Source organism: Accipiter gentilis, chromosome 29, assembly GCF_929443795.1.
Source record: "Accipiter gentilis chromosome 29, bAccGen1.1, whole genome shotgun sequence".
In the NCBI taxonomy this organism is placed as follows: domain Eukaryota; kingdom Metazoa; phylum Chordata; class Aves; order Accipitriformes; family Accipitridae; genus Astur; species Astur gentilis.
In genome coordinates this window covers 16140643-16253357 of record NC_064908.1, presented here as the reverse complement: position 1 = coordinate 16253357, position 112715 = coordinate 16140643, and the positions used below count along the sequence as shown (strand labels likewise).

At 47.2% G+C, this 112715-nt stretch overlaps 2 protein-coding genes across 12 annotated transcripts; one reads left to right on the top strand and one right to left on the bottom strand.

Annotated features, from left to right (window-relative positions):
- Positions 1 to 3394: 3394 nt before the first annotated feature.
- On the top strand, positions 3395 to 42299 carry SETX (senataxin). Of its 7 annotated transcripts, XR_007509930.1 has the most exons (27): positions 3485 to 3945; positions 4234 to 4425; positions 5265 to 5445; positions 6788 to 6998; positions 7200 to 7309; positions 9942 to 10161; positions 10459 to 10578; positions 11603 to 11774; positions 13274 to 13364; positions 14238 to 18800; positions 19658 to 19757; positions 20857 to 21033; positions 21694 to 21923; positions 22451 to 22618; positions 23175 to 23331; positions 24173 to 24274; positions 24753 to 24868; positions 26170 to 26241; positions 27176 to 27325; positions 27858 to 27965; positions 28858 to 29045; positions 33755 to 33847; positions 34448 to 34612; positions 35086 to 35184; positions 37596 to 37683; positions 38513 to 38606; positions 38720 to 38809. XR_007509930.1 is itself a non-coding variant. In XM_049832118.1 (26 exons), exons 3-26 carry the CDS (start codon positions 5266 to 5268, stop codon positions 39503 to 39505), a joined length of 8466 nt encoding a protein of 2821 aa, XP_049688075.1. In that variant the 5' UTR covers positions 3395 to 3474; positions 4234 to 4425; position 5265; the 3' UTR covers positions 39506 to 42299. The 7 variants fall into 7 exon arrangements, 6 of the variants coding, with proteins under 6 accessions (XP_049688075.1, XP_049688074.1, XP_049688080.1 ...); XM_049832118.1 differs by lacking the exons at positions 3485 to 3945; positions 38513 to 38606 and adding an exon at positions 3395 to 3474 and having other exon boundaries at positions 38720 to 42299; XM_049832117.1 differs by lacking the exon at positions 38513 to 38606 and having other exon boundaries at positions 38720 to 42299.
- Positions 42300 to 43295: 996 nt separating this feature from the next.
- NTNG2 (netrin G2) lies at positions 43296 to 100128 on the bottom strand. Of its 5 annotated transcripts, none has more exons than XR_007509976.1 (15): positions 99795 to 99872; positions 96032 to 97139; positions 75594 to 76237; positions 63662 to 63834; positions 61863 to 61889; positions 59726 to 59893; positions 56962 to 57030; positions 54822 to 54896; positions 53585 to 53659; positions 52264 to 52329; positions 51658 to 51732; positions 49771 to 49938; positions 49181 to 49315; positions 48552 to 48834; positions 43296 to 43386 (listed from the first exon to the last, which is right to left on the bottom strand). XR_007509976.1 is itself a non-coding variant. In XM_049832553.1 (14 exons), exons 2-14 carry the CDS (start codon positions 96242 to 96244, stop codon positions 48611 to 48613), a joined length of 2112 nt encoding a protein of 703 aa, XP_049688510.1. In that variant the 5' UTR covers positions 96245 to 97139; positions 100041 to 100128; the 3' UTR covers positions 44689 to 48610. The 5 variants fall into 5 exon arrangements, 3 of the variants coding, with proteins under 3 accessions (XP_049688510.1, XP_049688509.1, XP_049688511.1); XR_007509977.1 differs by lacking the exon at positions 43296 to 43386 and adding an exon at positions 43454 to 44240; XM_049832553.1 differs by lacking the exons at positions 43296 to 43386; positions 99795 to 99872 and adding an exon at positions 100041 to 100128 and having other exon boundaries at positions 44689 to 48834.
- Between the last annotated feature and the right edge of the window lie 12587 nt (positions 100129 to 112715).

The following is a 112715-nucleotide window of genomic DNA, read 5'->3' as shown; positions in this document are numbered from 1 at the left end:
AAAGCAACAGATTTTTATTTTTGACATATACTTTTATCAGCACTTTTAGAGAAAAGGGATTTTTGTCCATTACTATTCATAAATTGTAATGTCATTTCATTCTAACCAGAATAATGCATTTAAAATGTTTTTGTTAATATTTGGAATACAGAGACAAAATACAGTGTATATATATACATACATATATATTTTTTTTTATTGTGCCAAGGAGACTGTCTACGTTTTAATAAGAAAATTGAGGGATAAGACAGAGGATGTACTCATGTCTTTGTATGATATTTTTAACTATCTGCCTGAAGTGATTATTTGTAAATTGACTGAGTGAATGTAAAAAAAAAAAAAAAAAACAAAACCAAAACATCTTTGTGTGTAAAGTATTTGTATGGCTTGTTTATATTTCCTATATGCTGTATTAGAAAGTAATGCAAGAAGGCTTGGTCTCTGACATACTACTTTTTGATGGTCGTTTTGATAAGTGAGAATTCCCTTCTTTAATAATTGCCATTGAAAATGCAGAACTTTTAATGGCTTGAAATAAAGGCTTTATTGGAGGTTCTTCTGGACTGTGACTTATAGTGAAGGATGTTAAATGATAACTTGCCATATTTAACTGTGTCTGGCTCTAGTCTCTCTGAAGATAGAAAAAAACCCATAATTTTTGTGAGACAGGCAGGACACCCTATGAGATCAGCCACCGGTACAAGGGTAAGTTTTCCAGCCAAGAGATGAAATCAGGTGGGGGGAAGGAAATGAGTACCAGCTCCCTTGCACTTAGGTCTTTGACCTGCTTCTGTTGCCTTATGGGTTTGAAGGTTAAAAGCTGAAGAACTTGAATTTTTGAATCTAAGTGGTTTGTGTTTTTCAAGTTTGTTTTGGTTTTGTTTTTTTTTTTTCCTGGAAGATCCTCTGAATTTTCTGCAGGCTAGAGCACAAATGATTGCATTGCTGTAGAGTTTGTAGAGTAGATATCCCAGAGATAAACTTCTACCTCCATAAAGAGGTTTATTTTATCCTTTGCTTTAAAGGGAAACTCATGGATGAGTGGAATGCACCCCACTCGAAGTACAGAAGCAGTAATATGTTTTATTGCGGTAAAATAATAATTTGACAGAGTTCAATAAATTCGATGGAATTTAACAAAGTTTAACAGTGGTTTACCGAGGTTCAGTAAGTTTGATGGCAAGGTTCACCTTATTAATTACTGCATGGAAGAAACACACAAAGGAAAATTGAGTTAGAATTGAGTTAGGATGATTCACAGAGAGACTGGAGATGCAAAGGGTAAGGAAGACTCTCCTGTTGAGTCACGAGGTTCAGAGTGGAACCCCTTCCTTTCTAAACTCCAGATGGAGCCTAGGTGCAGCTAGGTCCAATCTTAGTCTCAGACTTGGACAGTAGTTTATGTGCAATGGAATTATCTGTACAAAGTTTATAATAATATTGAGTAGCTACATGGATTAGTAATGTTTCATTAGTATTAATTCAGCATTCTATCAGTCATTTACTGAGGATTTGTCATGAAGGCTCTCTCCACCTTGGGCAAGAAAGGATCTTAGTCTCAGGTAAGGAATCTGAAACCATGAGAAGCATCCCTGCTCAAGGGGAGAGTCCCCTGGCGTGCAGTCCAGCTGCAATTCAGGGAGAGCTCACAGTGGGCCCATCCTGATGGTAATATTTACAGAGCGAAGTAGCTGGCTGCTAGTCAGTAGTATAGACAAGATAGATGGCTTCATTTTAGCCCTGGTATCTTGTTCTGTATTTCAGTTATCTTGCATTTTTAGGCTTCCAAAACCGCCTTTTGAAATACTTTTCAGAGGCACCTTCACTTCCTTGTACGTGAGCCAGGAGCTTTCCAGCTTGCAGGTTCACCACAGGGCATGAGCCCTGTTGCTCCTTAGTCAGCCCCAACCGAAGTAAGGCGTCAAGGGTATCTGTCACAGAAACTTCTCAAGGAAGGCTCTTGCTGATACTTGTTAAAAGCAGTTTCTCTGCAAAGTAACATGAGTAAGCCAGGGCAGGAATTTGGAGCCAACACTACACTAGCTGCTTCGGCAAAAACACAGACCTGGCCTCTGCTGCGCAGGCAAAAAGGGAGAGGCTGTGTCCCTCCTCCCCGCAGCCCTGGGAAGGGGGCGAGGAAACAGCTCCCTACCCCCATCTTGTTGGGTGATGTGGTGTTTGTAATCTGCACGTGGGCAAATAATTGTTTGGAGGAAGAGTACCCAATCGTTTCCCATTTGCTGAATAACAGCACTTAGGAGGGCATAAGAACGCAGCTTTTCCCTTTGCCATCATCTTATAAAGGTGCATGGGAGTGCAGGTGGGCGAGTCGGTTGTTTCATGTGGGTGTTTGAATATTACTGAAAACGGAGCAAACTCTGCGCAGAGGTTTAAAAAAAACCCAGGCTTCGTAGAATGATGAGGGAAATAACATTGACAAAGCTTTGTGTATCAGGCTGCATTATAAATAAGAGCATGACAGATCCTTCAAGTCTAAAAAGCACTGCGAGTCCCCTAAAAACTTCGGTGATTCAAGCAGGTATGTCGCTTCAAGCATTTTCCTGGAGCGTTAATGGCCCGAATGGTGTTAAAGAAAAAAATTCTCGGCTGTGTGGCATTATCAAAGACGGAGACAGCTGGGTTACAAGAGTTGTGTTTGCAGCAGAGAAGCACTTCAAAGTTGAGGAGTGTTACGGTGGCAGCAGCAGAAGATCAAACAGGGACTTGCCTTTTTCACACACACCCCCCTCCTGTAAAGTCTAAACCAAGGAGTTGAAGAAAGGCAGATAATCTTGTGTTTGATTCTGCAGAGCTCCCCAGGCTGGGGGACGGCGTCGTCCCTGTGACCGGGAGGGTCGGTACGTGATGAGGCAGGACACGAGGCTCGAGCGAAGTGGAAGCAGCGACGTGCAGGGCCCAGGCCCGAGCAGTCACAAAACCTTCTCCCGCCTGTTTCGGGGTGTGGGCGAAGAGGCGCGGGGGCTGCTGAGCTGTACGTGGGAGAGGTTCCCGTTGCATGAGAGGCTGTGAGGAAGCGTCTCCCTTCAGCCTGCTGGGGAACTCCCCGCGCTCGGTTTGATCGTGGATTTGGGGTGGGATTTTATTATTTTAGTACTTAGGTAATTCTATCCTTGAGGCAGCGCCCTTAGCTACGCTCCTTGGGACTCTGACACGGCTTTACGTTTATGCTACTGCGCAGCTCCCCCCCTCCTCCCTGCGTGCCTCAGTTTCCCCGTCGCACTCGCCCCCTCCTCTCCCCTCGTCGCTGCCCCTTTAAGGCACGGCTCCTCCCCCGAAAGGGGCGGGGCTTAAGCCGCACGAGGAGGACGGCCCCGCCCCCAGGGAGAAGGCTCGGAGCCTCCTTCCGCCGGTGGGCCGGAAGCGGGGAAGGGGGCGGGCGCGCGCGCGCCGCGGCCTGAGGGTGGGCCGGCGGCGTCGCCGGGACGGGAGGCCCGTGGCGGTCAGCGGCGTGAGGTGAGGGACGGGCTGGGCCGGGCCTCGACTCCACTCCACTCCCGTGATGGCGGCGGTTTTTCCTGCCGCCTCCCGCGGAGAAGGCCGACTTACCTCTGGGGTTTCTCCTTTGTCTCGGTCCCGCTCCCTCGTACCGCCTCAGGGGAGGCGCTGCCCCTCGGGGCCGGCCCTGGCTTGGCGGGAAGGGAACGGCGCCTTCCCCGCCCTGGGCGGCCTCCCTGGGTGCTGGGAACGGGCTAGGGCTGCTGGGAAGGCGGCGTTTCGAGCAGCTGCCCCGGGTGTAGCCCGGGGCTCTGGCGGGGAAGGTGCTGGGAAGTGCCCGGGTGTCTCCGGGGCGGGGAGCTGGGGGCGGTCTGCGACCGAGAAGGAGACGCGGCCTTCGCCCTCTCTCGGCTTCGGCGTTTCTGTGAGCAGGTGTCGATACTCATCAGTGGGCAGCCGTTGAAGTCTATCGATAGCCGAGCGTTGCAGGTAAAGGGTTCTGTCCGCGGCTGAGGTTTATGTATCCGCCTAGGTTTGTTTCAACAATTTCCTTGCTTAATGCGCGGAGATAAATTTTTACAGCTTTTGTCGGAAGAGCGGGCGGTAGGTAACTGTGTTGCCCGCCTTTGAATCACAGAAGGGATTCAGTTGCAAATCACAGTTAACATGTCAGTAGACGTGCGTTTAACGTAGAGTATGTTAATCTAAACGCCAAAGCAATTCTTGGTCTATAACGTGTGAATTGAACCGATTTGCGGTATTACTGTTTTGCTCTAGATCTTTGAAATACCATCAAGGCTTGGTTACCAGTGGCTGGATTAACTGAAGATACTGCTTTTGCTGCGCTATACTCGAGGGCATGTATGGCTGAAGGTGTCAGCCCCCTTCCCTTGCTGCAGGGCAGCGCTGTTCTCTTTCCCACCATGTGACCTGGCACACCTGCACAGCAAATAGCTTCCTTTACCAAAGGTAAATACCACAACTGGTTTTTTTTCTTTGTATGTATGTATGAGAAGTGTATGGTTTTGCTTTATCTAGATTTCCATTTTGCACTTCTTGTTATGCTGAATAACAGAAGCAGTTACTGGTTTTCCTCTTATATAATTAGTTCAAGTGTTCATGCTTTTCCAGTATTCTGTTGAGTTTTTCAGACTAGGAGGATCTGAGATGATTGTATTGCTGCTTAGTGAAGAACTTTCATTTTTAGAGAAAACAATCTGGTGAGAATTTTATGATGCTTTCAAAGTATAATAATAATAAGGAAGACAGGAAAGTTCTGTGTAAGTATCCTTTGCTTTTGACAACAGGGAGTTGTTGACCTATATATTTTAGTAGGAGATTAAGAAAAAAGCTAATTAAATTTTGTACTCCTTAGACCTAGATTCCACAGATACCAGTAAAGCAATACAATGAGCTTTAGCATTATAGCTCTGGAAAGCGTGTGTTAAGTGTGGATGAGGGTTGTTTATTGTTTTTTTATGTAAAGTGAATTCTCACATGTTGTTTTGTAGTTTGCAAATGATGTAATTTGAAATGTCTTTTTAGTGCTTTACTTTTAACGTTTGCCATTCAGTAGGCATTTTTCTGTAATGTTCATTTAATGCTTTAATCTGTATTTCTTTGTTTAATTGCATGCACCTATATGATATAAGAACATCCAAGAACACATGCATGTATGCTGATAATGAGTTACATAAATCCTGAAACTCATCACACTTGAAAATTAGGTACTATTGTGGCTGAAAGGAAATATTTTGCCACTTCCAATCTTTGGACTTCTGTTAATTCCTCCTTCTTTCCATCCAAAGAATGAGCACATGTCGATGGTGTACACCTAGTGGTTCTGACACCACTGAGTTCCTGAAGAGCTATGCTTCTAAACGGTTGTCCCCGGAAGATCTTGAAGGATCCAATGATGATCTCTGTTACTGCCTGGAGTGTGTGGTTGAATACCACAAAGCAAGGGAAAAATTGCCAAGGTTGCATAAGGTAATTAAGAGATTTGGCTCCTGCCCATTACTGAGCAGGCGGATTCAGAACTGAAGGTAAACTTCAGAAGAGGCTTCTGTGGTCCAGCCTCAGTGTAGGGGGTGTGGTTTGTGCAGGGGTTGTGTTTTTATTGTTTTTTGGGAATAGGGTATGTTGCTTTTTAACTGTCTGCCTTTTTTATATTGAGTTGCAAAGAGCTTATTGTAGAACTACAAGACTCTCTTGTTTTGCATATATTCAAATTAGTGAGAACTAAAACAGGAGTGGGAAGTTGCTGGCTAGACATTATAGCTTGAACTTCATTTATGCTGTGATGATTTGGTATCTGAAAAAAAGAACACCTGCCAAACAAACTAACAACTGTGTTTCTTTAATGTATTTTCTGCCTTCCTCTGGCTTCTGTTCAGCTTTGTGTTTGTTCCTCTTTTTGTTTGCTTTCATTTCTCATTTGTAGTTTTCTACTATGCTTGAATTTCAAAGATCTGATCTTGCACGCCTGTGAGATTGTGTGATTAAAAGCAATCAAAAAAGTTTAAAAACTATTTTATTATGAGCCTTTTATAATTCTCCCTCATTAGTATTCAATTTTGTATTTGGAAAGCTTATTTTCCCTTATGTGTACGTAAAATGAGTATTTGTAGCTAATTGATCATAATACACATGTCTAAAAGGTTGCTATTTAAATTAGCTCGATTTTTCTGCAGGGCAAGCCCATCTGAGTATAGATTGGAAATAAGTGGGGTGACTGGACTGCTGAAAGTTCCTTTCTGTGTCTGTTAACTGTAGGAAATAATTTTGGTTTCTAATTGAGGTTTGGAGCAGTTAGTTTAGATGAGTAACGTTAAGTGAGCTGAATCCCCTACAAGTATTCAGCAAGTCAGTCTGTTTGCATTATTTACATTCACTCCCTTCCACTAACACATTGTAAAATATGTGAGAAGGCAGGATTTTAAAATTGCTTTTCCCATCTTCCTGAGCATGATGGTTTTCTGTACCATCCACTTCTTTATATTGGCCAGTGGAACAAAGTTTTGTGAGTAACCTTTGGCCTGAAATAATTATTGAAACAGTTTATGAATATTTAACAGAATTACAAAAATGCTTCTGGTTTCAATACTGCTCTTTTAAAAATTACTTTATAATCTTAACTCTGAAGTGAGAGTGTTGTGATTCGCACAATCTGAATTCCATGTCAAAACACCATGCTTGAAAAGAAACTTTTCAAAATGAAATTGTAAGTTTTGAAAGTCTAATCAAGGTTTCTGCATGTGATAATAAATGTACTTAATTGCTTTCTTCACAAATGCACTTTGATTAGTTGTTTTCTCCCCAAACTGAATAGGTCTTGTGGGAGTTGGAAACCTCCCGTCTTGTTGCCCGCATCAAGAAATCCATGAGGGAAGAAGCTGGAGAAGATGATGAGTTGTTTATAGTGGATGAGAATGGAGATACACAGCTGTCTGGTTATGTGGGCCCAGATTTTGAGAATAACCTGCGAGTGCCCCTTCTAGAAATACTGAAATATCCATACCTGCTGCTGCATGAGAAAGTCAGTATGTATCTTATTGTATACAGTTGGAAGGGCATGGTGGTGTTTCTGCTGAAGGAGGTGAAAATAACAAATAGTAGTTAAACTGAAGTATCAGAGTGTGTGTGTGTATATATATTTTATATTTATTTTGACACTAAATAGTTTTTTTTTGTTTTGTGAACATATAAGTTAGTCCTTACTATAACTGTGTTTGTCCTTTTAGGTGAGCTGTGTGTAGAAGTGCTCTGTAGAATGGAACAAGGTCACAGCTCCTTTCAGGTCTTTGAGAAATATCCAGGAATTTATCTCTTTTTGGTACACCCGAATGAAGTGGTACGTTACTTTTCCCGTTCCCCTAAAACTTAGTTTTAAGTAACATCAGAACAGGTTCTTATTTTTAATGACAAGAATATGAAAATAGTAGTATTCAGAATTTTAAGTCTTTTGATTTTCTGTATTTTTCTTTAATGGTATATACATAAATGAGATTCAGTAGGAATATAGTTACTCTTGCTGAAGGAAAGGAGATGACTCTTTTACAAAAAACTTCTAGAATCGCTTTACTGTTTACGTTTAGTCAGCGAACGTTACAGATGTTCAAACTGTAAATTTACTCCCAATGGAATTTTTCTCAAGTGGTCCAGGGTTTGTATTTTAGCGTATGAATCCCCTTCTCCTTCCCTGCTTGTTTGCCATCCCTAGAAGCTTTCACATTTTAGTAATATTCAGAACATTAAAAACTGAAAAAGTGAGAATAGTGTAGCTGCTTGCAAGAAGAGATGCTCAGCAGTGTAATTCCTCTGAAGTGCCCTTTAATTGTCACTGAATTTTGTCATTACAAGGAGGGAGTATTGTGTTTTAATGGATTTATATATTCTCTGGTGGGACAACTTGAAACTCTGCAGTTGTGGGGTTTTTTTTTTGGCCTGTATATAGGGTATTTTAATATTGAACAGTCAGAGATCAAAAGCTCATTTGAAAGTGTAAACGGGAGAGCTCCATTCTTCATGATATTTAGAAGTGTCAAGTGATCTTAGTATCAGTCATGCTAGTGTACATAGGTGTAAAGGGAACTAGGCCTTAAGTGTCATTGTTCCTATGACGATTCATATCAGACATATAACTAATGATTAGAGATTGTTTTAGATGTGATTAATAGAATGCAGATGCTTATAAAACAATATGCATAAGCTGCTTTTTTGTCCCTTGTATAGCCCTCACCATGGCTGGCTTAAAACCCAGTCAAGCTGAATCAACAGAAAAAGGATCATACATCTTAGACCTAAGACATAAGAATAGACAAGAGTAAGTGATTAACTTTAGAGTAAGCAATTTCAGAAGGGTTAGCTATTTTAGACTAGACATAGGCTAAGTATGAATTAATAGAACAATCTGAGTGATTCTGAGAGATTCAAAGGTGATCTTTGATGTGGAAGAAGATAAGTAACTGTGGTGACTGGAGACCTTCTACCTGTGACCATTAACTTCAGAAGAACCGAGATGAGACAATAAGAATCAGTCGAGACAGGAAAACATATTAGACTTTTGAAACCACTGGAGAATAGAAAACTGAGAGTTTGTGGAAAAACACCAAGAACTTATTTTGACAAAACATCAATTGCATAAAGTTATGTAAAATTGTATATATAGAAGGCGTTTTTGAGTTATCCTTCATTCACTGCCGTGGTGGCCCAACTCTGAGTTGTTAATAAAGCAAACCTAGAGAAACCCATGACTGAAAATTTTTCAACAATAGGAGAGACTGCTCTCTCTTTGAATCCAATCTCTTAAAGTAACAAAAGGAGAAATTTTGGAATACTGGAAATGTCTAGGCTGAAAGGGTTGAGAGGCTTTGCAGCTGTGGTTGTTACCAACACTTCTATTTTTTTGCTGGTTAAAATTAGTTGAGAGATTACAAAAAAGACCTGAGGTTCTCAAAGCAGTACAGATAGGTCTGAGTGCTCATTTTTGTACATTGTTTTGAAGGTGATGTGTATTACCCAGCAAGAAGGCTGTTCCCTGAAACTACAGATACACATCCTAGAAGTGAAACTGGTATCAGTAATAGGGAAGAGTACTGAAAAATAGTGATAATACAGAGAACTTGGGAACATACACCCTGCTACAATTGGGAGGGCCTGTTGGAACAGTGAATCCTAGTTTCATGCACCATGTTAATACTGAAGGGAGATCGAGTGATTTCTTTGCATGATCTTAGAAAAGTCCCTGTGTGGTGTGTTTATCTGTAAATTGAATTTGGATGTGTGAGTCTCAAAGGAGTATTGAATTGTAACTCAGGTGGGCTGTTTGTTTGTATCAGGAGAATGTGAGTTCATAACATCATTTCCCACATAATTTGATGCAGCTTTGGAGAGTTAGGTTACATTTGCTGTGGCTGACGGGCAGGTTGTGGCTCTACTGTTTACAAGACAGGCTGGCTTAAACACCAACACAGAGTACAAAATTTCAAGCTGTCCTAAGAAACAGTAAAAGATTTAATAGTATTGTACTTGATACTTGCTCAAACTCTGAAGTTTTCTCAGTAGGTCAGAGAATGATTCCACCAAGGCAAGAAATTACAAGTGTCCTGTGCTGACAGCACAGCTTAACATCTGTTGTTATAGTACACAGTTACCTAATTAGAAAATGTTGGTCAGTAACATTTAAACAATATAAAGCAAGTACAAAACCAAATGCTACCCCTTGTCACACGAATCCCAAGGAGTTTTATTTGTATATATTACCCTGAATTTCAACTTCTTTGTTACCAACATCTTCTTGTGGGTATAGTAAGCCTGTTTCTAAGGTTATTTTGGAAAAAGATTAACTCTTACTTGCAATTATGAGACCTTACTTTAGTAAAAATGTACTTTTGTCCCATTTGTAGTAGCAATGATTCCTAATCTTACAGCATTGTGATTTTATTTGTTCTTTTAATATATAACTTTTCTGTTTCAATCCTTAGATTCGTCGATGGGCTATCCTAACAGCAAGGAATTTAGGGAAGGTTGACAGGGATGATTATTATGACTTACAGGAAGTGCTGACTTGCTTGTTCAAAGTTATTGAGTTGGGTCTTTTTGAGAGTCCAGATATTTACAGCTTTTCAATGATTGAAAAGGGTAAACTCATCCTTCTGCCATCTCATTTATATGATACTGCCAACTACAAGAACTATTGGCTAGGTGAGTATGATCAGAAATGAATTTGTATGTGTAGTCTCTCATCTTGCAAGCACTTCTTTCAATGCAGAGCTCTACTATTTCATAGTTGCCGTTTATTTCGGGGCATGTCAGATGGGAGAATTGAATATTGCCCAAATGCAGTAGTTAGGTAGTGTTTAACTAGTTTCATGTTGCTGCTTATCTCTTTGGTCAAATGTTACACTGGTAATGACATTTGGAAAATGATCCTTGATTTGGTGAAAATCAGAACAAATTTTTGCAAATATATGGACAGGTTGCTCTTTTTCTTTTTTGTAGGGATTTGTATGTTGCTAACAATGTTGGAAGAGCAAGCTATGGACTCCTTGTTACTGGGCCCAGACAAACAAAATGATTTCATGCAGTCCATACTTCACACCATGGAGAGAGAAACAGCTGGTAACTAATTTTGATGCTGAGATTAAGACAGTTCATAGCCTATTTTTCATGTTTATCAAACTTCCTTGTTTAATTGAGTAAATTCTTAGTAGTGTAATGCTGAGGTGATTTTTAACTGAGGCTTATTTCTCTTCTGAAAGTTGGCCAATACTGCACAATATTTGGGCAGTACTGACAATTACTGAAAAATGACATTCAGACAAACTCTTAAGTGGAGAAGGGATGGCAGTGATTTGCGTAAGGCTGGCTTAGAGGTTTTGAGAGGACAAATCTATAATTTCTACCATGTTGTTTTCCTTTAATATACAGGTAATGTATGGGAATGTGCATTTCACTGTGGCATGAAGTTTGAATTCTGAGTCCTAAAATAAACACCTTCTGAATTGCCACAACTTGCTTAAAACGTGACTCTTCTGTCTATCTGTTTAAGGGAACCCCTTTTGCAGCTGGAAATTTAGACTTTAGAGTTTAGACCAGTAGCCCTTGCACCATTCTTGGAGGCCACATGCCACGGCATAGCCCGGGAATGGCACATGAGCTCAAGACCAGGGCTGCCTCTTAAATGACTAGATCTTTATAAGCTTAGTATGTTTATTGAGGATATGATATTATCTTACATGAAGAAGGAAGAATACACTTGAAGGAAAACCAACTGCTTCTAGCTTAAATTTGAAGTACAAATTGTCATAGCCATGTAAGTTGTACCCACTTCTTAGAACATATCTGCAAATATCAGTGTGGAAGAACCAGTTTCATAGAGTTGGGGAATATTAGTAATAGTTGTCCAGGTTCCTGTTGATTTAAGACTGCATAGGGTGCAGTGTCTGTACAGATAAGCGAGCTTGTCTTTTTTTAATCCTTTTTCTGGGTTAAAAAGTATAGTTGCAACTTACTAGAATACGTATCTTTATGTCGGTGTTTAAGAAAAATCGATGAAAACCAACTACTTTCAACTTCAGCTTAGTCTAAGAATGTACAGGACTCTTGCATTTCAACTCTCCCCAATATTACTGTTATGTTTCAGATGATTCTACTGACCCCTTCTGGCCAGCGCTGCATTGTTTCATGGTTATTTTGGATCAGCTCGGATCTAAAGTATGGGGTCAGCTTATTGATCCTGTCCAAGCCTTTCAAACCATTATCAACAGTGTGAGCTACAACAATGAAATAAAAAATATACGCAGTAGCTTTAAGAGGTCAGTTTTATTAAGAGACTAGAACAGTTTTCTGATTTTAATACCAGGTAGCGTGGTAGCTTGGTCTTGGTTTTCTTGTCAGTGCTGCCTTAACTTGTGTTGGGGGGGAAGATGGCAAGGAAAAAACTCAGATGTTGCCAACTTCGAGCAATGAAAAGATGAAGGAGGTCCCCTAAAATGGTGAGGTTCTTCCAAAAAACCACATGCTCACTTCTTTCTGACTATCATGAAGTCTGTTACGCTTTTCAGGATTATTTTTCCTGAATCAGGAAGGCTGCTGTTTAGTGCTCATTTAGTGCTATAACCAACTTGCACTTAAGTTTAATGAAGATTGCCATGTCTGAGACTCTTGGTAAAATTATGGAAATTCCCGAATTGTCAGTGGATGACATAGTTTTAGATTTCATTGTAGTTCCAGATGACAACTGATTTGAGTTTACTTTCAGCTTGGGTTAAGTCTTAAATATTTCTCAAGATTAGATTTACTTAATGGTGCTGTATGTGAGAATTGTGCAACTGTCCTATAATAGCTTGGATAACATAGTGAACTGCTGAAAGGAAATGCTTTAGAACACATAGCAGGCATCAGATACTCTTTTGAAAGGTTTTGTCTTCATATAGTTACATCCTAAGATAAAATGGATTTTTTGAATTGCTTCTGAATGACAACATTGGCAATATTGAACAGAAAGTTAATTAGGTAAAGTATTTATTCAGTGCAGAGGTGGTTGGTTAGTACACTGCTAGGAAGTCTAGAAATAGCTTCTATGGGTACAGAATTTTGTTACGTACACTTGAACTCCATCTTTTGGCATGCTGTCCCTTTTGAGGATTTTTATAAGAATCCATGTCCCAAGACTTCAGGGACACATCCTGTTTTGGAAAACTGAAATTGTGCATGATTTTAAAAAGTTGGTGGAAAGTAGTACCTGGATAACCATACCAGTTGTCTACTGTTTTCCTGTGATATATTTTGAATCAACATTGAGTGGCAATGTCTTAAATGTTCAGTATTTTTATACATGCATAGTCTATAATGTTATAGATGGCTATAGATACGTATATATGGAATGTTATAGATAGCCGAGGAAGGCATATTAAAGGAGATTTTCTTTGATTAAACAAACTCTTTGAATGTTGTGTTCAAATAGTTGCATACGAAGTTTATGAGTATGTAGCCATGATTGAACTGCATTTATGCATAGAAAATTCAAAGAAAATGGAATTCTTCTGGGTGTTTGTTCTAGGTAGTCAAATCCATGGCTTAGCAGAAAGCTCTTTTTCCTGAGGCAGTCGCTTCCCCCACCTCTCATGAGCAGGATAGAACAAGCTCTACAGTTATAAATAGGCTATCTTTTCGTAGGTATGTTTTATCACTGACAAGTTCTAATAGTCACATGGTCAGCATCTGAAAAATGAGATCTGTGTCTTGGCCAGCTGGCTTTCTTACAGTTTAAGTTAGTTGTGTGGAGTCTATAATGATTTGTATTTCTTTTTAGGACAAAATCTGAACTGGAGTCAGACTACGAGGATGACATGGTTACTTGCAGTCAGATTGTGTATAATTATAACACAGAAAAGCCTCAAAAGGTATTAAAAAAAAAAAAATTATTTCCTGTTCTTTGAATTCTGATGACTGAATGACACTGTCAGTTTAAACCATATATAAAATACAGAGGGGAAGATACTATGTTTCCACTAGTAGTGTAAAGAAAAAATATTAAATAATGTATGTCACTATTGTGTGCCTTTAAATAGCAGGCAGTCTGGTCACTTCTTGTTTAGCTGGTGCTTTCAGGTTGTAAGAGGAAAGAAGAATATGTTTGTGAATTAGGCAGAGATGGTATTAAAGCCCAAGAATTCATATCAATATTGAAACAAACATTGGTGCCTCAATGAAGACTCTAAATTAAGTGTTTTTTTTAAAAGTTGCCAATTATGTTCTTGTATTTTACTTTCTGTTTCTCAGTATTCTAAACCAATATATTAAGTATGGAGTAATGAGGTATGCTTTGATATACTTTCAAATGTTAGACTGTGCTCCAAAATGGCACTATTTTTTTCTTGTTATAAAGCAGAGTAAACATTTGTGAAGGTGTTCTTCTCTTGATGTTGGTCCGTTGAATTTATGAAATGTCTTTTAAAGGCTTTAAATGTATATTTGATTATCTGAGGTTAAATTGTGTCAGCATAATATCATCTTTGGAGGGTTTCACAATGATTTTTTTTTAAAGGAAATACTACTTCACACTTATAGGTTACATGTTAGGAAATGAGTTCCTTATATGTGTGTTAGTTTGATCTTTATTTTTTGCATTTTCTTGCAGTTTAGATTTTGACTTATGTTAGGATATGAGATGTTACCATTTGAAAGAAAGTAACCTTTATGGCTAGAAAAAAAACCTGGCAGATTAAACTGTGCAGATGTGAGTAATGAGGATGGTGTGGTGAATTTATTTTCAGGATAATGGATGGAAGACTGCCATTTGTCCAGACTACTGCCCCAACATGTATGAAGATATGCAAACACTGGCTAATTTGCTTCAGTCTGATATTGGCAGAGATATGCGTGTCCATGACAGCACATTTCTGTGGTTCATCCCTTTTGTTCAGTCGCTTATGGATCTCAAGGACTTGGGTGTAGCATATATAGTAGAGGTCATTCACTACCTCTGCTCGGAAATCAAACATATTCTCAATGAAAGAATCCAGCAGTGCGACAAAATCTCTGAATTTTTTCTCCTGATCTTGGTGTCGATTATTGAACTACACAGAAATAAAAAGTGCCTGCATTTGCTGTGGATTAGCTCCCAAGAATGGGTGGAAGCAGTGGTGAGATGTGCTAAGCTTCCAGCTATAGCATTTACACGGTGCACTGAAAAAGCATCTGGACACTATGTGAGAGGTTCATCAGCAGTATCTTTACAAGCTTCTAACATTGCGCAGCACTCCTGTGTGCAGTTGATACGCAGCCTTCTTAGAGAAGGCTATCAAATTGGGCAGCATGCTCTTTGCAAGCAATACCTAGACAAACTCAATCTTCTTCTGCGAGGAAATCTGTCTTTAGGTTGGCAGCTGAACATCCAGGAAACCCAGGAATTACAAATGTGTTTAAAGCAAGTTCTAAGAAGTATGAAGGACAGAGCATTGAATACCTCTGTGCCTGAAGGAAACAATGCAAACTCCACAACTTTGCCTGCCATTTCCATAAAGCAAGAGAAGAGTGCACATGGTGGAGATGACCTTTGTTCACCATTTGCTGTCATATTGAATGAAGGTGGAGGTGAAGATTGTCAAGAGAACCTTCTCCCTAGAAGAAAGAGTGCCTGGGAAGAGGAATGTAGAGATGCATCTAAAAGTTCAAGATCTTGGACATCCACAGAAGGCCTCTTGGTGAATATTAAAAAGGAACATAATGACTTGACAACTCAGGAATATGTTTGCCCACAGAACCCTTTGGCAGAAAAAGTATCTGGGAAAGTTCAGGGAAATAGGAACAATGATCTTGTGGCAGGGAAATGTGATATGGATAATCAGGGCTTTAATCCAGATGCCCAGTACTCAGATTCCAGAAGAGGCGGAGAGTTGGAAAACAAATGTGAAGCAGGACCGGGAACAGTAATGCATCTGGCTGCTCAAACTTGTATTGGTTCTCCAGAACATGTTTACAGCTCAGATGTAAAGGAAAGCAGTATGTCTCCCAGTTCCTCTTCAAAGTTTAAAGTAGATGTGCATAGACTCATGAATTTGAAAAACATGGTACAGAAAACTGAATGGCCCTCAAAAGTATCACAGCTAGTGAAGACACGTGACTTGAGAAAATGCAGTTTAGCAGCAAGTGCTTCGAAAGCAGAGGTAGAGCGACCTAAGTTTTGCACTGGCTCTCTGTGTACAAGCAAAGATTGTCATAAACATTGGGGAGTGAATACTGTGCGTGAAAATGAAATCTCTGTTGGTACTCCATCTTCAAGGAGTTGTGAAAGTACACAGGAGAAAAGTGTCAACAGTGCTTTTCAATCCAGACTGGTTCCAACTAAGCAGGTATCAAAAGAAACACCACTAGATTGCTCTAGCTCCTCTAAAAATGAACCTGGTATGCAGGAAAATGGAGATGACTGTATTTTGCTTTCAGGGATTAGAGACACCTTGCTGAAAAAAGTATCCACTGAAGAAAAATCAGGTTCATTGTTGAAATCTGTGTTCAGGAAGGACGCTGTCATGCAAACTTCAGACCGGGAACAGCCTCATTTAAATAACTTGGTTAAATATGACTCTAAAGATCAAATTTCAAAGACATTTTGTATGGATAAAGCTTCAGCAAATGGTCGTGTTCCATCTAGCTCTGAAAACAAGAGGGATATATCCAACCCTGCTTCTCAGATCAGGCCACTGTCAGTGAAGTGTGAGTCAAGTGACAGGTTGTTTGAATTTTCAGAGTATTTCAAGAGAGAAAACAATTCAATGGGGAAGAAGGAGGAGGATTTTGCAAAGATGGTTTCTGAAGATGATACTTTAACAGACTCCCAGGTTGATAGAGAACTCGGTAAATTATCTTTAGCTGCATATGCCAAAAGTGTCAATTTTCCCTTTGATTCAGGCCAAGCAAGCTCCGTACATCATAATGTTTGTGATATTAAAAGGAAAGTGAAAGGTGCTGTAAGATCTTCCAATGATGGCCAAAGTACCAAGTCTCCCTGTGATGCAGATTGCCTTGACAATCAAGTCATTATAATTTCAGACTCTTCTGATGAAGAAAAAGGTGTGGCTGACAAGGAGGAAACAAAAAAAACAAATGAAAATGTGTGTCCTGAAAAGCAGCCTTCAACTTCCAGTTGCATTTCTGATAGTGATAGCAAAACAGAATCAAAGACTCCAAGCTGTCACTTGTCACTGGAAGACTGTGAGTCTCAGTACTTTGAATTTGAAACAGAATTTGATGTCTTTTCAGTTTGGCAAGATACTCAAGCGTATAGTACGGAAGCAACTCAAGAGTATAAACAAGATCGTGTTTCAGCATTGGTTGATAGTAGTAAGTCAGATGGCTTACTGAATGATCACACAAATGAATGGGGTTACGATCCAGATTATGTAAGCGATGATGCCATGGAAGAAGAAGCAAACTTGATAGAAAAACAGGTAGAAAATATTTCTCACGAGAAAGAAGCTGATAATACAAAAGAAGTAACTAATTCGACATTGCAAGAATCTATTAGTAAGGGAGATGCAAAAGATCAACTGGAGAATTTTGCGGACAAAGGCGCTGTTGCTAAAGACTTCACCCTGGGCTCAAGATTGAATGAACCCAGGCCATCTACATCTAACATCTCATTAGCTTCAAAGTTGGCCCTTAAGAAAAATAGCGTGAGCCCACAGAAGAACATAGCAAAATCTAAGGTAGCAAGAACTATTCAAAGAAGTCCTAAAAAACCTCCTCTTCTTAAAACAGCACAAAATAAAAAAATACTTCAAAATACATCAAAAAATTCTCAACCTGGCAGGTCAATGCCTGCTGTGGTTCCTCCGAGGAAGGTTCGACAGTGTCCTGCACCAGCATCAACTGTAGAAAAACTTGGTCTGAAGAAGGCACCCCGCAAAGCATTTGAATTATCCCAGCGCTCTTTAGAGAGCATAACTCAATTGCGCAGCCATGGTAAAGCTGCAGGGAGGGTTGGAGTTGTACAGAAACAGAAGATTAAACTAATTGCTCCTCAGAGTTTGTCTGTAAAGCATAATAAAAAATTGCTAGCCTGCCAAGACCTTCAGTTTTTTAGGCAGACAAGGCCCCAAAAAAGTGTCAGAGTGAAAAATCCCGCAGGAAGTTCTGAGAGCAGAAACAAAAAAGTTAGCAACGTGGATGCAAGATCTATGAAACAAAAGCCTGAAAGTTTTGAACTGGTATCTGTTGAAAGACTGGTTGAAAACCAAAGAGAGAAAAAAAGGGAGGAGACTCTTTGTCCCTCTCCCAGTGAGATAAAATTTAAAAGCCACCTGTGGGAGGAGGAGGCCACCTGTGTCTCTAAAATGCCTGGTTCTTCAGACTCAAACAGAAAATCAGAGGATAACAGTATGATGGTTCCTCCTGTACCTATGGATTCAAGTCTCTCTTCCACTGCACTTGTTGGAGATGATAAAGATGAACCTTTGGGAAGAGGTTGTATTGTCCAGCCTGAGTGTGAGAAGACAACTTCAAGAGAAAATGGGTGTAAACAAAATGAAAACGGTGAAGATGATGATGGTTTATTTTTAACTCAGTTAGATCCTGTGGATATGGAATTATGTTCTGAGGAGGAAAGTGTTCAAGATACTGCTAGAGGTAGTGAAAAAACAGAGGAAACGGACACTGCTGAAAACCTTCAGGAGAATGAATCCTCGACTGTTGTGAAATGTAAATACAAAGACTGTATGGAAAAAGTGGAAAAACCAGCAGAGTACTGTAGTAAGCATTCAGCCACCAGCTCAGAAGCAGATCACTTGTTTGCTAAACCTTCTCTCCCGCTGCCTTCTAAAACAAGAAAGCCTTCCACTACCAAAACTTTCAGCTCAGCAAGTTCTTCACGGAATGCAGCCTTCAGCAAGGATCTAGAAGATGTTGAAAAGCTACCGCCAGCTTCAAAAAGCAAAGTGAATACAGTGAGACCGGTGGTCAGGCCACCAAATGCAAAGGCTATACCAATAGGAAATCAAACATGCAAGTCTCCAAGTTTCAATAATGTACCTCAGCCCTGTGTTTCTAATAACATTCTCCAGTCACAAAATAGACAAAATGACAATGCTTCAAATATTTCCAGAAGGCCTGCCCGAGAAGCATATTATTCTTCCTTTCTTGGCGCTCAGCAGCGTGATCATAGGATTTTTGTTAATGAAGTCCTACAGTGGACTTACGAAATGTTTGCAAACTCCAGCCAGTTCGGACCTCCAAGTGATCTCCTGCAGTCTGTAGCAGGCTCTGTTCCTGTCCAATTTCAGGGATACAATGACTATTTTAATACGTTTTTCCCCTTGATGATGCTAAATGCCTTTGAAACAGTAAGTAGCTATCTGCCTCTTGGTTTGTTTTCATAAACTCTAGTAAACTTTGCCAAGAGTTTAAAAACTGTTTAATGTTCTCTGTTTACCTTTGCGAAATATTCAGATACAGCTCTGAATAGGGGAATTATTTTTGGGAAATAATCTAGACAGTTATGTTTAAGATTGGGGACTGTCTGTGTTATTCATCTCAGTGAAGCTTTTTTTTCTCTGGGCGGACATCCACAATAGCCTGCAAGAGGAAGAAAGGAGGTGGTTTGTTTTTATAGCATATAAAGCTTAGAACAGAAATCTTTAAGAAACTGAGGTCTTTAAATGACAGTGTCTGTAAAAAGAGGATAAGAATGTAATGTTTTGATTTATATTGAGAACTTATGTGAGAAGGTAGGTTAATGTGAGAAGTGTTTTTTCCAAACAGCTTACCTTTAATAGTTTAATAGTGAGAAAACGCAGTGTTCCTTCAATTAAAGTCTGTATGCTTTCAAGTTCAGTCATTGCATCACTTCTCTCATAGAAATAAGGTAGAAAATGAAATCAATACCAGGATAGTACTGGTATTTTAAGGTGAAAATGCAATTGAGGGAACCCACATTTGTTTTGAAGAGCTTTGTAAGAAAGTACATTAAATGGGGGGTGGGTGAGAAGGAAGTGCTTTCGTTTGGCCTGTGTGTTTATATGTTATGTGTATGTTAAAAAAAGAAATGGGTAAGGCTCTTCGATGTCTTGTACTTGACAGTCTGCTAGCTTTCTCTTATTTCTGCGTAGCATGTTTGCCCTTTGATTCATGATAAGCTATTCTTCTGATACGCTAAATCCTTCAAAGTATTTTTATTTAGCTTTTACTTTCCAACATGTAGCTGGCACAAGAGTGGATAGAAAACCAGAGAGTGCGAGAGAAGAGTTACTACTTCTGCTTACAGAACTTCTGTGCTGACTTGAATACAGCAGATTTTACAGGTAAGAGTTGGGGGTTTTTTTGGGTGGTTTTTTTTTTTTTTTAATAAAACCCTCTTCTAATTTTCAAGTAGACTGCTGTCCTGGTTTTGGCTGGGATAGAGTTAATTTTCTTTCTAGTAGCTAGTATAGTGTTATGTCTTGGATTTAGTATGAGAAGAATGTTGATAACACTGATGTTTTCAGTTGTTGCTAAGTATTGTTTAGACTAAGGCAGGGATTTTTCAGGTTCTCATGCCCAGCCAGCGAGAAGGCTGGAGGGGCACAAGAAGTTGAGAGGGGACACAGCCAGAACTGGCCCAAACTGGCCAATGCGGTATTCCATGCCATGTGACATCATGCCCAGTATATAAACTGGGGGGAATTGGCTGTGGGGAGCGGATTGTTGCTTGGGAACTAACTGGTCAGTGAGTGGTGATGACTTGCATTGTGCATCACTTGTTTTTGTATATTCCAATTATTTTATTATTATTGTTATTATTGCCATTATTATTTTCTCCTTTCTGTCCTATTAAACTGTCTTTATCTAAACCCATGAGTTTTACTTTTTTTTTTCTTCCTGATTCTCTCCCTTTTCCCACTGGTTGGGGGGGAAGTGAGCGAGTGGCTGCGTGGTGCTTAGTTGCTGGCTGGGGTTAAACCACAACAACTGCCTTATAATGAGTTAGCACTTACAGGTTGAATTTTTTTAATTTGCTTTAAATGCAGAAAAGATCTTGGAATTTGCTCTTTTATAGAATGCATCTAACAGAAGTATGTATTTTGCAGGGAATTTGTGCCTTAAGTGTTCAGTACAAAAAGTTATTTGAGTGCTGTTGGAATACTTTCCATCTCATTTGGAATTTTGTTTCAGCTTCTTTTGGTAAATAAAATAGTCCTTGACTTGCTCTATTTTTATACAGTGCTATGTTCAGGCTTAAGAATGCAGGATGGAATTAAAACTCTTCATAGTCTTTTGCTATAGCTTTTAATAGCTTTAAAAGTTAACAGATGCGTATTACTGAAGTTTATGCAATATGTTAATGGTAGTACTTCTATAGACAGAAAGTAATTGTAACCATTTTCCTTTTAATGTTCTAATTTTAAAATGTATTTTGAGTAGCTCAATTTCAAGAAAGTGATTTGGCAAGGCAGCTTCATCCAAAGGAGGATGACTTAATCTTTTTGGTGGTCCGAAAGAAAAAAGACACCTTTAGGGAAGAAAGTGAGATGGAGAACCACATAGTGAATCACGTTGGTCTTGTGACACGATTTTCTCGTGCGTCTGGCTGTTTAACTAGTAAGTAAATGGGGTTGAAATAAAAGTGGGATTCTTCTTGTTACCATAAAATGCTTTTTCATAGCTGGCTGTTGATAGCTGTAATACACCACTTACCCCAGAGGAAATGGGATTGTTTTTCCACTGTAGCATGTCTATTCTGTGCTAGAAATGCCATAAAAAGCCAGGAATTGAAGCTGCAGACCTGCTTTCCATGCATTTTTCTAGGGACTTCCTTCAATACAGATGTTAATGCTTTTTGTAAGAACAGACACTAATGATGAATAAGTACTCTGTATACATCTTTAGGAGTGCATTGCTGTGAGATAAGAAGTGCCATGAACTTCAGTGGTCCCACTGACTAGAATTTTCACTATCTTCTGGAACTGAAGTTGTGAATTACAGGATTACCAAGTATCAGGATTAATGCTGCCTGATTAAAACAGTGATCTGAATTGTTTTACAGAGCATTGGGGTTTGTTTGGGTTTGTTTTTTATGGGGTGGTGGTGGTGTTCGGGTTTTTTGCAAGAATTAGTTGTTGGCTCCCTAATAGAAGGCAGCACCTGGTTCTGGTGAATTCTTTGAGTGACCTGTTGAATATCTTTCAGTTAACAATTTGGATATTCTTTGAATTAACAACTTGTGGTTGTTTTTTTTTTTTTTCCTCCCCCCTGCCCCAGGACAAAAGGAGCAGCATACTGTCTGTCATCTTTCTGTGAAAACTCGAGGCAATTTGTCATTCTTCATAAATAAGCAAGTGAAGTGTGTGGTGGTTGGATCCCTGGTGACCACAGACCGAACATTCAAAGGCCTACTACTATTGAGCAGGAGTCCCCTGGCTAAACCCATCATAAATCCAAGTTACAATGACTTCTGTCCCAGAGATTTGCCCATAACTTCAGAAAGTGCTGTAAGTTCTGCAGCTAGAAATGATAGTTAGGGATGACAAAGTGGGCATTTGGACCTCATGAGTTTTGCAAAACTGGTTTTTGCATGCTGGTTTTTTGAGATGACTAAGTGCAAACAAGTTTTCAAAGGCACTGAGGCACTGTGCTTTTCAGAGTTGGTTGATTGGATGGAGAGGAGTCTGGGTTTGCTCAGGTGTTTCTGCTGTGTTGACATAGGTACTAGTAGTGCAGTTTAAGCAGCTTTCAGGTTTTTTTCCTTACTGGAGAGGTGTCTGTTCAGGAAATAAAGCATAGCATGGGAGAGGTAATGCAAAATAGAGTAGAGTAAATGAAACCTTTGTTACAGCTTTCGAGTCAGGATTGGGTGTGCCTCTAGAGCAAACCTAGAATCCAAAGCTTCCATGCCCTTCAAGTTTTTGAGTCATAGCTGGCGGGGGGGGAAGGGGAACGGACATTCTGAAAATACATAAAATGAACATTGAAGGTTTGATCAACATTAATTATTTTTTTGCCCTGCCTGTTCCTTCAGGCATCAGATATGAAAGAATACAATGAAGATCAAAAGAGAGCCATTGAGACAGCTTATGCCATGGTCAAGCAACATCCAGGGCTTCCCAAGATCTGCCTCATCCACGGTCCACCTGGAACAGGAAAATCAAAAACTATTGTTGGACTTCTGTCTCGTGTTTTGAGAGAAGTAGGTGAATGTAATGCGATTGCCATGTGCTTGGTTTCCCAATGGAAGTCAATGATAGCTTAAACTAAGTGGACGTATAGTATTGGTAATTACTGGGGGTGTAATTCATTAAGCTGACTTAAATCTGTACTGCATAGGGTGTAAAGGTGGAAATAATACCTTTTGGGCATCTGGGAAAACACTGATGTTACAGAACTTAAAGTAAAATCAACAAAACACGCACAATCTGTAGTATAAACACTTATTACATTAAAAAACCCCTTAACATTTTGATGTATTAAAGAATGTTATTTGGCCTGTCCCATTTAATGATTTTCATATTAGCAACCGTTAGATTCATCAAGTACATCATTGTTGAAGGGAACTTATGCAAACAGTATTAATACATTTGACTTGTTGGTTGTTACTCAATGTAAGACATACCTTAAGAGATATTCAAGTGCAATAGTCCCCATACTCTGCATGTTGATTAAGATGAGTGTACAGCCTGGCTTTTAAATCTCAAATGAAAACAATCTAAAGAGCCTGTTTTGGTTTCTTGTTAATTAATCTACAGAACATTAGGAAGGAGAAGACAACTCAAAAAACAAATTCCAAGATCAAGCCAAACCGTTTTCTAGTTTGTGCACCATCAAATGCTGCTGTTGATGAACTCATGAAAAAGATCATCGTTGCATTTAAGGAAAAATGCCAAAACAGACAGGAGCCTTTGGGTATGGTTTATTTTAAAATTCTGTTTATATGTTAAATAGACAAAACCTAAAGGAGAAACTCGAACAGTTGATCACATATAATACTTATATGCTACTCTAAGCAGCTTTTTTCTCTCTCGCAGAACATGACTGGTACATCCTCATAATGTTAATTTTAATGTGCTTTTCTAAAAGGTATATTATGTTTTTTTTTAAAAATAAATTGCACTTCTGTCTTTTTAGAGACATTGGCCCTTCCCTCATAGTGTTAATTTCAGTTCACCAGCTTATAAGTACTTAAAGATTTGAACACAAGACTATTACCTCGATTTTGAATGAAATTGGACTTTGCTGATCTTGCTAAACAGACTCATGAAAATTTTGTCTTGTCAGAGCCTCTCACTTTTTTTTCTCCTCCTAGTTTGTGACTAACACAAAGTAGATGAATTCTGAACAAAACATCTAGTCTGTGGTGGGGAAAAAAAAATCCACATTGTAACCAAATGTCAATTTGGTATTGACTTGCTAACTGCATTACTGGTGGTACTCAGTAATTTTCTAACTTAAGAATTCCGTAAGTTTTAGATAAAGAAGCCTGAGAATAAGGGGTGGTTCTGTTAATTCAAAATAATGTTCTTAACTGTTAGCCGCTCCTAAAACACGGGCAACATCTTTTTTCTTTTTTTTTTTTTTTTTGAGTTTGGAATTACTGAAATTTTTTTGTTGGATAAGTACAAGTAAATTGTTGCAAACCCCTGAAAAGCAGATATCAATGGTGTTTAAATTTTTTCTTTCTCTTGTACCAAAGTGCAGAGATGATTGGAGCAATGTAAAAATATTTTGACTCTGATTTTGTAAACAGGAAACTGTGGTGATATCAAATTAGTGCGACTTGGTGCTGAAAAAGCAATCAACAGTGAAGTCCGGGGATTTAGCCTGGATAAGCAAGTTGAACATAGAATGAGTAAGTAACATGCAAATCAGACTTTTCTTCAGTCTTTAAGAGCTTGATGGTGTTTTACACTTGGGACTATGTGTCCTTTAAGAGGGAAGATCTGGTAAAAGGTTTTTCTGCAACAGTGCTTCATAAAGCATTGTTTTTCTCATTCTTAATGGGAAGGTGTCAGCTTACGTATGGCCTAAAATCTAAGCAAAAGCAAAGAAATAAGCAAGATGACTTCTTGTTTGTTGGGGTTTTTTTGAAGAAATAAATGCATGTTAAAGCCAGCAATGTGGCTATGCAGCATTTGAGAGCTACAGTTAGAAACAAGTCTCATTATCTTTGTCTTACAAGATAAGACCTCAACAGAAAAAGGGAAAATGCAACAAAAAATGTGTTTGTCCAGTTGTTCTTAATAACTTAAGACACATGACTGAGAGCAAGTGTTATTGTAACATCGTTTTTCTATTCCTTCTGTGCATTTTCCTTTGTTTTATTGTAGAACGAAAGCCAGCTGACTGTGACCAGGATATTCAGAAGAAAAAGACAGCTCTGGATCAAAAGTTGGACATGCTGTCTCGTCAGCGTGCCATGTACAGATGTGAGAAGAGGGAGGTGGTAAGATAATAGTATTTTTAATTCTGTTTGTCTTTTTTGTGTTCATAACTGAATCCAAAGAATAAAGAACTCTACCTTTTAATGTCATCTCTATTCCTGGCCTGTATCAGAAATAGTGTGGCCAGCAGGAGCAGGGAAGTGATCGTCCTCCTCTGCTTGGCATTGGTAAGGCCACACCTTGAGTCCTGTGTTCACTTTTGGGCCCCTCACTACAGGAAAGACATCGAGGTGCTGGAGCGTGTCCAGAGAAGGGCAACAAAGCTGGTGAAGGGCCTGGAGCACAAGTCTTACGAGGAGCGGCTGAGGGAACTGGGGTTGTTTAGTCTGGACAAAAGGAGGCTGAGGGGAGACCTTATGGCTCTCTACAGCTACCTGAAAGGAGGTTGTAGTGAAGTGGGTACTGGTCTCTTCTATCAAGTAACTGGTGATAGGACAAGAGGAAGTGGCCTCAATTTGCACCAGGGGAGGTTTAGATTGGATATTAGGAAAAACTTCTTTACTGAAAGGGTTGTCGGGCATTGGAACAGGCTGCCCAGGGAAGTGGTGGTGTCACCATCCCTGGAGGTATTCAAAAAACGTGTAGACAAGGCACTTCAAGACATGGCTTGGTGGGCGTGGTTGACAGTTGGACTTGATGATCTTAAAGGTCTTTTCCAACCTAAATGATTCTATGATTCTGTGTCTGAGCACACCACCTCCTTCAACGAATGGAAACGTTGGTTAGCACCGTGAAAGGGAATGAAGAACTTTACATCAGGGGTTTTTTTTGTTTATTTATACTGGTATTTTCAACTGGTTGATCATGCTGCTTCTTGCTGTAGTGTTCAGTACTCTTCATTTGGTTCTGTCACCAGTTAGTTTTTAGTGTAACCATATTTATAAATCTTAATGATATAATTTGATTGTATACTTCAGAGCTCTGTTTTTGTTTAACTGGAAATAGTAAGATACCTTGTGATCTGAGATTTTGGGATATGTGTTGCACTTAGAAGTTTACCAGTTTTTTGTCTAAAAATTTGGCATTTGTGCTCAAATTACAGCTTTCTGATGGTAAACAGTTTTCCCAGTTGCACAGAAATGGAAGATGTAGTACTGTGTGTTGCAAAGTCTAAATATGGTGATGACTTTCAAAGAAACTCATGAGCTTCTTCAGACACATTTTGTATTAAAAGACAGCCTGAACAAATCTAAATGTTTAGGAAGTGAATTAGGATATGGGAGGAGAAAAGGTATATGGGAAATGTGTGGTGTTAATTATTCCTGATATGTGGTTTCTCTTTATTTTTTTCCACCCCATCTAGAGTCAAATGTTAGATGATGAAATTGGCAGACTTTCAAAGGAGAGACAACAGCTTGCTTCTCAACTAAAGGAGGTAGGTATTTCTCTTAAAGGCAGCTCTTTAATAAACCTCAGCTAATGTATTTATATACTTGGTATCCTTTAATTGTGGTGGAGCTTTGGTTTTGATGTGGCTGGGAATATTTCTAAAGTAGAAGGTAAGTAGATAAAGGTTATAAGCTGAGTAAATTGTGGACAGCCTGGTGTGAAATCCAGGTGTACTCTGGCTGCATATTGGGGAACCCCCCCCCTCAAAACCAACAACTACCCCCCCCCCCCCCCCCCCCAAACAAAAAAACCCAAAACCCCAATGGGTGGAAGTATTCACCCTTAGAGTTAAGGGTGAATTTTAAATGAAATGTGGCATATTTGGCAAAGAAGGTAATAGAAATGTGCTTGTCCCCATGTTCTAGGATGTATCTTCATCACCACTGTCATGCCCCTTAGAGTCCTATGGGTATTTAGGTACTTTTAAATGTTTCTAAGTAAAGCAACAGCTGGAAGAATTTTTTTTATGTGTGGAGATAGATAGATCTGAAAGTGGAAATAGGCACTGATAGCAAAACCAGTAATTAAGGCTGAGTAGCACGAACCGCGAGATGAATGAAGGTTCATCTTTAATGAATATTTGCTAACCCTTAATGGTCATGGAGGCTTGGAGTTACAAATGTGTTGGCAAACTAAACTTTGGTCATGGTTAGTGTGTCTAGATTGCATAGGTGTAGAGATAATGGAATACTTCTTTCCAGTTTGCCATCTCAATGGCATTGATCTATAATTTAAAGTAACACTTCAGTTAAGTCAACTCGTGACTTTTATTTGTAATAATGGAGATAGTTTTGTTGGAGTGATGTATTATGCATGATCTGTTTGGCAGTTAGAATTGTCCAGGCAGTTAGAAATTGCTCTAAGGTTGTTCAAGAAAGCTAAAAGAGAAGAGGAGACATGGTGTCCTGTTGTACTTGAAGGTTCGGAGGCACTCGCAGAAAGTACAGACGGATATCATCTTGGAGTCCGACATAATCTGCTGCACGCTGAGCACAAGCGGAGGAAGTCTGCTGGAATCCGCTTTTTTGCGGCAAGGCCTTGATCCTTTCAGCTGTGTCATTGTGGATGAGGTCAGTAAAGCTATTTAGAACTACAGCATGTTCCACTTCTAAGGTCTGCCTTGTTCTCTGCTTAGGCTACTTGTGATTTTTTGGCTGCTCGTGTAATATATTGTGGGTTGAGTGCCCCATCCCCACCTTTTAACTGGTAACCAGCCTGTCCTGCTATGTAGAGCCATGAGAACTAAAAATAACTTTTCATTGCTGCTTTTTCTGACTTGTTTGGTGCTTTAATGGCAGACAGCTTTTACTTAAAAATCATGGCTAAAGTGTGGCTCTTGCTGTAGAGATTTCCAGATGGTTGGGTTATATTTGTGTCTGTTTGGAGAGCTCTGCATATTTAATAATAAAAGAAAAATCTATTTGGAGTTGTTTATTAGGGAAAAGTCCTTCTTTTTCTCTCTTGTTTTAAATTTTTTTTTTTATTTAGAAGACTTAAAAAGCATTTGAGTTATTCTGTCTCTGTTACAGGAAATTTAACATACTTCCCTCCACTCCTTTGCTTACAACTTCCATTTTTTTGTCCTGTTTGCATATACAAAAGGCAGGGCAGTCCTGTGAAGTTGAAACACTGATTCCACTGATCCACCGCTGTAATAAACTTGTCCTTGTTGGAGATCCCAGACAGCTCCCTCCTACTGTAAAATCAGTAGTAAGTGTTCCAACTGGTTTTTTTTTCATGCTATATAATGGATATAGTATCAGAACAGTATTTATAGGAAATCTATAAAAGGGAAAAAAAAGACACTTCAATGTCAGGTCAGGGTGTCTTTCAGATAATAACTTTTGCCCTGCAAATCTGGGGTCTGTTATGCGCAGACTGTATCAACACTGCCTTCGTATGTGTGCATAAAGCTAACACAGATGTGCGAGTGCAACCTCTATAGACTTTCTTGGTGTAGCTTGGAACTGATTTCATGCACCGTTAAGAATAACTATGACAATACAAACTTCAGTGCAGCTCAGCACTTGGTTTGTTAGATGTTGTCTTGTGGCAGGCTCTGTTACTTCATTATGTGAGCTTCAGTCAGTGTCACGTTCCTTAAGGAATGCGGAATGAAGACTACCTGTTTGTATGGGGACTTCTTCACCCTACAGACGTGTTCTAAGGATGAACATATAGGAGCACTTTCTTGTATCCAGTAGTCAGGAGGACTGTTTTAAATATCTCAAAGAAAGGAGTCAAAACAGACTGGCTTCTCTAGAAGGGTAAATTACCTGGAGGCTGTGTGCTTGTTTAACGAGATCCCACCTGGAAGATCTTGCTTTTCATTACTGTTGATGTTTTTAAAATTTTACTATGTTGTGGAAAGTTGTCTTGCTAAAGACTGCACTGACAAAAATTCAGATACATGCAGGTGATCTTTACTGAAATAATAAGACTAACACAAATAGAAAATTGAAGTGCAAGTAGTTGTCATTTTGTCAGTGATTTAGAAGTTTAGAAGAAAACACCAAGTAGTTTTAAGTCCAAAAAGCAAATTCCTGTCGGTGATTTGGGACCTAATTCCCCAGAAGTCAATCTCATGTTTTCCCACTGGCAGAAAGCTCAGGAATATGGCTACGATCAGTCCTTGATGGCACGTCTGCACAGACACCTGGAGGAGCAAGTGCGGAAGAATGTTTTACGAAGCCTGCCAGTTGTGCAGCTGACTGTGCAGTACAGGATGCACCCTGACATCTGCCTCTTCCCATCCAATTACGTTTATGGCAGGACTCTAAAGACTGACAAGTGAGTAGCTCTCTGTTCTCCTTTCTGAGCAGGAGGTATTTCAAAGAAACCTTTTCATCTCAGGATATTCTTTTGAGTCTAAAAATTATTGAGGATGGGAGCAGGGAGGAGAGGGGGAAAAGTGCTTAATGGGAGAAAAGTTGCATTCTGTCTCTTGTTAGTGCTGCTGTGATAGGTAAGTGTCCTGGGTTTGGCTGGGGTAATTTTTACAAGAAGCTGGGAGGGGGCACATCTGGGACAGCTGATCCAAACTAGCCAAGGGGATGTTTGATACTGTATGGTGTCATGCTCAGTATATAACTGGGGGAGGAGGGGTTGCGGCTTGGGAAGTGGCTGAGCATCAGATTCTGGCTGATGAGCAATTGCATTGTGCATCACTTGTTTTACATATTCTTTTATTAGTATTATTGTTGTTATTGTTTCTTCTTTCCTTGTGTTGTCCTATTAAACTGTCCTTATCTCAACCCGTGAGGTTTTACCTTTTTCTTCTGATTTTCCTTCCCATCCTGCCAGGGCAGGGCAGAGAGTGAGCGAGCGGCTGCATGGTGCTTAGTTGCCAGCTGGGCTTAAACCATGACAGTCGTTTTTGGCACCCAGCATGGGGCACAAAGGGTTGAGGTAGTGACAGATCTGACCAGAGCATGTTAAAACAGATTTGTTATGTGCATTTCTTAGATTAGTTAAATAGTCGCTGGTCACAATGTTGGTTTATTTTTTCATGTGGTGGTGTTACGTAAATTCTTATATGTGCTGTGTATTCCCTGTGGTGATGTGGGAGAGGGATCAGGACTATAATTTTGCTGTACTGCGTAATGTTGACTTATGATTACATCACTAGTTATGAGGTTAAGCTGATATTTTTATGTGGCATTGTTGTCATTCCCATACCGTGGGCGCCCGCTCTTGGAATTTATTGGTAATTGTACAAATCGAGACTCTGATTCCCATCCATAAGCTGATTTGTCGACTGGAAAGCCAAGGGATGATCAGCAAGACTTGCTCACCCTTTAATAGTCCCATATGGCCAGTGTGAAAATCTAGTGGACAATGGAGACTAACAGTAGACTATTGTGGCCTGAATGAAGTCACGCCACCACTGAGTGCTGCTGTACTGGATAAGCTAGAACTTCAATACAAACTGGAGTCAAAGGCAGCCAAGTGGTACACCACAATTGATATCGCTAATGTGTTTTTCTCAATCCCTTTGGCAGCAGACTGCTGGCCACAGTTTGCTTTCACTTGGAGGGGTGTCCAGTACACCTGGAATTGACAGCCCCAGGGGTGGAAGTGCAGCCCTACCATCTGCCGTGGACTGATCAAGACTGCACTGGAACAGGGTGAAGCTCTGGAACACCTGCAGTACACTGACATCGTTGTATGGGGTGACACAGCAGCAGAAGTTTTTGAGAAAGGGAAGAAAATAGTTCAAATCCTTCTGAAGGCTGGTTTTGCCATAAAAAGAAGTAAGGTCAAGGGACCTGCACTGGATATCCAGTTTTTAGGAATAAAATGGCAAGATGGGTGTTGTCAGATCCCAATGGATGTGATCAACAAAATAGCAGCTATGTCTCTGACTAGCAAAAAGGAAATACAAGCTTTCTTAGGTGTTGTGGGCTTTTGGAGAATGCATATTCCAAATGACAGTCTGATTGTAAGCCCTCTCTATCAAGTGACCTGGAAGAAAAACAACTTCAAATGGGGCCCTGAACAACGATTAGCCTTTGAACAAATTAAATGGGAGATTGTTCATGCAGTAGCCTTTGGGCCAGTCCAGACAGGACAAAATGATAAAAATGTGCTCTACACTGCAGCCAGGGAGAATTGCCCCACCTGGAGTCTCTGGTAGAAGGCACCTGGGGAGACCGAAGGCTGACCCCTGGGGTTTTGGAGTTGTGATACAGAGGATCGAAGGTCCATTATACTCCAACTGAAAAAGAGACACTGGCAGCATATGAAGGAGAGTTTGAGCTGCCTCAGAAGTGGTTGATACTGAAGCACAGCTCCTCCTGGCACCCCGACTGCCGGTGCTGGGCTGGATATTCAAAGGGAGGGTCTCCTCTACACGTTGCGCAACGGATGCCACGTGGTGTAAGTGGGTCGCACTGATCACACAATGGGCTTGAATACGAAATCCCAGTCACCCAGGAATTTTGGAATTGATCATGGACTGGCCAGAAGGCAAAGATTTTGGAATATCACCAGAGGAGGAGGTGACATGTGCTGAAGAGGCCCCACTGTATAATAAACTGCCAGAAAATGGGAAGTATGCCCTGTTCATTGATGGGTCTTGTTGCATTGTGGGAAAGCATCGGAAGTGGAAGGCTGCTGTATGGAGTCCTATACGACAAGTCACAGAAACTGCTCAAGAAGAAGGTGAATCGAGCCAGTTTGCAGAGGTGAAGGCTATCCAGCTGGATTTAGACATTGTTGATCAAGAAAAATGGCCAGTGTTCTATCTCTATACTGACTCATGGATGGTGGAAAATGCCCCGTGGGGATGGTTGCAGCAATGGAAGCAGCAACTGGCAGCGCAGAGGCAAACCCATCTGGGCTGCTTTATTGTGGCAAGGTACTGCTGCCCAGCCAGAGAAGCTGGTTGTAAAAGTATGTCACGTAGATGCCCATGTACCTAAGAGGCCATTGAAGAACATCAAAACAACCAGCAGGTGGATCAGGCTGCTAAGATTGAGGTGGCTCAGGTGGATCTGGATTGGCAACATAGGGGTGAATTATTTGTAGCTCAGTGGGCCCAGGACACCTCAGGCCATCAGGGAGGAGATGCAACATATAGATGGGCTCCTAATCGAGGGGTGGACTTGACCATGGATACTATTGCACAGGTTTTCCATGAATGTGAAACATGGGACAGTTGAGCAAGCCAAGCAGTTAAAGCCCCTGTGGTATGGACAGCAATGGCTGAAATATAAATATGGGGAGGCCTGGCAGATTGATTGTATCACGCTCCCACAAACTTGCCAAGGCAAGCACCACGTGCTTACAATGGTGGAATCAACCACCGGCTGGCTGGAAGCATATCCCATGCCACCACACAGAACGCTATCCTGGGCCTTGAAAAACAAGTCTTATGGTGACATGGCACCACAGAAAGCATTGAGTCAGACAACGGGACTTGGTTCCAAAACAACCTCATAGACACCTGGGCCAAAGAGCGTGGCATTGAGTGGGTATATTGCATCCCCTATCATGCATCACCTTCCCAGAAAATCGAAGGACACAATGGACTGCTAAAAACTACACTGAGACCAACAGGGAGTGGGACCTTCAAACATCGAGATACACATTTAGCAAAAGCCACCTGGTTAGTTAACACTAGAGGATCTACCAGTTGAGCTGGCCCTGCCCAATCAAAATGGGCATTCTGTTCCACGTACTGTAGAAGGGGATAAAGTCTCCATGGTGCACATGAAGAATATGTTAGGGAAGACAGTCTGGGTTAGTCCTGCCTCAGGCAAAGGCAAACCCATCTGCAAGATTGCTTTTGCTAAAGGATCTGGGCGTACTTCGTGGGTGATGTGGAAGGATGGGGAAGTTCAGTATGTACCTCAAGGGGACTTGATTTTAGGTGAGAAAAGCCAGTGAATTAAATTGTATGATGTTAATTGCTAAATAACCCTGTTATTGTATGTCATCACTACTACAGTTGCTATATGCCATATCAATGGTATTACAGTAAGAATCACCCAAATCACTGAAGGATGGATTTTTATGAAACTGAGCAAAGTGCAGTGGTGATGGAACTTGGACTGGCTTCAGCACTGGTGCCCAGCAACTTCAGCGTTGACATCTTCAACCGGCAGATCCGGCATGGGCCGTGCCAAATAGACTAGCTGCAGGTTCCAGATGCAGCATGCAATAATCCAACACCACCACACACCATCTCTCCTGCCCTGAAAAGAGCGTTACGACAGATGGAGCCACAAAGTCATAGATTAAATGAACTCAACGGACACGTTAGAGGGATGGCACATAGACGAAGGGAATATCTGTGTGTGTGTGTGTATATCTCAAAGACAGGAAAAGTGGTGGTAGATGATTGGAAAGTCTAGGATCTGGGCATGGCATAGATGGTATAGAATAGGGAGTGGATAATGTCCTGGGTTTGGCTGGGCTAGAGTTAATTTTCACGAGAAGCTGGGAGGGGGCACAGCCAGCACAGCTGACCCAAACTAGCCAAGGGGATATTTGATACTATATGATGTCTTGCTGGGTATGTAACTGGAGGAGCTGGCTGGGGCAAGGAGGGGTTGCGGCTTGGGAAGGGACTGAGCATCAGGTTCCAGGTGGTGAGCAATTGCTTTGTGGATCACTTGCTTTATATATACTTTTATTAGTAGTATTGTTTCTTATTTCCTTGTGTCGTCCTATTAAACTGTCCTTATCTCAATGCACAAAGTTTTACTTCTGATTCTTTTCTCCATCTCACTGGGACGGGGGAAAGAGTGAGCAAGTAGCTGTGTGGTGCTTAGTTGCCAGCTGGGCTTAAACCATGACAGTAAGTTAACTAAATCACTTAAAATTGAGCATACGTACTGCTTAGAGTTCATTTTGAGGCCTCAGTATATGCAGGTAGCAGTGAAAATTAAGGATGCTGGAAAAAAAGCTGAAAGTTGCTTGTATTTGATAACAAATGAAGTATCAATTCTTAGAATTCCTGTATAGTTACCTAGTGATAAAAATGTTACTTACAGAGCAACAGAAGAGAACAGATGTTCTTCAGAGTGGCCATTCCAGCCCTACCTTATCTTTGATGTAGGAGATGGTCGTGAGGAGCGAGAGAATGAGTAAGTCCTGTATTCTGCTCAGCCAAATTTTAGATTTGCTGAGAATTAATTACCTGCAGAAGAGTTGTTTTCTTTGCTATATTGTTCCCAATATGCATTAAGTAGCCGGAACTGCAATTTCAACTTGATTTAATTTTACAAAAAAGCAGTTGTTAAATGCTTTTGGTGTGTTTTAATCCGAAACTGTTTTTTGTCCTGGTTTGAGTGTCTGTTAGATGCCAGTGAATGCCTACAATCCGTGCTACTTGTAGTAACGGTTTCTCCTGATTTTTATCAGTGACTTTGCTTTTACAGCTGCATGCTGAGGTAATGCCAGAAGGTGGCAGGCTCAGTCCTCACCTTTGCCTATTCTATAAGGAAAGCAAAGCTATGTAGTTCTAAGGGAATGTGAAGTGCAGCCTTTCACTGCTAACACTTCTCATTGTTGCTAGCCCCTCATCAGGGCCTGCTTGCAAAGTTATTTGAGCCTTTATGTGAAGGAGGCTGCAAAAGTTCGAGACAGGACTTTGACTTGCGATCCCCTACAAATTGGGCTGAAGCATTGAATGTGAAAGAGCTGTGAAATATATTTCCATATTGTTTCCATTTTGTCTTGTTCAGCTCTTTTAGTAATCCTCAGGAAGTGAAGCTGGTGGTGGAATTAATAAGAACAATTAAAGAAAAAAGGAAGGATCTGGGTCTTCGTCGCATTGGAATAATTACCCCTTACAGCGCACAGAAAAAGAAAATTCAAGAACAACTGGACAGAGTGTTTAGGAATAACAGGTGAAGAAACCATGAGTTTTCAAATGGGACTTGGTTCTTGCATGGTAGTCCTTTGTTTATCCTCTTAAAACAATGGCAAAAACTCAAACTTTTTTCTGTGCTACTAAAATCTGTATTTAGCCATGACTTTAAAGCAGACATGCAAGCCTTTTGCTTAAAACAGGCAGGGCTTCTTTGTACCATTTCTTAGTTATTACTTGTATACGTGCTTTGATTATATTGCTGTTCTGAATAAAGCTGGTTTAAAAGAAAACCTAAAATTATAAGCTGCATGGACCTGAACAGCTTTTCAGTAATGATGCTGGCCCCCAAAAAGTAAATTTAGCTTTAGGTTCATACACTGAAGCAGAAATTTACCCTGGGTTGTTTTGACAGATGATCATTAAGGATAGTGTTTAGGCTATTGGCGTCAGTGTGTTGGTTAAAAATTCAACTAACGTAATTTAATGGCTTACTAATTCTTTCTTCAACAGCCCAGGAGAAGTGGACACAGTGGATGCGTTCCAGGGACGAGAGAAAGACTGCATCATAGTGACATGCGTCCGGGCAAACAGCACTAAAGGGTCAATTGGGTATGTTTCTCTTCAGTGATTTGCAAGTCCCATTTCCGATGACACTCTAGATAGTCGTTAGATTTTTAATATGACTGGTAAGAAAGTTTAGGAATCGCAGAGGTTCTTAAACTTGCTTAGACTTGCTGAGAGAACAAGTCACTACAGCCAGCAAATTAAAAGGTATCTGAATGCATGAATTAATGTTACTGGTTTGAGATCTCTGAACAAAAGGGATGTGGAACTAAGTATTGTGTTCTCTGTTGCATGCTGATGAATTTGCACGGCTGCTTTAGCCTGTCACTGTTTCGGTTTGGCAGGATTGGTCTTGGGAACTTGGCTCTTTGCATTAGTACTGCAGCACTTATTTGTCTTGTAGCTTTTGATATATATATTGTCACTTTCTGAATGCTGCTCTCTTAAAATGAAATCCATTTTCTGTGATTGTCACTATCCTATTAATACAGCATTCGGTCTGTAAAAGTATTGTTAAATAGTTACATATGTTGCTGTGAATGTGATGCCAGTGAGCTAGATCTTTGATTTGTAGATGAATGTGCTTGTCTCTTGAATTAGGAGGAGCTTTGTAGGAAGTCTTGATTCAAGATTGCAGATTTGATAATTTTGTATGGGTTTTTCCTGTCTGAAACAGAAGGAACTAGATACAGGGTGTGCTGTTTACTGCTACAGCATTTGTTGATTTGTTTCTGTAACTTAGGGATCATGTTAGTTTAAAAAATGGTATGCCTTATTATAGTTCATTTTAAGGTAAACTATGTGAAGTCTGTTTGCATAAACAAACAAAAATCTTTGTTTCTGCATACCAGATTTCACTAAGCTACTTATGTTTCTCTGATACTAATTTTCTAATTGCTAGATAAAGGGCTTTCAATTGTGCTGATCCATGGCACTTTGGGAAGAGGAAGAATCCAAATCCTATAATAAACAACAATGATGCTTTTTGGAGACTTCTTAATCTGGTTGATTGAGTTTGGAAACTGAAGGCAGCTAGAACCTGCCAGTCCTTTTGGCTGACACTGGACTTAACCTCTATCTGTTCTTTTGGAAGAAAACTTTCCATCTTACTGTGCTGAAGGTTTATCTGCTAGAACTTTGGCAGTGCAATGCCTTAGAAGCTGTACATACTCAGATGTCTTGGACATCTGAGTTTCAGGGTCAGGTGTCATTGGCAAGGTGTGATGGGAAAGTTTGCATCACCCTTAATTTCCTCAACTACAAGATCATAGGTATTTTGGTCTCCAAGGTTGCTAGTCCAGCATTAAATTTACTCTGAAAGTAACTTGCAAAGGGAGGAGAAAGCTCCAAGAAATGACAATGGATTTTTTTTCCCCTTTCCTGAGAAAATAATATTGTCGTCTTTCAGTTTTAAAAGCTGTTAGGAATATTTAGTAGTCTTTCCAGATCCCTTCCCCCACTTCACCCCTGCCCCCCAAGACCTAGAGAACTATAATATCTGTGCTGCTGGATCCTGCTGGAGAGGCTTCCTGCCTCTCTCTTCCTGCACTGCCCAAATTTTCTGGGGTGGCTCTGGGGCTTTTGCAGTCTTTACTGCAGGGGTTGTGAATTTGCTGAAGAGCAGGTCTCGGTGCCATGACCACAGTATCAAGCACTGATATTGGACCTGCTCAAACTAAGTTGTACAAGGACTTGACTTTGTATTGCAAATTTTGTTAGTATAGAGTAAGTTGTGCATTTTGGGAGCTTTTTCATTAGAGAAGAAGTAGTTGGTATGTTTCACAAACCTTTTTTTGAGTTTTGGTAAATAAGCCCTAACAGAAATCAACCTTTAAGGATACACTAAGCATTTGTTTGTTTAGTTTTCTGTACCTTGGTTTGTGATCCCACAAAAACAGACTTTCTTCTGCAGGAATATACTTTTCGCTCTTGAAGCATGACAAAGCAAAAGTCTTCCTTCATGTGCTTCCAGTGCAGGTCACCTTTAAAATAAAATATTCATGTCCAGTGTTCAGTATTTCAGTAGAAAATTTTCCTATTAATCATGCCAAATATTATTAATCTATTTCAGTTCAAGTCAAAAAGAAGCTTAAAGTCTTGATAGGTGAAGTGAGGTTGATGTCTTCTGTACTTTGAGGAATACTTAAGGAGGTAGTGGTTGGCATTAAGAGGGGATTTGCTCTAAGAAAGGAAACATTAACAGCAAGAGCTAGAAAGAACTGGAATTCCCTGCAAGGAATCAGAGTGGTGAAAGAAAGAAAACACAATTGCAGAGCCCTTCACGTAAGGCAGGGCTGCTGCAGTGGAATCTGGGAATGGGTCATGAACTGCTGCTGCCTTTGTAACTGCTTCTGTTATCTTCATTTCACTGAAATTGAATATTACCTCTTTTTCTCATAACACTTAAACCTCATGGAAGTAGTAGTTCAGGAGCTTAGTTTTGTCTTGTCACCTAGGTTTCTGGCGAGTCTGCAGCGTCTGAACGTTACAATCACCCGAGCCAGATTCAGCCTCTTTATCCTTGGAAGACTGAAAACGCTCATGGTAGGTACAGCGTTAATCAAATGATCTTCTGTGACCCACCCTTTTAGGTCAAGTCAGGGTTGGGAAAGTGAAAACCATCCTCAGACTGCTCTGGTCTATGAAAGGGGCCCCTTTTCTAGTGTATTGTTAAATTAGTACAGCCCAGGCTTCTGAAGGGTTCTCTTTGAAACCTTTGGCTGTAACTGACAGAAAAGCTTTTAAAAAAATCCCCCAAAACTGTTTTTCTTGCTTCCAAGAAGGAAAGTTAGAAATTACTCTTGCCATGTGTTCAGTAACTAAATTGTAACACTGTCCTTTACAATTCAAGGGTGGGAGGTTGTAAAAAATCTTCTCTCTACTGGTAAAGATAGGATAATGGCAGGGCTACATTCCTGCTTGATCCTTACTGTTCCTCCAGCTATTGCAGTTGTCACTGGATTACGTGAGCAAGGAAAAATATTTAAAAAAACCAAACCACCCTAAAACATTTGCCTGATCTTCAGATTATTGGTTTTGATGCTACTTTGTGTAGTCATATGGTTTCTGAGGATACTTTTTGCTTGTACTCTTTGAAACAAGTGTTTCTGAAACAGAACTACATAATTGGGGGACTATAAAGGCCCACTGAATGTGTAGGGAGTGCTCTTGAATAGGGTTAATGTCTTACACTATTTGATTTTTATTCTTTTTCGAAGGGTGGGGGGTGTTAGCTACACCACTAGAGGGCATCAAAGCCATGTTCCTGTTTCACTCTCTGTATGAGAGAACTCTTCTGGCCTTCATAAATATAGAAATTGTCATTTTAAGTAGTAGCTCACTGATGGTTGAAAGTACGTTCCCTGTGTTACAGCAGCCAGAGTGCCTATTGCTGTTTTACAAGTGAAACATAAGATTCTTCCATTCCAGAAGAAACATAACAGTGGTTCCCATGACAGTTGTGTCAGGTACCTTGATTAAAGGGGTTGTGCATCCTCTGACACCTCTGTCCATTTGTGTTGATTTCTTTCTGATAACTGTTTACTTTTTGGGGGGGCTATCTTTTTTTCTTTTTTTAAAGGAAAATAAAGACTGGAATGAGTTGATTCAGGATGCTCAGAAAAGAGGTGCTATTATCAAGACATCAGAAAAAAGCTACAGGAAAGATGCTGTTAAGATTTTGAAGCTCAATGCAACAGTACAGCCCTCAACCAAAGCAGGGACAAAGAAATCTGCTCTGTTGCAGGCTTGCCCTTCCAGTAGCAAGAGGGGGGAGCTTGCAAATCCAAGGGAGGCCCACAGCTCACGGGAACTTGCTGCTGGTGCTGGCCGTGCAGTGCCACAAGGAAGCAGAGGGCCCCAGCAGCCACAGAGGGCTCAGGCTGCAGACTCCAGGAGAGGCAGTGCCTCCGCACCAGTGGAGGCTGCAGCGCTTCCTGCTGATCAAGAGAAACCACGGGACCCAAGGCTGGCAAGTATGGCGAGTAGAACTGAAACAAAAGGGAAGGACCAGGCCTCAAAAGACAGCAGTCGGTCAGCCCAGAGCAATGCAGGATCAACGTCACAGCAAGGCCTCGATGTGTCCTCAGCTGCCAGGGGTCAGATTTTCAGAACAGAAACTCCTAAGAAGCCCCAGCAACCGATGGGGCAATATGACATGCCTTCCACGTCGCCTTACGCAGCTCGGCACGAGAGTGACCAGGGAGCTCCTGTATCGAAAAGCAGTTCAAAAGCCCACAGTGAAGGAGGTCAAAATAATAGCAGTAAGTGGAACAAAGAGTATCAAGTTTTAACGAGGAGAACATCAGAGGAATCACCAGAGAACACGGAATCAAACAGTGCCAAGCGAAGAAAGACCTCTCACTGACTTTAGTATTGGCTCATTACTGAAAATCTATTCCCAGATTTCTGTCTAGTAAGGACTGTGTTTTAAATTATTTAGTACACCTGGAACTCCCTTATATTGATACCACTACTATCAGTAGATCCATCTTTTTCTCATCCTGTCCCTAATTGTGCAGGGGACTTTATACCTGACAGTTGATAGCTTTGAGCTTTTGAAAAAAAAATCTGGGTAGCTGCATTGCTTGGAAGAGCAGGGAATTTTGTCATCTAGGAAGTTAAGTTTGTAAATGTTTGACAATGTATATTTGTACAGTATACAGAATTATTGTAAGATTTAATTTGGCAAATATACAGCTTCTTGTTTCCTTGTGCAAATGCTAATTTCTTAGTGATGTAATTTTTTATGAAGAACCAGAGCAAAGCAAAAAAACCCCTAAACAACAAACAAAAAAACCCAAACCCCAAGAACAGCCAGACTTTTTTTCCTTTACACTAGTAAGTCTAATTTATTTGATAGCAAAGAGTGAATGTTGAAAATGTGGTAGCAGTGATTCTTCCTCATGCTCCACTAGTGCTTCAGGAAAGACTGAAGGCAGATGTACATTGGTTGAATGGAGAGTATTCTACTTATTTTGTGTATTTTATTGCCTGTTTTTATAGGAACAGAAGAGCTTTCGTTTATACAAATGTGCCTTGAGTTTTGCTCTTGCTGCTACTTCATCAGTTGGAATCCTTTTCTTGTTGCAGTGGCAACGCAAGCTGCAGATTAAAGCCTACGAGGTCTGTTTTGCTCCCAGTGAGTCAATGTGACGAATAATCAACAACAGCACTGTGGAATCTTAGTCAAAGGCCTAGTTAATGCTTATGGGTAATGACACTTGAGTTTTTGTATAGAGCTTTTGGAGATGTATAGAGAGAAAAAGGGCAAGCAGTGCATTCTAGGTGTTATTATTACTGGATTCTTTCCACTGTGTTGATGAAGAATATATAACCAATAAAATGGGGTGGGGCGGAAAATTGAACTGCTTTTAAGAACACCTTCCTCTCATCGTAACATTTCACAATAAAAGTGGAATTATTTCTGCTAAGAATGCCTTTGGGTCCCTGTGAAGTATCACTTTTTCTGGAGTACGTGTCTGTCTTGAGGTGAAGAGCAACATTTCATGTGCACAGAGTTTTGCATGGAGATAGTCTAGCATGCTTCTGCCTGAGGATGCAGCACCTTGCTATGTTACACAAGTTGTGGGCCAGGTTGCTATCTCTCTGCATCTGTGTTAAAATACAGCTTGCTATGAGGCAGGCAGTATCCTGCTGTCCCTCGCTAACTAACTTATGCCTAACCAATGTAAGGGCAGTGACTTTCCCTAAGCAAATGAGCTGACAGACTTCTCTGGCCAGAATTTAGCCATAATCATTAGTTACGTTTTCTGTCCCAACACATTCATTGCAATGATTAGTGTCAGCTTTGTCCTTTTAACCCACTGCCAAAGAGGTATGTGAGATCCAGTTTTGTACTGTAAGGCACTCAACAGCAGGTAGTGGTTCAAACTGTAATTGTCAGTAAAACTTAGCATCGTTAATGCATCCAAGCCCAGAACAAACGTGTTTTAGTGGTAACAGCTGCATTGTAGGTGTGCTGGGAGGCTTTTAGTTGCTGTCTGTGACTGTCCAGCTCATTGTGCTGCGTAGTACAGAGCATTTTAAGATAATGGGGAGAATCTCTGAGATGCCTGTGAAGTGAAATCGGCATATGTGCATTGTTTAGCTTTAGTTATTCGTTATGTTGCAATCTTAATTGCTTCAGTGAACCCTGACCACCTCTTGCCAGCGGTGTATGCTCTACTAAAACTGCCGTGACTCTTCCTTGATGTTCCGTACCTTGTGTGAGAAGAAGGAAGGCTGCTTGAATGAATCTGACTGTCACAAATTGGACATTTCGGTCACTCCCACATCACGGAATCCATGCCCTATGTGTTATCTCCTTTTATGTTAATAGGAATATTTAAAAATACTGTCATCTTTCAAACCTCTTGGCTCTTCTTGGCAGGGGTGTGCTGACCTGCCTGCTGTTTCTACTTAGCACATTCAAAAGGCTGCTATTCTGCAAACAGCTGTAGGATCCTATAGCTGTGGAAGCCATTTAGACTGACTTTATGTAAATAAAGTGAAGCTGGCAACAGTGTGAATGAAGAAATGCTTTTCTGGCCATTAAATAAAATTTTGTTAAAAGAATATTTCTCTGAAACTTTTCTTCTAGTTTTCTTTCTCCTTAATCTGCTTTTTGGAACGTGTTCTTCTGAGAGCTATACTTACCACACACTGAAGGAATTTTGTTTTAACATTTCATTTTTGTTGTATTTTGTACACACCACCTAGGTCATGTACTGTCTAATGCCTACATTTTTCCATAAATCATCTTTGAGGCGTGGTCAGTGGCTCAGACTTTTTTGCTTATTTAATACTAGATTTATCTGACTTAAGTTATCAGTCTTTCAGTGGTAGCTTATTGCTCCTGTATCAGTCTGTATCATTAGTGGTATATTCTTTAATAAATAAAGTATTTGGGTTGTTGCACTTAGAACACTTTTCCCTCTTCACATATCACTCAGAGTAGGTTTGTAGTTGTAATTAACTTTTTTTCCCTTCTCTTTTATACCGGTAACATGGAAAACAAGCAAGCTCCAATCCAAAGTACGCTTCTCACCGATTCAAATAAAATCTACATTGGGGAATAAACAGGGTACAACTTTGCTAACTTTTCTGCTGTTTCCATTTTGTGTTATGAAGTACTGAGTAGTGGTGGACAGTCAGTGTTGGTAAGCCAAGTGTAAGCTTGCTTTATTCATTTAATACCATCTCAGAACCAGTGACGGTTAGAGGAGCTTGTTCAGCAATTGTTCCCTTCTGCTAAGTGTTAAGTCGGAAAAAACAGTAAAGAACGTATTCAACACAACTTAACATAAATCAGTTTAATTGGGGTTTGTGCCAAAAAACTTCAGAAGAAGCAGTATTCAGGATTTTATGCAGAGGCTTCCATAATTCTTCCAAGCTTGACAGCTTAATTCTCGGTGCAAAACCTATTCCCTTTGTGGTAATATTAGTCTTTGATACCAGTAAGAAGGGAAAGTCTCTTATAAGTGTTGGACTATGTTTTGTTCCAAGTTTGGGATTTTTTTTAACTGTTTGTACACAAAATAGGCTTTCCAGTGAAGGTGGAGTATAATTCTGGTTATCCCTTTTTCCTTTAAGGTTTACTGTAATTGTTTTCCATGTCATTACTCCAAATGATGGTGTGAGAACAAACCAGAGCCATACGTATAATGGTGATACCCAAACAGGTACTCGTCTAATACGTTTTTCTTGCCTATGTTTCATTGTACGTGCGCTATGCTGTGGAGTGCTGCCTTACTAATGGTGACTTTATCAGTTGTACCTATGGATGTCTGCGGCCCTGCTAGAGAAAAACCAGCCGTTTGCAGGAGCATTAACCCACTCTGGGAAGGCATCTGCTCCTTGGCGTGGTGGTGGGAGTGGATGGGCCTGAGGAATGCTGTGCCATGCTGCTGGGGGTATGTAGTGAAAACATCAGCCTCTCTTCCCAGTCCCTTGTTTATATTCACACTTGAAGAGCTGGTAGTACAGGTGGGGCGATGAGTTTTTACGGAACTGTCTCCTAGATAAGCTGAGTGCCTTAACTAATTGGCAACTGGGTCTAATGGAGGGAGGCACGGGAGCTGGGAGACTGAGTGGTGCAAGGTGTGCATAAAATGGAAGTAGCCCCCACGCCTGCTATACTGATGCTAGGGAAGCACTGAGCAGCGCGTACTTCCAGAGCGAGAAAGAACTTGTAGTGACCAAACGTACTGATTGAGGGTAAACAACGTTCCCAGTCCCAGGTGACATCTGAAAAAAAACGTGGAACCCCAGTAATTTCAGAGGTGACGCTTTTTTTTTTTCTTTTTTTTTTTTTTTTTTTGCAGTTACTGAAACGTGGTGAGATGCTGGGGTTTACTTTTGTGCATAGAAGGGAGAGACTGGAGTAGCTAACCAGTGACTGTAGCAATACCCAAGGATAAGCAGAACCACGGTCCTAAAAATGCAAGACGTTCTCTCTAGTCTGCATGAATAAATGATGGATGAAATGACTGCTGTATTGTAAATGGAATTTATAATGTTAATGATATAATACAGTCTCTTGCCACAACAGGTCCATTCCCAAGTCATATATAAGGTTTCCTTTCTTGTCTTTTTAACGTGTTTGGAAAGGAGCCCAATGCCTTATTCTTTACTGCAAATAAATGTAAGCGAAGCAGCCTTATACATCGAGTATCGCTGACACATGAGACCTTCTAGCCATATGTACCTGTCTGCTAAGGCCTCAACTAATTTGCCACCAAATCCCAGGCAAATAGTGATAGAAATGAAAAGGAAGGTGGTTTGAGTGCACATTACATTTGGTATTGTGAAAACGTAGAAAACCTTGTTTTATAGCCTGACAGGCTACGCTGGGGCAGCCGTCCAATTTTGTCACTGATTTCACTGTTGCATCAAGCGAGAACTCCCTTTGCTACAACGAAATCCCATCAGTTTCCCCTCTCTTTATTTCAATTGCTGAAATAGCATAGAGCGGGGTCAGGATGGAGCTTTTGGAGCGCAGTGTTGTTGCTGGCCAGGAGAGAAGGTAGTTCTTTAGTAAAAATGAGTGGGTTTAGGCTTTCCTCACACGTTTCTTCCTGCAGTGAAACTTCTTATGACGCCTAGAGAATCAAAATGACAGAGGAGCCTTTAGGATGCTCTGAAGCTCTTCTCTGCATCTCAAATCAGTGTGCGATTTTTAGCCGGTTTCCGTGTGATGGTGGTCAAACTCTCCAACTCCCTGCTGGAAGGGCTGAGAAGATGGTGATACAAAGCTCTTCAAAACCCAGCTCTGCTCTTATTTCTGAGCCAGAATGCTCAGCTCCTCCTTTATGCTTTGTTTCATTTACATTTGGGACTTTTCATGAAAGCCAGTTACAGAACAGAATTGGTTGGTGAGACCGTTTTCTTTACTACCACTGAAGTGTTGGTTCTTTCACTACTCCAGCCTCCGTAAGGCTCCTTACAAATCACTCTTGCAGATGAGATGTCTGCTTCCTCATCTTTAAAAAACCAAATAACATACCTGATAAGTGCCAACAGAATTCTCCTCCCCTTCTTCTGTCTCCAGCTCCCAGGGACTGCAGGCGTAACATTTTCTCTGGCAAGGGAGCAAATAAGTATAAAACCAGACTGCTGTTGACTCCTCTGCAGCTGGGGCTGTGGACTCAGCCTGGCTGCAGTGGTCTGCCAGCTTAGGCAGATTTTTGTTGCTCTGGGGCTTTTGGTTATTTAGATTTGTCAGTACTCTAAATGGTTAAAATCAGAGTAGAATTTGAGGTAAATAAGAAAAATCAAAAGTTCTACTTGTACTGTTTGAAGAGGTCACTTTTTTGCAGACAGAAGTGTAATTTAAAAACTTTTTCAAATGAATCGAATGCCGGCGACAGGATACCCATGAAAACCTCTTGAAAGAGCGCAAGTGGCTTTTCTCAGAAAGAGAAGTACCTTTTGGTTAACCTTTCCACAAGTAAAGCATCGAGCTCATTGGACAAATTCTCCCATTTGGAAGCATTAGCTGATGTACAAATATTTCTATTTTAAAGAAGATGAACTTTTGGATCTGCGGGTACTTGCTGTGATGGTTTCTCTCTGTATTATTTCAATAATGCTCTATTCTCTTTGTGTAGAAACCTATGTGCTAACAGACATGTCTGCAGTTAATGGATCTTTAGTGCCAAATCTTTCAGAAGTTTTAAATTATTTTCTTAAATACCAAGTGTAAGTTTTGTGTGAGAGGGGTTTTTTTCTGTCTTGCAGTGGTTTGTGTTATGTGATTGCAGGTTCTCCAGCACCGTTGGACAGGTAAAATGCCATCCTGATCTCCAACACGCAGGGCTAGCTTTGTGTCTGAGCCTGAAGATGAGCCGTACTGCCCTGCCTGCAGGCAGAGCCCCAGGAGGGAAGTCTGCAACTCCCTCTTTTGGCTCTGCTCTTGCTCACAGCCTAAAGGCCGTTTGATTTCTGCAAGATGAAGGATGTCATGTTTGGCCTTTGCAGTTAACTATTTCACAGAGGGCTTTGCTTCTGTACAACTACGAAGAGGCTAAGAATGGTCTATGTAGCGTGGAGGGCTTGTGTTTTGTTCCCCTACGTTTTTTAGGTGTCCTTTGGTGTAGCTGCAGGAGGATTGGCACCACAATTTTCCACTTCTGGTTGAAGTTACAGAACTATTCATTGGGCTTTGGTTAAAGAAGGTCCAGGACCGAACTTTAGTGGTATTCTGGGTTCAGAGGGAGCTGGTACCATCTCTGGAGCTGAGTTAGGAAGCCAGGGATGTTTTAGCTTAAAAACAGACAAACAAAACCCTAAATCCAACAAACCAACACCCAATCAACCAAATCTAAAAAGGTCTAGTGCAATGGTCTACCACCTTCAGCACTCTTCATTCCTGGGCTGTTCTGAGTTTGTTGGGCTCTTCTGAGATTATTTTCTATGGGAATTTGGCGCTGCTGCTTGGCACGTTCCAGCTTGCATCGCAATAGCAGCGTGTGTTTACAGGGAATCTGCTGCTGGGTGCAGAGTTTGCCTGGGATACGGCTTTATGAAGTAGTAAATTTTCTGTTGCTTAATCTAATATTCTAGAGAAAAACACTAGTACAGGGAAAGGAGAATGTTGCTTCACCTTCTAGAAGTGCCATTAGAGATCTTGATCTTGTTACAGTCTTTTCTACGCTATTACTTATAAGAACAGTAACGTATGAGGATTTTAAATCTATTGCAGTTGGAAAGTACAAAGAAAGAGCAAGCATCGATACCAACAGACAGCAACTGGCTGCATTAAAGAAAGGGAGGCAATGCTTGTGCCAGCCCACTCCCTCAAAGATCAAATCTCAGCAGGGTGAGTTTAACCTTCACTTATTTTGTGGTGGATTAACTAAGCCCTATGACCTGCCCCTGTGATGTTAACTGCTGCTCAAAACGCGCACCAGATTTGTGTTGTTCTTTGAAGCGACAATATCCATCCTGCACCTTCGCTGCTGTTTTCTTCTCCTTTTTCAAGGTACAAGCTCACTGTCCCCCTCTCTGTGGGAGTGGCTGCATTTTGGGGGCACAGGCTGCGTATGCTCTATCTGCAGTGTTAGGCTGGAGGACGCAGGCTCTTGCACTTCTGAAATGTGGGCTGCTCTCAGCAGAGGCCCCCCCTGAGCAGGATGGGGTGTAGGGACAGGACCATGGAGACACAGTGCTGAAACAGAACAGACGTTGGTAGAGAAGCTCTTGGGGTAGAACTCTGGCAAGGACACCAGATCTGGAAATGCCAGTGGAGGCTCAAGCCTGGATTGCGTGGGGCTCCTGGGCTGGCTCAGGGAGCTGCGTAGAGCTGGGCTGGTGACCAAGGGCCGCTCACCTTCTCAAGAAAACTAGCCCAGAACTGAATGAGGTGGAGGTGGGGGGTGTCTCCCGTCTTCTAATCCTCCACTCGATCAGCTACTGGCTTGGGAAATCTTTGGACATGACGAAATTAAAGCTCTTGTGTTCATGACATTCCTGTCATTCTCTTGTGTCTGGTTTTGCCTGCCTTCGATTGTGTGCTTGACTGCAAACGCTTCCTCAGATAGGGGCATGCTTATGAGCCTTAAATGAATTGATCTAGTCCCTGTGAGCTCTATACTGAAGTTCCAGGCTGTGGCTGCTGAAAAATACTCAAAATAAACGGCTTTTTTTCTGCAAAGGTGCATCATGGCACCAGCTCCGGGGGGGTGGGGGGGGTGGGGGCTGCAATGGGGCTGGACAGCTGAGGTCCCCCTGGGGCAGCATCCTTGGACTACCCAGCCTTCTGCTGCCGCAGGCTCATTTGGAAATGGCCTTTCCACACGAGAGCAGAGCTTAATATATCACTCAGGCTTTGTTCATTGTCTACAGTTAGTAGTCTAACCTAGGTTCAGCAGAGTAATTAGGAGAAATAATTAACAGCTCTCAGCGATGAGGCAACCTCTCTCTCCCGCCCCTCTCCCTCACCATGTGGTGCAGCTTGGTGGTGACTCAGAAAACACAGGAGGACATTATGAATCAAAAAATAAGTCTTTACCTGTAATTAACTGTGCACACAAAAAGGAAAACGTGGTGATCAAGCAGCCATTAATAGTTGCTTTACTGGAGGAGGATACACCAGAATCAAATGCTCATGGCAAAACGTCCCTTTAAGTTGTGGTTCTTTGATAACATTTAATCCAAACAAAAATAAGTCTCTACCAAAAAAAGTATTTGAACCGTACACTATACGGACATGTGTGGATAAGACACTGCACTCCTCACGTACCATATGCCTAATGGCCTTCGCGTTCTCCGTAAGTGCAAGAAAACAAAACCCAGCAATGAAAATAGAAAAATCAATGCAGCAACTAGAGTTGTAGGCAACAGTATGTGTGTGGCCAGGCCAGGCCGATGGTGGGACGTGGGACTATGCAGCAAGGATGGACCAGAGTCCCCCCTTCCCTCCCTCCCCTTCCCCTGCCTGTTGTGTTATGGGGCTCTGGAGTTGTCATGACAGTCTCTTTCGAAACAGGACACTAAGAAGAGGAAAAAATAAAAAGAACACCCCAGCCTATACCAAAGTAAATAAAGTAATAATAAAAAAAACCTCCCTTGGATCGCGGCACTGTTTCTCCAGGGCCCCGGCGGCCCCGGCCCCAGGTTGCCCTGTGCGGAGCAGGGAAGGAGAGTCGCTGCGTGGAGGGAAGGACGGGCCCCGTGTCCCCGCTGGGCTGCGGGACCACGGCCCCGGCACAGGCTGGTGCAGTCCCCGCGCCGCTGCTCGGCAGCCGGCTCTGCGCTGTGGCCACCCCGCCTGCCGCCGGGATGGATTCGTGGCCTTGAGTCAGCCCCTGGTTTTCTGCGTACCTCTCTGCTTGGAAAGTGGACCGAAAGACGTTGTGCAAGTCCTAGCGTGAAGGAAGGCGGAGGAGACGGTGGGGGAAGCCACCCGTTACCTTAGTCTCCCCGGGTCCCTCGGGTGATGTGCCTGGGCTGGGCTCCCTCCTCAGCGGCTTCAGAGGTCCACCCAGCCGCGCAGCTGGAGGGCAAGCGCCCCGAGGAGGACGGCGCCGAGGCTGCCGTGCACGCTGGCGGCACCGTCGCAGTCCTTTTTGTCGGCTTCGCACCTGGATTGCTGGCACAGGACCCCCTTGAAGCCCACGGGGCAGACGCAGCGCTGGTTCTGGTAGCAGGTGCCGCCGTTCTGGCAGAGCAGGAGCTCGTCGTCGCAGACGTTGGCTACGAGGTGGGGAGGAAGGACGGACGAGGGTGTTAATACGGGGTACGTTACACCCCTTGACTGCAGCAGAAGTGAGAAGCTTTTGGCTTTCTTCGCTAGCTCCTCGGGGTTAAATTCTCCAACCCTCGTAGTCCTAGAGCAGTCCCAAGGGCAGAGGAACATAGTGGGGGCTGCAGACTCCAGGGGCAAAGCTATCAAGTCATTCTGGATTCGGGAGGAATGGCTGGAGTCTGCTCCCCCTACGCCCTGAGCATCACGGGGCACCCCAGCAAGCAGTGCTGAAGATCCCCCTCTTGTGTGGACCCATCTCACGCCTCCCTCTGCCACCCTGGCTCGGGTACTTACGGAAGCAGCCCTGTCTCCAGTAGTAGTTGGGCAGGCAGTCGTCGCACTTGGGCCCCGTGGCTCCCTCTTTGCATTCACAGTAGCCGGTCTCGTTGCAGCGGTCGTGCATGGAGCCGATCTGGTTGCAGTTACATTCTGGCCAAAGACAGGGCTGTTAGTGTCTGTCCTGCCTGGGGGCTTTGTGCCTGCTAATGCCTCCGGGGAGGTGTTGGGGACTTCGGAAAAGCCTGGCTATATGCTACAGGAGGGACCTGAGGGACCGAGGAGCTGGGAGGGCACGGTTGCATGAGAGGCCCCAACACTACAAAGAGCCGTGGATGCAAAAATCACCCCCTCTTTGGAGCTGAGCACCTCCTGGTAAAGCAATGCATCTGAATCAGGTTGGAAAGATATTATTTGGGGTTTGTTTTCAGGGAAGACGTGCCTTGGCAGGCTGCAGAGACCGTAACGGCTGCTGTCCTTGGGGAGCACGCAGGTGGACACACCACCCTCCAGAGCGGGGCTGAACTGAAGCCCACCCCATCGATCGAGGTCCCGCACGAGCCGTCCCACGTCCCGGTGCCGCTGCCCATGGCCATCGGAGCGCTCACCTATGCATACATTCTCGTCATCCAGCTCCGCCGAGCTGTTGCGGTAGAAGCCCAGGCGGCAGTGCTGGCAGTGCTGGCCCCTCGTGTTGTGCTTGCAGCTCACGCAGGTCACGACGTTTAGGAAGTCGATGTAGCTGCAGCGGTTGGAGTGGCCGTAGCACTCGCAGTCTGCGGAGAAGAAGAGAGAGCTGAAGAGAGAGCTGGGCCGGGAGCATCCACCCTCGTGCCGGGCAAAGGCGAGGAGCCACGAGGCTTTGGAGGAGGCTCCTGCTGCAGTGAAATGCAACGGCCGCTGCTGACGCAGGGCTGGGCAGGATGAGTGCGCACGGCGGTGGCCGTTCTTCGCTGCCGCGGGGGGATGGGGCTGGAAGCCATTGCTCAGAGAGAAGAGTGGGGTCAGGGGGGCTCTGTCCCCTTGGGGTGAGACAGGCAGGAGCCGGTCCCCAGCTGTCCCAGGACACGATCTCTTTAAGGAAACGCATAATTATAGGAGCAGGCAGCGGAGAGGAGTCAGGTGTTAATTAAAGAGCTGCCTTGTTAATGAGCAGAACCCAGCTTGGTGCCTGGGTTTGGCTCTGGTGGGGCTGCGGGACCTGCAAGGGATGAGCTGTGCTGGGGCGCAGAGCCCCAGCAAAGGCTCTGATGAAGGCTGCGCTCTGCCTCGCTGCGGCAAGGAGGGCACTGGCCCAGCGTTTGCTGCCTCCAGCGATGGGAAAGCCCTGGACGAGGCCGAAGTGGAGCTGAAGCTGCTGCACGTCCAGCTAAAACCTCGCTGCCTCTGGCTTTTTCCTCTCTGTGTCCCTTCTCAGCGTGCCCCTTGCTGTTCTACCTCCTAAATCAGTGCTGGTTGTGAAGTATAGCGACTCTCAGGTTAAATGCTTAAAATTAGTCTATGCAAGGAAGCGTGGCTTGCGTGGGGTCCTTCAAAAGGTGGTGGACAAGCGTGTGAGGGTTTGAACCAGGGCTGCCTGGCACAGCACTGGGATGCCCACAGAGGCTGCTGCTGGGCTGGGAGATGCCACCACCGCTTGGCCGAGCACTGCCCCTGTCCCCAGGGCTGACCTCTCTCAGCTGTGGGCACGTGTTAGAAAACAACCAGCTGGGTTTAATTTGTGGCCAGAGGAATCTGATTACTTGTGTTCTCGTGTTTGCTTTTTATCACCGTGACGGGATGGTGACTGCCTTGCAATGTTAGATTCAGGATGCTGGATCTTTCTGGAAGTTTAAAAATATAATGTGGGGTGAGAGGAGGTACCCTAGTTGCTTTGTGGCCCAGCTGTCCTGGTCAGGAGGTATTCCAGCCAGCACAGGCAGTGGATAATGTGAGCAGAAACAGCGTCAGCCAGGTCTGAGCTTTCCCAGCCCTCAGAGCGGAGAAGAGAGGCTTGGAGCTGGGATTTTGTTCCAAGCTCTAGCATGAAACATTCAAGGATGGCAGAGAGATGGGAGGGAAGGGTGTGGGTTGGCATGCACATGTGACTGGAGGGCGAGACTTGTCTCAATGAAATGATGACCAGGAAAGATGGAGCTGGGCAGAGGTTTCCCCGTGGTTCACAGCTGCCCGAGGAGGAGCTGAGAGTCTGTTGTAACCTTGACCCTCTGTGAAACAACTTCTGCCTGTTTGACAAAGACCCAAAGAATTTCTGCTCAAATACTTCTGGCTGCTGCAATTCCCAAGCATTGTTTTACCCTAGGGATGCACTCCTACACACAGCTAACCACGACTCGGATAGGCAAACCCTCCTAACCACGACTCGGATAGGCAAACCCTCCTAACCATGACTCGGATAGGCAAACCCTCCCCATCTTCTCCATGTTGGAGGCTGCCGGACCGTATCACCTGGGCAAAGACTAGGAGCCCTGGAGCACCATGCTCCCTCCTCTTACCTTTATATGTTTCAATAGGAGCCACTGGGCCAGAGTCTGGTTTGAGCCGGATGAGTTTTGAGCTCTTTGAGGATGCTTAAGAAAAATCAGAGACATGCTTTTTCTCGCCGCTTAGCACCGCTCCGCGTCCTACCCTGCCGCGAGCAGCTCTGCTACGAGAACAATGCCGAGCCGAGCCAAGAACACTGCTCTGGCAGTGCCCGCATCTATTTCTGCACCAGACAGCTGGTAGCTGCTAAATTTCTCCTCTTCTCCCCTCCTCAAATTTTGATACATGAAAAACTCAATGCACTGCGCTATTGCAACGCACAGAGCCGGGGGCCGAGGCAGAGGAGCTACTCGCCCATCTCCCCGTTACGCACATTTGGTGGCACGACTTGGGTTATTCGGGATAAGGCTCTACAAGTCTGTACGGCTTAAAATAAAAAATAATCTACTGGCCATGGCCTCAGTTTGATGGAGGTCACACCAACTGGCACCCAAAAAGCTACTAGGAGTACAGCTAGGAGGACAAACGCTACGGAGGTGGTATCTAGCAGGGCTTGCTATGGGGTCCAGCAGCGCATGTGCTGCTCCAGCCTGGCTCGTCCGCCCCCCAGCACATACCTGGCTTCTTCCCGTGCCTCTTGCCTGCAGACTGTGCTGTGCGCCCTGCTTTGCTCTTCGGAGCCGCTATGCAAGATGATAAAACATATCTGAGGGCTGTGGTGGGGAAAGGGCTTCCAGGGCCATCCCAGCCCAGTTGGGCTGGGGTAATTCCTCAGGGTAAGGGGCTGTCCCGGCTGGGATGGTGCTTCCCCAAGGCTGTGCTGTCAGCCAGACCGCCGTCCCACACAGAATGACCGGGGCACTGCGGGTAAAGGCTGTCACTTCCAAATCAAGATGATGGGGTTTGGTGCTTGAGGGACTTTGTGCTTTGGTAAGGGGCAAGGCTGAGCAGCGCCGAGATCCTACAGGGTGTTTAGGAACAGGTCCCACCGGTGTTTGTGGCATGCCAGCCCTCGCACAGCGCTGTGGTGCTGGGCGGGCATTGCTGGCTACATCCACCGGTGTTGGTGACATCCCCACAGTGACAACCGTGGCAGGGGGTGGCCGTGCTCTCCACCCCCAGGGCTCAGCCATGGTCAGAGCGGGCCCGCTCCTGCCTCTGACACCATCTGTGAGTCTGCTGTGGTGTTGGGGTCTCCTCAGGTCTCCATGGGTTCCCCTGGTCCCATGGTGGGCTGGCATGGTGTCCAGACCCTCCTCCGCCAACACGGCATCTCCAGCCTCCACGGCCGTGCCAGGCCACCATGGTGCCCAAGCCGTGCTCTGCCACCACGGCCTCCTCCATCTCCTGGCATGATGGCTGAGCAGAGAACATGGTGGCCTGTCCTCATGGCACGCTCTGGGGGGACTGGGGTCTGTTGTCCCCGCCATGAAAGAAGCAGGGCAGCCCACAGCAGCTCAGTGGTCCCCGTCCCCAGGGTGTTCCAAAGCCCCACATCTCTGCACTGGGTGCTGCAGGTGGCCCTGGGGGCCATATCCCTGCGTAGAAGCCCCAACGATTGTGCCTATTCCTCATGAGGAGGGGGCCATGGATGTGAGGAGGCTCCAAGGGGTGTTGGGAGCAGGGTGATCTGCTAACGAGGCTTGGCCCTGTTGGCCCAGCACAGCTGATCAGCCCAATTAGTCTTGACCAATTAATGTTGCCCTGTGGCAAGAAACCCCTTCCCAAAGCCGCTGAGGTGCCCATGGGCTCTCCTGGGGCCCAGGGGTTCCCCTGCAGCCATCCCAGCCCCAAACATGTCTCCAAAAAGTGCTCCATGGGGGTGGGTGAAGCAGAACTGATGGTGGGTCATGCCAAGGACAGATGTGTTGTCCTGGTCTACGGGCACTGGGGGAGAAACCTGTCCTGCCCCATCCTTGGGGACAGGCATGGCCTTACCTCGAATGTTCTCAGGAGGGTCTGGTGGCTTCGCCTTGGGTTCAAGTGCTGCTGTGTTTGGTGGGCGCTGAACAGCTTACAGTGGCATCAGTTAGAGAGAATATCAGATTTAATACAGATTCCCCCTCCTTTTTGCTTAAAAAGGTGGCAAAGGGAGACTGGAAGCTCTAGGCGGGTATCAAGGGTGGGGTGGTGGAGCCGTATCTGGTTGAGGGTATGCTGAACCAGGAATGAGAGACAAAGTCTCCTAGAAATTAGACTCTTTAAAAGTGAAGAGAGACAGAAAAATTACTCCTAAGGGGAGGGTGTGGGAGCTACTGGACGGGTGAGTGTTGGCACGTGGTCATTACACTGCCCAAGCATGGAGAGAAGCTGAATCTGCAGACCACTGTCAAGACTCAGAAGCCCGCCTTGCTCGGCACAGAGTGTCGGCATCACCTGGCATTGACGCCCGTGGTGTCGGACTATCTCTTGTTACTGTGTTGAACACAATTCTGCCTCTCTGTGAAGCCAGAGACAGGCCCAAGAGCACAATTCCAGAAAGCCTCGATTCCAGCACTTTCTGTCCCCCAGTTAAATATTTCCAAACACTGGGTTGTGTCCTGGGGCCAGCTTCAGCAGTCGTTACGTTCTGCACTGGAAGGGATGCTGTTGTCTACGGCTGGAGCGAGCTAGAGGCATCTCAGCTGGGAAACAGGACTTAAGCACTGACGGGCAACTGCCGAAGCGTGTGTGCTGGTGGGAACCCCGAGGAGGAGAAACTTCAGCCTCGGCAGCCAGTGTGAAGCCTCCCAAGGTTCCCACCAGGAGCAGCTCACCCTAGGCAGTCAAGCGGGAGACCTGAAGCAAGGAAATACGAAGCAAGGCATCTATGCTACAAACGACACAGGCCTATCTATTTACAAAGTTATTCTGCTCTACAAACAGACTCCGGTCTCGGGAGATGACAGGATTTCCATGATCCTCTCTGTTCACCCCAGCAGCAAGCTGTGAACAATCTCTTCTACCGCTTACCATCCTCATCTTTCATGTATATGACTAAACCCCGAGGCTCAATCCAGCCTCACCAGATTCCCAGCTGCGTGCAGGGCACAGACAAACCCTGAGCTTTTTCCCAGGCGGGAGGAGGAGAGAGATGCATGGAAAACGGAGATGCAGAACTAGAAACTAAAGCGTTCGCTGAGTTTCGGGAGCCGGTGCTCGCTGGCAGGACCCAGCTCAGCCGCGCGTCTCCTACCTTCTGCTCCTGGGCCAGCCTTGGCCAGGGGAGAGCCCACTTGCAGCGGGGCAGCCGCCGACAAACCGGTGTAGTCTTACGGCCATCAAAAGGGAAAACTGTGTTACTGGGTGTGCTGGTGGAGGGGGGGAGCTGGCAACCAGCAAGGATTTCTGCAGCGCTCTGATGGAGGGCCAAGAGCTTTGGAGGACAAAACGGACCCAACCCTGTGCTGGGCAAGGTTTCCACGCCTGCTCGATGCAAGCGCCGCTGCTGGCGTTGGGCAGCTGGCGTGTCCTCGGGTGCTGGAGGGACTGGGCTGCCTTTGCAATGCAAAGGGTGGGATGGCAGCGGTGTGCTGAGCTGCCCGTTCTCAGCCCAGCTGCACGCGTGGTGTTTCGCTCGTGTGTTTGCATAAGGACCTCGGTGAGTGATCTGCACCCCTCCCTGCTTGGAAATAATGGAACTGAGAACTAGCACAGGTGTCTTAGGATGGAGGCATGAAGTCCTGGTTTCTAATCCGAACTTCTAGGTCCTCCTTCAGGCTCTGCTCATCCCTCAGAAATACCAATTAAAGAATTTGCAAGCCACTGCAGAGAAATTAAACTAGCAAGAAATTCATAGATCACTGGTTTGATTTCCCTCCAAACCCTCACCCGCACTGACTCCATACCCCTCCCTGTCTCCTCAATATTGGTAACAATCTTCAGGTTTGCTAGAAAACAAACCAAGGAATAAAATTTTAAAAGCTATATTATTAATTTCAAGCTCCAGTTGGGTAACATAAGGAGGAGGAGGAAAAAAAAAATCTCTTGATCCTTGCCAAGTTTCAAAGGACAAACCCGAGTAGGAGAGAGATGTGATTTCCCAGCCTCGTCAAGGGGATGATAAACAATGCAGAATAAAAAAGAAAAAAAAAAAAAAAAAAGATTCTTTTTTCTTAATGACAAGCTCTAAGAGAAGGTGATAGACATTGTCCTTTTCAGCCGGAAAGTGGAAACCAATTGGTATTAATATGGTGTTAAAGAGAATATGAAAAAAGCAGTGTGCAAATTGGCAAGGGTTTAATTAGAGTCACAATAAAAAAAAGCCCTGGAGGCATTTTGCGTTTTAGTCATTCACATACACCTCCACTCAATCGCATTTACAGAGTCAGGAAAATTATTAATGCTCATTATCCTGAGAACGTTTCCCTTGTAGCTCTGGGACATTAATGGACAGTTTTACATATCAGGAGGGGGAGAGACACGGTTCACCCCCAGACCCAGTTCATACAAATGGGAAACGCTGGGCAGCTCTTATCTCAGGGGCTTGGATCAGCCCTGATTAAAATTGCTGGTCTTGGTGGATTTCTGGGGAAGTAGAATAAATTGAACCAAGAAGTCATGCTTCATAGCAAAAACCATTGGGTTAAGCGGTGCTGGAGTAGTGGGGAGGGACCCTGAAACGGTCCTTCTCAAAACATAAACACGGGCTCCCTTTCTGCAGGACCTACACAAAGCCAGGCTTTTGGTGCTCTCTTTCTGCTGGAGCTCTTAACCATCAAGCAGGGTGCAGGCTGGTTTTGTTTTTCCCAGAGGTGACCTGGCACTGCTGAAACTGCTACAAACCAGAGGGGGGGAAAATGGAAGCAGAAGAAGCAAAAAAAAAAAAAAAAAGCAAAAAAAAAAAAAAAAAAAACTTTTTTTGCTTATTTTGATCGTGGGAAAAATGTAACAAATGGCAAGGAAGAATTTGACAGGCTTCAAGGAAGGTTTTGAAATAACAGAACTGCAGAAGGCAAATGAGAATAGCACTTAATTCATCCTCCTTAGGGTAACTCTGTGATTTCCCTCCCTTCTCCCCATTTTGGCAGCCTCGACTGCCTTCAGACCACAGACCGTGCCCATAAACTCATTCTTCTCCCCCCTCTCACCGCACGACAGGCGACCGGGCACAAAAGCATCCTACGAACATGACCACAGCTCCACCTTGACCATGGAAAACACCACAAGCAGCCAAAGGAAGCAGATGTCTAGCAGATCCATGTAACCCAGAGACAACCCAAATCTAATCTATTCCTCTAGCCTACGTGCTACGTTGCTTTCTGCCTTGCTGCTACCCACTAGAGTGCGGAGGCATGAAGGAGAAGGGAAAAACATATCAGTTTGGCTTTAAATACCTGTTTCTTTCTGTGTTTCTCTCTCAGGCACAGAGGCAGTGAACTCAGAGGCTGGTCTGATGATGCTTGCTTATGGTGGGAAGCAGAAATTCAGAGGGCAGAAGACAGTGTGTAAATTAGAGGGTGAAAGAGCACAGGGATGGGGCAGGGCTCTTACAGGACTTTTTTTTTTTTTAAATGTCTGTCTTTCTGAGCTGGCTTTAAAGTAACGAGGGATTTATTTAATGCTTCTAAAATTCAGAAGGAGGTAACTGCAGAGTATCTCGCTTTGGGACTCTGACCCAGCTTGGGGTTATTGCGTCTCCTGCAAACGGGCATCTTACCAGGAGCTCCAAGGGTCATCTCTTTAACAAGGAGTTTCCCTCGAGGCCCAGGTAAGTTAGATTCACAGCCCCTTGGGGATGTCATGGTATTTAAAGAAGTGCTTTACATTTTGCAGGACTGGAGTGGGGGGAACGTCTCTGGTCAAAAGCTGTGCCTTGATTCCCTATTTCTGGTCAAAGGCACACAATGGACCTTTGGTATCAAACACGGCATGCTGCCCAGGTAAGAGAGCAGGTCCCTTCTTATTTGGAAGATCCCCTCCAGGGACTGTCTCCATCCCCAGACACACCATTCTAGCGTGGGCAGAAACACGGATGGGGGTCTGCATGGGGGTGATGAGCTCTGAGCTGAGGCCTGACCCCATCAAGCCAGAGATGTGGTGGCTGGACTACAATTTATTATTTTTTTGTCCCTTGCCATCAGTTTTGGTTTGGAGAAGGAATAAACCCCGAGGTGCGTGACATCTCCCAAGTCCTTCAGAGCAGTTTGACAGGAGACACTACCCCCCCACCGCCCCAACCCCACAGAGATGCCGTCCTGCCTGCCCCCGATGTACAACACAAGCGAGGCAGAGCACTGCAAATCACACACAAGCTAGACACTAAACACACCACCTACACGTACACAGCACTTGCAAAAAAAATAGACCTAAAACGTTGCTATGGGTGAGCATGGATAAAAATCAAATGACCCCGAGAGCGTGGTGCGGATGTAGACGTGATCCCCTGTCGCTGCTGGGACCATGGTGATGGTGTGAGCTCCGGGCAGGGGTGCTGGATGAACGTCCTCCTGCACGTGTACAACACGGACCTGGGTGAGGAGCACTTCTTAACAGACAAGAGGCTTGTACTTTTTTGCCCAGGGTCACTCCAACTCCAGGGAAGTTGGAGCTAAACCCTCAGCTTCCTGATTAAGTACTCAAGCAGGGTACTTCCATGAATATATCTATATTTGCATAAACACGCAATCAAGTTTCCTCATCCCTTTGACTGGCTTCTGGCAGCTCCCCCAGACAGACTGTTACTAACATACTGTGGGTGTAAAACGTCCTCCTGGGAAATATCAGGCCCAGAAAGCATTGCAAGGGGAGGAATGCGTGTCTAATTCCCCCATGAGAAGCTTAAAAAAAATGTCCTGCTGTTAAGTTTTATCTGCTCATTTCCAACAGAATAGTGAAAACGTTGTCTCCTTGTTCACGGTGGGAGGGAAGGAGGAACCCCCAGGAAAAAGGACAAAAGTTTTCCTCCACGGGGTGATTTTAGAAATTAGGAAAGGGTGTTTCTGGCACGTGTGTGAGCTCCAGCCCTGCACTCTCCCCCACTGCTTGTACGGCGGCCACCTGGGCAATGTTAGAGTGCGGCTCTGCCCTAGGAAAACTGCCCTTGAAGATGCAGCCAGCCTGCATTACCTCCTTGAGTCTGGCCACAGGGACTCGATGCAGGATCGGAAAAGCCAGCAAGAACAGAGCCAGCTTCTCCTTTGACCCGACAGCCCATCCCTGGCACGACTTAGCAAAGCCTGTGGGCTGTTCCGAGTCTGCTGGCGAGTGGCAGGAGGTGGCCACTCGCGTGCCAAGGCAGCAGCCCTCCACGGGGACGGTTCCCTGTCCGAGCGAGCGGCTGGGGGGGCAGAGAAGCACCCAGCCTTTCCCGTCACAGTCTTGGATCAGCACCCTGCATGTACAGCCAGGGCAACTCTCCTGCCTGCTCTGGTATTGCATGTGGAGGTCAGGGATAGAGCGGGACGGGGTACAATTCCCTTCTTCCAGCGAGGCAAGACTGGGTACGTGGTTTAATTTTATGGTGGGACAGTAAAGCTTTCATTGCTTTCCTGCCCTGCCTTGTGATGGAGCTGTAAGAGAGCATCTCTTGCAGCCCTGCCAGCCCTGTGCAGGACAATGTTGCCAAGTGGCTCTAGGAGGGATGGATTTGAAAACCTCTTCTTTTTTAAAAAAAAAAAATAAATTGAGAGAAAAAAGGGAAAAACATTGTTTCCCCCGCATACAGTCCTGGCTTCACTTCTTGCTGCTCTGATCATAACAGAGTGACAGCAGGGTGAGCTCAACCGGTGAGGGGGGATGTCAACCCATGGCGTGGTTGTCTCGTGGCTTTGACGTGGACCTGTTGTGCCTGGCTCCCTGCTTACAGGGACCATAACGCTTGCTCCTAGCCCGTGTTACGCATGTCAAAGTGCCCTTGGGCTGAATAGAGAGAACAACAAACCAGAACTGCCTGGAAGCTGGGGGACGTGAACCGACTCAGGGTGATTTTTATCCATGTCCTTTTGTCATCCTACAGAGCAGATAACCAGGGCCACCAACGTGGCAGCCCCATGAGTTCCCCACCACTACTGGAGGAGCTGGGATGGGAAGCAGCCAAAAAAGAGGAGCCCGGCAGCAGAGTCCTGGCCCTCTGAGCGAGGCAGGGACCATGGCACCCACCTGGCTGGGTCGTGGTGGCAGGTAGGGGGGTGGTGGTGGTGGTGGTGGTGGTGGTGGTTGAGGTGGTGGTGGTGGTGGTGGTGGGCGTTGTGGTGGTGGTCGTTTTTGCGGTGGTGGTTTTTGCGGTGGTGGTTTTTGCGGTGGTAACCCGCTGCGGTCGCTCGTATGCTAGCAAGCAAAGAGAAGAGGTGGGAGGCACTTACTGGGGGGGGGGGAACAGAGGGTTTCCTTGCCAGCCTGTACATCTGTGAGGCTGCCGCTGCCGGGGCTGAACTGGTGACCGATTTCTCAGCGCGGTTACAACTGGGGCAGCGAGAGGATTAAGCCGACGGCAGCCTGATGACGCTGGACGCAGGGAGCGCGTGTGTGCGTGCAGGGGCCGGAGGCTGCGGCTGTATCAGCTTACGCTGTTGGTGCAGATATTGGCTTAAATGCTTACAGCTCTATCGTAAACTAATTGCCAATTAAGCCGAAAAGGGGAAAGGAAAGCACACCTGGGCAGAGATGGGGTGAAGAGCGGGCGGGAGGTGCGGAGGAGCCCCCAGCCCGCCCTGATGGGAGGTGGGCTTCCACTGCGTGGCATCTACTTGCCAGCTGGCAGAGCCCTGCCTACCCCGGCTCCATAACCAGCATCAGTCCCTTTCGCCACCCCACAGGCGGCGAACTACTTGGCACCGTCAAAACCAACCTCTACCACTTGGCATGTGTTAATTTCCGCCGGCACCCTTCGTTCAGCAGGGCAAATTAATTGATGGCTTAACGTCAGCAAGCCCCCGCGGAGCTGCGCAGGAGCGATCCCGGGTGCGGTGCCCACCCCGCCGCGCTTGTCACAACAGCCCGAACTAAAATAACACTCGGAACACAAATTCCTACTTAACTTCCACCTGCTGCCCTCCTGTCCTTGTTTGTCCCACTGCTTCGTGCAGATTATCATGCTTAATTTCATAATAGCCCTGAGCTAGTTTAAATACTTAATTTAGGTCACTTCTAGTCTCCTATGCAGGCTAAATAATCTCCCCTTAACTGGCCTTGGACACAAATCCCTCCTGTCCACCTCCTGCATATCGCTCCCAGCATCCCCCCAGCTTCTCCCTAGCAGAAAATTTTGATGGAAAACATTTTCCAGTGAAACAAAGGTAGCACTGAGGATGCCAAGCTCTGTTAAGGGGGAAAAAAAGAGTTATCAAAATGGTTTTGACCAGAAAAGCAAAGAATATTTTAGACTGTTAAAGCATTTAATCTTTTTAAATCCTAAATTACTTAAGGGAGACTTTTAATTTTTATTTGAAATTTTTAACCGTTTAAACTTAACGGCTTGAAATCTAAATATGGTTCATTTACCCAGAAAAACCATCCTCCTCTTTTCAATTAGGTGCATTTTTCTTAATTGCATTTGCATTTCTCTGAAACTATTTCTCCTCCAATTCTTTCCACTTGCCTGCAAACCAAAGAATTCATTATTCATTCACCTCTCTGATTTGTTTCTTCTGGAGGGTAATTCTGAGCCATAAAATTCAAACCCAGGCTTCTGCTTACCCAAAACTCAAGGCTCTTTGATATCAAACTACCTCCAGGTTTGTTAAATGAGGAGTCCTATCATACCATCAGTCTTTCAATAGAAATCCCAGCTGAGCTCTACTGTCTTTGCTGCCGGTACTTCATAGACACGTGTTTATATACATACACATGTACATACAGATGTACACACACTCTCTACATGTTTTTTCATCAATAGCCCAAGGTGACCCAGATTGGATGCTATGTCAAATAATTCAAACCCAGCTCCTTCTCAGAGCAGAAGTCTGCAATACTTGGGGCGGGGGGCGGGGAGGTTCACAGCGAGCACTGGTGGTTTTGAAGAGTCTTTTTTTTATTTCCTTTCCAGCTGCCATACTAACGAACCTCACGGGGGGGGAAACCATGCCAGAGGAAGAGGCAAAATGAGGCTACTGAAGTCAAAGGAAGAAAATATAAGACTCTTTGACAGGACAGAAAATGAGGCACAATTAGGGAAGACTTATTGCCTGCAAAATGATAATGGACAGAAAATAACCATATTTTTTTTTTCCTAGTGACATCCACAAGGACCATGCACCGAGGTGTTAAATGCCAGCATTTCATTTATGTTTTTACTTACTGCCAAAGGCTGAGCCTGCAGCTGCACCTGGAAAAAACAAGAAGAAGCCTGGTCACTGGAAGCAGGACGCCATCGGCTCTGATACCAGCAGAAGATCAAACAGATACATGACATGGGATCGAACAGCAATTAATTAGCGGGGGTCTTGCTCATAGGTATATCAGGTTGCTGCAACATCTTAAAAACTGCTTTAGTCAAACCACAGGGGCAACCAGACAGTGCTGTCTGGGGTCTTGGCATCTCCAGCTTTTCACCTGGGGAAGAAAAACCAGCTTGGTCCTTGCTGATGGGTATTTCTCTGAACCGTTTCCTTGACCTACCATTAAAGCCCAGCAAAGGACAAGCACATCTGCTGAGGTTCACTCTGCCAAGTACAAACTGTACGGTCTGAACCAGCTTGTTGCACCTAGGGCAGTTCTCCGTGCCCGAGAAGGGTCGACCACCCTTCCCGCTGCAGCACTCGCTCAACGGGGCTCTGCAAAGCCACCGGCTTCAAACCTGCCGCTCGAAGGCCATCCGAGGACCGGCTGCTGGCTTTTGGCACCCAGGAGAGTAATGGCCACACTCCTCTCTACTGTAACAAGCGGATGAATCATGGAAAGTCTCAGCTTTGCGTGACCGTGCAAAGCTGTCCTACCAAGAGGAGGGGACTTCAGAGAACTGCCTCTGTGGCAGAGGAAGAGGATGTCGATGGGGGAAGGAGGAAGCAACAGAGAGAAAGTCGGGGTCGGAGGGAGGAAGAAGACTGAGTGACAGATGGAAAGAGAGATGAATGGGAGAAGAAAGGGCAGAGGAGAAAGAGAAATAGGAAGAGACACAAGGAACGGAGGGGAGGGATAGAGAGAGAACAGCATGTCTGTGCCTGTCAACACCAGAAACTCTCCCAGGCTCCTTTGAAGCAATGCAGCCGCTTGGTGGGAGCTGACAAGCTCGTTCCCTTTCAAAGAACCTGCTCGTCTACCAGCCCTGGCACACACAAAACATTCCCGTCACGGCCTTCGGAGCCTGAATTTCAGCTTTGATCATCTTAAAACACATAAATCTTTCAAAAAATTTGGGGGGAGGGAGGGAAAAGATTCTCTTTGGTAATGCTCAAAGCTGCTGCTTGAAAGGCTGGAGTGGCTACTGTGGCTCCATGACATTTAAACAAGTCTGTTAATGTGGACTGGACAGAAACCTAAGAGAAACTGGCCCATCTGTGATGTTTCCTGCCCCAATTCCCCTGCTCGAACGGTGGTGGGTATGCATACATCATCTCCTCTGCACACCTTTGCTTCTGTCAGTGCCTTGCTCCAGCAGGCAATTGGACGAGACTGGAGCTGCGCAGAGGGACCGCAGCTCACGGCGCCTGCCTGAAATGCTGACATACCCGGAACGGGATCCAGAAAGCAACCTGCACTCCTGCAGCTGAGCAGTGCCAGTGCTGAGCCCATGGACTACTTGAAAGCCAGTGCTCTACTGTGGCTAAATAATGTCATCTTCAAAGGATAGTAATTTGCATTGCCACAAAGCCATGGACTTACATCTGGGCCCAGGGTCATCCTTCCTATTCTTGACCGTCACTGGGACTCACCACTCATCTACCAGTAGCCAACAAATCACCTCTACATCCACCCAGATCTGTTCTCATTTCTCTGTGTACCAAGACACGGGTAAATACCCGCTTCCCTTTCGAAAGCTGAGCATCCTGCACTGATTCGAGACGGAGAAGGACGAGATGAGGATCCGCTCCCAGCTGTGGGTGTTGTGCAGCCCAAAGTGGGAGCGCGGCCAGGGCTGGCTCGCTGCAGGTTACTTACATGCATTGGGGGACCCGTTGGGGAGAGGCAGGTAGGATCCTGCTCGCCAAGACCTGGAGCGAAAGTTCTTCTTGCACTTGCCGCAGTCCTGCCCCGTGGTGTTGTGCTCGCACTCGCACTGAAGGCTGCCCTCTTTGAAGGTGCACAGGTTAGCGTGGAGGTTGCATTTACACCTGGAAGAAGAAGACCGGAGAAGAGCTGTCAGGTATTACTGCTACTCCTCCTTGCCCCTGGCGTAGTGCCGTCTGTGTGCATGAAAATGCAGAGGTGAAGCTGGGCTGGTTACCCCTTTCCTGTTCCTTCTGCAGGACTTTTTCACTGAACTCAGCTGTTTGCCCTGGGTATCTGGTGCTGGGGTTACGCTGTCCGCTTTTTCGCCCAAGGTGGATCTGCAGTCTCTATTCCAAAATGAGAGATGCTTCACTCCCACCATCTGACTGGTAGCACAGACCATTTAATGGTAAGTCAACATCTCCAGCTGAGGCTCCAGTAAGGAGTCACACACATTTTTTTCAGAAACGTGAATGATTAGCTCAGAGGTAGGCATTTACTTGGAGGCAGAGGACAGTCTCAAGCTTTAGATGGAGAAGCATAGCTAACACTGGTGGGACTTGGCCCCTTGACCCCTGTGCAGCATGCTAAAGTCAAGAGCGTTTTCTCCCGTGGTGTGAAGCTGCACAACACAAACCCTTTTCCCTGCGTGCAGCGCAGCCCCAGCTTGCTGTGACCAAAATAACACAGAGAACAAGTCACCATCAGAATCTGCCTTTTAGTCCCCGCCTCATCAGAGAAGGCAACAACGAAAAACACTATTCAGCAATTTGCAAACATTAACAAACTTTTAATGAGCTGTAGTGCAGTATGCAGGGAATAATTATCTCTGCGCACAATAATTCCTGTTGCTCAGACTCCGGAGGTGACTTGTGCAGAGCACAGAGGCTGAGCCCATAACTCACACGTGGCTCTGGTGACTCCCGGGCCTGAGCTCAGGCCATCAGACAGAGACTTTGGGGACCAAAACCTCTCATTTCATTCCAGTCAGTGGATCCCTTTGTGCAGTAATTTACACTCTCAGAAGCAGAACCATTAGAAAACGGTAATGCTGTGCCTTATGTGAACGGGTAGAGAAGCCTGACGGGGCTGCGCTTCGTTTTCCGGGGCTAATTGCACAAGAGATGCAGAGCTGAGGGGAACGAACCGCTTGCAGAGGAGATAGAGGAAACACGGCCTGCTGCTTCTCGTGCTCTGTCTGCACTGGGATAAACAACCTGGATTAGGCTGGGAGCCGGGAGCCGGGTCCTTCCCAGCTGCTGGTGCTGCACATGGCTGCCAGCTCCTGGTGCTTTTCCCTTGGAGCCCCCAAATATGTTCCCCAGCCGCCTGCCTGACCCGCCGAGGCCGCCTTCGCTGTGCTCCTCCTCATGCGTGCCTGGATAAGCTGACCTCATGCATGATTTTTTTTTTTTTAACTCCCCCTCCCCTCCCTGTCCTTAATTCTAGCAAACACCGCTCAGAGGCTAAGCGTAAGCTGGATGAACAGTCTCTTTCCCCATCTTACAACCCTGCCCTGTCTCTGACCAAGCAGGGGAGGGAGTATTGCAGTCTCTAAAAGGGAGGAAGGAAGAAAATGTGGTCCGTGGAGCAGAGGCAGACGCACTCGGCATGCTCCACTTGAATCTGTGTGTTAGCGAGAGCTGGAGATGCCGCGTCACGGCTGAAAGCACTAACAGCCTCCGAGCATCGGTGCTCTGGGAGCGAGCCGTGAATCCGAGCGCCCGGGGGAAGGAAGCGGCTTTGGCCGGTACCTACACACGAGGGATGCTGTATTTCAGCTGCTCCGTGTCCCCTCTGCCTCTGGTGAGGAAGGATTTTGGCTGAGCCATCCCAGCCCTTTGGCAGAGGCGATGCCCAGCCCCGGGGTGCTGTGGAGCCTGACTCTGAATTATTCAGCGTTCACCCGGCACGGCCTCCTTCTCTCGCTTCAAAATGAGCAGACGGGAGGAAAGCAGGCGAGATAGTGGGTTAAAGCAGGTCAAAGCCTCACCGCTGCCGCTCTGGGCCCAGCCTGAATCAGAGCAACAGCTTCTGGAGCTGCAGCTCTCCTCCCTCCTCCCTCTGGTGGGAGCAAGGGGATGGGAGCCAGCTCCAGGGCACAGCCTTAAAATCCAGCTGAGGGGGGGTGGGGGGGGCGGTTTTAGAGCCCCAGGGGAGGGGGTACAAGAAAGGCAGGGCCTGGCATCGCCCTTGCTTTCTCTGAAGTCTGGGATGATGTGGAGCGTAGCGCTTGGCTCCCGTCCTTGACCCTGCCAGTCTCGCAGTGGGGACGTCAGCCACGGGTGACCACCACCCTGTCCCCCGCGGTGGCCTGGGGCAGCCTCGATCACCCCCCCCGCCCTCCACCTTCAGCACATCCTCGCTCCTGGCATCCCCCACCGAGGCCCAAGAAGCCATTTCAGGCTGCTTCTGCCAGCTCCGGGCTGCTGCCGTGCAGGAGGGTAAAACCCGCTCGCCATTTATTTGGCTCCAGCTCCAAGCAGCGGGACCCAGCCTTCTCGCTACCGGGAAAGGGAGGCACGGATGCGTGCAGGAGGCAATCAGACGTGTCTGCTCGTACGTACACGCCGCTCGCTTGCTGCTGAGGAGGGCTGGGAGCTGAGCACCAGCTCCCGGGACAGCCCCCAGCTGCCTCCTGTCCCTGCAAAAGCACCCGCGCTCCCCTGGCAGGGTGGGTGCTCATGGACATCCCCCAGCCCCTGGATGGAAGGGTGATGGGGCACTGCTCTTCCCAGAGAAGACCCTCACTTCCCAGTCGGTGTAAACAAGGAAAATTAAAGAGAAAGCAGAGGCAGCTGGTCACCCTGCCTGCCTGTGCCCGGGTCACTTAGATTTCTCACCGCTCTGCCCTTCACCACTGTGCAAAAGTTTTGTTATGGAAAGGATCAATTTTACCAGGGAATTGCTTTCTGAATTCGACCTTTGAGGATCATCAATCTAAGCAGAGAACTATAACCCCAGCGAGCTGACCCCGCAACACAGCACTTTTCAGCCCAATCAATCAGGCTGCATTATTTAATAGTGAACAGCCGAGCGCCTTCAGCCGGCCCCGACTGCCAACCCCATTTTGTGCAAAGGTTTCTGCATCTGGGCCTCGCTGCTGCTCGGGCTCAGCGGCTCGGCTTTAACCCCTTCTTCAGGCTTCTCTGCCTCCTTCTCTGGGCCTGCAGCCCAAGGACGTGCAGCCACCGACGCTCTGTGCACGACGTCTTTCCCCAGCCAAGATCCAGCTGGTGGAGACTGGCGTAAATGACATTAACCCAGTCCCCTGAGTGGGGGCTGCTAGTCCTGCTTGCCTCTGCTCATCTTCCTCGGGCGGCCAGCCATCGCAGGAAAGAGAGGATGAAGGGAAAGGTTAGGATCTACTTAGCAATGAGGCTTAAATAAGCAGCAGTGGGGCAGACACCTGCGCTGTGTCCTGCAGAAGGCGGCCATGGCCCTGCTCCAGTCCCGGGGCCGCTCCAGCAAAGCACCGGTTGCAATATGGTCTCTTTGGCTCCGGAGGAGATCTGAAGAGCTGGGAGCATCTCTCCTTTCGAGCTCATGGGTCAAGGCTGGCGGTGACGGTGCCGTTTCTCGGTGAGCGTTCAGAGCCCACGTAGGACGCAGCCGTGGGGGGGCACAACCTGGAGGAGAGCAGCCCCAGTGCACAACCCAGCTGGAGCTACAGCACCCATAGGCACCCTCCATGGCCCGGGGACACCCAAGTCCTGCGCCGGGCTGTTAGTTGGAGCACACGACTGCATTTTGCATTAAACAGAAATTGGCTCACACCGTTCCCGGCAAAAGTGGCTGGAGCAACGCGTGGCCCAAGACGTTACTCTTTGCCTGATGGGGTATTTATGAATTTATTCTAGTGCAGGTCGTTCAGCTGCTGCCTTCCTTCAGAGTGGTGCAGTGTGGTCTGATGCTGCCAATGCCTCCACCAGGGAACATCACGGAGCTTGGAGCGCCAGGGAAAGTTTACAGGAAAGTGTCCTTTTCTTTCTTTTTCTTCTTCTTTTTTTTTTCCCAGCCATAAAGAACAGTTTGCCATCCCTGCATTTCTCCAAGTCAGCATCCTGGAGGTCACAGCAGCGAACGGTTGGAGAGGCGGCCGGTGCCAAACCCGTGTGCGAGGGAAGGAGATGCCCGTGCACAGGCTTAGGAAGGGGGTGAAGGCAGAGGTGAGTGCCGCAAACCTCCAGGAGCCATGCTGGGAGTGGGAAAGCAGCCCCTGCCCCTGAGCTTTCATTAAGAACGGCTTCTGAAATAATTTTTAAAAGTCACCCCAGCCCTTTGCTTTCCTTCCAAGGATTCTTGTGTGTTTTACAACCTCTTTTCTGTCCGTAACCTGGCTTGCAGAGCAGGGAAGTAAGGCAGAGAAAGGCAAGGAGCATCTCTTCCTCCCTCTCCACGGGGCTCAGCCAGCTGTGGGGTGCTGGCACCCCCCACTCAGGCCTGATGCCGTGCCCCCGCTGCTGTGCTGGGTAGGGCTGGAGAAACCCCTTGCTGGTTGGAGACCGAGAGAGCTGCTCCATCCCCGTGCACCTCTCACCCAGCTCCCACCACGGCCCAATCCTGCCTTGCCCTGAGCTCCTTAAAAAAAGCCTGGGCGAGGACACGGGGCACCAAAAGTCCACTACGGTGGCCCACCACCTCCCTTCCAAGTCTCCTTCCAGTCCAGCCTGTGCCCTCCTCTCCACCCCGTGCTCGCCATGAGGATGCTACGGCACGGCCGCGTGGCCCCAGGGATGCGGTGGGAGATCTCGTCCCCTCCCGCTGGCTCCTGCTTTCCCTCACCATCGGCTTGGCAGCGGTACCCTCCCCTGCTCCCTTTCCACTCACCCGAGCTGGCGTTGGGGAGAGGCAGCGCACAGCGGAGAGCTGCTAATGACTGCCATCCAAAGGAAGGCTTATGATAGCTTTCCCCTGAATTGTTTGCTCTCACTGTAATTGATGAGGCTTTAATGAGTCTCATGGGACGATGTGTTTGAAGGGAGCTCTTTCCTCTCCGTCCCTGAGGAAAAGGATGTTTCAACTGATCTCGGCTCTCGGGGAAACATGAATAACTCTTCTCCATCTCTCTATTGTCATCCCCAGCCGTTGCTCGCAGCACGCTCCGGCAGCTGCCTGGCCATGACTTACCCACTTTTTACCTGCTCCTTTGCAACTGTTTTGGCAGCTCAGCAAAAGCAGGGAGCAAATCTTTCGGGCAAAGCATAACGGGTGCTGAGCTTGGATTGTTTCTGGCCCATCTGTGCATGCAGAAGCCGGTAAAAATAGCTTCTGGGCCACAGAAGAAGCACCGTCCCTTTGTAGAGAGCAGTTGTATTAGGATTTGCCTTGCTGGGAGATCACTCTGGCAGAGGTTTGCTATTGCCAGTGACCGGAGCAGGGCTGAAAAGGGCTGGAGAAGGTGACTGCAGCTCATTCATCCCAGGAGCAGTGCTAGGAGCGTAACTGAGCCTGCGGTCCAGGGGCTGATGAGGGAGGAAAAGCCATTTTAACGTCTTGTTTCTTTCCGCTCGAACCAGGGGGAGAGGCTTCTGGATTTCACTGCTTTCTGCAGAGCCAAAAAACTGAAAAAAAACCCCTGGGTTAGGTCAGAGGGACATGTTGTGAGTGGTTTTTTTTCCTTGCGGGTTTTCACTTTTGGCTGTGTGGTAGGGACGGATGAGTCCTCCCGGCGGGGAGGAACCCTCCTCGCTGCCCTTCGAAATGATTTGAGGTTTGGGTTACAAAGAGGAGACAATTTAAAAGATGCCAAAGTGGAGAGCACACTAGCTGGCTGTTCCCATTCGAGAGGCTATTTATTTTAAATAAGTTGACACTCACCAGCTGTCAAGATCCTGCTGACTGGTGGAACATTATTTACATTCAAAGCTGTCTTAAAAAGCAAACACAAAACCAAACCTCCCCGTTAGGGGGTCGGGCAACAGAAGGGAGGAAGGGTGAAGAGGACATCACACAGATACGTGAACATAAATATTTGCAGAGTAATGTGTATAAATGCTCTTGGTCTTTCTCCTGGAATGCAATAATGCCTGCAATTGAGTTCATTGGCCAAATTGAATTTGGGCTCCCGTAGAAGTCTCTTTATATTAAGTGCTTTAACATACATCACCTTCTCAGTCTATCGATGAAATTCTATTATCTGCTCAGGGCCGGACGCAACTCGGCAACAAAATCGGAGGGGAAATAAAAACCTTCGCAAACCAAAGCCAGGAGCAGGTAATAGGACCTTGGGCATCTGTCTCCGGCTATTGACAAAGTGTCACGAGTGTCTGGGGGAAGGAGGAGCTCTCCAGGTTTCTTGCTAACTCCCTCCCTCCCGCTCAGCAAGTTTCTCCTCCATCTTGCTGCAGTGGGAGTAAAACCCTTTAAGAGACTCAAGGAAAGTCAAGCAAACAGTTGCTGCACATTAACTTAATTTAACTATATGACCAAGAGCAAGATTTTGCTTGAACTCAAGCTAATTCCAGCCTGGAGGAATGCCAGGGAAATTCAGCCATCCAGCTCTCGGGGGCTGCCCAGCACGGAGGCGAGGACGGGCCGAGGAATGCGGCGCACCGTTGGCGCAGACTTGGCCGTCCTTGACACGAGGATGCTGTTACCTCCTGGGACCTGAAGTCTGACTGCCAGGAGCTGCGGGGGAAGGAGCGGAGACAGGCACAGGCGGTGCTTGCCCTGGTTTTTGTGGTCTTCCCAAAGGTGCTCAGCGCAGGCGGTGGCTGGCCATGGGCTGCAGGGGCATTGGGCTAGTTCCTGGGGGATGTTTGGGTGAGCCCATGGCTATTTTGGGGGCGATGCTCTGGCACCGGGGCTGGGCAAGCTTGGCTGGGGAAGCCAACGCTCTCACAGATCATCTATCCCAGGTCCCTGCTTGTCCCCCGTCTGCAAAGCAGTGGTGATGCTGCTGGCAGGTCCCATCCTGCTCCTCAGGGAAAGGCACTCAACAGGGGCACCGGTTGTTACACAAAATCTAAGACCCTCAACAAGAGGCTCCACGGACCAAAAATTCTTCTTTCCTCCCTTCTAGACACAGCTTTGTCAGAGAAGTAGGATCGCAAACCTCTACAGCTGGAGCATCGAGCATCACCGCATCTCAAGACTCACCAAGAATGCAGAAAGATTCACTGACAATTCTTGATTTATTGGAGGAAGTACTTTGGGGAATGGCCTTGATCCTCCAGGTCTGGAGTGCCTGAACCTGGCTGTTGGCACCAGGATAACGAGCTGGGCAAATTCGTTCTGCTCTGCTAGCACAAACTCACTGCTCCAAGGCATGTGGAGAGCAAAGCCTTCCGGAGAGCATCTGTGTACGGCACCGAGAGCCGCGCAAGGGGAAGGAAGGGATCAAAGCAAGGGAGCACAGAGGGCCTTTCCCTTCAATTCTTTTGTGTAAGCAGAAGAGAAGCCAAAGAAAGCCTCAGAAAAGCAATTGGTGAGGAGAGGGAAGGAAATGCTGTTACAAAACTGGAAACCTCATCTTCTTGTTGGTGCCTCTTTGGCCTGAGCCAAGCCTGAGATGAGGCACTGTTACATGGAGCTGCTCGGTGGTGAGTAACGCTCCCTCCTCCTGCCTTCCTCCGGGGACTGCTCACCATGGGCACGATGGACAGACAGACAGACGGACAGAGCATGCAGTGGGGCAGGGGAGCACTAAGGAGAGAAATCTTAATAATCAGCCTAGAATTGATTCACTTCTGCTCAATCTGATTTCTCCTAACTGGATCCACATGTCCTGGCCATGGCACATTAACTTCAATTATGGCTTATTAATGTCTCCGTGATGGAGCGTGCCCTGCTGAGCACTGCGGTGACTGACGTTATGAAGGGGAAAAAAATTACTCCAAAGAGACACGGCGAGTAATGGAAAGAGAACCGGCGGCTTTCATCACACCAGCCGTCAGTCCTGGCAGCCAGGGAAAGCTCATTCACCCATTCCCGAGAAGATGACCAAGCTGATTGCTGCACCGAGGAGAAAACTAAGCAGTGAATAGAGATCTGTGGGGAAAAGTCTTTCCGCTTCCCTTCCCCACCCTGCCTGGCACACACACAAGCACAGAGACCAAGGGCTTGCTCGCGTCTATTCCTGTCTTGACTCCTCTGCATCTCCAGTTACTCTGCAGATCAATGGGGACAGGATGGAAGAAGAAAAAAAAAAAAAAAAAAGAAAAGAAAAAGATACCACGATGAAAGAGAGTAAAAATAAACTGTCAGCCATGAACAGAGAAATGGACCTGGCTGAGGTTGCGGGAGGAGGAGATGCAGACGGAGCGGGAAGAGGAGGCCCTGAAGCACCAGCCCATTGCACCAACACCCAGGAAGGGTGCAGAGACCCTCAGGATTCACCAGACCCTCTGGAGATCTTGGCAAACTCTTGAACCGCCCTGGTCCATCTGGTCTGCAGGAGGAAAGAAGGCAGCAAACTCCTTCCCCTTCTCCCCACGTCCTTTGCTCCGTCTCTTTCTGCTTTTCCCAAAAGCTCTAGGAGATCGCGGTGAGGGGTCTTCCTTGGTGGGAAGCAGAGGGGTGAAAGATGGGGGCCCAGAAGCCCATAGACCGAGGGCAGCAGAGAAACCTCTCTGAACCCCCCAGCTAAGACTGTGGCATGAGAAACCACCCAGGCTCGTGGTCTGCTCTGAGGGCAAAGCGTTTTGCTTTTCCCTTGACTGTGAACATCAACTGGAAATGAGCTGCCATGTGTCTCATCGCCCTGCGGGCGCTGCCAGCTGCCTGCCAAAATCCTGGTGCCGTACGGGGCACAGGTGACGATGCCACGCGCTCTGATGGCACGCACTGCTCCTCCAATGCCACACGCCACAGCCGGGCACCGCTCCTCCGACCTCCTGGGGCTGCTCACACCTCTGCCCTCCAGATGGAATTTTTCTGGCTGCTTTTTGCCTTTGAGCCCTCATTTCTTCATAATCATCTTCCCTCTTGTTTCCACGACCCCTGCAGTGGATCCCTAACACCACCCCCCGTTTTATCTAGGCACTTTCCTCCTGTTCCTCAAACATGGTCGTTCCCACATCCTGGAAAACACAGTGTGTGTCCATCCCCAGCCCTGCCCGCCCTGCCTCCTCCCTTCCCCGCGCAGCACTCCTGTCAGGCTCACATCGATTTCTCCTCTCTTCCTCTCAATAACCCACCCCTTGTTGAGCCATACACAAGATTTAATTTGGTTTTAGTCCCTGCACTGTAACTGGCTTTGCTTACAGCTGGAATTAGATTGCTTTCCAGCGAAAAAACCTGCTTGCTGGGACCGGAATAATCACAGGAGCAGAGTTAATTCACATGAAGCTTCTCCACCTGATACATCACTTATCCACAGCTCCTCAGCCGGTCATCCTTCCCTGCCCTATGCCCATCAGAGCTGGAAGAGTCAGTGCAGGACAGGCATCGACTTCTTCCCCACCTGGGATGAGCGTCCCCTCTCCTGGGACTGGCCCAGCAAGGCAGGACAGCCGGGGAGAGCCGGAGCGGTGCAAAGCTGGGTCTTGCTGTGGCTCGGGAGTTGGAGTTTGGGCCAGAAAAAGCAGATTTCAGAGTTTTCTTTGTGCCCAGCCAAGGAAAAGCCCTCTCCTCCCAGAGACCCTGCTGCATTGGAAGAGTCACTGTCAGCTCGCGGCGAGCAAAGCCAAGAGGGAAGCGGAGGCGAGCAGGAGCTGCTCTGCAGCAGCCGTGGGCAGCCGTCCACGCGAGCAGCGCACCAGCTCTGAGGGGGAGGCCACCAAGGAATTAGCCAACAAACCCCAACCCATCTCATTCTGGCCTCAGACAAAAAAACCCACCAGCATCGCAGCTTCCACTGGGCGTTCGCAGCCCAACCGTCCCTCGCCAGCGCTGTCCTCAGGGTGCAGGCGGGTGTGGAATCTCGGATGTCTCATAGAGGTTGTGCCCCCCCTCTCAACATGGTCTTCCTCCCTTGCCCTAGTTGCCTCTTTTCACAATGTTTGTAGAGATTTTATCTCTTGAAACGCTCTCCGCTACTATTAAATTTGGCGAGTGAGTTCAAAATCTGGTGAGGGAATAGGGGTGGGGGGAACGAAGACAGCTCACAGCCAGCAAGGTGCTGGTTTGTGGAGAATCCCACCAGCATAGCCTGAAGTCAAAAGTACTGAAGCAATATATCCTGCCTAAGGCAAGCAGGAAAGGTAAAGGGCTCTGAGGAGGAAGGTGTTCATGGGACACCAAGAGTATTTTAACATGTATCTTACAGCATCAAGTATCCCGAAGCAGCTGTAGGTGCGAGTAACAAGTCCTTGGATATCTGCAGAGTTATCTCCATGCTTGGAAGCCAGAGGTCATTGCACAAGCATTGACATCAAACATTTAATCCTAATTTACCACTTTCTGAGCTGAAAACTCTGCATCCCTGTTAGAGAGTCTAACCAGCCCCCATAAATTGATACACCAGCTCCAACCCTTCCAGCCAGCCACCCTGGTCAGCGTGGGCTTTGGCTGGGAATTGATCCCTGTGGCTTTGCCGCTGCTGTCAGTAACATCAAGCATCCCTGCGGGAAGCTTTGCCGCCCGGGAGGAGCAGGGTCACAGCAGACGGAGCAGGGGGCAGGACTGGCTGTGCTCGGGGTGGAGGGGAAAGCAACACACTGGCCTTTTCTCTCGCTTTTGCCCATTTTCCCTCCCTTCCACCCTCTTCCCTTTGCTATTTTGCCCCACCCTGAGCTGTTCAAGGCCCGTGGATATTTACTACACCTGGCAATACTTCTTATGGGCAGGTGTAAAATATCTCTCTGCACATATTTATACAGAAGCACATTGCTCCGAAGCCTGGGCGCTGGCAGACGTGTGCGGAGGTTCTCTCCTGCACCTCTTCCCGTGTGCCTGAGCTCCCCAGGGCTTCTCGCCGAGCGATCCTGACGGCGGGCACACCGACACGCTGCCGGCCCTGCCAAAACCCACAGCTGCTCGTCCCAGACAGGCGACCGCGCCGTGAGAGACCTAGCCCCTCCGCCTGCTGCTGCCATCACTGCTGCCTCCTGCCTGCCCCCGTGGGAGGAAAGGGCTCTCCCATCCCTCGCGGCAGCTTCCTTCCCCTTGGAGCCCGTTCCAAGGCAGCATCGGTGGCACCTGCAAAACATTTTTGCTTGCAAGTCTCAGAGGCAAAGAGTTTGGAACTGATACAAACGGCTCCTCTGTCGCTGTGGTGATTCTTGTTAGCGCGGGGTGGGTGATGGGGAGATTTTTTCCCCTCTCGTCTGTAAGTCTCGCACAAGCTGAATCCACAAGCTGGATGGGAAATTAGCCATCTCGGCATTTTTCCACCTTACTTTGCTTTTTCGGTTGATGTCATAACGTAACATATGGCATCGTACAAAGAAATGAAAAACAAAACCCAGGAGAAACAAACCCCTTCCTGCCTTCACCTGCCCCAGATCTGTCGGGGGAATATACCCTCAACCCAAACTTTGTCCGCCGGAGCCGGGATTGCTCCAGGGGTGCATGACTGACTTGGGATGACCCATCCTGCTTGTACTGGTGGAAAGCCAGAGTTTAGTGGGGTGAGCCTCATTCCTCACCCTCACCCCGCAGATCCACTAGCGTTGCCCCTGAGATTTTTGGGCAGAGGCTGGCCGTGTTTGCACAGCTGGGGACATCTGCGAGGGAACTCAGACCCCCGCTGCCCATCCAAGCCATGTCCCAGTTCCCCCCCAGGCCAGCTCCAGGAGGACACAGCCTTGGAGGTGCCCCAGCTGTTCCCTGCAAGGACACATCTGTTTTATTACCGATGCTGCCCTACCTCGGGAGAAAGGGAGAAACAGTGATAATCTTATCGGTCGACAGAAACGCTGATGGCTTAGTTTTCTAGCAGTAACCCTCTTCTCATCCCTCCGAGAAGAGATGCCCAAAGAAATACAGCAGCCGTTACCTGCCGGTGACTTCAATGTTGGAGACGGCATAGAAGTACTTGTACAAGTTCTCCCTCTGCACGTAGGTGCCCCCCAGGGCCGGTCTCAGCAGTCTCATCCGCAGGTCGGTCACGGTAAAGAAGTCCTTGAGCCCTTTGGCGCTCTCCAGCCGGGTGTACAAGTTGTCCATGTTCTTGAGGTCAGGGCCAGCAAAGATGGCAAAGCGGTCCCTCACCTCGAACCGGACGGTCTTCTCTTTTTTGGAGCCCGCCCAGCGGGAATACTCCTCTGTGCAGAGGACCCTGTTGGCACTGGTGGTGGAGAGGTCCCGGACCCTCCGTGCTGGCATGCTGAAGGCCTCCATGCAGTCATCTGCGTAATATTGGTACGGGTGCCAAGTCCTCCCGTTGTCCAGCGACTTCTCCAGCATCATGATGGTGGGTCGGCCGTACTCGAAGGTTATCACGATGTCATCTGTCAGCTCGATGCTCTTGTTCCAGGACAGCGTGATGTTGGCCAGCAGCGGCTCCGGGTACCGGCGCCACGTCACGCTCTGCCAGTACGTGGCCAGCCCTTCGTCCTCGCTGTCGAACATGAGTTTCGGCGGGTGGGCCAGGTCCGGGTTGGAGGCATCGCACTCATCGCTGCACAGGTACGGGTTCTCCTGGAACAACAACAACGGTCACGAGAGAAGAAGGCAACGCCTGGGCATCGCATCGGCATCGCGGGCACACTGCCGAGCTTGCACCGTTACCGGGCCCTGGTTTTAGCTGCTTGTGTCAAATGTTAACTGCTGGGCTGAACTGGAGTATGCCGGGGGTCTGGCTCTGGATGATGCTGTTTCTGAGCATGAATTTAGGACAGAAAGAGGTGGCTTTGCCTTTGCTATAAGAACGGCTGAGCTGTTTCCTTTGAAAGGCCCTTTGGGAAAGGGCCTTTCAATTTGGCACGGGGGCAATTTTCATGGAAAGCACTTTCCCTGAGACGACCTCTGAGAAACTTTGCTTAAGCTTGGCTGAGTTACAAGCCTATGGAAAGCTGCGTTCACCCCTGCTCCCTTGCAAGAACCGAATGGCTAAAATCCCAAAGCGCATCCATGCCTCTCATGGCTCCTGATGCTGAACGGGCTGGGGACGCACCGTCCCCCGAGCACCTCTGAGCACGGCTAGAGGAGCAAAACCCAGTTTCCCCAGCTCCGAGCTGGGACAGGACCGGGCAGTAGCAGAGAGAGCCGAGATTTGTGCTCCCGGTGTCTCTGCTGTCCTCGGGACAGCAGCCTGGCCTCGGGGACGTGCAGAGGGGGTACGCTCGGGATGCACCCGCTCAACTTGATGTGATGACGATTGCTGGTCGCTCCTCAGTTCAATCTACCCGAACTAACCAGAGGCTGAGCTGACAAGGGATCGGGAAGGGAACAGGGCAGGCGGCTCCGTGCCCACCCACCAGCGCCCAGAAGGGACCCGGGACTCCCACAGCCTAAACTCCATCCCCAGCCACTTGCTGCTTGTCCAAGCGCCCTTAGCCCATGGCAAGTAGAAGGGAACATCAGTTAACATCTGTCTTTGCAGAAACTGAGTCGAGTAGCTGTGCCTGACAGCCCCGCTGCCTGCGGGGACAGGTACTTCCCAACCAGCGCTGCCTTCCCCCCTTGCAGGCAGGAGGTGCGATGGTCCTCGCCCACCCACAGGGACCACGGTGGGAAGGGTGGCTCATCCCATCCAGGTGACAATGTCTGCTGCTACGTCACTCGTTGCCTGCAGGTCTGGGCAATGGAAGAAAAGGTCCAGCCATCCCATTTTGCCCCCAAGTGACAATGCCCAGCCAAGCTTGCGTGTTTTGCAGGGACATAGGCACACATCCACATGTGCTGAACTGCACTAAGGACATCGTCAAGGTCACACACCAAACGTTGAAGTTTTGGAGGGGGGCATCAGGGTTAGCCGTGCCAATGGGTTTATTGCTCAAGCATACATGTGTGAAAGCCCCTCATTACAAGCTGGGGTCTCTCTTGCCCTACAGCGTCTGCCTCTGGGAGCGTGTGGGTCAAGACCTGCCTTGGAGATGACGTGGGCTGTGTTATAGTGGGGACCGTCTGCAAAAACACTGCAACACACCGCAAATCTTTTTTTTGCAAATGAAGCATCTCTTTCTTTGCTGTCGCTTTACTTCCCTCTCGGACTCAAAACCCAGAGAATCGGGGAGGGAGAGGGATTGGTACAACAGTGGGACCCTCATCAAGGGAGGCAGAGCTACCTGGCAGAGGAAGGAGGTGATAAAGCAGGTGGAGCTGCTCAGAGCTGAAGGCTGGAGGCGAGGAGCCTGCTGGGGTGTGAGGTCTGGTCCTCCTGAGCACGGCGGACTTGCAAGGTAAGACAGAGCCGGGTTTAGTGGTTTGGTTTGTGAACGCTTTGTGCGTGGTTGGGAGCCCGTGGGAAGATGCTGTGTGCAGGGAGCAGCGTGCTCCTGTCCGGCCCTGGGGACCTCCTGCAGCACCGGGGCTGTGCCGGGGTGCAGGATGCTGCTGGTCCCCGGCTCGCAGGGAGCTGGTGCTGGTACCTGGGGCTCAAACAAACGAGGTGCAAGGCTGGGGTCTGCTCAGGCTGGTCGCATCCCAGAGCTGGGAGGGCCCCGCTGCAAGCGTGGGGAAGCGTGCTCCTGTGTCCATGGCACTGGGGACTGATCCTGCACCATGGGCTTGCTTTGACCTGGGAATCTACTGGCATCTAAGTGCCCATGACCTGCTTTTAGGGTGCCCTGTGTATAGCCCGGGCAAAGCAGAGGAGGGCATCTGGCTTGTACGAGTGGGTGCTCTCGGGTGCAAAGTGGGGCTGTAATTTGAACATGGAAACTGCTGTCTAACATGAAATGCTTTGGAAAATCTGGGCTTTGCCACCTCCAGCTGGGCAACCAAAAGTCTTGGGAGCTACTTAGAGCTTCCCCACTCCATGTCTGTAAAATGGGCCTTTGGTGCCTCCTCGCAGCTCAGAGACGCGCTGAATGCAAGCAACTGTTTGCACGAGTGGAGGCCACAGCACTGAGGAGCCTAGAAAAGCTCAGAAGGACATAAATAATTCTGTCTTCTGAGCAGCGTCTGAGTAGCACGCTGTAAATAAGGCAGAAGGCTGCTCCGCCAGCAGCGGGGATAAAACAAAACAGCGAGCGGCTGATCTGTACATGAGCACCGGGCTCCTTTGCAGGGGATGCAGTGGCAGCCTTGGGGAGAAAAGGGGACTCCTGTAAATAAAGCATGTGGTGGTGCGTGTGTGTGTGTGTGTGTGCGCACAAGGCTGCCAGGGAAAGCAGCAGAAGCCAATTGATGTAACAGGGCAAAATTCATACTGTTTTCAACATTGTCTTGCTTTCAGACATGCACCTGCCCAACGGTAAAGCCACGAGTGCCGTGCTGGGATTTGCTCCTCCTGTTCCAGCCTTAACTTGAGCGACGTGTGGCTTTTGCCCTCTCCATGTGTGCTAGGAAAAAGGGCTCCAGCTGGAGTTGCTGAGCTCCGGTGGGGTGCCCATCCCCGGAGCAGGGAGGCTACTAAATGGGTGCTTTGGTTAATGTTTTAAAAGTAAATGGCTGAATAGTTTTTATTAATTTTTACTTGTTTGCAGCTGTGCCAGCTGGGCAAGGGAAATCAGTGGAGTGCTCAGGCTTGCTCAGGGGGTGAGGGCACCTGCCCAGGTGCTCCCCATTCCCCTCCCAAAGAGGGGGAGATGCCCTGAGCAAGGGGAGATGCCAGCTGGGGTGTGGCGGGGCTCTGAGCTGAGCTGGGGGGTCCTTTCCTGCTGTGACATGCTGTTTCAGAGTAGGGATTAAAAAAACCTAAGATATTGACATATTTAATATGCTCTCCTGACTCGTCACGTTCAGAGGAATTGTTTACCTCTGCTAATGAGACACAGCTTCCTGCTGGGGGATGTAGCTGCCTCTTAGCGCAGCTTTACAGCGGTGGCTGATGGAAAAGGAAGAAATATGCCCATCAGCTGAAGTGCTGGGGGCTCGGAGTACGTTTCCTGTGCTGAGGCAACATATTGTGTTGCAGTATGGTCCTACTGCCAATGTGGTCATACAGATGGCTTAATAGGACGATCCTGAAAAGACCATCCCAGAGGTCCATTTCCACCTCTTGTCTGAAGGGGGGTGCAGCAGTGCAGCGTCTCGGTGGGCTCGGGTGGGGAACTGGCTCGAGGCGGCAGCACAAAACTCCTCGATAAACCCTCCTCGCTGCTCAGACCAGCTCTGAGCAGGAGTGTGAGTGTGCGGAGCTGTCCTGGCAAGAGTTCTCTTGCCGTGTGGCTTCCTTTTCTTGTGTGCGGCAGCCATCGGGGCTGCCAAAGCCCTTGAGCTTGTGTAAGATGAATCTCCACTGAGTATCTCCTGCTTGAGCCGTCCCCGGCGTGGCCGCAGTGGCCAGCTTCACCTTCAGGGTTATGGGTGATGCTCCTATCAAGGCTTTCTTTGGAGGCTTTCTTAAGCAGTGGCCAAATTACACAAGGGAAGGACTCTGTGACCAAACCACAGTAAGAAAACATTACCGAGACCAGTAAAGGGTGGCCAGGGTGGGAGGTGGGACAGGTTTCCCACAGCAGTGAGGGAAGCAACTGAGTCTGACAAGCGTAATCCCCCTCCCAGTGTCCTGTCTGGAGGGACAGGGCTAGCCAGACATGTCACTGGCAGGGGATCTGGTGGGTCAAGAGCAGGGAGAAGCAGAGCCAAAACTCTGCCTGTCTCCCATATACTCGTCCCAGAGATCAGGGAATGGAGGTTCACGATCCCTGATGGCTCCTGTACTTCCCAACCTGTAAACACGCTCAGCAGGCAGCAAGCCCAAAGATATCTTTAACCACCCCGATGCTCTGGAGCGGCACACGGCTCGAGAGCTGCCTGGTTGTAACAGGGCAAACGCAAAAATAACCTCTAAGTGACAGTGCTGGAAGGGGGGGGAGAGCCTCAAAAGCCACTGAGTGAGTCACGTTACTACGGCTTCCTCTCATAAAATGAAGTGTTCCTTTTTGGTTTTAGGTTTATTGAATTGTCCTTCCTCCGCGGGATGCTCAGTGCGTTTTCTGCTGGTGGGATGGTTTGAAGTCAGCTGGGAGGGCAGGGGGGAGCGGAAACAGATGGCCATACTTTGGCTGCTCCGTTGGTCCTGGTAAGATCAGTTATAGCACTGTTGAAACAATTCCAGGTATTATTTTTGAATCTGGTTTCCTCTTCCAAGCCGTGTGTCCTCCAAAGAATCTGTCCAAAGTCTCAAGATATTTACGTCTTCAATCTAAAAGTCAGAATGCATTAGCCAGGCAAACTTGGTCTCAGCGAGCTTAAAATAAACCAGTTCACTTTGAGTCTCACGCTATTAAATCAGTCATGAGCATCCTCACGGCAACTAGATGTTGCAGGTTTCCAGCTCTCCAGCATGCTCTTCTGGTTGCTCATTTCTTGAGGGGGCACCAAAGAGCACCGCAACCTTGCTTAGCCCCAGCTCAGCCCACAGGGGCAAATCCCTGGGGGCAAATTGCAAGAGCCTTGCTGAGGACAAGTTGTCCTAACAAATGGCATCATAGCAGGATTGTGCCTCTGTGGGGCAAATCGTAGAGTGGTTTGGGTTGGAAGGGACCTTTAAAAGTCCCCTAGTCCAACCTCACTGCAATGAGCAGGGACATCTTCAACGAGATCAGGTTGCTCAGAGCCCCGTCCAGCCTGAACTTGAGTGTTTCCAGGGATGGGGCATCTACCACCTCTCTGGGCAACCTGTGCCAGTGTTTCACCACCCTCATTGTAAAGAATTTCTTCCTTATATCTAGTCTAAATCTACTCTGCTTTAGTTTAAAACCATTACCCCTTGTCCCATTGCAACAGGACCTACAAAAACGTCTGTCCCCATATTTCTTATAAGCCCCATTTAAGTACTGAAAGGCTGCTATAAGGTCTCCCTGGAGCCTTCTCTTCTCCAGGCTGAACAACCCCAACTCCCTCAGCCTGTTGTCACAGGAGAGGTGTTCCACCCCTCTGACCATCTTCATGGCCCTCCTCTGGACCTGCTCCAACAGGTCCATGTCCTTCTGATGTTGGAGGCCCCAGATCTGGACGCGGTACTGCAGGTGGGCTCTCAGCAGAGTGGGGTTGAGGGGCAGAATCCCCTCCCTCGACCTGCTGGCCACGCGGCTTTGGATGCAGCCCAGGATACGGTTGGCCCTGTGGGCTGTGAGCGCTCATGTCCAGTTTTTCATCCACCAGTACCCCCATGTCCTTCTCCCCAGGACTGCTCTCAATCCCTTCATCCCCCAGCCTCTATTGATACCAGGGGTTGCCCCGACCGAGGTGCAGGACCTTGCACTTGGCTTTGTTGAACCTTACGAGGTTCCCACTGGCCCACTTCTGGAGCTGGAAATGTGTCCCAGCCCAAGTGACTGCAGACCCAGCCCTTGGGTTTTGCCTCCTCTCAGTGCCCGGGGTCGGTGCTGGGCAGAAGTGCTGCAAAAGTGACTTTCTGAAGGTGACAGCGGGGACTTGCTCCTTGAGGAGGATTTCTTAAGAAACAAGATATTGGTCTGACAAGGCATGATGACAGGAATCCAGGATGCCGCAGCAGCGAAGCTGCTCCCCACCTTGCTGAGGAGGGAGGGAATGGGGGAAAACAGCCGCAATAAAAGGCCCCGGTTTTACAAAGCCCAGCTGGTTTCTAGAGCTCTTAATGAGCACACAAAGTTGTTTTGCTTTTTTTTCCTGGCAGATAATGCCATTTTTAAGCCTCATAGCATAAAATTATATATTTTTGTAGGTGAAATTACTTGATTAATCATTAAGCTGTTGAATATTTTAAACAAACTAGACATCTGTTGTGAATGGTGAAAGCTGCACAGAAATAAAACTGCAGCTTTTAGGAGATCTCCTTGCCAAAGGGAAGCTGGAAAGCAATTGCAACCACTAGCTGCACAATGAAGAAAAATAATAAAGATAATAATACTACTACTACTAAAGGGAAAAGAAACCCCAAGATTTGAGCAAGGATAAATAAGTAGATGATGTGAAAGTTTGTGCTCTTATAACCCAGTGTGATTTGTTTAATGGTGTATTGGCCCAGGGAACCTCCCTGGAGTTGCTTTGCTTTCCGGGATCTCTTCTGCTTGATGGAATTGTGTTAAGCCAACGCCTCCGCTAAAACTTAGGTCACCTTGGGACCAACTTGTTTTTAATTACAGTCAGTCTCTTAGAAAGAGTAATGACAAGGTCTCATCAACTTGGACTAGTTTCAGAAATCCAAACTTTGTATTTTTTTGGGGGGTGGGAGGGTGGAAATCTTTGGCATTTTATAGGAAGATTTTTATCAAAAGGGGAAAAAAAGTTAAATGCATTTCTTTGGCACAAAGATCTATGCTGTTGTGTGGGTTTCTCTTGGGTCCTTTCCTCTGTAGTGTGTTTTTTCCCCAAGAACTGGCTCTCAAACCCAACCACAGAGCTCTCAGACCTTGAGTGTTTCCAGGCTCTCCTGCAAGCACTGACGATGGTTGGGACCGGGGGGGGCTGTTTTATCACCCCTTCCATAGCCTAAAGAGCCTGAAGAGCTGGGTCTGGCTCCCTCGACACGAGAAGGAGTTCCTGCAGACTCAGAAATGAGAGATCCGCTTTGTGACCAGGCTCCTCGAGCAGACAGCAGAAGGTCTGGGGTCGGCCGAAGGCTGTCCCTCCTGGCCCTGGCAGGGCTCTCAGCAGGAGCCGGCACCGCCACCGCTGTAGGTGAGGAGGGTTTGCATGGTGCTGCCTCTCTTCTCTGTAGGTTTTCATCCAGTTTTGCTGAGCGGCACGAGTAATTCAGGGGAAAAACCTCCGTGTGCGTAAGCGGCGTTTTGCTGGCCAGCGAGTTGGGTGGTTGCTGCAGCGATTCCAGTGGGGCAGGCGACAGCACAGAAACCTCCCTCCCTCCTCCTCGGGAGTGCTTGTGGCCAAGGAAACCGTGGTCTGAACCTCCACCTCCACCCAAGAGGGGACAATTCCCTCCTTGGCACCCACCCTGTCCAGCCAAGATGCTTAAGGAGCTCTCGGGTGCATCCCAAAACCCTTTCGCTTCTCACGGGGCACCTATGACCCTGCCTTTGATTTTCCACTTAAAGGTCAGCTGACGAGGTTCACCAAGTCCCCACGCTGCCTTGCACAGCAACAAAACCCTTAAGTTGGTATCAAATTTCGTCCAGATCCTGCAAAACAACCGCATTGGCAAAATCCTCGCGTGCACCTGATCCCTCCTGCCCTGCTAAAGTTCCTGCCGTGGACCGGTGCCACCGCGGGTGTCCTGCAGCCTCCCCTTCTCTGAACAACCTGTCCGTCACGGGGAGGACTGATGGCCATGGGAGACGGGGGTCCCTAACCCACGGAGGGGACCGGGGGCCAGCCTGCTCCATCCCTGCCTCTCCTGCAGGTGTTCTGGAACACATTTCCCCCTAAGTTTTATTTTCTCCCCCTCCCTTTCCCTGTCCAGCACCAAGTTGGATCCGTTCGCTCAGTAGGCTGAAGGATAAAGCTGAAACGATCATCTCGGCGCATTTGCTTTCCTGCTTCTTTACGCTCAGCCGACTTCCCCCAATTCACACCAAGACTGAGCCGTGGGGCTTTGCTTCGCCTCCATCCCCTGCTCCGGCTTCCCTGGCTCTGCCTGGGCTTCGCAGGGATCTCAGTCCCCGTCCCCGTCCCGGCCGAGCTGTGGGTTCACTCTGGTCCCTGCCAGCACCGTGACTCAGCACCGGGAAATAACCCGCTGAGTGGGGAAGATGCCACCCCCAACCCAGCCCTAGTGACGACTGCCTTTATCCTCCCTACTGATACCGAGTTAAATCTATTTTCTGCAATACAAATTTTTGACAAGGGCCACACCGAGCAATGTGCGTTTCAGGAAACTTCCTTGGTTTTTCTTCCAATAACCGCTCCAGGATGCGATGCTCTTTCCCGAACAGAATTGCTTTTACCCGGGAGAAAACGCAGGCTCGTCCTAACGTTATTACGGTGTGTTTTCCACTCTTGCTGCTTCTGACCTGAGGGTTCAACTGCTCTATCTGGATTTATGAAAAGACAAGGTGATTTTATGATCAAAAATAACATTTGTGGGTAATTAAATCTCATGCTTCAGGGCATAAACCGTAACCTGCCAGTGGCCAGGATGGGACTCCCAGAGAACTGGAAATATTCTCTGACAATTAATTTTCACTCTATTCATGGGCTGGGAGGGATCAGAGGGGTGAAACAACCGTAATTAATTTACAGCGATTATTTCCAACAGCTGGCAAGTGGCATAACTCACCGGCAGAGACGGCTGGGAGCACGGAGATAATTGAGGAGAAATACGAGGCCCCTCTTGAGCCAAACAGCCCGCACTGGCCCTTCTCCGTGAGCCCGGGTGAAGGTCGGTGCCCTCCTCGCTCAATGCTCCGGGGGATATGGGGGGATACTGGGAGCCATGGGGAGGCCACGCGGAGCTGCCTGGCCGGGGTCCGCTCCTCTTGCGCTAATTACCCCGTCCCCGGGTGCCCAAGTGGGCTTTCCCCACAGCATGGCCGTGACTTGAAGCCGGCAACTGTCTCGGGAACAGCTTTGCCTGCGCCGTTTTGGGATGCCTGTTGGCTTGCAGGGAAGGGTCCTGGATGGGACCAAGCGCTGCAGCATCGGACTGTGTTGATGCTGGGGGTGCTCTCAGTGCAAAATGTGCCTTTTCAAAAGGAAACCTTTATAGCTTTCTTCAAGACGCTCTGTTTTATTCTTTTGGGTTTTTTAAATACCACTTTGGTCAAGCTCTCTATATTTTAGATAATCCAGAAGCTGTCTCCTATGGTAGAAGACAGTTTTCCCAGGGGTTGCCCGCGAGGCTGCTTCCTGAGAACCACTCGGGTGCTCTGGAATGCTCCAGCAAACCCCTCGTCCGCACACCCCGCAGGCATCGCTCTCCTCTTTCTTCATGGTAACCCTCCAAAGAGATGTTTTTAAAGGGCCTGTGTGTGTAGGCAGGTTCTGGCAAGGCATCCGTGGTTCAGTGAGGGGCTTATTTCACAGCTTCACCTCTGCAGGGGAAGGGCAGCTCCGGGTGGGAGGCAGCGGGCTCCGGGGCAGGGAGCCTTGCGGGGATGGGATGGGATGGGATGGGGTGGGATGGGATGGCATGGGATGGGAAGCTCAGGGTGGGCTGGTGGGGTGGTTCGCTCGCTTGTGTGCCCTTCCCTCGCCTCCTCCCTCCCCCCAGCCATCTGCAAGGGGCTTTTATTAGGGCAGAGACAGCAAAGGGAGAGAAAACCATCCTCGCTAACAAGCTGTTTGCTGTTTACGAGCAGGTAAAGGCAGAGCTGGAATGAATTATTAATAGGGTGGAAATGGGGTCCCTCCACAGATCTGCTGCTAATTCTGGCTCAGCCAAATGTCACTCTTTCCGTCTCCCCCCCGGGGCCGTGGTTTGGGGGATTGATTGCTCCTCTGCTTCCTTCCCCTTCCTCCCGGATCGGAGGTTGTCCGAGAGCAAGGTCACCCCTCGGCACGGGCGGTAGGACACGCTTTGCCTGCGTGCGGGATTTGGGAGAGCGTGAGTCAGCAGAAACCGGCACCGCCGGCTTCGCGGCACGGCTCTTAGTGAGCCCACGCCGGGATGCGCTCAGCAAGACATTTTGCTTTGCTTTTTGCCTCTTTCCTTTGGCCTGAAGCAGATACTCATTCACCGAACAGCGTGCCGCTTGTTCAAGGCTCTCGGGCTCCCTTGGGCCCGTCTGTCCGCCGGAGAAGAGATTCAACCCCTACTCACGGCTGCTCTTCCCCTTCCCCCTCCAGCCTGCTTCTGAATTCGAGAAGCATCTCGTTCGTATTTCATCCTAGCTCAGCATTGTGCCCTGCTCTCCACCAGCTATGGGGAAGCATCACTGCCAGACAGGGTCATGTGGTGGCAGTGCAATGTCCTTTCTCCAGGTGGGGAAACTGAGGCAGAGAGGGATTTCAGGAGCAGGTCTGGGCTTCACTGGGAGTGTTGGGGGTTCCACCTTTCCGAAGATCGAGCTCCCCCAGGCACCTGCAGCTGGGCAATGTAGTGGCTCCTTCACCCGGTTTTGATGTGACGGTCAAAGCAAACCGTGAGGGTGAAGGAAATCTCCGCTCTCACCCCACGCTGTCTCTGAAACTCTCCCCATGGTCTGCTTAGTATGTCTGTGAAAAGGGTCTGAACTGCTCTTTGCACCGTAGATGATCCAACCTCTGCAGGATGCTGACATCCAGCATCCTGTCTGCAAAGGGAAGATCCGGAGGGAGATACTGCCCATCACGTACAAGGACTGACCCAAGTTACCTGTCCACCCTCGCAACGCAGCCGGCGCTGCTCGTGCACAGACGCAAATCCCTTCACGCCCACTCTGGCTAAGCCAGAAACGGTCAGAAAAATCTGGTGACACAATGAATTTTAACCTCCAGACTGAAATCAACAGGTGACCTCTCCAAGAAGGGCCCCGAGCATGCCGTTTGCAGGGTGACCTTGGGGCAGCACTTCCATTTCCAAAGCCCTGGGATGGTTGGGCAGCAGCTCGGCATCTGCTGCCCAGCACCTTGTCCCAAAAGACGTGTGCGCAGCCCATCTGTGGGCAACGCAGGGGTTAACACCGCCCGGAAAATTCCACTCCTAAGCAGATAATCTTGTCTGTGCTGGGCACACACACGCATCGCCCGCAGCCCGGCCTCCCATGGAATAATTTTTGAGCAGCTCTTTCTTTGTGAACTGCTAATCCCCCGGTGAGCTGCTCTAACCCCATCCCTCCTGGCGTCCTGGGCTCACCTCCGCACCCACCTCCCCGCCGGGGCTGTACCCCTGCAACCGCTTCTTTTGTAAATTTGTGGATTACAGGGTTACCTAGAGCCGAGATCAGAAGCTGATGAACCAGACACCCCCCAGCCAGCAACCGCGGGCATGCGTTCAAAGACGTGGGCATTTAATCCCATTGACTGCTTTTTAGCTTGTCTCCAAAACTGGACTTTCTGTACCCAAGAGTTGCAAGCTTTGCTCTTCCCAGGGCACTTCCCTGAAGCTTGTCTACAAATTAAGCTGCTTGGATCCTGCCCCATCCCTACTCTGCCAGATTATTAAGCCCTTGCATCTTGCTAGAGAGATGTATCCACGTCCGCAGCCTCACGCAGCCCCTACCAGCAGGAGCCCAACAGCAGCGACCTGTGTGCTGGGCTCCGAATCCATTATTGATTCAGGACGAAGAAAATGCTTAGGAAGTAGGAAAAGTGTCCTGCTCTCTAAAAGCTTGTGCGCGTTGTAAGCTCAATACATGCAGCCTTTGCAGAGAGGCTTGCTACGCTGCTATTAATATTTTATTCTGTAAGAGAGGCCCTGATAGTTTGAATGGGGGAGGGCAGGACGCGGAGGCTGGGGGTGGGAAAGGCGAAGGAGCGGAGGCTCTGCTGTGGTCCCCAACTGGAGGTGCAGATCTCCCCCCAAAGCCTTTGTGGGGAGAACATGGTTGGGTGGTGGATACCCCCGCACCCAGCCCTGCCCTCCGATCAGGGCTCCTGTGTCTGCTGCATCAAGCAGTCTGCTTTTGCTGCTGCATGCAAAGTATTTGCCTGCTTTATGCTCTATTTTAGGGCAACAATTCAGCAGGTGCCTGTTGGTGGCCGGGACCGTGCTGTGGTCAGCCCGAAACGTGCCCTGGCTGTCCCCGAGGGCAGGACTGCGATCCTCTCCTTTTAGAGGGCTCCCCAAAACCCCCTTAATGGCAGCACCGTGGAGCTTGAAGCAGCCGATTCGGCCAGGGGATGGGGCCTTGCAAACCCTTTGGCTGGGAGTAAAAACCAGTTGAGCCTGTGCTAGTTCTCCCTTTGGGATATTCTCCCCAAGAGGGATGCGGAGGTGCCGAGGGCAGGACTGGGACACGGCAGCGGTAGCATCCACGCGGTGCTCAGCGCCGGGGGAGCAGAGTCCCATTGCCCACCCTGGAGGGTGCAGCAAAATGGGTGCTGGTCCTGAGAATGGGTGCTGGTCCTGAGCTACGGGCACGTGGGCGCTGGAGCCGCCCGGCACTGCTCATGGATGTGCGACCCTGCTGCCCGCTCCAGCGCCCATCACCGCACCGCTCTAATCGCACGCTGGTCCTCGCCTTCCCGTGCGGCTTGTGGGAGGTGGATGGGGCTGGAGTTGCTCCGGGGAGGGGAGGCTGCTGCGTTACTGGCTTCTCCACAGATGTGAGCAAGTGGGAGAGGTGGGAGCCAGCTGGGATGAGACCCGACCTGGTGGCTCTGCATCGCTGCGTGCCTGCACCCACAGATCTCCTGGACGAGCAGCCCTGGCCAGTTCCCTCTTGAGACTGGAGCCTGCTCGGGGACGGCTGATCAATGGAGAAACCCCCCCAGAGCCAAAAGCCACGGGTTTCGCTAAGCCTGCCTGCTCGTAGCTCAGGGCAGATGCGCAGAGGCATCGGTGCCAAACGCTGGAGCAAGTGCAGGTTGGGGCAGTGGAGCAGGGCAAGTGGGGGTCAACGCTGCAACGTGCACCTTCTGTGGGTCGCGGTGAGCCTGCTTGAAAGACGGGGGGACTTGTGGGAACCTCGTGGGAAGCGTCTGAGGCTGCGGGGGATGGCACGGCTGCCTGGGGCGAAGGCTGGAAGTCCAAACTGCTGTTTGCCAGTGGGTCTTTAGCCAGGGCTTTGCAGGCATCAGCTTCTCCCCAAAGACATCTCCTGGATGGTTGCGGAGAAGTGGTATGCGGTCCGTGGAGAAAAAAACCCCTTCGGTGTTTTCCAGCACAGGAACCCGCGTACTGTGTTGAACTGCCTCAGTAACACCCGGGACGTATTCAGCACTGCAGGCTGCGTGCCTGGGGAGATGGACACCTTCGAGAGGGTGGCAGAAGCAGCAGCGATGCTCGCACCATCTCAGCGGAGAACTCCCACTAAGCAGGTCAGCAACAGCCCACGTGCATAATAACTCCAGCAAGTCAGAAATTCGGGCTCTGCTAGCCAAGCATTGCCGAGCTGCTGTTGCTCACGCTTGGTGGAGCTCACCATCTAGGTCAGAGGAGGAATTCATTAACCTCAGGACCCCCCGTCCGTCCCTGCATCGCTGTAAGCTCTGTATCCTGCTGAGCCGCTTGTGCCATGGGCAGGGGTTTTGGTGCTGCTCGGGCACGTTTCCACTTTGGTTTCTCCAAAACCATGGCGTGAACCAGGTGCAGAACTTGGATGGTCCCCGTTGAGGACATCAGGACTGCTTGCTCATCGTTGCGCTGACCCGGCACGTAACCGTAGGGGGAGAGATGCCCGTCCAGTGCCGTACGTGATTTTGCAACCCCACTTCTGCAGTTTGCCGCCTGTCGCTGCTGCGGACGACGCAGCTGTTGCTGCATTCAGCGCTGCAGCCGAGCGCTCAGCCCCGCAGCTGCTGCGGGAGCGGAAAGAGAAGCGGTTTGGGTCGTTTTGCAGAGGTGATTGATTTTCAGACGGATCAGTGAACTGGTCCAACCGACTGCAGCTCCGCAGCTTGCAGCGCTGCCGGAGGGGGAACAGCGGGGACGGGGCTGTCACTCGTGTGGGACAAAAGGCAGGGATGTGGGGCTGGGTCAGTCTAAGCCCCGCACCTCAAAATCCTGACAGTAAAAAGGTTGTTTGGGGTCTGAAACTGTAACTGGGCTCAACTAAGGTCAAAACTGGACTTTCACTTAGGGAAGCCAGAGTGTGGTAGGAGAGTGCTCCTTCCCACTCGGGCCGTGGTGTCTGTAGGGAGAATTCCTTTTAAGGTTTAATGGGAGATCATATCTGCTATAGAATACAATATGGATTTAAAAAAAAAAAAATAAATAGGAAGGACTTCCTTGAATCCCTTCAGCTTCAAAAGTTGCTTGTGGAAAACTCATACGTGGAGCTGGTGTATGAGTGAGCGTAAGAGCTGCTTTCCCAGCTCTGGCCACGCTCCCCAGCAAGCCTTCAGAGTCAGTTCTTTCCAGCTTTTCCCATCTGGATGCTGTTCCCTTTGAAGAGCAAAGCTTCTCTTAAAAGCAGTTTATTCTTCCCAGTCTCATTCAAGGTAAACTTTCTGCTCACTCCACCAATTAAATCTACTTGACAGCTTGATTTTTATCGCTGTGTCCTTTCCATTAGCAAGTAGAAATGATCCTTGTTAGGGGAGCAGCATCCCACTTTACAAGAAGATGAATCCCGAACTGGGCATTTAAGGAAATTGCTATGGACTGTGAGGGGAAATCCCGTTTGCTCAGCACTCGCTAATTTAAAGTTGAATTGTATTCTTTCATTTTCTGTAAAACCTCTGCTTTTGTAACACCGAGATCCTGCCACACTCCGGAGTAGCCTCTGTGGCAGGAGAGTAGTGTGTAATTTGCTGAGCAGCTAATAACATGCAATCCAAGGGTCTGGCCCCAAGGGCAAGGAGCCGCTGATCTTGACTTCACATAGCGTTCTCTGCAGCAACCCTGATGCTGAGAAGTGATTAAAGGTGGGAACAAACCCAAAAGGCCCCAGCCCGTTCTCCCACGCTTGAAAGCGATGCTGCGACGGGTGCAAGAGGTGGATTAGGGAAACTTTCATTGGGATGGAAATGGCAGTGGTTGCCTTTTCCAGGCTCTCCTCAAAGGAAAGGGGACTATGTTCCAGGTGTTAATGTACTGGAGGGTTTAAGTGGGAACAGGGGCTGTTAGCACTTTACAGATGTGAAAAGAAAGACGTGGCTTTCCATCCTCACATCCCTGACTGAGATGTCATGGGCAATCTGAGAGCGGAGAGTGGATTATTTGTGCTGCTGAATTTTGGCAAAGGAATTGTCCCCAGTGCCATATAGGTCCCGTAAGGAAGGGCAAAGGGGAGCTCTGGCTCCCACCCCTCTGCTAAGGCCAAGGATGGGTTGCAACCAACAGCGGGTAGTGCTGATTTATTCGAGGAGGAGGGAGAACATCCACTTTTCTTGGAAAGTATTTTCCATTTGACTTGTATATGGGCTCTGCTCAGCCCAAAAGCTGCCCTTGAACCCTGGGGTGGTCGCAGGGCTGAGGACCCCTCGTGCTCTGCCCTCCGATTCTCCTACCTGAAACACGGCGCGGGAGCAGCGCCGGCACCTCCCGTGGGCTGGGGAAGGGCTGTGGGTTTTGTCTCTGCTCGGGGTACCAGAAGGGATGAATCCATCCTTAAACCACCAGATCATGCTGCATCATTAAAAATGCTTTTGGGAGAGCATTTCTGAAGTAACTCTATTTTCCTTCTTACTGCAAAAACTTTTACTTTGGTTTTAATCGTCCCCAAACCCACAATCCTTTGCTTGCATGGGAACAGGGGTATGAAGGTATGGTTGGGTAGAGCTGTATGTGAGATGGGCTAAGAACGTGGGGAAAAGGGTTTCTGTGCCCAGAAGTTTGTCTGCTTTTTCCAATTTTAGCATCCAGTCTAATAAGAGAAATAGTTCTTTAGTACAAGCCTTATAACCACATGTCATTCAGAAAAGTTTAGCTAAGAATTAAACTAAACATCAAATTTGGCTGAATGTGTAATGAATAAATAAAGCCTTTTCCTTTCATGTACCCGTGCCAAAATCAACAAGCTCTATTAGCTGATGAAACAATGCTGACGCCAAATAAAAATACCCCTGACCCATCAATATGGGCTAAGAGCTCGGCCCTGCATCAAAGAGCGTTGTCTGAACGAGAAATATTGTCTCGACACCTCTGGGGGGGGGGGAAAGGGCTCCCTGTGCCGCCGGCCGGGTACGGGGAGCTCTCACCGGGGTGTCAAGGAGCAGCAAGCCATTCCATAATGGCTGGTGGCTCGCAGGCGGTCTCCCACGGACACCTCTCCTTGCTTTTGCTAGAATGATTTGGAAACCCCTGGAGCTGCAAACCGATTTGGAGCAGGGGCTTTGGTGTTTGCTTGCTCCCCCGCCGCCCACCCTGTGTGTAAAATTGCCCACCGCAAAACCTGCATAATTTTATCCTGTGTGCAAAACGCCGACGCTTGAAAGGGAAATTCTCAGAGGTCCCTGCTCGGTATCAAAGAAGTGCTTCAGCATTTCAGAATAACTCAATACCTGGGAGCACCCTGCCAGCTGTGCCATCCTCCTCCTCCTCCTCCTCCTCCTCCTCCTCCTCCCTGGGAGGGTGGGATGGCGAAGTAATGCTGCGTCACCCCTCTGCCCCGCGCAGCCCGTGCAGCTTTGCCGTTCCCCAGTCGTGCCTGTCCTGCGAACCCCGCTTATTTGAAATCTGCATTTAGCTGCTCCGTGCCATGCCCTGGATGTGATCTTTGAAGTCTCACCCTTCCCGCGACATCCTTGGTTAAAAGATCTGTTCCCTATTAGTCTTCAGTCACGCCTGTAGATTCATTCAGGCTTTTATTTACTTATCCATCTGTCTTTCTGCCCCCACCACTCCTCCTGCCCTGCCAGAAGGGAAAGTACAATTCATTTTTCAGGTGACCCTGCCAGGAAGGCATTGACATGAATAGGAGAAGGTTCAGAAACCGTGGAAAAAGCAAAACCCCCAACTGTAATAAGCAGCAAAACGCTTCCTAACCAGAAGGGAGCAGCCAGATGTGACTAGAATTGCTGTAAAACAGAAAAGACAGTCGTCCAAACAATTCCTGCAATCCCCCAGACGCCTCCTTTTGCAGAACTCTCTGCGAGCGCTCCTCAAAGTTGTGACAACCGTAGCGCGCGATCCCGCGGGCTGTGCAATGCCACCCCGGTACCAGTACGGCCCCATAGGGAACACTCGCCGTCTTACAGGGTCCTGACTTTCACCGGGACTCTCCTCCACCGCCTGCCCGCAGCGATGCCCCGCACGGGGACATCCTCCGGCTCCCTCTTGTCTGGCTGCCTTAAGCATGGAGGGATGTTTGTGTGTCTTTAATTTTGATTTCAGTTGTCTGCGCAGCGCAGACGTCCTGCCGGGCTGTGCTTAATTCTGAGTAACTTTAGTTTAACTGCACGGACAGTACCCTGCTGTTTTGAAAGACACCTAAGAAAGCAATATAGTCACTGTAAGAACTTCTCTGCTGGAAAGCCAGGCTCCTACGAGAACCCACCTGTTACATAAAAATAATTAAAACCTGAAGAGAAAGGAGAACAGGACACCAAAAGGCATCCGAGCAGGTTGGCAGGCAAGGAGCTGCACGGGGTTCGTGCGAGCCACTAACCCTTCCCTCTCGCAGCAAGGGCCGGGGCTCGGAGGTTGTAACGATCGGTGGGCAGCGACATTGATTTTTGTCCAGCGCTTCCTTTGCGCAGGGGGAGCAAAACTCCGCTCGCATCCTCTGCGGGCTCCGCTCGCCTCTCTCTGCATGTCAATAGGTGTCAAGTCACCACCCAGGACCGGCAATGGAAAGGCCATTTCTTGCTGATTCCACTTTCTACCGACCATAAGGGGATGCTCAGCAGTAAATGGCCACGTGTCATTCTCTGTGACAGGGGCCGTGAAAATTTACCTTGATGGCCTCCTGGCACACGCCGCTCAGGTCCTTAGGCTGGACTGGAGCCTGGAGCTCTCCCGCAGCCATCTCCTGCTCTGTGCACTACGTGCTGGGTGGGCTCCTCGCTCACCTCAGCAGGGCTGCTCTTCATCTGCTTCATTTTTAAAACCCTCTAATCCTCTGGAGAGGACAGCGCTGGCGTTAAGATGCGGGAGAAAGGGCCATGAATACAGCGGCATTTCATAAACCTATCCCTAAAACCTAAAAAATAACTCGCAATATATTACTCCTGCGCTTAGCTTGATTCTTCATCAGGGAATTGCTGGGGATGCTGCCGTGAGTGCCGGTTTCTGTTTCAGGAGATGAGAGCTGGGCCAGGCACGCACCCCGGGGTGAGGCAGGGACAGGAAGGCAAATCCATGTTTTGCATTTGTGTAACTCCCATTCACGGCTGTACACGGTGTTTGCAAGTGTTACAGCACATGGCAGGCGTACGCTACGAGGAAATACTGCTGCTGCCCAGAATAGAAAGATTTTAGCTCAGTATTGACTGAATCAGGAGATGCAGAGAGCTGATTGCAGTTTGTGTCTTTTGCTTCCTTGGAGGTCAGAGGAGCTGAAGTCTGGAGCATCCTTAGCCAGAAAGGGTTTGCAAATAGCTGCAGTGAACGTAGCCGAAAGCAATCTGGTGTTCACCTTTTAATCCTTCTGCAGCCAGGCAGATAAATGGAAATACAGACTGACCTATCAATAGGTAACTGTTTTATTTGCAACCTTTGACTTGATCTTTCTTTTCAAATGATCTTTTACAAGGAAAAGCTGCTACTTCTCTGGAATTAGTCAAAATGTCTTCCCTGGTACTGATGAGACCCCTTAGGCTAGAGGGAACTGGGTAACTACTGGCAGCGTGTTCTGATGATCATAAATGTTTGGCATCCCTTGGCATCATTGCAGCATTTTTCTCTTGGATTTTCAAGACGTGCCCCGAGCTGGTTGGGCCCAGAGTATTTTCTAGGCATTTGTAATGCACAAATGGCAAACTGTGGCATGGGGTAGACAAGCCTAGATAATGCTGGCAGTAGGAAATGGGACTCCACCGATTTCGAGGGAGAACTCCCCTTCTCATAGGCAATAGAAGAATAACGCACTTGTTTTAGAAGACACTCCTTGTCCAGCGTTCACCCCAGTGGAAACCCTGTGAGCGTGGGCTGGCTTGGTCCCTGTGCCATAAACGCGTGCTTTGTCCGCTCCTGGATGACCTTTGGGAGGGGACATTACAGCCATTGTGTTTTGCTCTTTGCTTTGACCCCTGAACTCTTTTTAACAATGTAAAGCCTTGTGAATTATAAATCAAATGTTCCTGCCGAGCTTTGTGGTGCACGGAATGAAATGCAATGATTAATATTTAAGAGAAAATAAGTTAAAGATTTTAACTACAAGGGCAAGTGTCTGTCCACAGAGCCTTTTCGTGTGGAGGCTAGAAGATAGGCAGAACCCCGTTTTCAGGGACTTCAGTGAAATTTGTGGCTGTCAGAGCACCTGCCTGAGCTGCCAGTGTGCGGGGGGCCACGCTGGCCTCCCCCACCCTGCCCCTCGCTCTTACTCACGCTGAGACGATGTACCCACCTCTGAGAAAACCCCGGTGCCGGCGCAGCCTTTTGGGATGAACACAGCCCACGCGCTTTTTAGCAAGCAGAGGGACCTGCTCAGAGCAGCTCAGGGTGCGTGCTCGCTGGGGCAGAGCTTTTCCAAAACCCAGACCTTACCACCCCAGACCGGGACTTTCTCAGCGCTCCCCTTAGCGTGCCGGCACCGTCCCTGCTCTAGGGCTGACCTCCCGTCAGCGCAGCACCGGGATGGGCAGGACACCTTCTCCCCCTTTTGCAGACCAGGAGACCGAGAGCTCAAGGCAGCAGCAACTGGTGCTACCCTAAACCGAAATATCCTTATAGCGGCATCTCAGTAGGACACTGCCTCTGGTCACCTGCAAGCAGAGTCTGTTATAACACGTCAAAATAAGGAGGGAAACACTTACATGGGTGCAGAACCTCTCCGGCGGATCCCCACAAGTGATTCCTGCTGGATCCACCCGTACCGTCACATAATCCTTCATCCGCATGGCCTTGGGTTGACAAGCATAAAACTCCCATGACGGGCCATCGTCCGTGGTCACCCAGGACTTGCAAATGTCATACTGTCCCATGGCCAAGGGGAGACAGTGCAAGAGCAGAGCAACCAGGTAGAGCATGGCAGCTGCGGCCAAGTGCGGGATCCCTGGGCGAGGGCAGTGCCGAGAGTCCCGAGGAAGGCAGCTACTGGGCTAGGGGTTGCTCTCAGGATCAGCATGGACACTCCTCATCTAAAAAGGATCCAGTCGAAGGAGATCCAGACGATCAGAGGAATGATCCCACTCTGCAGGCTGTATTTGGATGTGGAAAGTTTCTCTCGGCACAGAAGCCAACTTTGCAAATCACTCGATTGGGAAAGTTTTGGCCGGCGTTGCTGATCAGTGGTCAAAAGTCTTCCTTAACCTCATTTTCCCCCCCTTTTGTTGCATGAAAGGGCTTCCAAATCAGCATGAAAATATCTAGAGGTGACTCCAGTCAATCAATAGAAAGATCAAGTTCTGAGTCGCTGATGAAATTTGATAGGAGCAAATTGGAGAGGCCGTGAGATGGTGCTGGATCAGGTTTTCCTCAACCTTCTTGTCTGCCGCAAATGCGTCGCCGTGGAAAGTGCCTTAAACTGTGGTCTGCCTTAAATAATTATTGGGGCTTTTGAACATTAATACATGAAATAAATATAGCATCTGGTCATCAGTACAACGCTGACAAGAGGGACTCTTTGGAGCTAAAATTCCTTTCTCCCAAAGGGTGGTTGCGTCAACGTAAACACGGTGGGTGGCAAGATCCGCAGCGGTCCCAGCAGGATGCTGGGTGGTCAGTGGGTTGACAGGAGCAGCGCTGGTCTTGCTGCTTCTCCCTCTGCTTCTTGCAGTGGTGGTGAGGATTTCTGTCTGACTCTGCCTTTTGGCAACTGAGCATCAAGTTCCCAAAGCCTTCAGCTGCAAGCCATGCTGCTACGTGAGGTCTCCTCTGTCTTTCATGGTCAGGGCAAAGGGAGAGTTCATTAGCAGGCTGCACCTGCAACAAATTGAAAGACAAATTAGCTGGGAGCAAGTTGGGGGGGAGGGCAGTTGGAGTAACAAGACTTGTAAGAACAGGGGTCCCCCAGGAGACACAGCCCTCAGCTGGGCTTCCCAAGCCACAAGGCAGGTTTTTGTAAAAGGGAGATCTACAACTTTAATAAAAGGAAATCCATAGTAAGATGCTTATGGCTTTTCTGCTGTTTGGGAGACGGGAAGGAGCGCTGCCCCATTTGAGGTATCTGGTTTGTAACAGCAGCTGGACAGCAAGAGCTCTAATGGGTCTTCAAATAATATCAAGAAGGAGCTATAGGTCATTAGAAGACAGAATATGCAGACACAGAGCAGGAACTGACAGACAAATTGATAGTCTTAAAAAGATAAGCAAATAAATAAGACAGCTGGAGAGACAGATACGTTGTCCAGCATCCCCACATATGATTTATCTGAACAATAACATTTAATAAAAAACAATTTAAAGTCCTAATAACGTTTAAGGTTCACGTAACACAAAGAGCAATGACCTTCCCAGTATTCATTTCAGGTTAGAGCAACATTTCTGCAATTTTGTTGTCTTTCCAGTAGAGCTATAAAAATCTTAAGTAATTACAAAACAAAATGACAAAGAACTGAAAGAAAAAAAAAAAAAAAAGGTCAAACCCTCTCTCAGCATTAGATCCAAGAGAGAGATCTCATATGAGAAGGTGGGAGGCACATATCCAGAACAGAATTTTAGCTCTGGATATTCCCCTTCTATTTGATTCCCCAACTTTTCTTCCACAGTTTAGGGATGTCTCCTTCAACAGCATGCTTAGTGTTTGCTTTCACATAATGCTCAATTACTAAAGCTCAGAATCTCCAGGTTAACAGAGGCATCGATCCATGTTCAGGGGCTTCACGTCGCTGTGCTACCATCTCCCTTTCCCCCCTTTTTGGTTGAAGGATTGCTGATTGAGATGAATGAGTCCAGAAAAGAGAAGCTCGCTCATGCTTCGTCGCCAGCTCTCAAAGAACAGCCTATTATAGCTGCGTTGGACCTGAATAAACTCCCAAAGAAAGAATAGGCTGGCTGCTATTTTTACATTATGAGTAAATGTAGTAAAAATAATAAACCGGTGTGACACAGTGTTTGTAAGTCCCGCTGACATCAGAGCTGTCTTTTCAGTTATAACAAGTCAGTTCCTAATTATTACATCAAACTGGTCACGGCCAAGTGCCTAATAACAAGCGGAGAGCGTGAGACTCCAGCATTGTGTAGAAAACAAGCAGGGTAGTTTTAATGAGGACTCCAGTGCTGTTAAGTTTATGGATCTATTTTCATAGCCTTAACAATTGTATTTTGCACTTGAATGGCTGTCGGGGAAAAACCCAGGAAGAAAGGATCTATAATATCTATTAGTGTCTTGTTATGCTGGCTAAATGTCATAGATTCCCAGGGAAATAAAAATTTGCTGGAAAACGTATTTACTGCCAGTCAATCAGCCAGGCGGGCAGGTTCCCTGCGAAGTCGGCGGTGCAACACTCAGCCGGCACAGTCCCTTTAGCAGAAATAGTTGCACAGTGTTGCTCTGAAATAAGCCAGCATACCGCAAACGGGGGGAGAGAGACTCTTGGAATTAAAGGTTTTGCCCTGCTTGATTTGCTTTGATTCTTGGAAAATAAATCTTCACCCGATATTATTAAGAAACTGCAGTTCATGGGAACAAATAGAATCAATGCTCTTTGTGTTCTTTGAAGAGTACTCAGCAATCACTGGGGACTGGTAGCCAGAGTATTAAAAACACAGAATTAGATTGTATCTTGACTGAGCCGGTTCCTTTTTTTTTATTATTATTATTGGATTAACACCCTATTGAAATAAAGGGACAACGCTGAGCAACAACTGAGCTGCTCTGCAATTAAGAGCAAAAAGTAAACTCACTGAAGGAGTTTTCAATTTTCTTTCAGAAGCGTTGCCTTCAAAATAAACCCCAACCGCTCTGCCACCCCTCCACTGACCGAGCGCGAGTTTTTTCCCCCCTCTTCTTTTCCAAGCTGACCATCTTTTCCCCTCCACCCTTAAAAAGCAAAGTTCGGAGCCAGCCGCTCTGCCTGCGCTGTGCCAGGAGGCTGCACCCTCCGGAGAACGTTGCAAAGCTCAAAGGAGCAGCGGGCTCCCAACAGAAAAAACCCTGGAAATCTCACTTACATCCATCGCTCTCCCTCTGGCATTTGCGCTTGCAGGCAAACCGATGCCGCTTCCCCCCCCCCCCGGACCGTTTTTCTTTTACATTAAAGGACTTTTAGAGACTGCAAGGGCTCTGTTAAAAGTAGGCAAAGCGGGAGGAGAGCTGTGCCCGAGCATCCCTGCCTTCCCAGCCTTCATCTGCAAACTCCGAAAAGGAGAAAAAAAAAAAAAAAATTAAAAAAAAAAAAAAAAAATCCATCCCATTAGGGGGGAGCCGGTGCTGCTCCCGGGGCGGGGGGGGGACGGGACGGACGGACACCCAGACATCAGGACACCCCGGGGAAACCTCGGAGCAACTTCGGAACGGAGGGAAGACGGTGGTATTTGGGAGATGGGGGTACAAGGCAGCTGCCCCCCCCCCCCTCCCCCAGTTCCCCCCCCCCCCCCCCCCCCCACTGGCCGGTGCTCGGCGCTGCAGGTTCTTACCGGGAGGGAGCTCTGCGGTGCGGGGCTCCCGGTAGAGCGGTAAACTTCGGGGCTGGGGGCAACACCCCCCCCCCCCCCCCCCCCCAAATACCACCACCCTCCCCTTCCTCCCCAAACCCACCCCCAGCCCGGCAGGCAAACCTCCGCGCCGCCGGCCCCCGAAGCGCAGATGGCCGGGGAAGCTTTGTGCAATCCCCGGTTCCCCTCGTAAGTTAATGCCGAGGCTGAAATCCCTTTTGCTCTCACTTTCAATCACAATCGGAGCTTTTATCTCCGTGCCTGATCCCGGCTGCGTAACTTCCTCTGTGCAGCTTTAGCACACACCATCCCACCGGCGAGCAATGTGCTTCTTAAAGGTGCAGGGAGGAAATGCCAAGCGGGAAGGGGGGAGGAAGGGAGGGAGGAGGAAGGGAAGGAGGGAGGAAAAGCACCCGAGGAAGAGGAGGCTACGAGCGGGGAGCCTTCAGCCCCGGTGGTTGCAGCATCCCTCACCGTCCCGGCAGAGCCCGCCGGCTTCGGTTAGATAACGGCAGGCCAGGAGTGCCACTCCTTGGTGGTTTTCTTTTTCTTTTTTTTTTTTCTTTAAGAGCTTATAAAAAAATAATAAAAAAATCATGAGATCATGCTGGCTCAAGGGAGGGGGAATAAAAAAAAAAAAAAAAAAAAGCTCTAGTCACGAGGGTTTCCCCACACGGGTAAGTTCTCGGTGGTGTGCCCTGAATATTTTGGGGAGGCTTCTGCTGGCGAAGATGCTGTAAATGAGGCTGCGTGAGTGTGTTGTGGGGGAAGAGGGGGTGGTTGGAATTAATAGGATAAACAAAGCAGGAACTCGGAGATGGGGAAATCGGATGGCTGGGAAATGCTTTGATAACGGTGGGAATGTGCTTTGGGATTTAAGCAAACCAAGTTTTTCTTTGGTAAGGCAGGGGATTAACACGCAGGGCTGTAAGGTGTGATAACACCTTCCAGCCCAGGGATGCAGGAGCTATAGGTGTTGCTTAGGTCAACTCTCCCGCGTTCGTGCTGCGGGGCAGAGGAGGCTCCAGCTGTGGACAGGGCAGATAAAACTGTGGCAGGTAAAGGTCCAAGTTTTCCCCGCACCAGGCAGATGCTGGAGACAGGATCGTTCCTAAGCAGCGACAAGTTTTTTGACGTGCACGTGGATAAATGACAGTCCCTTTGCGGGGAGGAAAACCAAAGAGTCCCCACTGTCCCCTGTGCACGCGACCACCAAAAACTGACTGTTCCTTCCTAACCAAGAATTCAATAATTTTGAAACCAGAAAGTGCATTGTCCAACTTGCCTGTGGTTTGCAATCTCATCGACTTAGTATTTTGTTATTTGATTTCCTCTGGCCCGTGGCTCTGAGGTCTCCGTGTGGCTTCTCCCATCTAAGAGTCCCTGGAAAACGCACGATCCATCCTGTGACCGGGCGGAGGTGATTTAGAGGTCTTCTGGGAAATGTTTCCCGTATACTGGAGCGTAAGTGAGATTTATGAAATGCCGGCGTGTATCTTGACTGTGGCCTAGCCTAAATGCTACGCTGATGCACAGGGTGGTCTTTACCTGCAAGACGATCTTCGGCTCTGGCTCGGTCCCCACTCCTTTGGTCAGGGCACGGACTGATACTTTCCAGATGGTAATTTTTTCTGTAAACGCTTATTTTAGGGCAGCAGCATTTCTTAAGTGAGAAGCCCTGGCTGAGAATTCAGGGCTGGCTAATATTCCTGGATTTCACTTTGTTCCTTTAGGTCTTCTCTGTAGTAATGACTCCCCTGGAAATTCCCCACATCTCACTTATTACTTCTTTATTAGTTATTATGGTACAGTAACAGGATAAAAAGGAGTTGGTATTTCATTTTCATTCCCTCTAATAGCCACGGCAAGGACCGAGCCGTGTGCTGATTATTGACATCAGAGTTAAGTGATATGCACGCATCATTAGGTTTCAATTGGAAAGAATAACAGCACAGTATGAGTCGTCACACTTCTAAACTACATGGCATTTAAAAAAAACCCAAAGTCGTTTTTCTCAGCCCTGCAAGCTCAAAAGATCAGAAGCCGGCAATACTGCTAGTGTAGACACAGGTAAAAGGCGCTAGCTCCAGGCAAATCACCAGAATTAACTAATCAGTGTAATACCCCGGAGAGGCTGGCAGCAGCTGTGTGGCTCTTCCAAGGTTACGCAGCGATTCCGGAGATCCAGGAACAGGTCCGGAAAATGGGAAAGCGCGCTGCTCCTGCTCCTGGGGTAAACACACAGGTCTGGCTCTGAGGGTCCTTATGCTGGGAGGGAGAGAGATGGTCTGTGGCACTCCTAGACACGGGAGCCCAAAGGAAGCGACTGCAAAGCAGCCGGCAGTGCTGCTGTCACAGGCAGGAAGGAATGGGGAAGAGTTGCAGCGAATATTTAATTTTAGACCATTGGCATTCTTTTACCCAAGCACATTTTGCAAATATTTAATGCCGGGTATCGTTTCCTTCTGGGTGAAATTTCTGCGAGGAGCAAAATGGACGTGTTTTTCCTTGAGGGGACGGCTCTGCCCCCTCCCTCGCGCTGAGCGCTACCTTCTCACGCAAGGAGAGCGGGTTGAAAATCAATGGGTCTGCACTGAGATTTAATTACTACGGCGTAGGCAGGGGTGGAGAATAAGGCCCTTAATATTTAATACAGCCTCTGCTCCCAAAGGGATCCTTGGGGCTCAAGGGCCAAATGTAAACCCATTATAAGCAGGTGTAATTCTATTGACATATGCAGGCTCGCACCTGTTTATACTACGGCTATATTTGGCTTCCTAAATCTAAATGGCAAATGGTGATTTCGACATGCGCGGGAGAAGAGGGAAGTGTTTTCCCGACTTGGGATGATAGAGGATATACTGAAACAACAGAAGGTAAACGTGACACCTCGCGGTCCCCGTCCGAGGTGGCGATGCGCTTGCTAACACTTGAGCTGAGTTGAGTCCATAGAGAGAGACCCAAGATTACTGCCAGAATAATAACCAGGCTTACAAAGGATCTTTCATCTGAGGATACATACTGCTGTATCACCTATAATAGCAATACATTCTTTTTATAGTCCTTATCTAGCAATGTGCGGCCAAGGATGTCAAAGTGCCTACTGCAAGTGAGTAAGCATTTTATTAGGTGGAAACACAAGGCTCGTAATTGTGCTCCGAGTGCGGGAGCAGGCGAGAGACCCCTTCGCAAGGGAGGGTCTCGGGTAATATTTGACAAGCACAGCTCAGCTCGACCCCTTGTTCCAGCGGTGGCTTCCTCCAGCCCGCCGGGACCGCCGGGGAGAAGTTTGCAGAGAAAAGGGGAGAAAATTACTAAAGGTGCTTTTGTTTTAGGGATGATGGAGGGGAAGGCTCCTTGAACCTGGCCCTTATCGGGGAGGGGGGGGGGGGGGGGATTTGTCTCATCTCACCAGCCTTGTACCGTCCTTTTGTTCTTAGCGAGCTAGACGTGAAGAAAGCTTCCAGCTTGATCAGAATGGGAAGGTTTGTGCTTCCCAGTTCCTCGTGCTTGCTGCAAAGACAAAATGACTGAGTTTGAAAAGGAAGAGAGACATAATATTTTGTAGGTAGGAGAAATGCTGGAAAACCCACACAAAGCCTGAGAAACCGAGCAACAGCCAGCTTTGGTACACGCAGTCCAGGAGGGTGGGTGGGGGATATTTCTTTTCTTGCCCTTCATTGCTCCAGCCTCGGGGCCCCACTAGCGGGCACTGCCAGTGCCCTGCTCTTGGGCGCACCCGTACCCCGGGGAGCAGGAGAGGGAAGAGCCGAATGCTTCAGTCCCTGGACTACTCTCTATTTTTCTCCTTTGTGAAAGGAAAGCTACTGGGGAGATGGCAGAGAGCATCTGCTCCGGGAGGGGAGGCTTCCCCCGGCTCCCTGCCTCCCAGCCTCCCGCACAAGACCTCGGATGCATTTTCTGCAGCTCAGAGGGTTTTATGGGGCCCTCGGTGAATTTTGCCCTCCCTGATTAGATAACCAAAGGAGCAGTGACTGTACTCTCTAGAGAGAAGATGCTGTCTCTTTCCTGCCAGAAGGACAGCTGGAGGGAGGGTGGGATTTTCAGCATGCAAGCACTTAGCCAGATCAAGGAAATGGGATGCAAAGCATTTTAGGCTAAGAAAGGTTGTTGTGCAGGGAAACATGAGGCTGCTGTTCTGTGAGGGAGATAACGCTTCTCAAAACGCTCCTGTGTGCCAAACTGCAAGCCTTAACTACGGCAGGTCAGTGCCTCTTTAAGGAAAACAAGCATGACAAGTCAGAAAAAAACCCATCACTGCCTCTGCTGAAAAACTTTGATCATTTAAATATTATTGATGCGCATTAACCCCAGCAGAGATGGGCTGGGTGATGGGAAGCGCTTCACCTTGACACAGGGAAAATATGTTGCTTTCTGTTGCCTTGTCTTTTGCCTTGTCTTTTGTTTCATATATCAAATCAGAGCTTAGCCAAGTGAATCAGCTCAGGAAGCATTTAAGATTTATTTGATTTTGGGGAAGGTAGAGCTTTCCTTATCTTTACTAGCTGTGGGGGAGTACGTATGGATAAAAACAGGAGGAGCGTTTAAAGGAGGGATCTATAATTAACAATCCCTCAGAAGGGGAACTTTCCTTTTAACTTACTGTTAAAATGGAAGTGTTTGAGAGTATACAGTTTTGGCTCTGGGGATCTCCTCCGTATCCTTGACAGAGCCTTGCGAATTCCTCTAATCCCTGCTTGGGAGCGGGGCTGTGCTTCAGAAACGACTCCTGGCCACCCCACGGAGGGCTCACATCAACCCCTGGGTGGGTTCCCGTGGGAAGCCCCAGCGTTGCCCCCCGGCCTCGCTCGGGGTGGGCGGTGATGGGGAGAGGAGCTCCTTTCCCAGCACGGGGCTGTGTTTTCTCCGGCAGCTGGGAGGAGACGCCTTCCACAAACGCTTTTTAACCTGAGGAAGGAACGTGTCACTTCTAATGGAGCTGACAGCAGCAGGGAGGGTTTTTAGGTTAGTGGTTGAAGAACACACTTGTAATGAGTGAAGTAATTGAATAAATGCTGACAATTTGATGTGGAAAATGCATAATCAGCTAGCTGTGGAAGGTTGACTTGTTCTTTTTTCTCTCTTTCCTCAGCACTGGGATAAACACGTTTCTTCTCTTCCAAGCAAGTGATGTGTTCAGCAGCACAAACCCAGCAGACACATGCACATGCTTCCCTCCCAAGCACACACGTGCCGATTGCCAAATAATTGACCCAGTTATGCTAATACGCTATTTGCATCACTGGAACTTAATAAATACATATATAATCAATCTCAACACGTAACTTTTCCTTGAGTCGTGTGCTGGTTGAGTACTCACTTCAGCAGTTTCCCTGGCTGTAGCCCAGACTCCAGTAGCTGTGTCTATACTGGGGAGAAAGGTGGCAGTCCCCGGGTAGGTACAAATGAGGCCCCACCACGTACACTAAGAGCTGATCGTGCAGGAATAACCGGGAGTCTAACTGGCTTTTTCAGATCCCAAACACAGCTAATAAATTGTGGATGTAGACAGTGGAGCTGACATATTCTGGTGCAGTGACTTTCCCTACCCAGCCATCATCTCAGCTTTATGCAGATGGAAACTCAGTGAATTTCTTGTCATCAAGCCCCCAGTTTTAGCCTGACAATGGGAACAGCATCATCTGTGTCATGTATGTTGGAAGCAATGAATAGAGAGCTGAGCTCACTAATCTATTTGCATATTGAAGATATGGAAAAAACCTCTCTTCTTGCTTACTCTCCTGCCTACTCAAATATCTGTGAAACAAGGAGGAGAATATGGGCCCTCTGTGTACTTCAGACCTCAGTGCCCTTGAATAAAGGAGCAATTGCTCAATCCAGCCTTCTGGGATGAGTGCGAGACCGCGAACTAGCTACGGTGACAAAAGCTCTCCATACCTCCGGGCTGGTGGACAAAAGGCAGTTCCTGGATTAAGAACGCTCATCAGGATGGATACTTTGACTTTATGTCATCAGGACACCTTCTCCACTCCGCATCCGAATCAGCACTTGCATATCTAGGGCACGGAGGTTTGACCTGCCAACTGTTAAGTAAATTACGGCATACTCCCCCCAAACTATTAGCATGGATCGGCACACATCCACAGGAGAGACAAGCTAAGGACACGGCGGTTCACAAGAACAATGAGCCGTAGGAGCTTCTCCTTTTGGATGGAGTTGAACGAGTTATTTATTACAGAAAAAGTGAAATAGCAGCACACAGCAGTTCACCTGTATCCTATGGAGGCACTGGGCTATGACTCCATATTCAAGGCTGAGCTGAAGTTTAAGCTTGACTCTCCAGTCAGCAGCTCTGGATTATTGTCTTTTTAACTTGAACAGATAGTTTTCCTCCAGGTTATAGCTGTCTAAAGCAGTAGAAGTGAGATCCAGATCAGGCTTTAAGGGTTGGAATTTACATGCTTTTCCTTGTGCTTCTGGTATTAATTTCATATGCAGTGGAAAAGTAATATCCTGTCTGTCACTAGAGAGGAAGAGATGTGCGTGCGTGTACACGCACAGTCATTGCTAACTGTTGAGCTTTTTCAGTCAAATTTCGTTTTTGTGAAAATTTCTAAATTAAAATGAAAATCGGCTGCAGAAACGATGAATGTGAAATACCAATAAGGCAAAAGCATGAGATGTTTTCTCTTGTTTTCGTAACTCATGGTCTTTGTGTGTAAGAGTGTATTGCATGGCAACTGCATTCACACTTCTCTTTAATAAAAGATCCTAGCAGATGGACCCACTATTAACATGTATCCCCCAGATTTGCATATTTCATATTCATGCCAAGATGGCACTAAGCACACATGGGATGAACAAGGCTGATATAAACACAATTGCACCAGATTAATGCCGTGATCAGAGGGTATTGTCCTAGCATTCCCGTTAGGAATCCAGTTTAATATTAGTTATTAATATTGTTAAACTCCTACTGGAGTCAAATTAAGGTCTTCCAAATACAGTCAGACAGGGCTCTTAGGTACTACAAGTTGATGAATACGTTATGAATTCCTGAGAGAGAGGGCGAAGAAACAGCATTTGCATCTGAGCTGTGAAGAATCCAACGCTGGAAATGTGCAGACCTCGAGGTTTGGTCCAGTGTGCTGTGTAATTAGGACTCACTTGAAATTCAGATCTTATCCAAGATCCGTATCTGAGTTCTCAGAATTCAAGTGCAACCACATCTAGTCAGAAGACAAGCCTATCTGTAACATCTTGTCAGATATTAGGCATTACAAAGTGGTATTCTGGAGCCCAAAATATATTTGATCCCATTGTTCTAGTCCATTAATCAAACACTGCACTGCCCATACTAATAGGATCAAACATTAGGAAATATTTATGAATGAGCATTGTTGTGACTGCAAAAATTAAACACAGCAGGTTTTAAATACACAAGATCTCGAAAAGGAAAACTTGATTATCTCCTGTATATCTGGTGCCAAATTCAGAGTGAATTTTAAGTGAATCTTAGGTAGTCTGTGCTTGAGTAATTTACACCTTCTTCCAGCTCCCTTCAGCGTGTAAATTATACCTGCTTCCACCTATATTGAATCTGACCTATTGCACCAAGGGTACTAATGAAATGATGTAGCACCAGATAATGTAGTTTCAGGGAGGCAGGGGCCCGTGGGCACACAACCTGACGGTACTCGGGGTGTACAGAGCTCAAACCCGTGTATGATATCCCTCTACTAAGTTTTGCATCTGCAGCTCAGTGGAAATAAACTACTCCTCACCCACAGGAGAACTAATGCAGTGGTGTTTCCACTGCTTCTGCCTGCTGGGCGGACTCTGGAGACGTAAAGTCCTTCTTGGATGGTGGGAGTTTTGCTCCTTACTTCAATGGGGACAGGATTTTGCTCGCTAGATCCCAAGGCGAGGCGTGGCATTGGCATAAGGTATACAGTAGCCTCACAAGCCGTGGCTTTGTCAAGAATAAATCATGTCAAACCAATCTAATTTTTCTGCGGGTCTCGGAGAGGGGAGAAGCTGGAGATGTGATACATCTTGACTGCAGTAAGGCTTTTGACACTGTTTCATATGGCGTTCCCAGGAGCAAGGTGGGGGAATATGGTCGAGGAGAAATGCTGTAAGATATCAAACCAGCCGGGGAAGCATACTGAAAAGCTATCGGCTGTTTATTGTCGAAGTGGAAGGATGGCTTGAGTACGGCGCTGCAGGGATCTGTGCAGGGTCTGGTATTACTCAATATTTTCATTAGTGACTTGGGTAATGGAATATGGAGTAGACTTATTGCATCTGCTGACAATACCAAGCTGAGAGGGGCTGCAAGTGCTCTCAGAGAACAGAAGATTCAAAATCTTAACAAACTGAAGGAACAGTCTGGAAAGAATAGATTGATGTTCGAAAAGGACAAGAGCAAAGCAGAATGTATAAGAACTATTGAAATGTGTGTCAGGAAATGGCTGTGTAGGCAGCATTTCTGAGGACAAGGGGTAATACCGTGGGCAAGAAATTAACTCTGAGCCAGCTGTGGTACCCTGCTGTAAGAGAAGCCAAGCTGGCACCGCAGTACGTAAAGAGAGTGCGGTGTGGTGTGGTACGCTGCTCCCATCTGTACTGAGTGTTGGGGAGGAGCAGTTTTGGCCATCAGACTTCCAGAAAAATACAGAAAATGAAAAGAACGGTCCGAGTTCTAGAAAACAAACCTATCAAGAAGGAAAGAACTGTGGTTGATTACTTGAGGCTGATGAAAATACAGTAATAATCTCCCAAAATGTAAAAGATGCTACAAAAGTACTAAACGTTGCCCACATCCACCAGGGTAGGACAGCAGAAGTAGTGGGATTAAGCTGTAGCAAATGCAATTTGGGCTAGACTTCGGGGAAAATGTTCCATCTATAAGAACAGCTGACACCCAGAATAGACTGTCTGGTGAGCTCGTGGAATCTCCTTAAAAACCTCCAGGGACGAACAGGTTAGAGAAACTCCTGTCAAGACCGATTTAGGCAGGGTTGATCCTACCCTGGGGGAAGGAGATGGGCTAGGTGACCTTTCCAGATCCCTTTCCCTCTTATTCCCTGTGGGTCTATGCATATTTTGCGTGGCGGTGATATTGTGAGAGCGGAGAGCTTGATTCCGCATATTGGGTAAACATTTTACATTTAAATTGGGAAGTCTTGTTTACTTGTCAGTCTGTTGTTGTTTCAGTTTAAATCTTACTAATTTAAGTTGAATGCTGAATTATAAATTACAGTGATGGGTGTATGAGGAATATCTGAGGAGACAGATACTGAAAGCTATTAATCTATCGATCACATTGATTGGAGTGTTTAATTTAGAATAGCATATTCCTATTTTTAAATATGTTTTAAAGGACTCTTTTAAAAACAACTTTGTTTTATCGCAGTGCAGGAATTCTCCTTCTCTCCGATAGGTGTGTAACCTTAAGCAAGCACACGGAAAAAACTGATGTTGGCATATACGAAAGACTCAGGATGAAACCTTGCGCTACCACAATAAAAGGAAACCATCAGGTTTCTCAAACAAAGTCAGGCAGCGGTCAGGCTGCCAATTAATGAACACATTACTGTTAAGCGATAGCTTTAAAAAAAGTTCCCGAGTTCTCATAATGCTTCTTGCTCCCTTTTCTTCCAAGCCTTATTCCGACAGCTCATCCCCGCCAGCAGTGGGATACAGTAGCTCAGGGCCTGGCAATGAATAAGGATCCTGTACTGTAAGTGTAAGGGCGGGGGGGGGGGGGCGGGATCTACGACAGCAGAATGTAATTCCACAAATTAATTTGCTCAAGACCCAGGGGTTAGCACTAATTTTGCACTAAGTACCAAGAGAGCTTTAATGACCGCAAATAGCAAACACTTCAATTTTTACTTCGTCCCACTCGGAAGCCAAAACTGCCAGGTTTACAGTGCCCTCTAGTATCGCAGTGGAGCATTAGCTTTCATGTGCCACCTACTGAACTGCCACATCGCAGAAGCATTGCTCGCTCCAGCAATTTTTTCCTTCGGTGCTTTTGCAGCGTGAGAGCAGGAGCCTGGGCTGGCTGGGGCTGCGCTCGGAGCACCGCCTGCGCTGCTGGCAGGCAGGCAAGGCTCCTGCCTTTTATCCTTATGCACCACTGCTTTAGGGTAAAAATGCCCGGGAAGATAAAAATGCATGCTCTGCTTCGAGGGTTGCAGCGGCCAGGCTTCTCGGAAGAACCACGGGCAATAGTTTGTGGCAATTTGGCAAAGCGATAATAATACTTTGCCTTCAAATGGTACTTTGCAGCTGTTGCTGCATAACCACTAACTAGCAAAATGCACGCTGGTGAAGGAGAGGGAAGGACAAAGGAGAAAAACCTGAGTCATATGAAACCCATTAGACGTTACCGGGGACCACATCCGAGCCAGCTGAGGTCACTTAACGCAAGGACTTCTCAGAGCTGTGACCTTCAGCCTTGCATGGATTTCTCCCTGGAGCAGATGCAGGAAAATGCCTTGGTGGAATAGGACGTGGCACCTGCTGTAAGAGCGGGCATATTTATAAAGCACCTCTAAAGCTTTCCAGCTGCTGAAGTAGCCTTTGGAGGCTGCCTGTGTAAGACTGAGCCGATGTTGTGCAGTGTTATTGCTGCTCTGAACGGCGCTGTGGGAAAGGCACCGTTCCCATGGAGTCGTGGAGGCAGAAGGAAGTCTTAAACTCCTGCTTGCCTCCAAAACAGAGCTGTGCTGTACCCGGGAGTTCCTCCCCAGAAAACCCTTTTCACAGGAGTTGGACTTATACTGGTTTGTAAAAAAGCTGCCCGCATCGTTATTCTGAGAAAGCCTGCCAGTTTGTGGCAGTGAATGAGTTGGTTCAGATGATGCCCAGAGATTTTTCTTATGGGGAGAACTACTTAACTAGTGAACTCCAGCAGATGCAATCAAGCTGTTGGTACGTGGAAATTGTTAAGTTACGTTAACTAAGCAAATTTAGAAAATGAATAGTTAACATCCATTTTCAGATTTTTCACATCGTTTTATACGGCTGTTGATGAGACTGTCATGGACAAAAACTGGCATAAAAACGGAGCTCTCTTAGTACCCAGCATGACTGGCATCTGCGCTTCCCTTTGAAATACATAATCATAGGGGAAAGCTTCCTGTCAACTTAGGCATCGACTTGCAGTTACTTCAGTTCCTGGCTTATAAGCTACTGAAGACACCTGAGCCACCCTTTCTTGACTGCACAGCAGAGACCAAAATCTGGTTAATAGTAACCGTTGTTATTTTTTTGAGAAGATGAGGAATTCTTCCTGCTTATAAACCATGTGTGAGGGTATCACACATACTGAAAATGAAAATATTATATGGAATAGTAATCAGTGTGTCTAAAGGACAGGGAGAAGTTAGGAAAACTGTTAGTAAAATAAAATAATACTAAAAGTAGGAGGTGTAAAAGGTAAAGAGGAATTGTTAAGATGAAACCATTGGTATGTATCTAAGGGCTGAACTGAATCTTATTATTCTTATTGACTTTCAGAAATCGGCCATTTGAGATAGTTTTCTCTCTTTTGTATTGTAGGTCTGTATGGTACATACAAATGTATTCATTTTCCTTAGTGTCACTGCTGAACCGCAGGACAAAGAAAAAAAGATGTATGGGGATAACCTGCATCCCAATCAAGTATCGTCACCGTACTCCCCCCCCTTCCCCCCCCCCCCCCCCCCCCCCGCCCCAAACCTGCAGCACACTAACAATTTCTGAAGCACAGGATGGAAATCTTATTGTATCTAGTCAGTTCTTCTCATCAAAATATTTTCATGCCCTCTCATGTACTACGCATTCAATGTAAATGCCGAACTTTCATTATTGCCAACGTGTTTTCCGCACGTGGAACCGCAAGAGCCTGAAATAAGAGGTCTAGAGCCCTTCTGCTTTAAATTTTAACTCCTGGAACTAGTGCGCTAGAAATGAAGAGCTACCTCATTGTATATGCAATATGTACGTAGTTTGACAAGGATGTCTCTTTACAGCTGAAGTGTCAGCTCTGAATAGATGGATTGGGGGTCTTGAAAGACACGGTACACATCTCTGCATCATTGTTCGTAAAAACTTTAGTAAGTATCTTAAATTCCTTGCACAGCAATACAAGCAACTGCCTCAGCTTCTCAAGGGCACCATACCTTTGATAATGAATATATTTAAACAAAAGGGGGAAAAAAACCTTTGCTGAATATAATAGAATGCAGCTTTCTACTTTCATATTTCATGGGACATGAAGGTTCATCATTTATTGAAAATAAGATGTGGACCATCAGTAACATCCTGTCTAGATTTCGTTTTCAGAGTAAAATGCCTTTCCAGTAAAATCACAAGAAACTGCTTTTCTCAGACAAAACCCTTGTGTTCAAGCTGTGTTGCAGTATTCTCTAGACTATTTTCTCCCTTTTGCTGTGCTCTCTGTTACAGCTTGTTTTGCCAGCTGAGAAAGTTCCTTTGCAAATCCATTTTCTCCTTTATATTTAAAAATTATATGCTTCATGCGGGCGAATTTCCATAAGCCTTCAGGACTTCAGATTTACTGTTATTCCTCACTGGCCAACAGACAAATTAATTTGATTAGAGCTCAACCCTCAAGAGAGAATTTTGAGGGAAGCCGAGTCCAATCAAGGCATGCCTGGGCTCAGCTAACGCGTGAACTCCCCCTCGGTGGTATCTTCTCCCTCCTTCGTGGGCTGAACTCACGGTACGTGGGCAACCTCTGCAGCTCCAGGTGTCACAGGGCATCTTCCCTGCAGTAGAAGGACCAAGGCGAGCGCTGCCGGAGGGCTCGTAGCCTACAGCAATGGGCACCGCCGGACAAACTCCGCAGGGGGTATCGGTGAGCTGATGTGAATGAGGCAACCGAATGTCAAACCCCAGGCACAA

Excerpts from the sequence above, each read along its gene's own strand:
- SETX (XM_049832118.1), top strand. The coding sequence starts at position 5,266 with ATGAGCACATGTCGATGGTGTACACCTAGTGGTTCTGACACCACTGAG. Across the intron at positions 6,999-7,199 it reads GCTGCTGCATGAGAAAGTCA|GTGAGCTGTGTGTAGAAGTG; the intron begins GTATGTATCTTA and ends TTGTCCTTTTAG. Across the intron at positions 29,046-33,754 it reads AGGACTCTAAAGACTGACAA|AGCAACAGAAGAGAACAGAT; the intron begins GTGAGTAGCTCT and ends TGTTACTTACAG.
- NTNG2 (XM_049832553.1), bottom strand. The coding sequence starts at position 96,244 with ATGCTCTACCTGGTTGCTCTGCTCTTGCACTGTCTCCCCTTGGCCATG. Across the intron at positions 61,890-63,661 it reads CAACGGGTCCCCCAATGCAT|GTGCAGCTGCAGGCTCAGCC; the intron begins GTAAGTAACCTG and ends TGTTTTTTCCAG. Across the intron at positions 49,939-51,657 it reads TCCTATTGAAACATATAAAG|ACTGCGAGTGCTACGGCCAC; the intron begins GTAAGAGGAGGG and ends TCTTCTCCGCAG.